The sequence below is a fragment of the Balearica regulorum genome, chromosome 9, assembly GCF_011004875.1.
Source record: "Balearica regulorum gibbericeps isolate bBalReg1 chromosome 9, bBalReg1.pri, whole genome shotgun sequence".
NCBI lineage: Eukaryota > Metazoa > Chordata > Aves > Gruiformes > Gruidae > Balearica > Balearica regulorum.
The window spans coordinates 14,043,955-14,188,133 of NC_046192.1; the positions used below are offsets into that span (position 1 = coordinate 14,043,955).

Genomic DNA, 144,179 nt, shown 5'->3' on the forward strand with positions numbered 1-144,179 from the left:
TGGCTTTTAATAGTGTATATATATGGAAGAAGAGACCCTGCATATTTACTCCATGTTCTCAAGCTATAGAGAAGCCAGTCCACTACAGGTCAAGGGGAGGGATTTCATAGTAAAAGTGCAGAATCAGTCACGCTGGCTACACCAAATTTTCCATAACTGTTTCTTGGCTCCAGCATTGGTGACTGGCTAGAGAAAAGCAGAGACAGTGGCGTGCATAAAGTGATTTTTCCTGCAGTTTCTCCTCCTGCACTCTGGATATTGCTGACTTACGAACTTACTAAGCTCGGTGTTGCCTCCAGGTCATTCTTCCCATCTCCCTTGCAATCCTTTCCCAGTTCTCCTTTATCTTTCTGGAGATAGGAAGATCAATACTGAACACACTATTCATGACATTGTGGTTTTATAGCAGGTTTATGCAGGAGTACCTTTATTTTGATTTTTTTTCCTATTTTTTGCTAATAATTCTTAACAATCAACTTGCAATTTTGGCCATTACTGATGTTTTCAGAGAATCATACACATTGACCCCAAGACCTCTTACCTGAACATTTTTGCAAGCCATTTTTGCATAGGCCTAAGGCGATTTTTCTCTGTAAGTACTACGATACATTAACAGGCAATAAGGATGGGATTCAGTTTCCCAAATGTAGGCATCTAATGTCAAGGGCAGGCTGTGTGTCTGCCTTCTGCCACCATCACAGGGATATGTCAAGTCAGATGACTCTAGGTATCTATCTTCAAGCAACTGGAACACACCCTGCATGTCCTATATTATTTTGTCCCCCCACTTCGCTAGGCAATCCCATTCCAAACCTTCACAGTCAGCTGTAGATCCGTCAACCTTAAATAATTTGGTATCATCTGCAAAGAGTGGCACCTTCTGAATCATTGCCTTTCCTTTATAAAAGTTATTTACGAATATACAGACTGCACAGATCCTCTGTACTTCCATCAGCAACCTCTCTTTGGTGTGAAAACAGTTATTTTATTCCTGCCTGTTGTCTCCTATTTTTATTCAGTTATTAATCCAAGCTATTTTTGCTTATTTCTTAAGAACGTAGTTTCTTACAGATCTTTTGGGTGAGGGATCCTTTACAAGGCTTTTTGAAAACCCAGATATAGTATCTGGATCACACAACCTTATCTCACGTTGTTCATTGAGCTTCTACAAAACTGTATTTGTTCTCATAGGAACTGTATTCATACTTACCTAACTTACCTGATATCAAAGTTAAACTTCAGCAATTTCCCTGTCGAATTCTATCTGGAGGAATACTGTCTGATCCTTATAATTAGATCCTGTTGATTTTCTCCTATTTGTTCCAAAATCTCTTCTATTGACTCTTCAAAATAGCTTCTTATATTCACATCCTGTAACAGTGAACCTAGAAGAGTGTCCTGATAGCCTTAGTGCTAAATGCTGATTCCAAAGTTTAATTTCTCTTTCCTGCTGTGAGCTGACGTTACTTAAACGCTCCCTTTATACTTTCAACATCGAGCTCCAGGTACTCCTTTCAGGACTTTCAGCAGACTCTGCTGCACCCCTTGTATTGATTCTGAAGATTAACAGATTTAATGCACCAACCCAATACCACCCTCAGGTCACAACCCTCCAGACAGATCTTTCTTCTCTACCAACCACTCCCATCATATACCTATTATTGGTACTAAATTTGATTCAAGAAAAATGAAATCAAAACAGAGCAGTGGATAACAAGGGAACATTATTGATAGAGAAGCCTACTCAGCCTTAATATAAGACAGAAGTAGATACTAATTTTCAGTATGTCACCAACCTTATTATCTTTGATCTGTAAAAGGCCTATTTTCTTGCTCATGTAGCACTATCATTTTTATATACATTCAGTGCCAGTCATCCACTGCCTGTATCACACATTAAAGAAACCAAACCCACAACTGTACACATTTCCGCTCTTCAGAAGGATGCAAAATGCCTATTAATTATGTATTGACCATGCATATGCAACCATAGACATAGAGTTAAAAAGGAGTTTCATGATAGACGTACCATTTACTGAACCGAATGGATATTTAAATCCCAGTTGTCTGAAGGAACGGGAATTGAGTGTCTAGTGTCTGTCTGTAACATCTCATTGAAACGAACAACACTGGGCTCTTACAGGAGGAGAAGGAAAATTGCTTGGACAGGTAATACGAATTCCAGACATGTTAGTGATTGCTTCGCTTTGCCATTTCTGGAGTGTCAAGTTTTCAAATCAGCATTATTCACCTCTAATTAATATCAATACCCTGAACCCAAATTTTTCTGTAATTGCTTTTTCATGTGTCTGTTCTCACCCTAAGACAGTATGTAGGCTTGAGAGGCCTAAACCAGTTATAGTTCAGCAAAGACCTTAAGCTGCGCTTTTCAAGTTTTATTAACAACAAATTCCAGTTCCATACTGATTTTCCTGCTGTGCATACAAAAATGCCACAAGCATTTTTGGTGGATATTAACAAATTTCAACAGTACAAAACCAAGCCTACATTTTGCAGATAATTAGACCATCTGAAATAATTTTGAAAAGGTGGTTTCTTTTGTGATCTGTGAGTAATTCACTTTCATGGACACATATCCCTTCTTAGAACTGGCTAGGGTAATTTACACATTACAAGGCTCCTAGACATAGCTGGCCACTTATCCTGTGCTAATAAATTGAAAATGTGTGTGCATGATTTAACAGAAAAAGGAAAATGTGAATGTAATGCGGGTAATTGCTGAACTACAGTTCTGCTTCTGTCAGTTAAAGAATACACAAATAGAGCTATCTGGAGGACACAAGGTACTTTGCATCAACTTTCAAAATGTTGATTTTTCTTCTAACTATTTGAAAACAATCATATGAGTATTTTTGAGGAGATGCTTTGTGTCAAAACGTCTGATTCCAGGCAAAATTATTCTAGATATTCAAGTGTGAATCTGCATGTCAGGAGGGGATGCAGGACCACATCCCTCCTCCTTCAGCATCCATATCGGACTTTAGAGAAAAAGCAAGCCTTCGTGTGAAAAATAGGAATATTTTGTTGCAAAATGTTTCACTTGCAACAAAAGACTGTTTTCATTTAAAAATAATTTCTTCTATAGCTCATTTCTGCCAGCCTTTTCATGTCACCAGCTACTGGCTAAGTTGGTATATCATTTCCAATGCCTACTTTACAAAATGGATCTTCTAGATTTGATTCCCAATTACTGAGAATGAACTTCTGCAGGCTCAGAGAGCTTCAGTTTTGAAGAGTTCTCTACTTCAAAGGATAAGCCCTCCTTTTCTTTATCAAGGGCTCATTCCTGCCTCTGCCAGCACCAGGTATTTTGCAAGGTTTGTTACAAAGACTATGGGGAAAAGAAGAAGCTGAGAGCTCTCGACAGAGGTGGAATTTTGGAAGGAAAAAAAGGAAACATGGTTGAAGACTATAGGAGCGCTGTATCCTGGCACATTGGTGGTGCAGCAAAGTTTCCTCTTTCTTTTTTTTTAATATACATTTTTTTCTTTGCTCTTACTATCTCCTCTATTTGTTTGTGGTTTTGGGGTTTTTTTATTGTACTATTTGATATATTTCTCCCATTCCAATCAGTTTTTAAACAGACATGTATGAAAAAAATATAAACCTAGAATTAAAACTCTCAATCAGGAAAACAGAGAAAGAAATTGAGCTGTGAGGGGCAAATATCACACTTAAAGTAGTAAAATCTTATGAATTCTGTAACACTGAAATCAGCTTGAAATTGTGTCACAGCTACCAGCACAGAAATTGAATTGTAATTATTGAAAGACTCAGCAAATACTCAGCATTGTGGTTCTTATTAAAACAAGCAACATTAGCCACAGCAAAGAGAAATAGGAAAAAAAACCAACCAAAAATGCATAGACATTCTCATTTCTAGGGTTTTTTTGAAATAAGAAATTTCTTTGCATATGAGCCCAGGATTCAGTTTCCGCTCAAATTACGGAAATTGGGAGAAATGTCCACGAGGTTGGGTCATGGTACAAAGACATGAAACAAGTGTAAAGAGTCGGAGACTTAACTCAGTAGTTTATATATTCCTGTTTAAAGGAAAATACTTATCAGAAGAAACACTTTTTTGTTTTGTTTTGTTTGCTGTCTAAAACCACTCTCATTAAGAAATGTAGAACTCAATTTTCATTTTGATTTTTGAGGCACTAGTAGCTGAAACGGTGTACAATTACTAGATACTGAGCTGACAAAGTATTTCAAACACAGCTCAGCCTCTCCTGCCTTCCTTCTTAATTCAGACATTTTGGAAATGGTGTCATTCTCACAACTCCTCCTATTATTTCTGCTCCACATCTCCGGTGGCTTCAGATCTTCCTGCCGCCCATCCAGCGTGGTCTTTGAATATCTCTCAACAACTCACACCAGCCACTGGCATCAGAATCAGCCCTCAGCAGCCCAGCACTACCTTGGAAAGTGGATGTCATTATTACTATTGATCACCAATGGAGCAGGGGATCTGTGTCACCTGAAAAGATGCTTAACTCTTCAGTATTGCCTCAGTTTGCGGCGGTTCCCTTTCTGTCTCCTGATATTTTATTACAGCAGAATCATTTTAATTGGCACATGCTGGTGGAAACAAAACTGCATCTGTTGAGGGCCAGATTCTAGCACTCCTGCTCAGGTGGTACAAGTCCCTTGTTCTGGAGTGTGTCCATTGAAATCAAGGGATCTGCCCAATTGTTAGAGGTTCATAGGAACACATTGTTCTGATAGGTATTCACTTTTATTCCATAATGTGCTTTAAAAATACACACTGTACAAACCATTAAAAAAACTCCTATTAAAGTAAGTTTTGCCATAATAGAGCAGGGAAGCAGCAGGAAGGGAACAAAGGGCTACCCAGCACGACACTTATGCTAGCAAACACCAATTCACACCTGTTAACTACTGTGAATAAAATCTTTGGAATCAGTTCCTCAAAAAAGTCAAAGAAAGAAAGAAAAACTGTTCACCATGAAAGAAAACGGGAACCTCAGGTGTGCTGCTGAAAGCTTACAGAGTCAGATCAGCATTTATAATCAGTCACTTCTGAGACTACCTGAAGGAATGGAAGGAGAGGACTTGGCAGGTATACAGAGTATAGACAAGCACAGAAGAATTGGTCCTCGTAATTTTGAAGTGAAATGGAGGACAACCCCACCAGGTCCCGGCAAAGATGCAATGCTCTGAACTAAAAGTTCAGCCAGAGCTTTGGTCCTGGGAGATAATTATAAGGCTGCCTGACCTACCTGACCCAACTTAATGAAACGAGTATGGCTGAACTGAGGAGAAAAGAAAAATATACAGTGAGCAGTTCCTGATCTATCACTGCTATTCAGATTCTTGCAAAAAGAGACATGTCATTGTCAAAGGCTTTTCCATTAATAGATGTCAGCCTCCTCAGCTATAGGCAACCAAGCAAAGTATAGAAACGTAAGTGGACAAATTCTCATCTCATTTATACATCCACAAACCTGGTGACAGTTGCCTAAAAACTGTCACTAAAGACTGAAGTGATTGTATTCAGGACATCTGCTCCAGATGAATGTTTAATCATTAGTGTTACCGAACAATCTAGAGTCCAATTACACATCCTTACCTTTGTGAAGATCATGCACTTGGGTAATATTTCATCAACATGAGTAAGCAGTACAAATCCATCCCCTCATTATTAATAATAATATTTCATTATTTGGAACAGAATGCTCTTGCAGAGAGACCTCAGATTATTGAAGAACCTCCGGGCTTATATCTTACATATGTTAAATCTGCTTTATATTAGTCCTGGTCCCAAAGTAAGCTTAAACTAGAAAAATCCAGCTGTGGGAAGTTTGGCTTAGTGAATTTTCCAGTGGTATGGGACTGCTTTCCCAATCACTGTTGCAGGAGCACACCACTGAGAAAGGACGATATGGCTTGCCTATCCACAACCCAGCAATTCTTGGCTCCCCACGCAGCCCAAAGGGCCTGTTCACAGATGACACAGCATAAATCCTGAGGCTGTATCCCGTTTTACTTTATTTACACACACATGTGGTCTTAAACAAGGGAGGCTTTAGCAGGCAAGAGCAAGGTACAGTACTTAATGTGCAAATTCAGTTCAGCAGAACTTCAGCTAAAGCATGTCAGCCTCAAGGGCTTTTCTCTCAAACAGTGCTCCTAAGTTCCCCACAGAAGGAAACTTGCTGAACTACATCTTTCTGAACTTTACAGAAAAAAGTCCTGATTCTAAACTGAATGAGGGAGTAAATGAATGAGTAACTTCACTGAAGGCAAGGAGTGGCCCTGGTCTATTGCTAGGAGAGCTATAGAGAATCCAGACAACACAGTCATGACAAGAAAATGTTCCTACATTTTTAAAATCTCTTTTGTTGTAAGAATATTATCCATCTCAGCAGCTTTATTCTCAGCAGAAACGTATTTCTGAGATATCTTTTTATTTTCAGGCCCCCCCCTTCACCCTTTCCCAAGTCAGTTTCATTCCCATCTTTTTCTCCCTGGATGATTCCCTCACAGCAGGCAGAGAGGCACCACTTCCAGGCAACTCCTGCTGTGCATCAGTTGTTCCCCTGTAGTCTTTTTCTTGAGGCTCCTTTGCATGGCTCAGCCTCCCCAGACCTGAAAGAACATTTACTCCTGCCACAGCTACTTTGGCCTTAATTTCCATGCTTCCGTGTCATTTAGTGGTTGGCCACAGTGAAAGCTCATTGGGTTAGAAGCTGACCTGCTGCCTATTCTGTGTTTTAAGATTCCTTTCCTTCTCTTCCCTGGGGATTAATGAACCTTTACAAATTGCCTCATGTGGTATAACATCATAAGGTACCTTAGTTTTGCCAAAAAATCTCCAAAAGAATTAGTGTTTAGCTGTTAAATACCTCCTGTTTTCCTTATTACTTCTTTGAAAATATGAGCATCTGGGAAATTACGCTGTTCCCATTCTGGTATAGCAGACCCTTGATGGACTGACTCGTAATCTCACAAACTTGGATTCAGACTTATTTTCAAATTGGAAACTCATGCGAGCTCTTGGCTCTGGTAAATAAACAAACAAGCCCAAAAAGTCATGGAAAACTCCTGGTGTTTTTAGAACTTCAGTTGTCACTACACACTTCTGCAGATAACTTGGGGGACTGCAGGTGAGGAGAGGAAGGAAGTTCAGTGGATGCTTATCAGGTATGAGGCTGTTGTTTTGTTGTGTACTGGATACTCTAGACTAGTCATGGACTAGTTCCGAGTCAGTTCCTTTAAGACAACATAATTTTTAATTTCTGCCTCATTCAGCTCCTTGTCGTTCCTGGCTACACCCACGTGCTTTGCTCTTGTGCAAACTTTTGCTGAGGAAGAAATAAACTTATTTTTGAAGGAGTCTTGGAAGAAAACCTGGGACAGTGCTGAGATAGAAGTCCCAATCTGAATGGGGACAAAAGGAATATTAGTCACACATTTGTGACTTGATCACGCAGCAGAGGAGTGTATGTCAGTATTGGTGGTGGAAACTGGATGGAGTTTTCTCAGGCTTTACTTACATGTAGTGCTTAGATTGGGTTTCAGAAGACACGGGCCCATCACCAGTGCAACGCGTCCTTGGAGCATCTGCAAGACAGAATTGCAGTGTTGTCTTTGACCTTGATGTAATCAGGATTTTGTCTTTGAGATGAGATTTATCGATATCATGTGGCTTCTTCCATTTGGCAGGCCAAAATGCCTCCTAACATCCATGGACATCTTTTCCTTCCCCCCTGCCCCCCCAGTCCCTTTACATGACTGTTTAATTATGTCCTTATTTAACATTTTTCTTGACTACTTGTAATTGTCATGAGCTGTTTCTAGGTAGACTACTCTTTCTTTGGACTTCACAACACTTCTTTCACAGGTGTTAACATTTTTTCTCAGGAAATATTAAAAAAACCAGTTGCCTAAACTGTATAAAATAAATGAATTGGGACAACTAAGCTAAAGCAATCTGAGAAAGAATGTAAAAAATGACCTTCAAGAACACTTTCCAAAAAATGCCTTTCCTGACTAAATGTTTGAGAAAATCGTCAATATTTTCTTTCTGTACTGGAAGATTCAAAAGGCAAATATAACCATAGTAAACTTTAATAGTATACACAGTAAAGCTGAAGATCCTGCATTGTTGTCACTATGTTAATGGTATCTTGTGATATTAATTTTAAAAAGTCTAAGAAAATTAATATTACATATTTATTAGCAGATTACTCAAATGATTTATAATCTCAAAGGTCCCTGTAGTACTGCTGAAAAATTTTCCATTCGTTTCACTGGGCACAACAGCATAAAATGACACAAAGTGCTTCTCTTGTTTACTTACACTTCTTGCAAGGTTGTGTAATCTTTTCATTCTGCCACCAGATAGATCTCCTTTCTTTTTGCCCTTAGGACTCTTCTACACAATTTCTTGAATATGCTTATCTGAGGGAGAAAAAGGGAAAAAGTATCATCAGTTCAAATTTTAAAAGTACTTTACACTTGCAAATCTTCCTTTTCACATTAAAAAACCATTGTTTTGGGGAATTTTTTTTTTTATATAATTTTTTTGGTAAGGTCTCAAAAATAAGACCTTCCAGGCTCAAGGTCTAAAGACAAGACACACTCACAGTGCAAAGATACTGTTGAAATTTTTTATTGAGACTGGAAGTGGCGTTGGCAAATTGATTTAAATTAGTCAGGCTTGGCTATATATTGGGGAGTCTACGCTTGCATATCCTTTTTTTTTTTTTTTTACGCCAGTGCTTCTTTTGGATTCTTAGATAAAAGACTATAAAGTGGGAATTCTCCACTTAATGCAATTTCACTATACAGTGATTCCCATCAATGTATAATTAAAAGTGGATTTCCTTTTCCCTGTTTGGCTGAGGTGGGGGAGGGTCTGCATAAACCTGGTTGATGTGAAGTGAACAAAGAGAACTTTCATGAGTTCTCCTGCAAACAGTCTATCAGTTACAATTCCTAGTGTTCACACTGCTGCACTGTTCAAAAGGAGCTCTAAAAAAAAAGTCAAGCAGGGGGTCCAAGAAAAATTCAACCCGCATGCCAACTAAGGGAAAGAAAGAGAAGGCAGGAAAAAAACCCTAGCTTTTGTTGTAAAAAGAACTAATGAAGCTGCTCTTAGAACTGTCCATGGTGACACAACAAGCCTGTGCACCCACACGCATTGTGAGAATGCCAGTCACCCACAGTAATGAGAAAAGGAAACACTGTGGGCAAAGGAAATATATGAATACATTGCTTTTATGGTTTAACTGTAGGGAATCGCAACGCTGGCCCACAATATCTTGTGCCAACTGCCAAAAGTGGTAAAGTAATACATAAGGTTGTCTACTTATATTTTTCTTACAGACAAGATGGACTGGTGGGGGGTAAAATCCCATTATCATTATAAATTGCTAATTAAATAATTATCAATTAGATGGGCAGACAGAACTCATTCCAATGAATTCCTTAGAGAGCTTTCAGTAAAGAAAAACAGTAATTTTGATTATTTTTTTATCCATACTTCCTGCCTAGGGGCTCTAAATAGAGATGATATATGGTGTATCCCATGTTAGACTTTCGCACAGTATATCCCATATTAGAGCTCAGGGACAAACACTGAACTTTGGAGCATATATAGATCTTTTTTCAGTTTTTCAGATAAATGGCCTTAATTTCATGATATTAATTAGAAACCCAGGGTTATTTCCTAAGGAATAAAAAGAACACTTTCCAGACTTTTACATGGCTTTGAGAAACCCCCTTTTTCCAAGTAACTGACAATATTTTCTAATATGTCACTGCAGTTTCTTTTCCCTTCTTTGCATAATCCAGAATTTTCTTTGAAATAAAATATTAAAATGTTTAATATAGATAAATATACAGAAGTTAGGCATGACTAAAGATAGTGCAAGGAGTATTTTTAATGAACTTTGCTCTATTCATTAACTCCAAAACCAATGCAAAATTAAACCCTGTGCCCGTAGGTTTTAGCTGTCAAGTTTTCAGATCAGACCCTTGGGCAAAAATATTGTTGTCACAGTACCGAGCAACAGAAACTATCCTGTCCTGTCCCCCCTTACATCTTTCCTGAGGAGAGGGGTCCCACTGGCTTTAATAAAACTTACTCAGCTATAACCAGTCATTACTCACATGTGCACAGAGTGGTTGTACCCACACTTTGCTTGTCCTTAAATGAGTTTTCCAAGACAATTTAAAAACTATAGCAATGTGCAACTGCTCTTTAAGAAAGCCTCAGTTGTCTTTGACAAGGAATATTTTCTGGGAACAGACGTTCTGCGGACTGACCTGAAGAGTCACACTAATGTTTGGGACATAGTTTTCATTGCCGGCAAACATCAACAAAAAAAGTAAGGAACGGAAATGGTAACATGAAAGATGGACTTTTAATTCCAAAGCCAGGAACATTTAAATATGAATGGGGCTTGCTGCAGTCCTCTATCTTTTGTCAGGAAATATGAAGCTCTGGAACTCCTTTTGTTGCCGCCTTTGTTAACTGTATGAGGCTGAAAGGAGCTGGATGGCTTGTTTCATTTTCAAGTCCTATCACAATGAGGCTCTCAAAAATAAATGCTGATAAATACATGAAAATGCTGAAGGGTTCATAAAGGAGAAAAAACTTTCTTTTTCAGAGTCGCCTGTCACTGGATGACATACCAGGGACAATCATCATTAAAAACAAACAGCGAGATTTTTAAGGTTTAGAAAGGGGAATTGAGTTAATGCATAAAATTAAAATATCATTATAGAAAGATATTTGAGAACAAAATCAAGTGATATAAAATAACTTTAGCAATATCAACATCTTTCCCTTCCTATTTTGCTATTTTTCACCATTAGTTTCTGGGAGATCACAGAATCCCAAGGGAAGTTCCTCATGGTGATGTTCTCTAAGGTGATTTACTTTGAGGAATACTTAATGGAGAAAGGTGCCTACTACATTTTGTTATTGAGTTTTTGTTCATGGTTCAGGATTGATCCACTTGAGTCTTTCAGCAGGGAGCAGTTTTCCAGTGTGGCACAGCGTGACTCCAAATCAATAAGGTTAATAGATGTGGTGGCCACACAGTCAGAGGTGATGTGCCTGGCATTTTCCATGCCAATGAAGAAAATTTCTGATGACGAGATGTCATTTTTGTGCCGGCAGTAATGTCACCCTGATTACCTAGAGCACATAGCCAGTTAGTAGGTTAGCAAGACTGTAAATGGCCCATTAATCTGAATTATCTTTACAGGAACTGTTTCAAAAAATTTTGCTTGCGCCCAAATTACTGGCCTCTCTGTGATTCTTGAAATGCCAACAGCAGACTTGCTATATAAAAATAACATTGCTGTGTAAAAATGGCTAAATGGGAATGACTACCTTGGAACTTCACTGTATATTTTTAAACTCTGAGCAACACACTATAAAACCTGCAAAATGCCAGTCAAAAAAAAAAAGAACTTGCAAGTTGTTTTAAAAAATAAATGTATGAACAGAGGGAAAAAAATACAATGCAAAATTCCACTGTAAAAAAAAGTAATGATGTTGATGTCAAATCTACTGATGCAATGAGAGTGCCATGTGTTGGTCTTCCTGCAATTCTAATTTTCTCTAACTTTTTAAAATATGCAAACTCTTAACAGTGCCTCCCAGAGCATTAATGGGTGCACATTCCCAGATGGCTTGCATTGTGAACAAAGTGTTGGACTGGACTGGAAAGAGAAATCTGTTTAATATTCCAATATCTAAATGTCAGGAAGGTGTAATTCAGAGTGCCACTGAAAGCACTGAAAGATGAGCTGAACAGAATACAATTTGTGGTGACCTTAGTTAAGAAATAGCATTAAGGGAAGGATTTCCATAATTAAAACATTAACTAATATGAAATATTGATTTCCTCTCTGATATTACTGTATCACCACTTGTCAGACTTGCAGATACCCAAAGAGCACTCAGTGCAGTCCCTACCAGCAACAACATTAACTTGCATTACGATAACACTGTTGAGCACTATCAAGCATAGAGAACAGAGCAAAGTACTGTGTGTACCAAACCATCCCTGCCCCGGGGAGTTCACAGATAAAATTTTGAAGAAAAATAATAGGATGGGTGCAAGGGAAGTCTGTGCAAACAGACTGGATAAAGTGATGATTTGTATTAGGAGGCTCCTTCCACACTGGATTCCTTCCACTCTCTCTACTTGTAACTTGTTTGGAGAGAATCAGCTCTACTTCAGCTTTTCCTAGCCATCTTTACAGTGCTTGTAGATAGCTGCTTATCTGAAGAGCTAAATTCTATTGCAATTTACATCAAGAACTCTCATTTTCTAACAGCAAGAGTTTGCATTTTTTTTGGTTGCTCTTTATATATTAGTGTTGTCCAAGGGAAAGTTAAGTATGCACCATGGAAGCAATACAGCACATTAAATGATGATTTTACTTATATTCCAACATGCTCATTAAACATGTTAAATAGTAGAACATATTAAGTTGACTTGAAAATGCGGAAGAACTGGAAGAGGCAAGATTAAGAAAAAATTTACACTGAAATGATCCTCCTTAATTGAGTTGTAATCAGTTAGTATTGATCATTAGCCCTTTCTTTTATCAGCATGATGAAGATAATGATGATAATGATGACGATGATGCAATGCGCAGCATTCGGATTATAAAGAAAGGATGAAAAATTGTTTAAATATTTGATGATAATTCTTTCTTGAAGGTGATATAGGCTGCACAACATCATATATTACTCTCAAATTCATGACACAGCTTGAAAATAAGTTCAATAAGCAAAATTTCCTTTTTTGGGGGGTATACTTTTCCAGATCTACTTTTAAAGAATTGGTCCACTCTGTGTCAAAATGGAAAGGGGCTATATTTTGGAGAAATGCTTTAAAAAATATGTTCTTTTCTACCTCGGTCTTTCAGCAGGAAAGCAGTTCTTTTGCCAGTTAAACATTCAAAAATCATGTCTCATTTGAATAAATTAACATATTTTGTGGCAAAAATTAATTCCAAGGAAGGAACAATAAATAGGAAAGCAATTTAAATTGTGTATTTTACAGGGGAGGGGGAAAAAAAAAAAAAGAAAACCCAACATTGTCATGCGTATGACAGCTCAGCTAATTTGATGGGCTTTGATGTTAATTTAGGGTTTACTTTAATTTCAAAACATATTTTTTCACTTAATAAGGGAAACAAAAGAAACTTTCAACCAGTTTGTTATCTGGGAATGTTTTGGCTTCTCAAATGTGAGAACATGATTGTTTTTATTTCCAGGAGGAGATAATAACACTGAAGCAATAAAAAAGAGTCAAGGCAGCTTGCACAGCACAGGAAGTTCACAGCCAGAGACTTAATTTCCCACACAATGTACTGTGCAATGGGCCCATTAACATAGATGAATAGGCTCTTTAAAGGGTTTTTTTTCCAGATATGCAGCTGCCGCTGAATGGTGCTATGTTAATAAGGTACTCACATGCCTATTCTTCAGGTACTCTGGCATTCTCTACCTAGGTAATCTCCATATAGGAAAAGCTATTAGGGGTTGTATCTCCTACCACACCTTCAATTATTTTAACACCTGCACTGATAATCCAGGAAAGGTAAACTGGTGGGGGGCCGAGGGTCTAAGTCCATCCTCTTCCCCCCAAAGTCACATCTCGGGGGGAGGGGCTGAGTGAGAGGGGGGAAGGAAAAAAAGTAAAGTCACTTTTATTACACATCAGTGGGAACATTCTGAAAAAGCTTTCATGCCTAGGAAATTGTTATTTCTTCAAACAACTGACAGCCTGCAGAGGAAACTCTAATGGAAATCCAGCTCATGCATTGTTATGCATGGCCCTCATGTAGATACATGGGGGTGGATTAAGTTAGCTTCCAAAGGGTCTATTGTGTGCAGCATTAATTTGCAGTGCTCTTGATATTTGAGTTTGAAGGTTTTACAACCTTTGTGTTTACTTAGATGCACTATATCCTAGGTTTGTTTATTTCCTTCCACAATCTCTTATTACCCACTAAATGTTACATTTATCTTTATTAACTTTCAATATGTTGCTGTAAGTCACAGAGAAGGAAATAATTACAGCCTCCTTGAGATGTATTAGTTTTAAAGGAGGTGGTTTTTTGGTTTTGTTTTTGTTTTGTTTTTTTTTTTTTTTTTCCTTCCTGGTCAGTTCTGACTTATCCATCTGTTAAAACACTGGTCTTCTTTGTGAAGCCAGTGGAGTAAAAGCATAATGTGTCATTTATTATTATTATATGACTATTAAATTATAAAGAAATATTTCCCTTGTCATATATGTACAAATAAATAAACCAATCGATAGTCTTCCAAAAGAATCTGACACTGATGCAATTGCCTCTTACTACACATTGATATAAGAAGAAAAAATGCACTCTTCATGATAAGCAAAATCTTTCCACTATTTCCTCAGAATCCGTTACAAATTTGTTTGCTATCACTTACAGCTGCTCTTCTCCCAATATTAAGGTGCAAAGTACAAATAAGACTTTTCCCATGCTGCCTTAACGTGTGTTCTTGTTTTCCTGTAACGATTCATACACACTGTAGACAGGCATTTTTGTAAATTCAACTTTCCAGTGAGATTTAAATTCAGAAGATCCTAATGGATTTTTATTTGAACTTGTCAGGGATGTCTAGAAGTGTTAGTTTTTCAACACTGAACTAAGAACTCAAAGTAACTTGTACATTCAAAGGAAGCTATGATCCTAATCTGAACTAAAGGGCTCAATTGAATAAAAATACCTTATGCTCGAGTAACTCAAGTTATGTGTGGCTCCTTCCCTTCCCCCTTTATATGGAAGTCAGTCAGTTAGACATTTTTGTATTTTAATAACACAAAAGGGTTTCTTGTAGAAAGAAATAAGTGCCTGACTTACAGTAATTAGGGTCTGAGTAGTATCAGGTGCATAGCTTACTCAAGGAGCCCAGCATTAAGGAAAGACCTCTTAAAACTACGGAAAGTTTTTAATTCAGGTTTTGATGCTACGTAATGGATAAGAGAAAAGAAATTACCTTCTTTAGGGGTCACTCATTAGGAGCACAACAGCAGAAACAGCTGCTTGCTTGTTAGGTTGCGGGAGTCTATTTGTAACCTGTCTCAGACTGAGTAAGAAGTGCAAACCAAATGATAGTAGCCACTGACCTCAGCTGTTGAAGAAGTGAAGATCTTAATCCAACCTTTTGGGCTCAGGATCTTTTCTAATGTCATAGAAAATGATAAGAGAGGGAATAGAAGGAACTGCATTTCACAGAACTGTTTGAAGTACTGTGGTACTACTGGCATTGTATAAAACAATAGCACAGCTTCCTCTGGAACAGGATAAAAGTATGTGAAACCGTGGCTGGTTTAGAGAATACAGATCTAGTGCTTCTGTTCTCCTTGTTTTGTAACACAAGGACAAGCGGTGATAAGAGAGAGATGCAAATTCAAAACCAATAAAAGGAAACCCTTTTTTTCTCACTTTGGGCATTTAGACTGTTGATATGCAATACCATGATATTTCACCAAAGTCAGATTAAATACCAAAGTCAGATGTTTGTACAATACAAGGATCTCCAGCATTACAATAGTTAACTTAAATTACCGGCAAATAAGAGGAGACCTAGGTCTGGAACAGTGTAGTCCTCATTTGCTATCAAAACTCAACTGAATCCTCAGACGCTGGCTACTGCCAGAGGTGCGGTGCTGCAATACATAGACCACTTCCCTGGTACAATACAGCAATTCTCACCTTGCAATGTTCCTAATAATATCCCTCACTTTTAATCATCATTGGGTTGTATTCACGGATATTTTTTTTTTTTTTTAACTGAAACTACAAGAACTAGAGAGCAGGAGGGTTTTTTTGGGTTTTTTTTGTTTGGTTTTAAATGATAGATAATTCCAAAGTTTTTTCAAAAAAAGGGCAAAGCACTGAATAAACATCACAAAGCTCATTTTGCTCTCATAAAAGCTGATAAAACTCTTATGGTCATAGTGTTCGTGGAAGTTTCCCACTGAAGACCTCCCACAAGTTATCAAAGACTGTATTATTAAGACAAAATACATTCCTACCAACCCAGCAACACCCATCTCTCCACTAAAAGGGAAAGTGGGGCCAGGAGTTACTCCCGCAATGAGGCAGAGATTGCAGGCTTTTCTTCATTACTTTTGCAACTGTGAAAACATTTTTGATCCCTGATCTCATTTCTGGAACGACAGATATTATTCTGTGGGTCTATTGACAACAAAGTCTTTACAGGCACATGAAACTGCCTCCTATCTGTATATTTTTTGAACATATTCTCTATGTGTATGTATTTCTCTAGCAGAGCGGCTATTTATTTAATATATGAGGTACGAACTTAACTTACTGCATGTTAATTCTGTGCAGTTTTTTATGACCTCCCCATATTCACAAGACGAGTCATATACAAAGAGTCCATTATACACCTGAATTGGACTCTATTTTTTATCTGTGCCTTCTTTCAGGAGTCATTCCAAGAAGCATGTGATCTGAAATGCGGTGATGAATGCTCAGCATATTAAAGGAGGAGACTGATTTGTCTTTGGTTCAAAGTGCGTGCAGTACTTTGATTGACTAGGTGTCCACCAAGCCCTTGCCAAGCCAGGGAAAGATAAACTACTCCAGCGCTTGCAGTCAATCAGGCCTATCTGTTCATTGCACTTATAGCATCATGGGGAGCTGCAGGATGGACCAGACCAATCCTCTCTCATTGCTGAAATTGTCCAAGAAGTTATGGAAGTGTCTGGATCTCCACTTTCCCACCTCTCTGGACCCAATCAGGAGTAGGCAAAACGAAAGACATTTACCATTTTGTGCACCCTTTAAAGACAAGAAATAGTCTCTCCTGTAATCTCCTTCTGACTCATAAAATATTGAACAAATACCTGGAGTTAACTGTGGTAGGGAGGAGATGAAACTTGGCAGTTTCCCGTTCAGGAAATGAGCAGGTAGTACAAACCTTCAAAGCAGGTTACCCTTCCAGGTTCTCTAAATATGACCAGTTGACCTGTGGAAACCAGAAAGCGTGGTTAGAGGAACTGTATGTCAGAAGAAGATGAAGATAAGTTAAGGTACACAGTCTGTACAGCTGAGATGCTAAAAGACACTCTTCAAAGCTGAGGAGTGGTCAATCAGAGGTTTGTTACTAGCCCAGGAAAATTATAGGCACTCTCTAGAGAATAAAAATGATTGGAAAGGAGCTAGTCAAGTGGAAGAAAAAATTTAATAAGAGAAGCATTGTAAGGAATAAGTAAACATAAAGAGAGGGAAGCAGAGAAAACGATGTCTCAAAGTAGAGGAAACAAGTAGAGAATAGTAAATATAAAGTAGAGCACAAATTGGGGGAACAGGGCGTATGGGCGACGAAGACGACCAAATGAGGTACAGTAAAAGGATGCCTACCTCATCTGGAGAATGATATTACTCTGTCAAGAGAAAGGAAAACCTATTTTCTTTAGACTAATATGAAATATAAAAAAGCAAGTTATCCTCTGTCTCGGATTACTCTCTTCTGTGTTCATATGCCCATTGCTCAGGGTCATGAGCACCTTGTTAACCAGGATACATCATCTTGGAAGCCTCTCGGGCACTGACCTGTTGAGCACAAGCCTCTTCTGAGTCCACCACGTTGCCATCACATCATCCTGTAAGCTGGGACTATTTCAATAGTGTTTCAATGTGATTTCACTAACAGAAAAGTGGGAGAATAACATAGTGACAACAGCCAAGCAAGAGCAGTCCTAGAGAGGACCTTCTGCTCACCAGCGACGTTAGGGTTGTCGCACATTCTGCTTTGTTTGGAGTCTTGATGTTACAACACACACACACACAAAAAAGCCTGGCTCTTTTCCCTGTGCACTAGTGATCACTTTGCTCTGAAGGCTGAGCATGGCTGGCATGCACCACTATAGGCTGAACTACAGTCCTGCCTTCTCCAGTCTTCACAACAGCGTGCTCTGAAGCACAACTTGTTATTAGTCAGATGGGAAGGAGATTGGACCGTGATTCCCTAAGTATTTCTAATGGCTAAAGAACGAATGGCATAGCCGCTGCCTTTCCTGGTGCACCGCAGAGCCATGCTCCCCTCCACAAAGCCTGGGCTGTCGTGAGGCTCTGGTTGTACAGCATGGGACTGATAAATCACTCTAATTTTAGATTCTTTATTTGTTGTTTAATGGAAAGCTGCCTTTACTGGGTAATGTTGAAGCTAATTAACTATCAAACAATTTTTTTTTTTTTTTTAAAGCGTTTCCTCGTGTTTTAAAGGGCAAACAATACAGCCTCAGACTTGGAGCACTTGCAGTTTCTGGGATGTGTTCAGGTAGGTAAACTCAATATGTCACTGCTCATTTTTGCACCCTGAAAATTTGGTTTCCATATGTGCAAAATGGGACTGTACTTGTTTCCAAAGTCAGGACTGCTTCCACACACAGGCCAGGACCAGTTACCTTAAAATGAAAGCTCATTTCCTTATTGCTGTACTACTTATATTGGAATATTGACTCCAATTAGCCTTGGTTTCTAATTGTACCTGACACAGCAAAGGCCCCTGGTGAGAGATAGTCCCAGCCCCATGTACTTTAAAATGCAATATGGGCAAAATTCGTACAAAACCCTTGCATAAGAAGAGGAAGCCTAGATAACTAATTTTCTTCCCTACTAAAAAATACTTCAATAACTTGATTTCCTTGGGACTGATGAAAATTACAGGATCACGGGTGTTTTTTTAGTTTATTCCTCTGTAAATACAGGCTGACTCATTAGCAGGAGAAGCAACAGAATGATCCCAGCAGTCTGCATCTTTAACACTAGAGTCTGTATCTCTATCGCTCTGCTGCTCCTGGAGGCAGCTCTTAACTGCGAACTCCAGCATGATGTGGTTCAGAGACAACCAGCCTCGTTGCTGAGCACCGTGATTTTTTTTGCAGCAACCAGGCAGCTTGTTCAAGCCACCGCAGAGCAGGGGCAGAGCCTGCAAGAAGCTGAGGTAATCATTTTTACATTAAATATCTGGCAAAGGTAGGGGCTACAGACAGGGAGAAGGGACGCGGAGGGAGGGAGGGAGGAGCTGCGGAAAATGACAGTGGAAAATGAAGAAACAGTCTTTTAAGATAAATCCAGTCTTTCTCAGGAAGGTGTGACATTGCAGCAAGAGTGGAGACAGAGAGGGGACGGCAGGAAGACTGCACATCTGCATTCTGCACATTTTGTTCTAATATGGACTTTTGCCTTTATCTTTTTGTTGTTGTTGTTTTTCAGGCCGGCTGCAAAGTTTTGCAAAAGGCTCCCACTGCCAGAGCCAACCAAAAAGACAGGGTACTGTGATGGTACTTCTTATCTATGGACTTTTTTTTTTTTTTCTGTTTTCCTTTTCTGAGATGGGCTGCTAAGGAAATAAAGCCCCATGTAATTTCCAGCGATGACAAGTGAATCAGTTCTTTTGCTTAAAAAAAAAAAAATCCCTCATTTTCATATTTCCATATTTAATTTTTGCACTTGCAAGTACGTTTCTGTTATCTTCCAGCCACATGTTGCTATTTGTCTCTGTAGTGGAGGATTTCTTTTTTTTTTTCTTTTTTTCTTTTTTTTTTTTTTTTTGACTGTGGGCTATGTGAAGCCTGACTTGCATGTAAAAGATCCACAAGGAAAAAAAAACCCTCCAGTCCTCACTGAACTAAAGAGAGCTGGCATGCTGCACGTTTTGTGAGAACACTCCACACTCACCACCAACTCGGGTAGCACGTGATGCATACGTGCAGCACCACACACCTACAGACCAACATCATGGGGCCAGTGCAAAGTCCCAGAGAAGGTCAACAGGCATAGGCAAGGAGGGATGATGGGAGGCTGAAAAAAATTAGCAGCCACTGCCCTCTTCCAAAATCAGCCAGATTTGGCCAACTAAACAGTGTTTAACACTCAGCCAGCCACTATGCAACTTCCACGGAGTACAACTGCCAAAACTTGGGTAGAAGGAAAGCTCTGAGATTTATGAGACCATTCCAGGCAATCTCGCTGCATTTAGACTGTTGTTTATGTTAGTCACCCTTCAGCTATCTGACTTTCAATGAGATTCAGGCTCTTAAGATATTTGGGTGCTTTTGAAAAGGTTACATGCAGTCACAAGCAGGCAGCCAAGACTCCTGCCTTCAGTTAGAATTAGTGAGGCAGCTCATTGTTACGATACATCTTAACTCCGCAGCAGCAGCGCTTGGACAGACATAATTTCTGTTGTGCTTGCTGGCAGACAAGATTTCAGACAGACTCTGGTTATGATTTAGTTTTGGTCTACATGTTCAGGGCTCAGTCAAATTCCTTCTGCAGCCAAGACAGCAACTGCCTTCAACAAGACAGAGAGTAAATGCAATCCGTTTTCTGTTTGAACAATATTTTGGTTGTTGTTTCATCAGTGGACCACTGCCACTCGTGGTCTGCTCCAATCTGCTCCTAGACTGCAGACAGCTCTGGTTTGTCCATGTAAAATGTATGCAATGAATCTGTCCTGTGACTTTCTTTTCCGCAGAGGGGACATACCTCCAGCTCCAGCGTCTCACTGCTGCTTCTGGTGCCATCGTGGGGCTGCCAAACCCACCAGCAGCATTCCTGCTCTCCGACAGGCATGCTCTGCCCCTGCAGCAGGAAAGAATGTTTATTACAAGTTTTTTCCCCCCTGATGACAGAGTTGGAAAGTGATACTCAAGAAATACAACCATGCGTGGTGTGTACTCTCCTGGTATTGATTTCCCTCCCATCTCACTCTTAGTTTTCTGTATCTCCATATTTACAAGCCTTCCCTCCCTAGCCCCCGGATGCCAGCCAAGTCACCCAACTGTGGTTCCCAATGTTTGTGAAGTGATTGTTGATAATTTATGAAGACTATGCTATCTTGTATGGGAATTGCCAGGTTTTGAACTTAAATACGTTACAAGTAAAACAAGTGTGAAAGTGAGACTCTGGAAAAGTAATTGGGGAAAAATTAATGGGCTTTCAGTTTGTTTGACTTGTAAATATGAATTTACCTGCAATTAATATTGAATTGCCACTATAAATATCAAATATGATAAAGTCACTAGATGGCTATTTCTATTACACATAATTAGTATTGGGAAGAAAAAAAAGTGAGTTGCTTTTTTTTTTCTGTATGTGTAATTTGGAAGTTTAAAGGTTTAACTAGCTCATTCCTATGAAAATCCTAAAATTCAGCCAAAGACATCGTGATACTACACACTTTTCTCCTGCATCTCTATTTACATCCTATGGCAAATGTAGCATTTTCCTTCTGGAGCAGTTAACATAAAAGGTCTTGGTTAAGAGAAGCTTTTCTCTTGGAAAAGATAATCTGCCTTCAAAGTTATAAGTTAAACAATTGAGTGATCTAATTGATTGAACATTTACAAATACTTCGTAATTAAATTTGTGCCAAACTATGTGAAAAAGATTTATGTTCCGCTTCCCCAAACTGTTTCTCCCGCTTTTTTTTTGTGTGTGCATGTGGGAACTGAATCTTTGGGAACTCCTTCCAGTTGATGCATCATTGAGGTGGTTAAACACATTGCATTATGGCAGTCTGTCACATCAGTGTTTCACACTGAAATACTGGACGTGACACATCACTGGAAAGGGAAGTCAGTCGATCCAAAATCCAGAGTTATGTTTCTTTTGAAACTTGAGATTCTGAAGACAGAATTTTCACCTACTTAACTCAGATTGCACCAAAAAGAAGAGGTTTAAGTAATTATAATACAGGTTTTTAAACTCTAACAATAATTTCCATGAAAATAAGTGTCTTGATAGTCTTGTTTGTGAGAGGAAGCAGCCAATGCTCTCTAAATACCCCTATTTATTTTGGTGAACCTCTCTAAAGTAGTTATGGAAGGACAATACAGGGGACAGAATCTGACCCTCCAGCAAACAAAATGAAATGCATTACCATATTTTTATGCAATAACATCTTCAATATAAGAAGTCCCAAAGCTTTCACTAGCACACGAACTCTCACCCAATTCCTTGATGCTGGTGGAAATTTAGCCTACAAACAACCTTCTTGAGACAACGTTTCTTTCAACAGCCACGTCATCTAATACTCAGACTAGGACCTGTAGTAGTTTCAGGGCTGTATCTTGTATTTCCAAAGGAAGATTTGCAATACCATTGAACTATAAAGCTTAGCTTCTGGAATTGTGCACAATATGCTCCATTCTGATAGCATCAACAGCAAGAGAGGCAAAGGTAGGAAATTTTGAATTTTGTAAAATGACAGTTTTCCTATGAGTACCAAAACTTCTAACGCATTCTGCAAATTTACCCATTTTCACATGGTAACCTGCCACATTGGCCAAACAAGTGTCCACTGAACATACATGAGATTGAATGTAATCACCTTCAACTTTAACCAGAGACTACCAGGATATCTTTGTGGTGATTTCATCACAAAAATAATTGTCAAGATTATGAACAACCATGTTTCAATATTGTAGTGCAAAAGGGTTAGAAATAGGGCCTGGAAATCCTAGGTTTTTAGCTTTAATCAGCATACAATAATGTGGATGAGTAATTAATATGGAAACAAGGGTGAAGATGGATTGCACAGTTCGGAGGAAAAAGACTGCCATCTGGACAATATTGCCAGCTCAAGATTATATGCGAGTCTCAGTTATTTAGTGTTTGTCTGTAAAAATGGAGGATATGCAATATATTAAGTCTAACAATAAAAAGACAACGTTTGTAACCCTTAATAATATCAGAGAATGCTTGAAAATAGGGCATGTTAGCTTTTATTATATGCATTGCATGTGTTTTTTCTATTATTGTCATCTAAAGCTTTTTCAGAGCTGAATTCATGATTTTTAAGCACTTTGGGGTTAACAATAGCATTTGTTGACATTTCTAACATTTCCTACGCTTCAGCATGTTTTACAGAGCTCTTGCGCAAAGAATGAGATGTATTAAAATAATCTTCAGTGGATTCTAAAGAATATCTGTTGCTTGAATACCCCATGGCTTCCTCGATCCAAATCTCATGCGAGTTCATTCTTTCCTTCCTTCCATCTCAGAATCATCTGCAAATGACTCTCCCTTGCCATTGACAGTTTTCTTGTGACAAAGTCCTGCCTCTTACAATGTCCACCTCAGATCTCCTATGCATTCGAAGCCTCACGGGGTTCTCTAAGATTTACACAGCTGTGGCAAACTACTTCAAAATTAACCACCTGACCTGCCCCAAAACACTCAAAGAGCTCAGATTCCTTACTGCAGACAAAAGAATCAAACACATTTGAAGGCCCTAGGGCCATGATAGTTTTTTAGCTATCAGACATAAAACCCCCCCTCCCTCTACTTTTTCAGATGACTCCATTTCACCAGTGCCTTTGTATCCGCTTTCTGCATTCTACCCCATCTTCCATGTCCATGAAGAAGCCATCTCTACCAGAAGGGCAATAAATGACCATTGAGGAAAGAGTGGCCACATTTATCCAGAAGTGAAAGAGATGCTAAATTAATACCAAATTCAGAGCTGAGAGCTAGTCTCAGATTTTGCTATGGGCAGAATACCAACTACATTCTTTTATGAGCTCCCATAGAGTTGCATATACTTCTTGTATCCTTCTAACTTCAGTCTAATTGCTAACCCACTACAGGATAAGGCCTAAACCTTTATAATATTAGGCTTTTTATTCTGATTTATAATTAATTATTACAGTGAATACCTTCATCACCTTCTACCTCATCTCAGGATTCATTTTGCATGAATGAAATTCCTGGGGAAAATGTACTTTTTCCACAGAAATTTATGTTCAAGATGGATGTTGAACTGAAGAGCAGAGAGACAAACACTCTTGGAGTGCACCAGGGAGCAGCTCTAGAGCTGTTCTGGGTATGTACCTCTCCCTAGAAGAAGAGGAGAGGCTGGAAGGTGCTCGGTATAGATCCTTGTCAGCTTAGACATGTTCCACGAAGCAAATTCGACAGTGGGGCTTCATCCCTTAACAGGGACACAGTCCTTGTCCAACTCTCATTGGCTCGGTAAAATAGCACTGGTTTCTTTGCCAAATTGCCTTATAAGGCCACAGCAGGGTCTGGATTTACCCATTACCACAGGGTTTAATGACCTTATGCACAACACTGAATTACACCTCCAATTGCTATTTCCATCTGATTAAGCACTGAAAAATGCAGAAGGCTGGGTACATATATACGACACTGGTAAACGGACTAACATGTTGAGCCATAGCATGCAGTATATAATCCTCGTTCAACGCTTAACTCATGATTATTTACTGAGGCATTCAGAAAGGAATGCGTTACTACAAAGCTACAGAACTGAAAAAGCTGTTCTGTTAAAAAAAAATAAAATTGAAGTACTTAGCAATAAACTTTTAGGAAATCCATCACTGAAGTGATCTCATGAAGTCACTACTCCTACTACCCATACCAAAGGCTCACCAAAGTCATGACTCTGCAAATAACTACTCAGGAATGGGACAAATGGGTTCAAAGCTTTGCTCTTGACCATAACCTAAAGCAAAATAAATGCAAACTTCACACAGCTCAATTTGTAAAATAATTGTCAATTTTACCATTGTGGCATAACTAGCAGCAGTTCATCCAAATGATCATCAGCTAGTCTAGAAGTTTATCTAAACTGAGCATCACAGCCACTAAGAAATTCAGTAAAAGGTAGGGTACGGATGTAGAACAATACTACCATTTTTAAATTACTAAAATAGAGCTCTGAGTTATAATAAGAACCAGAGCTAAAAGTTGAATACCAGCTTTTTGTTTTGTTTTGTTTTAAGCTTTCATGTTGACCTCTGCTCTACACAAACTTAAATCTGTTTTACATCAGAAGCTGCAGGGACAGGAGATTACTTGGGAAAAGAACATGTCTGGGAGTTTAGAGAGGACCGGCTAAATTTTTTGAGCTCCAGTGGGACTGGTGACATAACTAAAAAGCAACAAACAGCAGGTGAGAGGAAGGATTTAAATATAAATAAGGACACTTTGAAGCCATAGGTTTTTATTGATCACATTCACATTTACAAATCAAAGTCCCTGTTTTTAGAAAAATATGTAACTAAGAAAGAATTAAAAAGCCATAAAATACCAAGCAGGGAAAGAAAAGATATTAAAGAGTAAAGGCATGGAATCATGTCGATAAATATTCCCTGGCCTAAAAAAAAAATTAAAAATCAACTAAATACCGTATTTTCTTTAATTAAAAATCACTGAATTATTTAAAGATATCTGACTGAATTAAATATTGAAGACACATCAAGATCTGCCTACTGGTGTGATAAGTGGTTTATATAGTTATTAAGATCTGCCCATTTGGACCTGAATTCAACCTCCAATTAAAAAAGGTATTAGAAATTCAGTCCCACAAACAACTCAGCACATATACACTCCATGCTTTAAAACAGTTAACTATTCTAATTCACACAATTCATCCATTAGTAAAAGACCAGAACTTATTTTCTTTTTTCAGTGGTCAATGTATACAAAGAAACTATGACCATTTAAACGGCCGTGGTTTAACAGACAGCATTTGCCATCCTACTAAAGGTGCTGTTCACGCTCTATCCATGGGATCAGAGTTCAAATAGCAGCACATTCAATCTGGAAAAAAGTGGCGGTTGCAGATAACAATCTGAAAAGCTGAAACTGCTGAAACCACTGGAACATGATGGTTTGCAGTTAGAAAATATTTGTGTGTTTTACCAGAATGTAACCCATTACACTGCCGACTGGGAGAAATAAAAATCCAGTGGGAAGACACGAAATTAGATCAGAGCTCTCTCAAATGAAAAGAAATCCGGTCTTGCTGAACTGAAACGCGATCATTCGGATGGCATTTCTATCAGCTCATTCGTTTAAAACTCAATTTAATGCTATGTTAGAAACTTTACCTTAACAAATGCTAATGCGTATGTGCAACTCGGCTCGCAGGAGCAGGCCCGTTAGCAGGTCTGATCAAACCGCCCTCCACGGGGAACCCACAACCACACATTGGGAATGGAGGCACAGATTCACTCCACCAGCTTGAGGCAGATAGCTGAGGTACCGAAGACCATAAAAAGTGTCTTACCAGCTTGTGCAAGATCTGCATTCAGCCCACTTGTCCTTGACAGTGACCAAAAGTGGATGTCTGGGAATTAGCACAAGAAAGGAGCAAACATTTAGTGATATTTACCCAGAAAACTGTGCCAGCCTCCAAAAATTTGCGTCTTAGAGGCTTCCTGTTAGCAGTCCTTGCTGGATTTCTCTTCCGTGAACTTCTCCAGTTGCCCGCTGAACCCCCATTAAGGATGAATACCCGCAGCACACGAGCTCACGGCAGGTAACACTCGGCCACACATTGCGTTCTGACCCGTTTTGATACCTTCTCTGCCTTTTGGCAGGCTGAAGAATACGGCCTACGTAGCTGTTCCTTCTGTAAAGGACGCGAAGTCAGGATGCCAGGTGTCCAAGGCTGCTCCCCTGCTCCATGGAGGGTGTTCACACACCTTCACCTTGTATTTAAGGATTCACCTTGTAAAGGCTGAACCATTCTCCAAATATTTCTGGGTTTTTTCCTAGAGGAAAGAGGGAGTCTTGATGACTGTTCTAATCTAAGACCTAATTTAGATGCCAGGCTGGTGTTTCAAAGGAGACAGAGTTAGATCAGATTTTACTAAAGGTGAAGATCTGAGTGTTTCTGTTTAGTGAGATGGAGAAATTCCTGCTATTAATGGTTGCTATTTGACATTGGTTTCTTTTCATTACATGAAATGAGAAAACAGATCCAGTTCATTATGAAGATAGTGAAAGTTATAATAAGGCCAATATAGGCTGAATCCTACAAGTGCACGTGGGGAATGTAATGTATGAAAATGCAACATCAAAGAAAGATGAGCAGGGAATGGAGAGCAGAGAAACATGTAATGAGCCGAGTCAGACTGAAGTCTAAGATAATTGGTTAAGGATTACAGCACTTGGGAAATGCTGTCCTACAGCAGAAGTAGAAAATGGACTGAATGGAATGGGACCCAGTCAATCTGTAACCACGTTATAAGGACCAGAATAATTTCCCCCATTTTTCAGGTGGAGAGGCTGAGGCTCTGAACAGAGCTAGCAGTGACTGTCTCACCTGGAACAGCTCACCCTGATCTGGGACCGGACCCAACTCGTTCCTTGCCCAGAAACCACTTCTAAATGTTTTTCATATTAACTCTGGGGCTAGAGAGAACTTAATAACCTGTCAGTGTGAAATTATTAACTTTCTTAATGGCAAAGGCATGGAGTAGGGTTTGTGGCCCTGTATAAGTTCTTGCTGTTTGTGCAGTGTTAAATAAGTCAGTTGATCAATGGTGCTCTGATGATTTATTAACGTCATGCTGCCAATGAGAACTCATGCTGAAACTTAAGATGGATCAAACTTCATTTTAAAATACTGAAGTGAATATCATATCTTTCAAGGACTTATGGAACTGATCGTATATTTATCGTACATTAACACAGACAGTAAAATATGTCTGAATAATAAGGAATGTATCTCTTTCACCAGTTCAAAGCACTGCCAACAGCACTAACAGCAAATTGTGTTTTATCACGTTTTCTTGCAATTCCACAAAAATGGCTTGATATCCCAGTGTCATAAGCAATTCCTATGTTGTGTACTAAGTACCTTTGTTTTTCAAAAAGAGGGAAAAAAACCCTAAATCTAATTTCACTTGGATATGGGTATATTGCTTTCACATTTCAATGAAAACAATCCAAATGGCATGAAGTCCTCAGTGAACAAAATTTAGGTATTATTGAAACAGCTGAAACAAAATACTGTGAAATATATTTTTCTTTTCTCACGAAAGATTCACAGTGCTACATTGCCCTAGCTAGTATCATTATTTCTAAAATTTGATTCATGATCTATGCCTCATTTAGGGTGACGCTGTACCTGCCCAGTACAGATTTATTTAGCAACTGTCTGCTACACCAAGAGAGGCTGTTGTTCTCCTTTCCCTTTATATATAACATATACAAGCAGCACTGTAGGGGAAACTGGTCCATAAACAATTACCAGGCACTGAAACATCATATGGGAGACCACGCAGAGCTTATATTAAGAGGATTTGATTATTTGCACTGCCATCAACTTTGGTGTATTTTCGCAGTTCAGATCTGCACCTTTAAAACATACGTATATATTAAAGAGAATTGTATGAGGATCCTGGAGCCGTAGTAAGAGTTAAAATATTTATTACTACACTTTGGACTTACTCAGGCTTTCATCTGAGATGTGTACTGTTTGATAAAGAAAGTATTATCTTCCCCATTTCACTTTTTAAGAACCTTAACTATAGACAGATCGAGCATCTTCTGAAGCTACCAGAAAGATCTTTTTATACTGCAAAAAAATGCTCAGTTGAACCTTAAGGCTACATCCACAGTGGTAAAGAGTGCAGACCAGAAGAAGCAGATCTGCAGAGCAAAACATTTGACAGTGAGGACCAGAATTCTATATTACAAGTATTTCTCATTTATTTATTTAATTTTACTTTGCACTATCTCTTGTTTAACCCCACAGACTGAGTACTTATTTCTAGCTTGAGTGTCAGATGTAGTCCTAGAGCACATCTTCTGGTTTACTTTTATCCAAAATTAATTCCAGTTCATGTACTCAAGAGAGTTCCTCAACATGAACAAAAGCATAAACAGCGGAGACGGTCACGAGATTTGCTTTAGAAGTGCATTCCTGATCCAAGCTAAAATGTAAAGCCAGACTCAGCCTTTGCAATGTCAGCTGGGCAGGCCTGATTCAAAGCCCTGTCGAGCCAGCAGTGAGGTGAGGACATGGGGCATTTCCAGAAGCTCCAGTAGAACCATGTTTTGGGCCACCAGGAGCCATTGTTTGGTTGCCAGTGCCCCTTGGCTATTTCTGCAGAGATATACTCTGCAGCTCTTGGGTTTGTATTCTGTCTGAAAACATGCAAAATTTGCTTCATACCGCACATCATATTGTGCGTTAAAACTATCCACATGACAGTCAGTCTTCCAGAGATAACAATAATTTTCAGGTGATGCCAACAATATGTACTTACTGGATGTGGACGGTGCTCTGCTGAGCCCAGCCACTCAACACAGGCTGCTGAGCAATGTGAAAAAGTTTCCAGCTCTGCTGTGTTCTGTCGGCTTTCCTAACCACTTCAAGAATTTAGTTCTGGGGACTTTGCTAATACATTTACATGAAAAGACAATGTACTCTCCAGCTCCCTGATACGTGTATTAGACTATATTCACATATCGTATTCTGTGAGACTGCATGCAGGTCTCAGACATCAGGGAGTTTTCTGTGCTTCCAGGATAACGAAGTCTATGAAGGCAGCAAAATCCAGACTTCCTAAGTCAGCTTCAGTGGATTTTCATGCCTGTGTAATGAAAATGAACATTGAGCGATTGTTTTTCATCAGAGATCTGCTCTATCTGTGATGCAGAGAGGATAATTTTTCCACTGTTAGTTTTGCTTTGAATAGATAGACAAGGAGAAAAGAAATTTAAGCATAGAGAGAGATTAAAACACACCAGAAAAGCTCTAGAAAAATTTCTGGAAAAAGTCTGGGTTTGATATAAAAGTTTTGAGGCAGTAGATTAGTTTGTTTACACTGTTTTGGCATGAGGGACTGTCTATCATGTGAACACAGCATGCCTCTGCTGAGGATTTTGGCCCCAGCTAATTTTTAAGTCTAATGTAGACCATGAGAACTCTGGCCCTGAACACTGTCTCAATATCCCAGAATTCCCCAGGTCTGCAATTTTTTTTTTTGAGTGATCTACAGAAGTTTGCATTTGGATGCAAGGCTTTTCATACGGAGATCTGTTCCAAAAGAGATTAAGGTATCTACTTACTATGTAGACAAAGCTGTTAAGGCTTTAAAAAAATAATAATCAAAGAATACAGAAGTATAATTTAAAAGTTGAAGAGGATTTAGTACCAAATCTCTAGCTCCTTATGCAACCAATTGCTACCTTGTACCTCATAAAATATAGTCGAGCAGTTCAAGTTGATCTGCAGGCACTGTAACTCGCACTTCAATTCTACTGAAATACAAAAAGTAATAAATTACAGTGAGTGATCCTTGCTTTTTAACTGGCATTCCAAGTCCATTTGCCTTTCTAATGCATTTTGAAAAAGATAAATGCTCAACACTTAAGCTGCACATAAGCTTTGTGCTCCTTTATATTATTTCCTATAAATAAAAATATAAATGCTTGCGGTCATGCAATTTGATCTTTGAGTATGTGGTACTATAAATCTAGTCATGATCCATCTCCCTTGAAAATAAATATGGCCTTTTCTTTTAAGACACAGGACAAAAAGGTTCATTCTTAAGGACATAAACACCTAATAATCTAAATAGCCACTTAGCCTGAAAAGTAAAGACAGTGCTCCTGGGCATGGGTACTAACTGGATCCATGCTCTCCAAGCCAAGCAGAAAGCAAGCTCCTAGACAGGAAATTCTGTGGGACAGAACCGTGGCATCGCCAGCCCAGAGCGCCACGCCAGCACCAGCTGGTGCCTTGTGTTTCTTTCAGGCCAATTTCCCCTCTGTACATCTTTCCTCATATTTTCTTGCCATTCCTATTCTTCTTCCTGTAGCTTTCCTTGTCTTCTGCATTTACCTTTTCTATCACGCTAACATCAAATCTCCATTTCTTATCTGTCAATGTCTCTGCTATCTTGCAAAGCACCCCCCCTTTAAGCTCATTCTCTTACTCTCTTCACGGTGGCGGTCTCCTCACTCAGGATGCCCCTTTATCTCAAAGCCTGTCATCTTCTGTAGTAAGCCCTGAGGAAAACTATGAATTTCCCAGATATGCCATAGGAAAGTCTCTGGTCCCTTTGCCTTTTTTTTGTATTTACTGTAGTATATGGCTGCAACAATATTAGTATATATACTATGGAGTCACCACACCACAGGAAATTCCTTAAGATGTAACCAGCACCTACCTATTTTTTCCTCCATAACATTAAAGTGACCTAAGCTCTTTAAGCCTAGCCATTGCCACTTATCTGCCACTGTAGACATGGTGTTCTGAGTGTTTAATATGTTAAACGTATTAGCACCAGTTGCTGTCTAAGTACTCTTACAGAGATGTTTTCCATGCACAGAGGTGCCTAAGGTAAAAGTAAGTAAAAGAAAAATTAAGAACAAAAAAGATAAGAAAATATTTTTATGAACGGGATCAAATAGATATTATATAAAGGACTGTGTGTGTTCTGTGTCGATTACTTTCTCTATTTTGAGCTTGTGTCCTCTGCCTCACAATTGAAACTATTCTTTCCCTTTAGCTAAAGTTGCCAAAATATAGTCTTCATCAACATTGATTCAACACATCATCATCTAAAACAAGGTGATAAAACTGGTATTTATATCTATCAGGGGACTGATTACAGATGATGGCAACGACCATCTCAAAAGGTATAATTCTCTGCCACAGTGTATATCAGTATTTTTCTTAATTATTTCTGACATTTTACCTATTACTCCAAGGACTTTCTCAGAGGGCGGAAATAAAGGGGAAAAATGGTTTTTGTGGCACAGATGAAGAAATACATCTTCTGTAAGTAATTCCCAGAAGAAATCTTGGAAATCTTACGGGGTCAGGAAAGAGGCAAGAAAGTAGCATTTGTCACCCTTGCTGAATTGGTCATCTAAACTTACAGTAGCGCTAAAGCTGAGTGACTTATCTGCCAGCCCTTAGGCAGGAAAAAAAGTGAGGATAAAGAAGTAGGGGGGGCGGGGGGGAAGAGCACTGTGAAAGTAAGTATCATCTAGAAAGCTGCCTAAAGATTTTCATCTTCCAGCTACTTACCTCCCATTTTCCCATAGCTGATGTCCATTCACTTATGCTATTAGAAATCACACACAGCAAAAATGAAGAACCACATAGCTGAGGTTATGGCAAGGATAAAATTTCACCAAGTTTAGGACCAGCAAATAATGTCTGAGAGTGGTTGGGAGAAAAATTTTCCAGCTGAAGAGCTGTACAGATGCGGTAAGAGCGGCCAATGATCACCATCTACAGAGAATACTAAGGTAGGATGACTGACAGGCAGCCCAGAAACCCAAAAGATGCCTTGAAAAAAAGCACGTGAAAAAGCTTGTTACAAGTCACTGCTTTTGACATGAGTTTGATGCAGAATGGACAACTGGGTTACAAAGAGCAACTCGTCATATAGCCCTAGAGAAACTTTAAGCACAGTTGGCTGCTCAGCTTAATGACACCATTATTAAACTCAAGATAAGTAAAACAGGCTACAGCAGACATGAGCTTCCTGTTCTTATCTTAAAAACCTGCAAACACTGCAGCTATCCCAGAGCAACACACAAAGAACTCATCATCTGGTTCCCAGCCTTGGAGCTAGTTTCTGTACAAATAGTCTTCTCTCACCCTCTGCATCCTGTGTTGATGACCCATCAGCATGAGCATGGTGAGCAAAACATGAGTTTCACATAGCTATTGGACCTATTTTATCTTGCATTACACAGATACAAATCAAGCTAACAGCATTCCATGGAAGCTCCTATGTATAGAAATGCATAGCTAGGTATAACAGCGCTTCTAACATGGGTTACTGAGGACATACCAGGAGCACGTGAATTATCCTGCATTTAACAGAATGAAACAAGTATCTTTCAGATAGTCACTAGTCAGGTGGTTTGTCCTTAATCTACGCTCAATCAGAAATGAAAATGGCTTTTTTTCCTCTACTCGTAGTGTTGGCTACATGGTGGCCTGCCTTTAAGAAGGCATTTACTGCCTACCTCTGAGAGATAGAAGAGGAAGGGTGAGTGATTTTCATGCTCTGGCACTCATTGTAGGCTGTTTAATTTGTCAGAACTACTAGGCCATGGTTTTGTGCTTTGACAGGTTTTTGTTATTCCTGCTAATCCCATTTCTGTTGTGTAATGTGCGTGGCAGCATCTGGTGACAACAGAATAGAACACCTAATTGTGAATGAATACAGAGCGCCCTGTTCTGCCACATTGCCTGTTGCACTATTTTTGCATTTTTATGGCTGAGGGTGGGCTTCCAGGAGCTGCAGAGCAGACAGCCCATCGTTGTAATCAAATTTGCCATTTGCATGTGTGTGTTCTCAGCAGCCTTCGTATTTCTACGGCCCCCCAGGATTCCCCGAGTTTGGCTTTCTGGCTCCCTCTTCTGAGTGGAGAGGATGATCGTATGTATTTATTAAACAACCTCTCTTTACTTTAAGTGACAATGTGAAACTGATGGTTTTAAGTGCGTTTGGGTGTCATTAAAAGGAGCAGAATATGAGGCGGGCCAATGTAGTACCTGCACAAGTGTTGCTGCCCTTGCCCATAGCATGGCTTCATTCACTTGCTGGACACAAGGACCAGCAGCTGCCTGCAGATCTCCTTTCCATCTGAGCATCTTTTTTTCTGCTTCACTCCATTATGATTTATCAGTGGCTCACTAACTCCAGATCCTATTCTACTTTGCCACCTGATGTGGACTTAGGCATAGTGAGCAAGCCTGGAAGCTACAGGTTATGCTCAGCGTTGGTCTTATAGACAAGCCTAGCACCTTGTATGAAAATGGCACAGTGACCATAAATGCTGCCAACATGCAAGACCAGGTTACCTATTTTTAAATAGTGGTCTTGTGGATTTGGGGGAAAGGAGTTAGCTCAATGTCTTTAAGAGCTCCTGAGAGCAGATTACTGATTTAATCAGAAGCTTATACAAATACTCTCCTGGTTGGGTACAGATCAGATGACTTCATTTATGTATAACAAACTGGTTCCAGCTATCGTCAGTACTGCAACTTAATGCCCTGACTTACAATAAGAAGTGTTGAAAAATGCCCTTTTGCAAGAAGCTTGTTTCCTTGTTGACAATTGGTGTAACATAGCTACCCAAAATATTGATAGATCAGAGCAGTATTGAATTTGACAAAATGGACCAAGGCTATTATTTTATAGAACACATATTTTGAAGAGACTGATAAGCCTTTCTGACAAGAGAACTTCACATATTTTCAGCTTAGATTCTTGTCAGCCACAAACACTAGCATTGCAAAACAAGACTGACAAAATTCACTGCCCACATCAATCTTGCAGAAACTTTCAAAAGATTAATTAAAACAAAGCTCTAAAACCCCAGAGATCTGAAGTATATGAATGACAACATCAAAAAGAAAAAGTTTAAGGAGGATGTCTAGAATTTTCAATTAAAATGCAAGCTTCAATTTTCTCATGGTAACACTTGGTACAATTTTCCTCCCAGTAAACAACACAGCTCTTCTGTATTTACCACAAAAATACAGAATCAAAACATGAAACCTGTTGGATGTGGCAACAAAAAAAAAAGATCTAAAGCTGGTATAATATTTAACAGATTACTCATACATTTTTCTAACTCCTCTGTATTATAGGATGTTGAATTTACTAAGTTTTAAAAAGGTGGTCTAATAATACAGTAAATATGAAAACAGTTTCAGGACTGAATCATGAAGCAGCATACAATCCACATATGAAACTAAGATCTTGTCTTATGCTTTCTCTTATCTGCTGCAGTTCAATTCTAAACTGAGTTCTAAGGAAGAATAAGTGTGAAAGCAAAAATATTTATGTACGCTATGCATACAAAATAGACAACCAAGGGAGAAATGTTCCTGCTTATCAAAGACTTGTATTAGATGTATCCTTCTTCTAAGCATCTGTGGACAAGTTCCCCAGAAAAGATGCCTTTCATCAACTATGGGAGCTGTTATTCGTTATCATCATCTGTTTATAATCAATGAGAACAGTTGGATGCTCAGCACTCTTGAAAATTGAACCAATTATTTAGGTCAGTAGTTTTTAACCTTTTTCTATTTGTGGACTCTTAAGCATTTTCCAGTGGATGTGAGGCGCTGTTAGAAATTTTGCTCATGTAGATAGCTGTCACTTTCTTTGGCACTTACAACAAACTGTCTAGAATTTATCCCTTCCCTTTCATCCCCTTATGAAAGACTCCAAGCTGAAAAAAAACCCAAAACACATTAGTCAAATATATACACTTTTGGCTAAATTAAAAAAAGAAGCTTACCTGAATCCAAGTGTTTTTAAGCACCTTGATAAACTACACAAGTAAAACCGTCTCTGTTTGAGTCTAAAAGTGTATGTTATTCTGATTACAACCCAGGAAAGGTGCAGTTCTGCAGACAGTACTCTCTGCTGGCACAAGCAGTTGCTGCTCTGCCTTAGCCCTACCGATTCCTCTCAGTCCCTGGCTGCCATGCACTGGATCCCTCACGTGTCAGCCCAAGTTTCTTTTTTGATCAATGAGCTGTGCTGTGGAACCGAGGGTGATCAGGTAGGGACAAGCATCTTTAACTTGAAATTGCTACCAGAAAGTACTTGAGTGTCATTTTTCGTGCTACAATCCTCAAGAAAAAATTGAACGTGGTTTTGAACAGAGAGGGAGGGAGAAGAGCAGATATAAGCATGAACACCCTAATTCAGTTGCAACAGCACAAATCAGCATGTTCCAGTTCCATCCAGTATTTGACTTTACCTTCCCGAGCGTGCCTTAGAACCAAGGCAGGATAGACTAGGGCTGCCTTGGGAAGGAGCTCTGCATGAGGTCTGACCACAGGTAGCTTCTGGAGTGCCACCTGAAGGTACCTTCCACCATCGCTAGTGACCAGTAGCAGCAGAAACTGCTCCTAGCACGCGCACCACGTGTGAGGATTGTTCCGCTCACATACAGCGCTGTGTCAAAGGAGTCACTACACTACTTACTACTCCAACCACTTATGATCACGTACTGAGCAGAGATTTGTTTGTAAGACCTTAAATATTTCTATTGCCATTTTATTGTTTATTATTATTGTTATAGTTACTGGGATATACAGCAATTACTTATGTTTGACCATATCTCCATTAGACTGCTGTACTGCAGATATATTCGTACAGCCACTGTGCCGAACACAGAAGCAGTTGTGTTCAACAGAGCAGGCTCTTAAGTTTCCAACGCAGCTCAACCTCTGGGCTCAGCTTAGGCAACCAAGCAGCGTACCTAGGTCAGCCCTGGGGAGGCTTTAGTAATCCCTAACGCAAACCCTCCAGGAAATTCTCTGAACCACCCAACGCATTTCACGTGTTGAAAGTCACCAAACAACTGACAAAATACTTTAACAAAGTAACTGCTGAAAAATTGCTTAAAATAAAAGAATAGTGGGGAAGAGGGAAGACCCTTCCTGGTTTTAATGAAAAAAACCTTTAGGCCTGACTACTGTATTTAAATTAAATCTATTTGCTTTTTACACAGTTCGAATAGATGCTTTTTAATTATTGCTAATTGTTTAAGATATTGTTGTATGCCCCTGAAGATTTAAACTGAATAAATTTAATTCCTTTAAAATCTCCTTCAGCTACAGGCAGTACAGTAAGAAGCCCCATAGGTATGGCAGTAAAAATAACCATAAAGGCATAAGCATTTAAATGAGGAGAGCATGGAATATTTCCCACTAGACGAGAAAGAAAAAAGAAAAAAAAATAAAAGAGAAAGAAAAGAAAATAAAGAAAGAAAGGAAAAAAAAAAAGCTATGTGTTTTGGAGACACAAGAACCAAACCATGAAACACACAGTTGAAACATTTAGGATGACTATGAAAAAGGTCTATGTTCACTTGTTAAGGAATGCGCTAAGGCAGACTAAAGCATATGAATGGCCCTTTCACAGGTCACAGATTCTATTCAGTTCTTGGACATTGTTATTATCCGACAGAAATAGATGGGCCTAATTAATATTCTGAACATACCTGAGAGAACATTCTTAAGGAAATCATCCTCTGGTGGTTTAGGTTTGTTGTGTTTTGGGAGTTTTGGTTTTTGTTGGGGTTTCTTGGGTGCTATGCACTTTTGGGTTTTGTTTTTAACAAACAGCAGACGTTACAAATAGCGTCTGGTTAATAAACTATAAACATAATTTTGGTGTTAAAAGTTTAATAAAGAGTCTACTTCTGAATATATTTGTTTATGCAAAGACTTGGATTTTTTGGGTTTTTTTAATTTTAGTAAACAGTTTTGCCATGTAGATTAAAGCTGAACTGCACAGTCATTTTGCAAGCAATTATATTCTTGGCACTTTTCTGAACATAATATAACAATTACCACAGCAACTGCATTTTTATCAGAGCACTCCAAGCATGCAGCAGGTTAATATCAGTGTTCAGCAACTTCAGATAATATTTCTAAGATGCTAATGTTTAGCCAATTTCAAATGAGCAAACAGCTTCTGATATGAACTGAGTTCTGGTCTTTTAAGATAATGCGGTTATATAGGCCCTGATCTTATATGCAGTGGGACTACTGTCCCCCTTACAAAATCCTGTTAAACTTGATGGGAGTCTGTGCAAGCAAATCCAAATGCAGGGCCAGCTTCACGGAAAGAAAGATGAACTATGATTACGAAGTTAACTTTCCAAGGAGCGTAACGCTCTGCACAACCGGGTCAGGATCTCGGCTCTGCCGCTGCCTGAAATGGGGTGAGCCTTCCCCTCCTCCAGCTTGCCTATTTACTTCTAACCTTTGGAAAGCACGAGCTGTTTGCTGAGTGTCTGCCTGATACTAACCACCGCCCTGAAATGGTGGTGTTATTAATCTAATCTACACTGGATTTTAAAGATATGCAGTTTGGTTTCAGTTATTTGACTCCTGCTGAGCAATCTTAAGAAGAATAACCTCGTTTTTCGAGGCTCGGTTCCCCTCACTGCTGACCCTTGTGGGAGTTTTGCTGTTGACTTCACAGAGAGCAGAAGCAGGCCCAGAAAATGGGTAATTGCCCAAAGTCATCTGAGCTTTATCACTGCATTTTGAATTCAGGACACTGCTTCAATACAGCGACTTCTTGTTCTCATCTGAAATGTCTGGATGGCATACAAATATAGATAAAAGTAGATGACTAATTATCACGTCTATTCTCAAGGCATGCATGGAGGGAGGCAGTAAAGAGGAGGGGAAGTTTGTGGGTTACTCCCACACATAAATCCTCTATGCGTCAATGGGTGAATAGACACTAATCTATTGTGCAAAGCCGTTTTATAACAACAATAAGCCGAAACAGAGAAGAAACTATATTAGAAAGGCAAATATCAAAATACATCACTACTAAAATGCCTGCAGGTAATCAAGTAATTCAGTCCCATAGTACACCCAGAAACAGAAGTCAAGTGTTTTGTACTCAAACCTTAATATGGCGTATGTGGGAAAAAAAAAAAATCCCATTGAAATAAATAGACCTTTTCATTTCCGAGACAGTGAAAAAGAGATGAACTTTCTTTGTCTTGCCACTTTAGAGCCCCTTGATAGCATTTTCCTTTTTTATTGTCTTTTAGATATAGATGCCCCTCTGCTTAAGTATCACCAAAGCTACTAGTAACAAATACCTAAATATATAACAGATGCATAAGTGCATCTTGGGATAAATACATTATGGACAATTAACTGTCATCATACCCCTCAATTACATTTTCACCCGCTCCTGTAGTGTACACCTGTGGCTTGTTAGTAATGCAATAAGTGTTGTAAAGCAACTCTAAGGTTCAAAGGTAGCTCTGCAAAAATCTGTTTTCTTCTTTTCTTAAATGTGCATTACATAAATGTGAAACCAGAGAAACAAACACAAGAAAAAAAAGAACACTACCTTTTCTTTTACCAGCTAACACTGTTGATCAAGTGAAAATTTTTCATTTTCCTGTTACATCACATAAGAAAGACCATTTGCATGAAATATTTGGCCTCATTCTGAATTCACTAATGTATAAATTTACCGAGAAAAGCAGCAACCAAAATTCACTTTAGCACACTTTGTAACATTTTTTTAAATGCCACATTTCTCATCTGTGTGGGGATAATATAATAATCACAAACACTATTTGAGAAATTTTGTAGTAGACATAATTTTTTAGTCAAAAGTAAAAGAACTTGTTAGAAGCACAACTAAAACTGATGCATATCTAGGCTACAGTATAATTAAGTCCGCAGCTTTGCAAAATGGATATTTGTGTAAGTTAAAGTAGCTATTGGATATCCTTACTATAATCACACCTAAATCCATAATAGTTCCTGGAAGGATTATTTGTTATTAAATATGTGAGTGGCATAATTCAGTAAGCTCTGTATATGACATTGATGGAGTGCCTGTAAAGAAAAATATTAAACAAAAATACACTGTACAAATGGTCTTATAATTGTAGCTAGAAGCAAATCCAGCACAGAAATACCCCTCTCAGTTAATATCCCAATGGCATTAACACATTTGTGTTACTACTGTGTTTGTTTATGTATTAGTCTTATATTGTCAACATTAAGGTTTTTTTATTCCTATGCTGCATTTTTCCAACCTTAGTTACTACCTCCTTCTGTTAATACCTCTGGACTACTGCACTGTTCAGGGACACAAACAGACAATCAGAGGCTTTCCCGAGCTTCAGGACAGAACAATGGGGTGGTCTTTGCAAAGGTGACATTGACTGCTCCACGGACTCCCAGACATCGCTTTACCAGCGTACAAGGAACCCCCCCAAAATCTCACATGCTGGAGCCCAGACGACGCACTGCACCATGAGGCTGGCTGAAGCACCCCGGCTGGGTCAGGCTGGGGTACCCGTCCCCGCCTGCTCTCCACGTTGCAGACTCCACCTCGCACCCGCTGCTGCCACCCCTTCTGGATGGTGCATCCAGCAAGTCCTGTACCCAGCCACGGTCCACTGAGCAAAGCTATTCTCACAGAATTACCTCATCAACAGGGGAAGTAAATACCGTAACTCGTTCTGGTTGAAGACTTTCTATGTAGACAGGACATAACTGGTCATACCTCTGGTACTGATCCAAGACAAGCCGGGTTATCAAGACTTGCCAGCTACTGGTACTGCTTTGTGTCTGACCTTGGTACTCATGGGTTTAATCAGCTGAGTAAAGCTAATCTCACTCCTAGAGTGAGATTTCTTGTTGGCTCAGAGACACTGAGATATTTACCTACTCACCAATAAATTTCAGCAGAGGTTCTTAATAAGTTTTTTCCCTTTTTCCTTTTGCCAAAAGAAAGCCTTCTTTTAAAGTCTTCACGTAGTTTTTCTCACATCATTTATGTATGTAAAAGTCAACAACTCCATCTGTATAATGAGCAGTGGTGTCAGCTGACACTTCCACAGCTTTTGGCAGCTTCCTTTAGTTGTGGTGTTTGTTCTTTGCTTGTCTTTTAAATTGTCTGTGAAGCAAAAGTCGAAGGACAGGACAGTCAGGGATTCACAGAGGACATTCTAGAGCTGCATTTTGCTCTGTGTCCTGAGTGACTTACCTGAGAGACACTGAGAAGCTGGAAGCTGGCCTGCACAATTACTGAAAAATAAAATGTTACAGGCATTTATTTATAGGTGAGAATCACATATGTGTGGTTTGACCAACAGTGACTCAGGGATTGTCAAACGGCAACACTTCAACGTGTTCAAGCAGTCCTGTGAAGAACCGGGTTAGATGACTAAAGAATAACAGCGACTGGCCAGTCAGCATAAGTTGTGATGAGTTATATCATTGTACTTTACTAAATACATGGTCTCCAAAGAGTTTAATCACAGCTGGATGACACAAAGCCAAATACAAATTGCCTTGTTTAGCAATGACTGTCAGCTAACTTGCCTTTTTGCAACCACCTATGAACAAAATATCATAAAGTAGACCCTAAGTGGGCAGAAGACAAAGGAGGAGAAAGACCTAAACACAAATATTTGAAAACTGTTAGCACTAGCTATGGGGAAAATACTTAGCAGAAACAGGAAAGGAAATAATTGTTAAATTCAGGAAAACCCTTCTGATATGTGCTGTATGCAAATCATCTGATGTTTGGATGCCTCATTGCACGTGTGAAAAACCTAGAGAGGACCGAAGAGCAGAAAAATGCGTTACAAGGAATAATCCTGCAGGAACTGGACTGGATGATCTAATAGGACACTCATTTCCAGCAATTTTTCCTTGAAAGTGTTTTACCACTATTGCTAAAAAGCTGGCTCCATTTAAAAAAAACCACCAAAAAGTTTGTCTTTCCTGCCTCAGTTCTTTTTTTACATTATTATTACTAGAAAATTTATCAAAAATAATCTAATAAAATAAGAAGCTTTGCCTTCAGACATTGCATTGCATTATCCAAATTGCAATGCTTTAGGATTCTGACTTCTTTAATGATGACAGAAAACACCCTAATGTCTATTGTCTAAGCACTTCTATTGACTAGCCAGGGCAAAATTAGTATCAGTAGCATTTACATTGTTCTATAAATGGCCTGAGCAAAATCTCATAACAAATCCACGGTGTAGTCGGAACTCATCTGTTGTTTGCACTTCCTACTTTGCAGATGAGACAGTCTCAAAAGACAGGGTAGGCTGAAGACTGGTTGGACAACTCTATAAGTGAAGTCTCAAGACTCTTGTCATTCTAGCTGTCTAAATTACTTAAACAGGACTCAGAGGGATTTAAAGGGGAGAAACGACATGACAAACAATTATATTCTAACACACTATTTATAACAATGCCCTTTCAGATTATTGTTCCACTCAGACTGACACATTACTGTAATCCCAGGGATGAATCAAGGGACTTAGAGTTAGATCGTGCACAGCTTGTAGGCATAAAAAAAATACGAATAAAGAACTGACATTCAGGAAATATAGAGCGACTCAAGGATAAATTCTGCTGGGATGAGCTTAATTTATCAATGTCAATAACAACGGTGAACACATCGCAAGAATACATGCATATTAATTGAAAATAACTCAGATTAAATCACTGCAGTTTGACATTTTGAGATAGGCACTTTATCTTTTCAAGAAAGAGAGCACTATAAAATCTTTAATCTGAAAACACATCTTAATTGCATGTTATCACCTCCTAATTGCTTCTATATTATATTAAACATTTTGCTAATTACTAGCCTGATCATGGTGTAAATAGCTTGAGGCTAGAGCTCATAACCAGCTGAAGACAACTGGGCACAATGAGGGCCACAAAGAAGTTTATCACTTCGGTGTATTATCGTGGACTTCCATCATTATCAGTGTCTATCACTCTTTATCTCTGCTTCCCTTGTGAGATAAAGAAGAGAGGCAATAATGTAGATCAGAGGTTGAGTTGCATTTCAGTTAATCCATCTATTTCTAGCTCTAGATTTCTAATATTCCCTGGGGACAAAAGTTGTCTGCCTACTGCTGTCACTAATCTACTGCTTGAAGACTGAGGCCAGAATGCTATTTGCTGTACCACAAGGCTGGGTAATGGAGGTGGCTCCTGGACAGCTGGAGGTGCACGCTGCATCCGAAACCAAAGGACGTGGATGAAATGCGTTGCTGTGAGCAACCTACGCACTTAGCTTCAGACCCCGAGTAATACACAGATGATGCACAGGGAGTGTCTGAGGCAGGAGCTTGTGAATTCATCAGGAAGGAAAATTATTTATGTCTAGGCAATAAAAATGCCCACAACAAAACTGCCAGGTGACCCAGCAATGCAGGCAGTCATTCGGGCAGCAACTAATAATTTAGGTACAATAATCATTTAGACAATTACTGTTACCTGAAATAAGCCAACCAAAACAGAATTTTTAGGGTTTTTTGAAAGAAAACCAATTTTACCCAACATCACATTCAGGAATTGAGTGACTTTGTGGGTTCCAAACTGCATGGCAAAACACAACTTTATAAAACATGACTTGCATTTCCCTTAAGTAGGAGCAAATCAGGACACAAGGTAAAATGGCTTTTCTCACTGTCCCCTCGGCAGAATATAAGTTTAAGCAGTGCGAGGAGGAGGTGGTGATCAGTGGTCTATGAATTTTGCTCTCTGTGTTTAAAATTACACTTTGACTGTAGTCACTTTGTCAGGGCTCGCTGTAAGTTGCCAGAGGCCCAAGTTTGTCTCTGTTAATAAAAGCTTACTTTTTTATCCGTCTTTGCACTGTGGCAGCAGCAAAGGATCTATGCCTGGAGCTTCATTTGCTAGATGGAAAAACCTCACGACTTTTACTAAGTAGAAAGTTTACAAGTTGGGCAGAAAGAAAACAGACTGCAAACGAGGGAGTATGAAATGTAGATGAATTTAGGCCAGAGTCATGAGATGCAAAAGCAAAAACATTGTCGGCTCCAAACTGTTTTTCTATCGGAAGACCAATTGTACCAAATTAATTAATCAGAAAATAATGCTCAAATCTGAAGAAACCTTCTACCCTCCCCACAGGGACAGAGTCCTCAGTGATGGGATAAGGGACCCTTTCTCCAGCAAGACAAGGGGTGCTGCCCCTGCTTTGCCCTTCCCCTTCCAGATCGCCCCTCTCACACCTCCTGGACTCAGCTACGGGTCGTTTTTTTCCACTCTAAGGGCTATATCGCTCTCTCTTTACCTAAAATTCTGTTTTTCAGGGGCATCATAAAACAAGTTAGAGAAGTGCTGTTAAATAAGAAGTGCTAGCACCAGCCTTTTGCACCCTCCGTGTCCCACTCGTGCTTGCTGCCGTACATGCTGCCCACCTCGCGGGATCCGTGTCTCTCCTCCCCCGTGGCTGCTGCGACTCTCTTGGCCGTCCTGTCTCTGTACCCCTCTCCTGCGGCAGCATGATCCCTTCGGTGACATGAGCTTCAGCATGACATTGGCAGGGATCTGGGGCTGTGAAAGACTTTGCGTCAAAGCTTCAGAGACTGGGCTCCTTGTCAAAATTTCTCTGCTGTGAGCATGCGGAGGAATGAAATACAGCACAGCTAACCTGAAGGAAGCAATGATGCACAGCTGGTTTATTGCCTGGTCCAGGTAAGACATTTTTAGGGAATATATTGTGTCTTTTAATGAGCCCACAGCAGAAGGCCCTGGATTTATCTCAGCTGCCAGAATCCTCTCACTCTTTCAGGTTCTTATTATCTTTATTTCCTTCTCTCTTTGTTTCTAGGCTGTGTCTGTTTAAAGCGTCTCAGCCCCTTTATTCAGCTCCTAAGCAGTCTTTATAGGTGTGTCTGTTCTCCCCAAGAATTCCTTAATTTGCTGTCTCCGCTTCCGCTTACGGCTATGGGAAAGTCATGCTGTATTCTCGCCTTCCTTTGTATCCAAAGCGAGGAGAGGGGGACATTTCCCGGTGGAATATGACAGGTTGGTGCAAGGATGGGCCCCCTCTGTGCTGGTAAGTGATTTCAAGAATGCCTTGTGTTTAAACACAGGGGTGAGCACAGCTTAAAGGAAAGCCTGTACCACACAATGCGCAACTCTTCCACGGGCTCGTTTCTGTGGTTGTATTTTAAGCCCATGCTACAGATGAGTTTTATGATATTTGCTTGTTTGTGTTTTCTCCTCTGTATTCACATATATTATCTCCACAGCCACTAATTCTTGATATAAATGATGCTAAGCAGTAAAGTATGGTCCATTAACTTGATTTTTAAAAGTATCTAAAATTTACGCAGTGATTTAAATAATAATATAAATTATATTAAGTATGTGCAGCAGCAGAGGGTACGGCCTCCTAAACAGAATGAATTTCTCCTTGGAGAGCACTGATTAGTTCATTTTTCCTAATGAATCTTTCGTTATAGTCAGAAGTTCCTTTTTTTCCCCCTCACTGTCTCACTTATGAAGCATGCATATGTATATATGTATGTTCCATTTATATATTTGATAGCTAGATTAAGTAATATCCTACTTCACCTCCAGAAAGGGCACAGCACTTCTCAAGGAGGCAGCTGCATTTCTTAGATGGGGGAAACTGAGGCCAAGGCAGCCATCCCACGGGTCCTCGACCTGCTCAATCTATGGGCCAGCCACCTCCAAGCATGTAAATCCATTGCTAAACTACAGTCTGTAGAAAAGAGAAAGAATAGTGCTGCTTCTCACAGCAAAATTTAATGTTGAGGCCAATTAGAAGGTGTTACTCATGAAGACCGATGCAGCTATTATTGCTCCTGCTCTGTCAAAAAAGCGGAGCAGATGGCTTTGCACTGCCTTCTCCAGCGTCTAGCAATGCCCCTCTGCTTCGGCTCTCCCCTCGCCCTCCGTATTCACACCGTCCTTCCCCAGGGCAGGGTGAAGGAGAGAGAAGTCCCCCCCCATTCCCTCACACGTGCTTTACGTGCTCCTAGAAGACAGGCTGCCATCTGGCCTAACGAGCTTTGAGACAAACTGCCTTTAAGGTAACTTCCTTTACCTGCAGTGACGCTCCTTTGGTGGTTGTTTACCAGCACCTTGGTCATTTAGGTTGTGGTTTAAGATGCATCACGGCTGTTGGTTTTTTCCCCTAGAAATATCAATGTAGGTAGTGCTTTCCAATAAGTGGACATTAATTCATGCTAAATTACAGTGGGATTCCCAAGAAATTACATATTACATCCACATGAATACTGAAAGAAATCATTATGATTAATGGTATAATTTATATGTGCATGTTGATGAAAGAATCATAATCTAGAGTAAATTAGTAGAGATTTATGTACTAATAATTTTGTTGTGCTCTAAGGTCCAGACGAAAACCAACTAAGTGATGTTGTATTGACAGCCAGTTCATATTACCATATCTTAAAGGGATAGTATAACAGTATCACATAATTTCCGACGGGTATTAACTCCATTTCAATTTTATTTTTTTTCTCCAGAATCTTTATTTATAGCATTGCTAGGAATACGGTTTCATCCTTTTCATCTTCATATGTGTGCCAAAGAGTTAATGTACACGAAATGAATGAAAATATTTAAATATAAAATAACTGACTTTTAAGAGAGGAAAGTAAATGAACTGACCTGCTCCGTCCATGTGCTTCTGAGCGCGTGAAGGCCATGAGGCTGCATGCAGGGAAGAGGAATTTCACGCCTTTCAAGACAGCTGGTGCAGCTCTCGCCAAAGCCCACGGTGCCCCAGGTCACCGCCCGGGACAGCCGTGACAGCACCCTACGCACACCCTGGCCGCCCACAGCGCTGCAGACTGCCGCACCGCACCCAAGTCCTTCGCTGGCTGTCGGAAACCCACAGCGCAATCCCTGTTATCCTAAATGCGGTCCTGATTGCTTATGGCAGGTAACACAGCCGTGGCGTTTGGGGAGCACAGAGGCCATGAACTGAACTCTTGTTTGATTTTCCATATAGGAAGACACCAACAGAAGCACCTTTCTCATTGGCAATATTTTTTGAAGTGCTTGTTGCTTAAGCTGAAACACAATTGAGGTTGAGGGTAGTGCGGGCCTTTTCAAAACTCAGTCTGTGTTGCAGAGACCGTGTACCAGTGTTACACGGTCACCTTGTGGGGTTTGAAACGCCGGCTGATGGTAAACATGTGAAGTAAAGTGCATTACTTAATATTCCAAAGAGATGGTTGTGAATCGTTTTACATTAATCACTAAAGCAAATGTTTATAAAATGCATCCCTGTGTATAATCACTAACTGATCTTACCTCTGAAATTCTGATGGGAAATAGAAAGTGGAAGGTAGGTTAAATCGTCTCTTCCAATTTATTTTTAAAACCAGGAATAAATCGGTGACCTAGCAAAATTTGCAATATTTTTTTCACAGGGTGCTCTTAGTACATCATCCTTTTCAAATATTTTTTAAAGAAATGGTATAATCTAGTCAAAATGGTCTTATGTTTTTGTAATAAGCTACTTTATCAATCTATAGCAACTCAGACAGGACTCCTCCCCACAAGGAGTTTAGAGCCTAACTGTTTGCAATTTCCATGAAGAAAACATCCCTTGAGCTATGTGTCTGAGACTGTAGTGATGTGAACCAACAGCAGCACTACTACCGTACGTTAGTAATTTAAACAAGATCCAGAATGTTTTCCCCTGTATCTTCCCTTTTAAGTTAGATATTTTAACTTTTTGTTGCTGGGGGCGTACTTTCTTTGTAGCACAAAACTGAATATTAGAGGCAGTGTTTTAAATGTTATACAAGCTTGGATATATTTGCTCATAACACAGCCTGTTGGAGGATTAACTCTCTTCTACAGGGAACCTAACGTCAATTTGCAAAGGAGAAATTACTAATAACAACATTTCTAATGACAACCAGCCTGTGTCTATGCATTTTACCTAGCTACTACTCATGGAACCTGTAGCCACCACTATACATTTTGCAGAATACCTCATTTTCAAAATCCTTGCTTAAACCTTAATTCAAGGGAAAGACCTCTTGATCTTACAAAAGGCATTACTGCCGGAGATTAAACTGCTTGATGCTATGTATTGTTCTAGCTGTAGTCAAGAGGGAATATTAATTGAGATGTTCCATGGATTACAGTGTGTATTCCATAGTGGTTCACATGTTTCCTGGTGGTCTTTCCAACAGGAATAGCACAAATGAGGGGAATAAGACGGATCATTTTGAACCTTAGTTGTTAAGCCATTGTTCTGTTGTGCACAAAAGGTAATGCTTGGTTGATTTGCTTTATTTCTGAGCTGTTCTGATTTTTTTCCCTGTGCACCTAATCTCTGCCACTTCCTCTGTGAGTCATCAGCAGCTGGACCCAGTGAAACCACAGGAACTAGCTCCTGGTAAAGAGCTCTAATGGCGCTATTACTCAAGTTCAATTCTCTTTAAGCCTAGTAAAGAAGCATCATGAGTCATATGGTACAGACAAGAGTTCTTTTGCATTTGCTTCTTTAGGAAAATCAAAACCCATGCTTTGCTTTTTTCAGAGTGATTACAATGGGTGTCTCCCCACCCCTACCTATCTCACTCTGACTGTCCTTTGCAGCAAGGATGACATGTTATTTTCCTTTCAATTCCTCATTACATTTTCTTGTACTTACCACCTGTACTGCCTATAATTTAAAGCAAGTTCTTAAAAATAAAAAAAAACAAACACAAACCCCAAAACAAAAATTCATAACCATTTAGCTCTCCTTTCTTCTCATTTTCATTGCACAGAAGTGCAATGCGATTCACACCTCTGATTCAGCTGATTTGATTAGTTGTTGCTGCCATACACCTGCTGCTGTCACGGCAGTAGTCTGTATTTGTGGCATACATTCCTGCTGTCTGACAGAACAGGTGGATATTGTATAGTAGATTGAAAAGAATGGTTTGAATGGTAATTGTTCTGCATCCCTGCTTACACAAACCCAGCAAAAGTTGGGTCTATAAAATGAGTCTCATGATTCGCCTTCAGTAACTAGGATGGGCAGATACCTTATTTTAAGCTAAAGCCAAATTGTTAACTGCAGAAGAGAATAAGCTTCTCAGATGAACTTTGCAGTAAGATGGTTGGAAATCTTTCATAACCTCTGTTAATTTCTGATTCTCAGGCATTTCTATACAAGACAATTTGAAGACTTCGTGGAACTCTGGGGGATCTCTTTGACTCTTGGTAGGAGTTCCTTTCCTCTCCTTCAATTAAAACAAGTCATTCTTAACATTTAAAAATGGTCCTTATTAAAAGAATGTCTCATAGTTATTATCCTCTCAGACTAGCGTTTTGTCTTCTGATGAAGTCTTGCATGCTGGTTGTAGGAGCTTTACTGAATTGTAATGCAGCGCTGCTCAGGGACTGATAGTCTGTGACAGTCTGTAACACTGGGCAGCAGAAAAAGAAACGGAGTTTATTGTTCGGCTTATTGAACAGAGTGAACTATATGGCAGTTGACAAAGATCCTCTTGCAAAATGGAGGGGTACCTCTGACCATAGAGGTCTTTGAATTATCTTTAAAAACATGAAACAAGGAGACCCTGAAATCCCACATGCTTCCCGAGTCAAAAATATTGCAGTGAAAAACTGAGGGACAGCACGAGTAGCATTTAACTAGTAGGAAGAACTGAAGAAACCAAATACAGAAAATATGAAAGCTCCTAAAGAGAGACAAAATGAAACTGTGTCTCTAAGTCAGGTCCTTTATTTATTAGCACAGTTGTATTTAAATGGATTAAGAGCTCCAATACAGGCATTCCCAAGTTGCAATCCACATACCACAAATGCTACGAAAGCGTTTGCACGGCGATATGTGAACCCGTGCAGAGCTGCAGGCTGAGGCTGCTGTCACCACTGCTGCTGATGGCAGTACTTGGCAAGAAAAAGTTTGGAAATCATAGGCCTAAGAGATGAACAGTTTTCCCTTTCACACAAGATATTAATTTTTATGCAAGTAGTGCATCTCAGCTAAAGCACACACTTTATTCCTCCAGTTTGAACAAATCCGAATGTTTTGATGTTGTCATACGATAAATGCAATCTAAATACCAACTTACCAGCAGTGCCAAGATTTAGAATTGATTACTTCTGCCTAAACAAAGATAGTGCTATTTCTCTTGATGTATTTCTCCAGCCAGCTATTAAATTAGTGGCAGATTGTAAATCACAGTTCTATAGGAGAAAAAGCCCAACAAATAGTTGAAGCCAATATCGTGAACATTTTTAATGTGCTCTTTTTCAAATATGCACATCTGAGCTGCTGTGTTATGGAAGAATTTGTTTTTCTAAAAGCAGGGAAAAAAATCATAAGCAGATAAAATTTTAGGCAGACTGAGATTTTACATTTTGGAAGTATCCACAAAGTTTTATGGCATCTATTTCAAATTAATATTTCATTAAAGTACTTTCATGTGCAATCTTTAGAATGATTAATTTGGTACTTTTGTTCAGGTTTTACCTTTTATCTATACAGCTCACATTAGTGTTTTCAAATTGTGCTACTGATGATTTTCCAACTTTAAGGTACATAAGAAGATTGAATGGACCCAAACAGCTTTCAATTTTCACCCAGTCCTAACAGATGTATTTGTTTTATAGTAGAAGCTGGTTTCATATTCTTAAAAATGTTGTAAACAATTTGCAGCTGCTTGATTTTTTGATGCCATGATAAATATTCATGACAATTTTCCAAGATCTACAAATATAAGGTGACCTTAGATAAAAAAATCAGACTTGGGTGGTGTAGAGTGTTAAGTCATTGCTTTTTCACCTTTCTAAGAATTACAGAGACAGCTGCAAAGTCTGTGCTCAACATCACATGCAGGGCTTCTGGCAAATGTTTTTCCATGTATTTTAAACAGAACCAATGAAAAGACGCTGCACTAAAGCTGTGCTAGCAGAGAGTCTGATAACACAGTTTGGCACAAATATAGTGGCCCTGCAAGAAGTCACTGGGTGTATAATCAATAGCTCTGAACACGACTTTTAATCACCTTAGTACACATTTGTCAGCATGCACCAGCACAGTTTTCTGGCTGTAAGAATGGAAAGGAAAGGGAATGACAGCTGGAAAAAGATGGAAGAATAAAAAACAAAAATAAAAAAAGCGCAAAGCCGGCAAAGCTAACTATTCTGTTTGCACACCTATTAATTGTTCAGCAAATAAACCTGACAGTAAAGCATACAAAAGATATATTATGTTATGTGATATTTTATTACATGATAGGACACTCTTTTATCATAATTGTATGCAACAAACAGGTACATTTTGCTCACCCTTCAGCAAAGTTCTGTCTTTTCTTTTTCCCTCTGAGATTTTCTCCTTCAGTATTTCCACACACTATCTATAACAGGTATGTTTGCGTTTCAGGTGAATTTTTTGTTTTTAAGACTAATAATAGAGTGTAAGTGGAGCCAGTAATTGCACCAGTACCACAAGCCAGTCAGATAAACTGGGGATGGGAACGTAGGGGGTCCTGACTAATATGAGAAGATGTAAGAAAAGACTTGAGAAGGTGAAGTAATTCCACTCAGGAAGATGCAGGACTATGAGGGGGTTGATCTTCAGTGGCATAAATTGCTTAAAGTGATGCTGAATTACACCAGCTTGCCTTAAACATTTGGGTCATCTGATATGTAATTTAAGCATAGCCTATGTGACCCAGATTTCTAATGATATAGCTCAGCAAATAATGACTGAAATGACACATTAGTGACAAAACCCAGGATTCATCCCAAAATTCATAGAACACATTTTCTACTAAAGCACTACATCCACAACACACCTTTTTCCTGGGGTATTCACAAGGTTTAAATAAGTTACAGGGAATATTTTCATAAGTACACATATAATTTAGAAATGTATACCCCATTTTTTAAATTGAAGGAAAATGTTTAAAGTGATTTCAAAGGGATTGAGGTGATGAAATGCTATAAAAAAAAAATCCTGCTAGGCTCCTCTTGCATTCAGTATCTGACCATAAATGCTTAGATGTCCCTTTGAAGGTCAGTGAGATCTAATATACTAAGCATCCAAGCTGCTTTCAGAACTGTGAATTAGACCCCCAAATAACATAAGTGTGTTTGAAAATGAGATCTAGCAAAATCCTGTAGACATGTTGGTTTTAGTAAGGATATCTGAAAGACTTACCTGTAAGTTTTAACAGCTTTAGGAGTCCTTGAGAAAACCCCATATTCTTCATGTATCAACAACAGAATGTAAACTGAGTACAGTCCTGTAAACAGAAAGAGCAATATAAGTTAATCTGTGTTTTAATGTATATTTCCAAATTACCATGCAGCCTGAAATAAAAGGTAAGAAAAATCCAAATAAGTTGTCCATGGGCAATAATTTGGCCATGGGCAGGGACAGCCTCCACTAGACCGGGTTGCCCAAAGCCCCATCCGACCTGGCCTTGAACACTGCCAGGGATGGGGCCTCCACAACCTCTCTGGGCAACCTGTTCCAGTGCCTCACCACCCTCACAGTGAAGAATTTCTTCCTAATATCTAATCTAAATCTCCTCTCCTTCAGCTTAAGGCCATTCCCCCTTGTCCTATCACTACTATTCATAGGATACAATACTCCGAGATAAAAAGTCTAAATTTCCTTTTTCTCTCCCTGCCTTTAATACAGTTTGCCTTATGCCTTATGCCTGTTAAGTCTGGAGAACTACTGCAGTAAATTAAGGAAACAAATCTGACAACTAGGTATGCATTTTCCAAGTCAATTTTTTAACTGTGGATGTGGGAATTCTTCATGACAGTGAACACTATCTAGACGACAAAATGATCTAAACAAAGTATTTGTTATTGGTATGAAAGTAAGGGAATACCTCTGCCTGATTTTTTGTGAAAATATTAGTCAGGTCAGCCTTCTGTAGTGCTGAGGATGCTCTAAGATGGATGGATATATTATTTGTTAATGCTTTCTTTACCAAATGTAGGCAACATGAAACACGGGTAGGTTTGCAGTTAATATGCAACCATGCCTGGGTACCTTTATGTCTTTTTCCCTTAAAGTGCCTAAACCATACTTTTATGAAAGCTACATTTGGAAATGGACAAACTGCACACAGAGCAATTGTATTTTAAAATTAAAAAAAACCAAAACCCAACCCATTTTCAAGCCTGATTCTCAGCAAGTAACATCCTTTTTACATTTCACAGATGTGACATGTTATCAGGAAATGGTGCTACTCTTGGTTACGTTGGCATGTCATGTTACAGTACATTAGAAAACACGATGTGCTGACATAACCATGCATGACCGTTATCCAAATGACACGTTAAATCCTGGCAGTTCAGAAAGAGGCACATTTGGTTCTCGTACACATATTCTGCATATATTGTAATCTACACATGCAAAGTGTACAAGATTGGAAAAAACACAAAGGAAATAGTGCAGTCATGAAGTCAAATCATGCTTTATTCAGCATTCATCCAAATTCACATCTCAGTCTCCCCTTATATTGCACATGCAGAGTATTCAGCACAGTCCCTGATTGATCATTTATGCAAAACAAACCTCAAACAAATACAAATAATTATCTTTGAACACTAGAAGAAAACAGAATCACTTTTTATTACCTCCATAGCTGTTACAGTTGATCTTTGTATTTTATTCTTTCTCGACTTTTGATGTGCGTTAACATCTGGGACTCATCATGCTGTCCGGCACTTCAGCAAAGATGATGTCACTGGTGCCAAATACTTTGACAAACATGGCTACTGCACAAATCTAAAGAACTGAAACGTCAGACAAATTGTGTTTACAATTAAAGACAAAATGAATCGTTTGTACCATGAGTTTAAGTACGTTAAACACAGACTTTATTTCCAAGGGGAAGACAATGACTAAAAACTGTAAGAGCAAGCAATTCAGGGTTTTTTGGTTGGTTTTTTTTGTTGTTTTTTTTTTTTTTTTTCTTTTCTCTGAGAGTTTGGAGGAAGGGGAAGGTTAAGTTAACCCTTTGAACAAACATTCCTACCAGCATACAATTCACTTGAACAAAGTAACTTGATCACCAGCTAAACTGAATTCAAACTGCTGTAGAGAACATGAACTGACATAACTTAGCTCTGATGACAAGGAAATGAAAAAGAGTGAATTTGCTGCTGACATGCACTGAGGAGCCCAAACTTTCGATTCCAATTTTGGAGGCACCAGGCAGTGTGATTTCACTGCACAGAAGAAGCGCTGGTGCACGGTTGGCCAAGGTGCAAGTGTGTCCCAGTGGTGCCGAAACCCACGACACCGACCTCTTGCAGTGTGCTTGGAGGGCAGCGTGGTGCAGGACAGGAACAGAGGACAACTCTGTGTAATCTGTCCTTTCCCATCCTGCTGAGGGAGCAGAGGCGGCAACCACAGAGAGTGCTTCAAGTACCGTCTCTTCTCCAGCATGCGTTGGAAGAGGAATTTCTTTCTTACCCTTTTCTTCCTGTGCATCCATCTGAAACCTAGCAGGCCTTTTCAAGGATTGTTTTGTTAAAGATATAATTCAAAAGGGAATTATTCAATTCAGTATTGACTCCTCCCACCAAGAATTCATAAAAGCAGCATGACTTTACCCATCTGACAGGGAAGGGACGCAGGAGACTTCAAGGACACAGGTTTATCAAGCAGAATTGCGTTACAAGCTCTGCATTTCTCTGCTGCCAGTGTGTACCTACTGTTACAGGAATTGTGATCAGTAGTTTCTCCAATAAGAGTGTAAACAAAAAAAGGATGATTAAAGGAGGCACAGAAGCACCAGTTCTTGCTATCAGGCCTAAAACCTGGCACTGCAGCAATTCCAAGGGGTGATAATTGCACGGGGAATTTCTGCGACATAGACACTAATGCACATTACAGCCAGCTTAATCATGTAACCACCAAAAAACTGTAAGCAATATGGGATGTACTTACAAAGATATGCCTACTACCTGAAAAGACAGATAAAGGTCTTAACTGAGACTCTTCAATCTCTATTTAGATAGTAAAATATTCAACAGAAAGGTGTATTTCAGCTAACATACAAAAGGAAAAGTGAATTTCTAGATTACATATAAAATGGCAAATAAGCAAACAAATCACAACACAGCAAAAGTGTCAGATAAGGATTTGAGTCCTTTAATCACACGGCTAATAAAGCTTGAATAAAATTAAGTCACCCATCATTTATTATACCAGACAGAGTACAAGTTCAAATATTAAGCTAAAATATGATTAACTTGGCTTTCAGCTGGCTCCAAAAGCATTCATCTGCACTTGATATTGGTGAATACTTTCACACCAGCAACTATTACTTTCAGCCCTCGGGTATAACATCTTGCACCCAGAAGTAGCAGGCACACACTGGTATTTTTTCCCACACACAGGAATATTAGCCTTGATACAACTACAATATCTCTTTATGCTTAGCCGAGCCAATACTTCCCTTTTGCTTTCTACCACATGCTCTAGTGTAAAATCTCTCCGATAAAACTAAAAGGACAGGGAGTTTTATAAAACGGAATAATCCTACTGAACATGCAATCATTTAACTGAAACACGGAGATGGATATTTTCTGAAAGCTTCTTACAGGCTCTAGACAAACACAGTGAGATAACAATGGCAAACTGTTTGGCTTACTAATTGTAACCAAATGTATGTCATTCTATCAAAACATTCTCAGGAGGATGTCAAAGACTCTTTTTTAAGTAAACATCTTGTGTCATCTTTTTACTGAAGTGGAACGAGGGTCTCCAATAAAAATAGTACATATCAAGGGCCCTCAAAGAGGTTTATATGTGTATTACTGATCTTTGAAAATGCAGCTTGAGAGGTACAGTAATAATTTCACCCAGCTGGGCAATAAACATTCCTGCCAAAAGAATTATGTAAAATTACATAAACCATTTTTAAAGAGAATATGTTTCAAGGAGAAAAAGTATAGATTGAGTTACTTCATTGTTTTTTGTTTTGTTTTTTTTTTTTTTTTTTCAGCTGTGCTCTACAGAAAACATTTTAGTTTGTAAAATCTCTCTCCTTGTAAAATACTCCAAAGAGAAGCCAAAATTCAGACCTGACTGAAATGCATCATACCAAAGTGGCATATGGTGCAAACTACAGAAAAGTTTAGCAGTGAGAAATAAACAAACCTCAACCAAAGAAAAAGGCTTTTCACATCTGAAGCAATTGATAAAATAGCAACTAAAAGAACTAAAAAAACAATTAAAGGCACACACTTTTTCATCAAGGCATACTTTAACCTTTAAATACAATACATATCCAAGGGGAACTACCAAATAGTTAAAACATTCGATCATTCAGATTGCAGTGCTGGACTTCTCTGTTGAAAAAGGAAAAACAGTTAAAACCGCATATTTTTAAAAAGAACCCATACATTCTAGCAATGGATCTAATCTTGGAACTCACATTAGCAAAACATTCAAGCATGTCTCTATCCAAACTTCACAGGAGAACGCTGTGCTTAAACAAGTTAAAATTAAGAAAATTGACCATAAACACAAGTATTTTGCCAGTTTTGTCCTCAATAATAAATAAACCAGTTAATTTCATTCAAATAAATAGCAAATTTTGCATTAATTTCAGCCACACAGAGTAAATACATCAACAGAAAAGCATATGCTGCCATAGGGCCTTAGGAAGTACTAAGCGTAGAGCTACAGAGAATTTCAGCCTTGTACAAAGCTGCAATAATTCTTGGCTGGGATTTCTGAGAATTCCCACTATAAATACATTTAAGAAGAGACTTCTCCATTACAACTTCATTTTCAGAATCAGAAAGGAGCTCCCTCAAACAGATTTTTAACGGAGATTCTTCTAACAAATGTGTGAAACATTTTCCTTCTAACTTGCTCTAGAGAAACTGTCTTTTATGGGCAACTCACACAAAATTTTCAAGATCCTGGAAAAAAGTTGTAAGAGATTGCTAGTTACCAACTCATTTCCCATAGTTCTCCATCTGCTCTGATATCTGAGAGCCAAGGCTGCAGTAAATGCTCCTAAAAAAAAAGGGGGAGACTGTGACTGGCTGGAATACCAGCCTCAGGAAGGCAGGGATGCCATAATATTTGTTCTCCTCCTCTTCATTTTCTTTCCTCATTCTAGGCAGCGAACAGACTGTAAACGTAGAACTACAGAAGGGTGAAAAGAGATAGGGAACCTTCTTCTAGTCCTTTTATCCTTTAGAAATCTAACTATCTGCAGAAAATGGAAGAAAAATCAAAGCACAACATAAAAGTTTTAGCATAAGAACAACCAGGCTGGATGAGAGCAAAGGTCTCTCAAGCAGACTCCTGCCTCCAGCAGCAGTCAGTGGCAGAAGCATGGGGAAGAGCAGAGGAACCAGGTTTGTACTTAGAGATCCCTCTGCTTGGTTGTACCTCTCCAGCCACAGGCCAGTAGCACGCTTGGGACTTCCTTCAGGGGAGGTGGCTGTAAGCCAGGATGCTCGGTAGCCCTCTCGTGGCCCTCTCTTTATGCTCACTAGCCTGTCGCTATTGCCAAAGTATAGTATGGTACAGAAATGATTATCAATAAGAATAAAAAGAGTAGGAGGAAATCCTCTAGAAAGCTAATGAGTTGTTTCTCTTGCAGAAGCAATTTCTAGAGAAAACCGAGTGGTATGTGCAATGGGCAGTTCAAAACATGGCACTAAAACACAGTAGCGAGGAATTAAACCATAGTTAAGAGCATGACATTCCTAGATGAAAGATAACAAACAGCAGTTTTTTAAACAGATTTCTTTAAAATTTCATTTAAAAAAATCAACAACAAATGCAAGTTCTTGCATTTGCATTGTTACAAACTAGAGCTGCTTTAGTTTCATTGGAGCTGTGGTATCAGTGATATGACCAAAAGAATAGAATAATACGAAACGGACAGCTGAAACATCAGAGTGAAGTATTTTTTTAAAAATTTCTGCTAGCAGTATCCAGTAATAAATTTAATAATGAACTGCCTAAAATAGCCTTTTGGTTCCTCACTGATATTTTTTCAAGATCTGACATTTACTACTACTTCTTACGGGCCTGGTGTTTCCTTCCAGACTTTCCATCTAGATCAGAGCTGAACAAGACTCAACAGGACCAGCGGGACAATGCAAACACTGTTCTAAGGTCCAGTCTAAGTGATTTTACAACCTGAGAGTTCTCTATGCTTTTCAGGTTTGTAACCAATAAAAACTCTAAGCAAAACTTCATCAGAAGACATAAAATTATTAAAGTGTCTGAAATTAAACAACCCCCCCCAACCTTGTGAAACAACAGGTTACTTCTGCTGTATTTAAAGAATGAAAGCAATTCACTTTTCCACTATTTTTAGTGGATTTTTATCATTGACATGGTAAACCTGTTTATAAACATAAAATCCATGTACAGTTTTGTAGGAAATCAAAACTCTTTGCAATAATATACAGAACTAGACAGATTTACTAGAATTGCCTACAGAAAACAAGTATTTACGGGCACACAGATGCATACATGGATATACACTCACACATTTCTATTTCCTACTGGGTCCAAACTTTATTATGTCACAGTGCAATTACTGCAACAATCCTGCTATCAGACAAGACTTGATTACCATGGAAGGGCAGAATTTATAGCCTCCTGATTTTATATTCCTACAATCTGAGCACATATGTTGACTTCAGCTTAAAAAAAAAAAAAAAAAGTTACTGGTTAACATCACATTGTTGTATTTGTCAGCTAAGCTTAGCAGGACACAAGGGAGAAGGTATATTAGAAAAAAAATATTGTATTTCAACTAGAAAGGGTCATAATAATAAACAACATGTAGATTTGTATAAAAGTATATCTATTCTATAGATTTAAAAAGAATCCAGAATATGTAAACACACATGAACACAAATGTATATAGACACATATCAGCAAAACACAACCAAACTACAATTAGGACTTGCAGCTACTGAGAACCAATACCAAAACTTATAAACTTTCAAGAGACAGTTAAGATCAGTTTCTACAAAGGTTAAAATAAGTATTTTTTGTGAATTTATTCTGGGCAGCTCCATGACCAAGAGCATTCAGGGCTTCCATCTCATGCTCGGGGGGGCACATCAACCTTTCAGCATTTCACAAGCTCCCACCAAGGCTTTGTGTTTCCAAACTTTCCATAGTTAAAGTTACGCATGATACAATACCTCAGCCAAAATATTAGTAGAAGCAGATAGCAAAATTATCTGACCTGACATGGGAAGACGTTTCAGTATGATCTTTTATCACAACTTTTATGTAAAACCAGTCAAGTCACTGTTTGGAAATTCAAGCTTTCGGTACTCGATTCAAGCAGCTCTTTGGAAGAGCAAAAACGTGGGAACTACCATGTGAGAAAATGAAAAAAATTTGGCAACAGTAACTGATTAGTTAAGAAGAAACTGTATGTTCATAATATACTAATAGAAATCCAACTGGTAATAAAAAACCCAGATCTTTTCTTAGGTGGGATCCTTCCATGCCTCCACATCACCATAATGACCGTGTTAGAATTGCTCAGGTACAGAGCAAGCAATTGGAAATTATTCATTACAACAAATGACTACAACCTTCTGCCTAAATTCATTCCAATTTCACTCCTTACTACATAAATTATTCCACTGCCTTCATTGCAATTAATCGGAGTCAGTTATCAGTCAGTATGAGTGAAAATGGCAGAATTGGGCCCAATACAGCCTACAGGAGATGGATTTTTAACAGTTGCTCTAAGCATACTTCCCTCCTCTTTGCCAAAGTTGGGCAGCAATCTTTCAACATATTTCTTTGAGATATTTTATATGAATGAGATACAGAATTTTCTGGCTCACAGTCTGGAATCTCCTCTGCTAGATCTTGGAAGGAATTAACACAGTGATCAATGAATGTTTTCCAGTTTTAGTTTATGTCATTAAAACAGCCTGCTATAATGAGCCACTGTGTGGGTTCATTCTTAGTTTTATCTGAACGACAAACTGCAGTCTGACTTCAGCATTTCAGACAATGCTTACAAAATACAAAGCTAAAGACCCAGATATAATTTTCTACCTTCCTTTCCTGTCTTCCCCTCCCCCATCTCTGCTGTATTTGGTTGTCCTTCTCAAAAGACTTTTTTTTTTCCTTTTATTTGTTATTTTCCCTTTAAGTGAAGCCCTTCATTCAGACTGAAGTTCAGAATGCAGTCCTCTCTTCATATTGAAATTAAAAAGCAATTGAATAAATTAAGCAAGAATGGAAATGCCTTAACAATTTCTTCCGATGCTTCCTTCCTTATTAAGGAGAAAAACTATCAATCAGAATCCTAGCCAGAAACTGCACTCTGCTGCCACCGTGAATAACCCCATCCTCTCTCTCTGGTTTGCTAGGCTGTGCGTGTGAGCAGCTGCCGCAGCAGCCTTTTGCTTCCTGTTGTATTTTGGAACAGGTAAAATATTTCAGTTACGCTGTATGGCCGGATTGGAGTCACCTGCCAAGACATGAAGGAGTGGCGTATCGTGGGGCAGGTTTCCCTAGGAATGTAACGGGGTACCCGGTGCAGTTCTAAGTGGCCGCTCTCTCTTAATAAACCAGTCGCATGTTACATATGGGATTCTGGATCTATTTTGCAGAGACTTCAGAAATAGCAAAGAGAAATGGTTTCAGCAGGAGATAATGGGCTTTATGACTTTTTCCAAATTATTCCCCTTTTTAGTAGCCATCATCTTGTCGGCTGACATCTGGAATGATTAGAGGATGATATTTTAGACTGACAACTGGGCTGTCATTCACACTGCCAGTCAGCAAACATCCAGGTTGCCCAGGGTTACAAAGCTAGTTTATGCCTTTGTCCTGTAGTATTTAGTGCTGCTGATTCTTTACCTTGATTTCAGATGAAGCGGCTCTGACAGCTAGCGCCAGAGGCAGGCAGAGAGCTCATGTTGATGGTGGGAGTCCCGTGGTGCCTTTGTGTGCGACGGTTTTAGCGCTTCTGTGGCAGCCCATCAGGCAGGACATAACCCCGGAGTATTAGGGTGGGTCTAGTAAGTTCATCTGGTTTCAAAAAATAGAAGGCTAATGTTTATCTATGCCCTAGGAACGCATCTAATTATTTTAGGCTTATGTTACCTGAATGGAAGCTTTCTTACACAACCCAGCTGTCTGCAGAATTATTATCCTAAAGCAGACCAGAAAACAAACCATCCCAAAGCACCCTTGGGCTCCAAAGGATGAGCAGTCCCTGTGCTTTCCTCAGCATGCAAGAGCACCCTCACCAAATTATCAGCAAGAATAAATGTGCTCCACAGCAACAACTTCACATTGCTCAACCGTCCCTTGATATGCATTCTAAATTCCTTCCCACTCACTCACTGTCTTTGTGTGCATCCGTGATAAAAACGAAGGCCTCTGCTTTTAAATGTTCCAGTTTGGGCCTTTGGGCACCAAAAGCCTGATTTTCAAAGGGAAAAATAACCTGCAGCTCTCAGAAAACTCAAAGTAGTGTTGTGAGCATGCACCAGCTCTGATACTCAAAACCTAGAACACAATAATCAGGAATCCAAGAACAGAAACACCAAAGACAGCTTGCCTGCAACTTCCCTCCCTTTATCTGCCTTAAGGTACTCTTCTTTTAATGCCAAAATAGCATTTCTTACAGGCATACTGAGTGAATAGGATACTCACAAAACCTAATAATTTGTAAATAATAACCTAGCTCACAAGATGAGGAATGACTAACATCCGGTTAGTTATCAGTGAGCAGGTAACTTGCTATTATTTTGGTTGCAGACAGGTAACAGCGCAAGCCATCCTAGCACACTGTGTTTCACAGACCAGTTTAAAACTCACAACAGGTGTCTGTGACATCTGCCTTCTGCAAACAGGCTTGCAGCCTTGTCTTCAGAAAATGTAAAATGAAAGAGTGTGCTCAAAGCAAATTTTCTTAAAAATTCAATAAAAATGCCTTAAAACACTGGCAGAAGTTGCATAGCCTGAAGGCAAGGAGCTCCTTCAATAATGTTTCTAGCTAATGTTTCTGAAGCATGCAAGAAAGTAATAAAATTTCATAAACAAGCTGGAGAAAAAAGGATGACTAATTTTGCGTGTTGCACGCATCTGAGACCATAACGCCTCTACGAGGGGCTGTATTCTGCCTCCTGCGTACCTTGTTCCTGGTCCTCTACCAGAAGATGCTTACCAATTACAGCAGCAGAGAAGCTGCAACTGGAATGAAAGAAGCATGTAGGTATGTGTGGACATGGTGTTAAAACAAAAGGACAAAAAAACCCTGTTTGAAGCATACTTTGGTAGCATTGTTCTGGAGCTTAAACCCACACCCTTCTAAAGAGCAACAGGAAAGCAAATAAATCACTATAATTTATTTATACTAACTTTTTCAATAGTTCACTCTGATTCTTTTCGAGTAGCATCCCACAAACCTGGTTGTTAAGTTTAAATTAAAACTATTGAAGAGGTAATATTTGTAAAGCACTTTTGCATCCACAGATGAATGCTGCTGTATAATATGAACATTGACATATTTGACAAGGCAACAGAGTTAAGTGTGATACAGAGTCAGACTAAAGATTTTTTTCTTGTCTGAAAAGCCCTTGTTTTGTTACTAATATTAGAGCTACAGAGGCCTATTTGACAAAAAGCACCTCCTAATTTGAGAGCTGTAGCTCTTAAGCTCCATAGTAGCAGCTATTTACCTGGTTGGCTCACTCTTCACAAAATGTGCCCATTAAGCTCAGGGTATAAAGCCAAAAAAAAAAAAAAAAAAAAAAATAACAGCCACTCCACTGAGCATGACTGAACAAGCGACTGTGCTGGTATGTGTTTGATAAGAGACAGCAGAGGAAAAGGAGATAAACCTTGGGGTGTAAGATAGGAGTTTACATATTCCACTTAGAACAATAGGGAAAGCTATTATTGACTTCATTGGGAATAACTCACAGTAGCACAAATTCTCTCTGGTTGCAGGTGTGTTTGGAGAATTTTCCCTGAGGGAAGCTTTATGATATACATACATACATACATATACAACACCAGTTTATGTCAAGGGAATTTATGCATGCATTCTGAACCGAGAGTAAATTTTAGCCCTTTTCTTGTTCACTGACATTACACAAGCATTTTCCCAGCTTGGCAGGGCTAAATTAAATTGCGCAACGTTCTGTGTGTGTTTGATGTCTGCTAAATGAAGTGAGCTTCCAATTCGTCATATTTACTCAAGCTCACTCAACTCTAGTAAAAATTAAAATGTTCCAGTTAATTTAACGAGATAATTTAGTGCGCTCAAATCTTTCTTGCTCAACATTTGTTGCTGTTTAGAAGTCAGGGGTATGTGCTGCCATGTAATTCTTTGGACAGCTCTGAGGACTTAACAGTTAACAGTAGACATTTTAGGCGCTGGACTGACATCATGTTTAAACTTCAGCAAGTCCCTGAGCTGCCACTTGTGAGGGGCAGTCTAGGATCAGGCCCTTTGGATTCCTTATTTAAAGAAAAGGGATCACACAAAAAAGCAATAGAATACTTAGGCAAGAATCGGGGTGGCTAAGGTAGCAGTTGGAAGGTGAGAAGTAAAAAATTGTCATGTGGAGTGACTGGCATACCAGTAGAAAGTAGGGAAGGGCTCCGAGTAATCAAAGTATCCACACAAGAAGCTCTTCATGCTTGATACTTGGAAATAACAGCTCTGTCTTGAGATGAATGTCTGCCTTGATCTTGCCTCTATTTTATGTCAACACAGACAAGGAAGCCAAAAAAATCATGCAATATTAATGGTACATACGTGATAAACTCCACTGAAATTAATACTTAATGAAATGAACTGAGACCGAAAATTTAAGATTGGCCAGACCTGTAACACTGAGATTTACTCACAAGAACTTGTAATACTGTCTCTCTGCAAACCAGCATCATTAAACTTTATCTGTGGGCTTGAGCACTAAAAAGACAAAAAGGCATAATAACTACCAAGTTCAGAAATCCCCTCAGTACCAAAGGGCAGGTCACTCAGCAGACTGAGTGATGGATGGCAGCAGTGAAACATCTGCTGTCCAACAGGTCCTCAAAGATCCCAAGTGCAACATTGCAGACAATTAAAAAAATTTATGTCTTCTCCCATTCATTTGGGGCTAGTCTAAGAATCAGGAGCAGAACGAGGGTTACTTTTACTGACTGGTTGTATTGAATCACAGTCAGATACTGGTGATCTCGCTTTACTAACCACAAGAAACTCTTCAAACATCTCAAAGGCCTTTGCAAGGATTTGTAGGGACTGAAGGGATAGAGCAGTAGATTGTGCATAGACTTTCTTCTTCTCAGAGGAGACAGGCTGTTTATAACCTGCATCACATCTCCCTCTGCAGAAGCTGGAAGACCGGGGATGACACAGACACAAGAGGTTGGTGCATTTGATACTGCATACTGCTTCAGCGCACTTAAAATACCAGTCCTTTTCTTCATGGAGGACATAGGAAACGTAGAGAGACCAGCCTCCTTATAGAATTGGATGTCTAAATCTAAGCAAAACCATTCTAAGTCTCACATACAGGTGCCTTCAAACAGTCTGCATTCAGTTTTTCTGCAATTTCCTATGAGACTGTGGAAGACACAGTCACATTTTGATAAGAATTCATTAGGCATCTTAGCAGCCTGGCAATATTCAGTATACCCTGAGGAACATGCAGACAGGTGAACTGCAAAAAGCTAGTACACAAATGCAGAGCAATTTAAACAAAATGGTGCTAGGGACTTGAGTAAAATTACAGCTATGTGCCACTCTTGCTGTAGAATCAAAAGCAATGCAGAGTGCACCTGGTTTTGCTATACAAACCTTGGCATAGGTTTGTCAAAAGGTTTGCAGACCTGTCAAAAAAACTGGGAAGAGCTTGGGATTTTAAAACAAAAGCAGGAGCTGCAAAATACCTTCAACAGCCAAGGATGGCTATGGTTCACCCTTGGAGAGATGTAAGCTAGACAGGTGAAGAGGTACCATGATAATATATTTTAATGTGCAAATATATCTGGTTTTTTTCAGTGCTTTTTGTTTTTTCTTCTTCTAGTGAACCTTAAAATGTTTTCACTTAACATCCGTTCAGGAAGACAGATGACACAAACATCACTCATGGCAGTATTGAACTGCAATGAAAAAACAGCAAATATGATGCAAGAATATGAGGGCAAAACCAAAAATATCATTAAATGACTTTACCAATGATAAAGCCATTTCAAAATTAGAGCATAAGTTTTGATTACTTTCTATCAAATGGGATAATGCAGAGATAAATGGGGAACTGATAAAAAAGATAATTAAGAATAGCCAAGAACCTAAAAAAAAACCAAACCAAAACCCTCACCTGAAGAGAAGTTGAAAGCACAGGGTTATTTACATGAGAAAGGAGACACATAAAGGCATGATCTAAGTATGAAAACTGAATAGCTGGGAAAGGTTAGGAGCCTCACCTAAGAACAAGAGATTTACTGAAATGATGGCAAACACAACAATGATAAGAAGAAACTTAGAATTTTTGTTTTATAATTAAACTATGGTAGAGACCAGAATACTTTTTTTTTTTTCAGTTTTCCATTATATAGCACAATGTCATAAAAATGGACGCATTATAAATAAAGTATAACAATATCTACAAATGTTATAAATCTAACAAACATTTTTTCAGAGCAAGTAAATTGTTTCATTTAAACTTTAATGTGTTGATTCAAATTCTTTCATTGTATCATATATTAGGTAAAAGGTAAAAAGAAGTAATCAAATGCTATCCAAGTGTTTCAGTGATCATGAATTAACATTTTCCACCAAAAAATGGGGATTGAGAATTCTTGAGAATTTTTTATTTGCATTTGTGTATTTAATTTCTTGCAGAATGGAACTTCTGATTTCCAACTACTTTGGAACTCACCAACACTGGATTTCTTTGAGACCACAAATTTACCACAAACTTTTTTACAAAGTAAAGAATACCCATAGTGAATAGAGAGACTGAGAATTAATATTATGTAAAGAATGTTAAATCTCCAGGACTTTCCCTAGTTCCAGACACTCTGACTTGGTTCCTGGGGCGGTGCACTGTGTTTAGCTACTAAAAGGTTTTCATACCGTTTTCCATAGCACCTGATATGGGACCCTGTAGGAGGAAGGATGTGGGGCTGGAAGGAGCTCCAGGCAGTGAGGTTTCTGCATTAAGAGCGCAAAGGGCTCAAGGCCCAGCTAGACCAGCTCCCATCACTGATGGGAATTCATGAGATCAGGATTTCAATGTGTCTTTTTCTATCAACAACTGGGAAATGGCTTCCTGGAATGCTGCTGAAGCCTTTCAGCTCTCTTGTGAATGGAGGGGACAACTGATGTCAAAGGAATTTGGCAAAATGCTATCCTTTTGTACCTGAGAACTCAAATCTGGTAACAAAAATGAGAGAATGAAACTGGAGCCAGAAGTGGAGATAGCAGAATAAAATACGTTTTCAGTTCCTTTCAGGCTGAAAAAACCTATTGTTTGGCCCCTATACTGAAGATGGAAAAAGCACACGTGTGCACCGAGTTCATAGACTGAGCATTACTTGCAGCTCTTTCAAATGATGAAAAATGCAGATGAGGTTGATAAGACGACTCAGGGGTTTCTGCTGGGTGCTGCAGCATGAAGAGGTTGCCTTTCATACAGGACAGAAAGTCAAATTAGGTCCATGTAACTGTTCAAAATTCATTAGAATGACCTTAGTTAAGCTTTGCTTCCATGCACACTATGGTATATGATAATATAGCCTGGAGCAACAGCAGTAGTGGTGGTAGCACTTTCTGAAATATTTCCACTACTTGAAAGCCGTTGGATTTGTTAAAATTTCTAAAAGGATTATAACAGGATGAACTGGTTTTTTTCCTTTTACTTTCTCCATGCCAGTATAATAATATTACACAGAGCTTTTCATCTTCAAAGATCTTTACATATCTTAGCAATTCATAGTAACTGAACAGTTATAAAAATATAATAAAACTCATTTTTGCTGTCTTGCTAATTTTTTCTTATTATTTGTAAGAATTAACTTTAAATAGCAGTAACTTCTTTAACTGGACTGGTTCTGTAAATGTAACATTAAATTCATTACTAAGGGAGTTTGAATAGTCACATCTCCCATACAATCATTAGTCATAATAATAAACTATTTTCTGACTCCCTGCATTTCCAATAGAAGACGGCAGCACTTTTCTTCTTCCAGCATAGACAGTTAATTCATTGCTCTTTTATTATTTAAACCACAAACAGGAATAACATTGAAACAAGTATTATCAAAGAAATCGTCTTACCAAAGATAACCATATCTAATAATATTTGTGGCAGATAAGAATACGAAGAAGTAATTTTATTATTCCCCTTTTCCTTTCTGAGCAGTTGTGCTAATAAAACGTTCCCACAACTTTCAAGTCCCTGGTGTACAACCAGGTAACTTCTCTACTTAACATTAAAGGTCCGTGCTTGTCAAGCGGGGGCAAACGCCCTCTGCTCTTGCTCACTTCAAGGGATGCTGAAGGCACCCACCGACTGACAGGGCTGACTCTTCTGGGCTTTACTTCACATCAAAAAAATACATTACACAATATGGGGTGCTTCTCAGTGCAAGGAAGGGTATCTGCATCTGGGCCTTGATGAAGCCGTTCTGTGCACCTGAAGACTCACAGGCACCTTTGCCCACTTACTCCCAACGGCACGTGGGAAGCTCAAAGGCTGCTAGCTTGCTCCTGGAGACCTTACCGATACAAAATGCCTATTGAAGCTGGAGCACTTTCTGCTCCTGGCACTATTACGAGTGTCCCAGTTTGAACAGTCTAATAATACTTAGCAATAACTTCTTTGAAGCCAGAGAAAGGGTCAGGCTTTTGATGGCCCTAAAACATTTTCTAACTGAGGCCTAATTCTGCAGCCCTTTCTCACAGTGAGTAGCACTTAGCTGTCCCAGTGACGCCAAGGTGACAGCTTGCACAGATTTGTCACTGCAGAGGCAGAGAAAGAAAATGTAAAAATTAAATTTACACGTAAAAATAACTGGATAGGGATGAAATACCTGAGTCTTAAACACCACTCGCTCATTCTTCTGTCTTAGCTTGCTCCATGGTAAGAAGGCATTTCACACCATCAAACTGTCATTTGCACAAGCATCCAACAAGGTCCCATGAACATTTCATAAACACTAGAATTTCTGCTCTAGAAAGAAGGAAACTGAGGCAACTCCTCCTCCAAAGCAAGTGGAATTAGAGCAAGGAGGAGAGAGGCAGGATCTCCTGGCTTCTGGACCAAGACTGGTCTCATAGCTCAGCGCAGACTCTGGAGCGTAGCTGAATGAATACCAGACTACATACCTAAAATAATAGAAAACAGGAGAGTGGCAGGTCATAAACATATAGAAGTCTGCAAAGAAAACACTCCATTTTTTTCCTCACAACGTCTTTGCAGTATGGTTTTTTTCCTGCCAACTGATTCCAATACTGAACACTGAAGTCTGGGTTCTGGCCTCCTGGTAATAAGTAATTTGCAAGGGCCTGGTCACAGAGAGGTCAGAAAACCATGTAAATTGCTTGGATGGGAAAGCCTCTTTCACAGGAGGAAGCTGTAGGTGGTAGAGAGGCTCCCTGCCACAATTTTGCATTCCCCGGACATAGTGATATAGAAAGAGACAAGAGAGCAATGCTGATCATCTCCCATCGGGCACCCTTCGGCTGCCCTCTGTGGCAGGGATGGATGCCAGGCCTCTGGTAAATAGTGAGGGTGGTTTCTATCTTTTACAGCAACAACCTCAACACAACTTTTTAGCTATTAGGCAAGACATTTTTTGAAACAGGGTCCTAAGGCTGAAAATATTATAGTGAGCTTTACTATACACCCAGTTGCACACGTTTAACTTTTACTGTCACATACCCAGAGAGAGGATGAGACGACATACCTTCCAGTACTTGACAAGGTTTCCTTCTGGGGGATTTACCACACTGTTTGCATTTAATTTCACTATGAATGCAGCCTTGTCATACGGGGAACACATAAGCTAACAGAACATGCTCTGGGACCTCTTAGTTCTTCAGCCAGAGTTACTCTCATCCATGCGCAGAACCAAGCTGATGGGTTGATCTGGGATTGCTCGCTAGAGAGAAAGGTCTAGTTTACTGAGAAGTAGCATTCTCTCATGCTTTTCACTTCTGGTCTACCCAAGAAGACAAGGAGTCCCTTCCCATGGGTCACCTCTCCTCTCCCGTTCCACACGGTATGCCTCCACCATTCATTCTGCAGACCTCTGGGGAAAATGGCTGGGTCAACATAATGGGAAATACTTCACTAAGGAGCTGATACTGCTGCAAAGCATACAGCCCACCACCAAGTAAGTTATGCAGCTTCCTTCCACATGTCAAACAAACATTTCGCATTGAGCATATTGCAAAATGAGCACTCAGCTTTGCCAACTCCATTGTTCAGCTGCATCTCAAATCATGCTTGTTTGGTGTTGGAACTATAGCAACCTTACCGAATGAGATTAAAATATTTTTACCTGTCAAGATATATGTCCTGAATATTCTACTATAGATCCCGCTAAATATACAGCAAGCCACAAAAGATTTCAGTCAGCATTATACATCGTGTTACTATCCAAACACAAACATTAGAATTAAATGTAGTTGTAGTGCAATAAACACCATTGCAACTCCCTTGTGGGGACATTTTTCAACCAACCTTTGTGCTAAAATCAACATGGCTGGTCTGTGTTATTTAATTAATATCTAGGCTCAAAGATCACCCTTTGCTTTTCTTTAATTTGAAAAAAGAAAAGCCTTTTTTCTGGATTAACACAAATATAAAACGGAAAGACTGTGGAACATAAAGGCCATGGGTTGCATTTTGCACAGGATAGGTTCTGGTTGAATGAGATCTGGGACGTGTGCCAAATTAATAGAAAAAATCCTGTTCTTCCTCTCCAATAGCCACAATGTTCATTATTAAGAAAAGCATATGAACCACAGGATTTGATTTTAATAACACCAATGTCTTCATTAATCTGTACTTTCCATTTAGCCTCATTATTGAGTAAATGCTGAGTTAATGCAGCACCTATTATTGTTGGATTTTCCATGAAAAACCTCCTTTCCCTCTTCTTTTTTTATTCATTCAAGGACTATCAGGTGTGTGTGTCATGTTTTTAAACAGGCCGTCCACTGTCAATGGCTGTTTTCTTACCTCAGGTCTATGCAGCTACTCCAGTAACACGCGGTCTACAATGCAGACAGTAACAAAAAAACCCCTGAGAGAACAAAGCCCCAATAAAACCACTCCTAACTCAAAACCATATTTGTTTTGGTGTTGTTTCAAATGCTGTCGTGTCAAGGAGCCTCTTACTATCACCTGCAACTGAGCTGATCTTTCCTGGATGCTCCATGCGCCCTCCTTCTAAATCAAGATTGCTGATGGCCAACATCGCTTTGTATCTGCCGAACAAATAGCGGCCTTTTGTCCAGCACAAGTTCCTAAACAAACTTAATCTCTCTAACACTGTGACAGATGACATTTAGATGTCCTTGTTACCCTTAAAATGAGTTTTATTGACAATCAGAGAACAAAAAGAAGGCCCAGATAAAGCCCAATGTTTTATAGGCCTGCTAACAACATCTTAGTTCTTAGTGCAGAGGGTGTAGAGAAAGCCCGGAGTTGCCCCCATTTTCCCCTGCTTTGCTATATCACCATGACAACAGATATAGAAATCACTTAGTGACTCCTAGAAAGAAAACACAGTGACACAGTACCCCTTGTATGGCGAATCAAACTAAAGCCTTCATTCAAATGGCTATTCAGCTTGGGCATTCATGTAGAGGATGGGGTGGATTTTACACAGGTAACAACAACAGAAAGGCCAGCAAGCACTCCAGCCACAGCATATGGTAAAGTCTCTGTTTAATTAATGCATCCTCAATAGAATTTATCCATTTTAAATTTGTTTTCTTTTACTTGAAACATCATTAATGTAAAGGGCAACATTAATCAACATCTTGCAACTTAAAAGGGCATTAAAAAGTGATCTTTCCCCCCCCACCCCCCCAACAGAATCTTTTCAAGTACTTTTGCTCCCTGTGACTGATTCCAGGCAGTCAGAGCCCTTCATCATAAGGCAAATCTAGAGAGGCCTCTACTGGCCAGCCTCGCCATCTGCAATATTTCCATTTTAAGTGACTTAGAAAAGCAAGCAGTGGAGTAACTACAAGCTTTTATCTTAAAGTTGCACACAGAACGGATTACTGATAAATATATGGTGCAAAACATAGGATAATTGTGCTTTTTTGAAGCTATCATGTACGGTATAACTTTGCTTTTTTTTTTTTTTTTTTTTCCCTTCCGTAAAAGTAAGACGACTAGAAAGATTTATCCTGGCTGTGATGTATTTGCCTCTATGACATTTTGAGACATTTTAAGATTATGGGTCTAAAAATTAACGGGTAATCATTTTTCTTTGTGCACAGGGCTCCCCTTAAAGCTGGGGCTTAAATCCATTTAAATTTGAAATTCTCGTATGCATGTGGCATTTTATATATGCATTTCTCACAACTAGAGTAAAACATACATCAAAGCTCAGAGAAATTAAATCAAGAGCACAAGAAAGAGAGTTATTGAATGATAGAGGAACCCTGCTTCTCTGGGCTTTCCACAGTGACAACACAAAGACAAAGAACTTCAAAATCTACCATTTCAGTAAAATTTAACATTGCAAGCAATAGGCAGTGTGCTCTGTGCTAATATCAGCAGTTCTGGCTAGAAAAAAAAAAAGAGTTTCTGATGTATCCTTTAAATAAAAATAGGAAGTGTGAGTTTGAAGATACTTAAAACTAAATTGATGCTCCTTTTTTAATTCTTGTAATGCACATGCCCTGTTATCAACCACAGACCATGGGAATAAGAAATATCTACTAAGCAGAAGATGTGACTCGCTAGATCTTAACTTATTGCTGTGTAGATAGGAAACTTCTTAACACCAAAACTCATGGAAAATGGGCAAAGTGACAGATCTGGTGAAACAAATCCCAAAGCTGAGGGCTGAGAGAAGACACTCATACTAGAAATACAGTGCAAAATGTTGATGGTGAATATAAATTAACCAGGGAAGCAACTTACCTTGGGCTGCAGTAGGCTGCTCAAAAAACTAAGTCTAACTTAGCAAGATTTTTTTGCTGCGTAGAATAGACACCACAGTCACTCCTAACCTTAAAATTAATACTTTTTTTTTAAAAAAAAAAAGTCTGCAGCCTCTAGTAAATCTACAGGAAGTCACACAGGTTATTTGCGTTATATTTATGGTTAAAAAAAACTTTCAATCCTTGTGCGATCTATAAATATACTTTTTTTTTAATAGAAAAGGATTTAGTAAATATCAAGTATCTTAAGAGCGTATTATTTAGTGAAACCTTAAAATTTACACAATAAATCTCATGTCACATACATTCATCTGTCCTTCACCTCAAAGAGTATTAAAATGAAAAAAAGGCTATATCGTGACACTTTCTCCCTGACTGAGTCTAATTTACAAGCACTGCAAGAACAGGAAAAAAACTATTTTAACAAGCCTGGATTAGCTGGTATCTCTTAAGGTACCCAGCGCTCAATGTCTTTTTTAAAAAATATTTTATTTGCCCGTAGCTCCATATAAGCCGCCAGCTAATTTTACCTGTGATTACCTTTCCCCAGAAGGGCTGGGGGCAGGGAAGGAGATATAATACAGGTCAATTCCTACCTCATGGTCAATGCAGCCTTTAAAAAATAAACAGCAGATCTGGAGCTCACCCTGCTAGTCCCAACAGTGACACCTCCTGGGGCAAGCGGGCTCCAGACAGCTGCAAGATTTTCTCCGCTTTGAAGTACAGTGAGAGCTTCACTCCGCAAAGCTGCACCAGTTCCAGTCCGAGAGTTTCTTTGAAGAAACTTTTCAGGACTGCAGCACTGCAGGGAGGAAAATGAACAATCCTGTTTAATTGCATCAGTTTAGTGAGGAAAGCACAGGAGCCAGCGGCCATGTGGACGGACAATATGACACACTAATATTAACCTTCAGGTATTTCATTAAAAAAGGGGATTCAGTTTTGGAAGTGGTGTTCCAGAAATAGTTTAGAGGTATGTCCAACAACTGCACCCACCGCACGTGGCTAACATCAGACTCTGGCTTTCTTGCTTTTAGTGATTTTTTTCCTTTGGTTTGGTTTGGTGGGGTCTGTTTGTTTGTTTGGGTTTGGGGTTTTTTTTTGGGGGGGGGGGGGGGGGGTGTACAAGCTCACCTACGCAGAAAAGCTGGAAACACTTAAAATGACAATTTCTACTGGACTCACACCATTTCATACCAGATTTTTAAAAACTATGGGCCAAATAGCTCATAATCTACAGGTCCAGTCCTGCAAACCCTAGGTAATGGGCACAAATCTTCAAACAACAGGAACCCAGTAAGGACTCACAATTAGATTTTGTAACGAGCCACAGTGTCCTGAAAGGAAACTAATAAAAATGGATTGGGGGAAAAACATATTCTAACTATGCCTAGATTTAGATTAGCCTTTACTGGTCATTCGTCACATATTTGACTTAAAACAGAAAAAAAAATAAATTGCAAATTAAAAAGATGACCGCCTATTTGCAAACAGGAGCAATTTCTTCTTTTAGATTCTTACAGAATTAATGGTGAATAAAAATATTATCAATCAGTTCACAATGGCCAAGAAATCCACAGTGGTCTTTGATGTCATCCTAATAAAAATAAATTTTAAGAATCATACATTTTTAGGAATATGGACAGTCAGCATGTCATACAGGAATCTCTGGCATGTGGTAATTTCCTGACAGAGATAGAATTACACAGATTTGGTGACATCAAAGTGTAAAAGAGCTCACACAAATTGGTTGAGAAGGTTTTTGTTTTCTTATTTCTAGTGAGTTCATTATTTCTATTTAAGAATCCAAGCAAACAGAATATGAACAACCAATTAATAAACATTTTCAGTATATGAATTTGCAGGAAATGATTCTGTGGACAAAAGTAATCTCAAAATGATACACAGTTCCAGTCGAATCTAACAAGTGATCTCACAGCTTTGTGGTAACTAGCACACTAGAAAGCACACAGAGCACGCGGGGCGGGGGGGGAGGAATCCCTCTAGAGATCTGTTTTTGCAGGTGAAGCTACAACAGAATTTTCTGCATTTTTCTTGGAATAATTTGACAAATATGCAATTTACTGATTATAATGAAAAATCCAGAATTAATAAACTGGAAGTTAGAAATCCACAAAGGAGAAGTTAATCACTACTCAAGAAATGTATTTTTTTCAATTCAGCTGCAAATGAAGTAGAACACACTGGGTAAAAAAGGGAAACAGTGCAAAAACATGTATAATATTATTCCCTGATTTATTAAAAAGCCAAAGAGTCTTAGAAATCTCTTTTATAAATATAATTCTTACAGTTTTATTCAAGATAATAATAAATATGTAAAAGAAATCTTGTATATTGGCTGCATAGCAACATACATATCCAATCAATAGAATAATTAAAAGCGGTTTAAGATAGTTGTATCCAGAATATGCAGAATGACTTACAAATAGATTAATTTGTATACTTTTTGTTTTAAAGCATGATTGAATTACAGGTAATCTGGGGGAACAACAACAAGAAAAAAACCTAACATTTCTGCCTGAAGTACAGAACTTGTCTTTTTCTACTCAAAAGAAAAAAAAAAAAGGTGGGGTGGGGGAACAAGCTGGGACTAACACCTGGGCTTGTACCTAGCTGTGCGTTTGTGACCAATATTACAGCTCAGGGAAGTCAAAAATTGCAAAATGGACGGAGTTTTCCCGAGTACCTGAAGTAGTAATTCACCTAATGTCTACAACAGCCAGGAAACAGATTCCCTTTCTGCCTCAGGAGAGCCCATTTATCCGTTTCTCAGGGGATTTGTGCAGTGCAAAGCTCCAGAGAGCCCATGGGCTGACAGAGGGAAATGGCATCCAGCAGCACAGGGCAGCCCAGGCAGCCCATCAAGCGCAGAGCCACAATCCAGAGCCAGAGGCAGCTCCAAGGCTGCCAACACAACTGCCTGCAAAAGCCGCCAACGAGCCAGAAACTGCTTGTGGGAAAATATCACTTACCCTCAGCATCTGGGTCCCGTGATTACTGTCCAAAGAAACACAGACTGGAAAGATAATGGCAGGATAAACAGCACTTCGCTTCTCCTATTTCTCCCCCTTTACTACCGCAGATTTTTGATATGCTACCCCCTCACACTTGAGTACAATTTTTAAAAAATTTCTGTTCTTATTAATCTTTGCGTTACAACGTAAAATGAGTCTTCCTGCTTCATCTCTAAAAATAGCTTTCACACACTTCCCCTGGCTCTCGATGTATGAGACATAGTGGGGCTATTTGTTACCATTATTGACATGTTTGTGGTGAACTGCGAGCGTGTTTACAGTAGAAATGAAGTCCCTGCTCTCTTGGAGGTAATCCTGGGGTGTCTAAAAGACTCACGGGAGTCCTTGACACGGATCCTCTAAACCAAGTTTCTGTTCCCATATAAATAAATTATCTCGGGGCCAAATATTTCTATTTCCCTTCTATTTCAGGAAGGGAGCAGATGCAAAAGCTCCTGATGGTTCTAGCGATAATGCCCTGCGCAAGCTCTCTGCTAGTGGGGATAAGGAAAAAAGGAAGAGAAGGGCTTTGCGTTTACCACTTGCGGTGTAATAGAATGAGAAATGGGGCTTTTGCGACAAGTAAATAGGGCTAAGTGAGAATTGGCTCCCTGAGGTGATGGGTGTCAAAAACGCTAGGGAACGTAAAGGCCAGAGATGCCTTATGGCTAGGGAATTGGCCCTAACTTCCCCAAATTACGCCGAAGGTTGCCCAGAAAATTTTAGTGTCATTAGCTTTTGGTTGGAATTGATAGATTTCCATTTTCATGCAGTATCTATTCACTGAGGAGGGAAAATTGTTGCTATTAAAATTATACAGCATTATCATTTTACCAGCATAGGCTGCTTTTTCCTCCAGAAAATCACTAAAAGAAGTAAACTTTAGCCAGAACCGCAGTTTGTACATTTGCACCGTACTGAAACAGACCCAGACAGTCGCTCGTTAAAACTGGCCAGTTATGTGTAACATATATGGGATTTTGCAACATGCCAGGTGTTACACAAAACATGAGGTGACATCATTCTGTGGACCGTGCTATAGCAAATACAATCTTCTGGTGGTTTACAGGAAAAAACCCACACCGCTTTTTGGTGAACTGCATACAAAGTGAAGAAGAGTACAAGTTGTTGTTCTCTCTGTATTTTGAAATTGGGCAAATCTCTTTCTCTGTGTGCACAAATTCATGTTTATAAGCAGAAGGTCTACACTAAATCTTTCATGAAAAATATTCTTTCTAGTAAGGAATAAGGAGCTTAGAGTAAAATAAACAAAATTTATAGGAATATCTGTGGGCTGCAGATATATTTAAGTGTATAACCAGCACAAAAATATCCAAGGGAGACTAACCAATAACAACAGAGGAAACTGTAAACTGGAGTTCCTGTATAATAAACAGAGAAACATGGACTCAGTGCCACAATCTGGTTTTTGTTTTTAAATTCTTGCAGACAGAAAAGTGTTTGATTCCAGCCATGGACTCTTTTGATTGATGGATTATTTGATCGAATGTTACTGAGAGATTATTATTTCTATTCCTGTGTAAACTAATGAATTCCAAACCCATTCAAATTTATAGCATTATTTATACCTTCATTAAACAAATGGCAAACATTATTGCTGAACAGTTCTGGCTCCTCCTTATTCATCGGACTAGGTCTATATTCAAAACCAAGTGTATCTGCAGCGTGAGGCCGAGCTCTTAGAGGAAGGTACTGTACGCATAGTCAGTATTAGCCAGCCTTGTACTTGGAAACAAGAGAAGAAGTATATGTGAAAATTGCATTGCTTAAAGCAAAGAAAAGTACAGAAAACTCACAGAGGTACCTGTGATGTGCTACGTGATCCTCGCTTTCGATACTGTGGAAAGATGAGTGCAGAAGACTGCGTTTGATAGGTCTGAGCATGGTCAAAAGGAAACGTACCTTGGACAACATCACATGCATGCCTAGAAATGCTGGGCTAACTCTCTTTCATATTAAGCAGAAAAGTTTATAGCTGTATAAAACGATAATAAAAGGTTATAGCTGAAGTCAGACCTTATATGCAGGCTTTCTATGTATTATCTTGGAATATCATAGTGCTGTTTTTAAAATAATTAAAAAAGCAAAGGAGGTAATTTGTTCCTTTTACTAGGAAGTTGGTATGCAGAACATTTGCTTGCCTTTTCTGTCCACATTCAGTTTGTTTATTGCTGTTTTTCAGTTATCTTAGTGTCTCAAATATTTAGTGACATACAGATCTTGCCTACATTCAACATTTTCATATTTCATTGTATTTTAATTACTACAAAACCTTATGCACAAGACGCATCATAATATTATTTGCTTCCATTCCATGGAAAACCATGTACATTTTCTTGAACATGGGAATATTTTTAATTTTTAATATGTAATTGTTTGAGAAGGCACACAGTTTGAGCAGTTAGGCCCAATGTTCCAAATAAAACATGTCACGTTTCAGGACAAAAAGAGGCATGTTAGCTTATTCATTTTAAAAGAATGCCAATGCCACTTCATCCTTCACAATCTCATAGATCCTACATGACCAACAGAAAAACGTTGAAATTGTCACTAGTAAAGACATTGTCACTGGTATTCATCTTTTTTAAAAAAAAAAAAAAGAAAAATTGTTTTTCCTAAAATACATGGTGTTTGGTGGGGTGGGGTTTTTTTTGTTTGTTTTGTTTTGTTTTTTTCCTATGGAAAGACACTTATGCTTTTATCCAGGCAGGAATTTCTTTTCTCTTAAAACATCAGCTGAAACTACAGAGAACTAGTTAGCTGCACACACACGCTCCATGTTCATCATGTATTCTTTGGAATAACTGTCCAAATTTTATTAGGATTTTCTTATAATGATGTTATATGATGTCCTCGTTGTGATACCTGCATATGTAGAGATCTTAATATTGATTTACTGTGTCTTTTGCCCATCCTTGAGCAGTGTAGATAGCAATTACAGCTGTTGGTGGTATCTATTTTGTCTTTTCATAATTGTCATTTCTGGTTCTACTTAAGATTAAAATATGAAAATTGCATCACGTGCACACAAGCAGGGCATCAGCTAAGTTATCAGCAATATCATGGCAGCGTCATCATTTTAACCACCACCCTCTCCATCTTGTTTATGAAAACTGCATACTGTAACATAAACTTTTAGAAGGAATGTATCACATCACACGAGCTGCCCTGACAAGAAACCCTCATTCAGATCATTAATATCTTCCCCCAAAAAATCATCAGGGACAGAGAAACACCTGTACAGCTGCACCAGATGTTTCTGAATAGTTTCGCTTGGGTTGCTGTCCGAGATTCATCAGTTCAATGCTGATTTCTTCACTATATCTAAAATCACTTACAAGCTCCTTATTGTCAGGGGTTTGCTCAGCTGAAGTTGCAATGGTGCAGTGGCACATGCATCTTAATTGCACAACGGATTTTTAAAAAGCAGTAAAAGTAGGTGCTAGGATGAATAGTAAATGACTGTTCATGCTCCCCAGTAATCAAAATAAAGCATATTCCAACCGTATACTTGGAAGAGAGGTAGGAAATTTATGCAAAGAAACAGCAAAAAATATTTTCACACTGCCCAAGTTCCTGTTTTTAGAGCAGTGATTTTCTTTAGCACTAGAAAAAGAAATCCTTATGCAGGGTTGACTTGGTGTTGGTTTCTTTATAATCTGTTCATGTACACAGCTGAGATAATGGAGAGCAAACATTACATGCAACATCCTCGCAAGCATCAACGTTATCTACCAGTCCTCCCAAGCAGGGTATTCTATCAATTGTCAATGAACTGAATCGTCTATTAAAAATGAAGTTGAACAAAGAAAAACAGTATGAGAACGTGTTTTGGTTTTGTGTGCCCTTTTTTTTTTTTTTTTTTAAACACACTCTGGCCAGTATTTTAAAAGATCTTTTGCATACGTTTGGATACAGATGAGAACAATTAAATACCCTCTAATAATTAATGTATATGCAATCTATAGCATGCATTCTTCTCTTATTAGAGGCTGTGAGTTTTTTGTTGCAATCTAGCTAATAAAGGCTTTCTTTTCCACAAGAGAATTTTGACAGGGTTGACTCCAGACGGCTTTCCAGCTGAGGTCTGGGGCCTTGCTGAACCTTCAAAATTTTCCCATTTGAGCTGCATCAAAGTGAAGGAAATTCAAGGATCACTAACGTCTCAGATGGTAGCACTTGCCCTAACAACCAAGGTTCAGGAATTCTTTGGAGCAGGCTGAGGTCATTTTTCTCCCCTTTTCTCCTAATGCTTTTCTCTATTAATCAGAGCTCACAGCTCAGATTGGTCTTCAACTTCCTCCCAATCCTTGCTAAGCCTGTCATTTCTAGCTATTATTTACTTTAATGGACTTTGGCTGATCCCTTATGAAGCTTTGGATCTGAGAATAATAAGGCTGGAGAGTAACGGGCACAGACATGGGTGTGGGTTTGCCTGCAGATTAACCGTGGCAGATGGGCTTTATTGCGGTTTCCTGTGTGCCGAGTGTTGATTGAGAGGGTATAATGAGAGAGGTGGTGTCTGCACAATGGCTGCAGCCACTTCATTGCACCTCGCGTCTAAACAACCCCATTTTTCTAAATCTTTGGGTTGTGAAATTTTAGGAAGTCAGAGCACAAGAACAAGTACAAAAACAACTGTAAATAACCATGAATGTTAATCCAACCCTAATTGGTCCCTTCTTTCATTATGGGTACATTTTGCTGAGCTCCCCCCCACCCCCCCATTTCTTTTAACAAATGAATGATATGGACAGCTATGCATACATTTGACTTTTATAACAGTTTAACACAAATATTACTTCATATCAACTTATATGATTATTAATATTAATGTGCCATTAGTTTTTGCATTATTAACAGCAGCAGCAAAAGCTTACCTTGCGATCATCTTGTTATGCTTTAGGTTTTTGTCATCTCGGGGAAATTTGTTTGAATTAAATTATCTATTATCTGGAGAATATAAAAAATAACAGCAGGAAGATTGCTTAGTATCTGGCAAATGTGTCAAAAATATGCTTTTCTAAGTCCAAATGCCATTAACTTTCAACAGCGATCAGATGATAAATTATTTTCAGCTATAGGTACTATCAAAAGATCTTTTACAAATTCCCCATTTTAAAGATTTTACTTAATTCCTCCCTTTCACTGATGGATTAAATCACAACTATTGATTCTTTTCTTCCTTTGGGGCTTTACCCATCTGTCCTAACACTTTCATCCCAGCACCCCTTGGGCTGAGAGAAGTGTTCTACAAATGAACCAGTGAAAACCTGGAGAAGATTCCAGGTCAAGTTTGTGTACAAGAGTTTAAATTTTTAGTGACAGTCTTCCCTTACTGCAGACGAAAGTTTCCACACAGAGCCGCACAAGCTAGCCCCACCAATTATCCTCCTCCTTTGAAAACCATTATCAAGTTTTTCAAAACTTCTTTCATTTCACTGTTGTCACTCGATGAAAAGGAAACTAACCACCATGTCAAGACAACTCGGCTGCCTGGCAACCAAGGGCCACATTTTAATTCTGACTTGCTTCTAGTCTTGACTAATGGAAAGTGACTATGTTAAGCCAGTCAGAAGAGTTGTTTGTCACTTCTGAAATGCAAACAAAACTATATTGTTTCGAAAGTCCTGGGTGTGATTGATGTAAAGATTTACAGTAACATCATTCATTTGCCCTTGTGTTTTAGTGGGATTGATGTCATATCTTTTCATGCTTTATTAAATGCTTTTGGAGAACTCAAATACATGATGCTTTTTGTCCTAAAGAATCTAAAGAGATTTTTTTTATGCAAGAAAACTGGGCTCCAACTTGTGAGATTTAATGATTCAACTCAACATGTGTCTGTAATTTAATAAGAAACATCAGCTGAGAAATGTGAATATATATCAAACTGACAAAAAAAAAAAAAAAAAGAAAACAAAAAGAAAAAAAAAAGCCAAGATGGGGGGGGGGGGGGGAATCAACAGTTTGGGGGAGGGAAAGGAAAGATACACTGCTAACTTGCCGGCAATAAAGCTTGTTTGGACAAACGTTCCCACAGCCGAGTTAATTTTTTTCACTTCTAATAAAAAAAGAGAACTTTAAATTCTGTTCCCCACCTCCTTAACTGTAAATATATGCAGTCACAAATATAAAACATGTGTCCATTTCTCTAAATTGTAACTGAAAACATTATAAGTAATATCAACATCAATTATGCTAACTATGACAGATTCAAATAGGTTTAAACAGTATGTTTCCAAAGTCATCTTAAAAATCCCTTCTAAAAACAATTATATTGCAAACTATTTTTGTAAAGGCTGGGTCGACCTTTACTGTAAATTAACAATCAGGAGAGGATGAATGAACCTACAGGCAGTTTTTTCCTCTGGAACAGGGAGACACACACACACTCTCCATGTATAGATATCATTTTTTGTCATTACACAGACAAAAGATGTATGGATTTATGGGGGTGTGTGTATATATACGTATATATAAACAGAAAGGAAAACATAGCTGTTGTGGTAGTTTCTGTTCTATTTCATTAATAGAAATCACTCTTCAAATGCCTATTATTCATTGAGGCAATAATGAAATGAATATTCTGGGTAGTGGGCTTAGGCTTTTGCAAGTATAGTTATATCAGCATCAATGGTATGCTGGACCTGTTTTCCAAAATCAATACATTTCCTTTTTGCTGTTCTGGCAATACCTGTTAATAAGCAGACCCTTGACATTGGTTTTTTTTTTTTTAAATAGATATTAAAATTTAAGCACAGTAAAAACATATGCTGTAATTACAGTTGCCATCTGGGATTCTTAGGGATGGTCCGTGAGGCATCCACCACGTCAGTTCTTTGGGCAGAAGTTTAGAAGTTTTGATGGATGGAAGGTATATGTGGAGAAAAAAGAAGCAATGCAGCCTACTTTGAGTCCTGGTCCTCCCTGATCCTTGGTGGATGGTTATCCTATTCCAAACCTTCCTACAAATCAAGCTGTCCTATACTCAGCTCATGCAATACAAAACCCCTGCCTACCATCCTGAGCTAATGAGACGTGGGACACTATCCCCCGTGTTATCTAACCGTACCAACCAAATGGTCCAAAATAGGAGCAGTCAGCTCAGCATCAGCACTGTGCCCTACAAGGTAAGAGGATAATGGATATTGATTGCAGGTGGTTGCAAGGAGCTGTCATGTGGATCCAGTCCCCAGGGTATGACGGCGTTGCTATCAGTGGTGTAAGCAGCTGTCAGAGAGATGTAAGCGGGCTTTCAGCTGAGGGCCATGCTGCAAGAGGTCAGAGCACCCAGCAGAGAACAAGCAGAGAAGCCCAGTGCGGATAATGCTGCAGCAAGGGAGGGTGCAGGACCTGTTTTACTCGCACTGATTCTGTTGGTTTGTTGATGCAAGGCTGCACCTGGAGCCTCCCTTCCACAGTAAGAAATCACGAGGCTTCAAGCTCCTCCAGGAAGGGGTAAATCCCATCTTGGAGGCCATGAAGCCACAGCATTTCCTCATTTGAGTCCTGGCCTCAGCAGGGATCAGTACAGAACTTTGAAGGAATCCTGAATAATTGCACTAGATCAAAGCAGTGAGGCCTTGGTGCTTTGCTAACTATGTGAATTCCACTTTGTGCTGATAGTATGGAAAAAGGGTAAATTAGATGTATAGATTTGTTATATAAGAGAGCTCTGACAGACAAATGAAGCAGAGGAGTAAGGATGTGTGCCTGTCCACTTTCCAGAAAATAATTAAGATCTCTGCCAAGGCCTGCTACTTCAGAATCTCTCAATGCATGATTGAGTTGAAGCATTAGTGACCCCAAGGATGGAGGAGGAGGAGGAAGGGAAGCAGTCGCCCAATATTTCCACTGAGTGGAAGTCAGGACTGGCTCAGAAACAATAACTCCATTGACTCAGGAAAATAAATATGCATTCATTCAGAACATTATCTAATCAGTCTAGGTCTAGGTATTAGGTCAGTGGATTACCTCAGCCTACCACCAGTCTCAGCAAGCCCTGCATCTCCAAGAAACAAATTAAGAACATGCACATTCCGAGATCACAGCATTTTTACAGTCCTCATCATAGCCAAAAAGCGAAAGCTGGGTGTAAAACTGTCTCTCTATAGCCAAATTACACACAAAGCATGTTGTAAATCAGCTTCACCCCAGGGAAGGCAAGCTGTAAACTACCTATCATTTTACACAGCTACGTATAACCATCATGGTGGAGGAAGCCTGAAAAGGTCAAGAGATTTTTCTAAACTACCTACATCTCCGGAGTAGCTCAAGAAGCCACGTAATCTAAGGTCCTCAGGTAGTTTCTCTGTCTGCTGGTTTTTTCCTTATGGAAACGAATATGTAGCTTTCTAACTGCCTTCAGCTTCTGCTGAATTAAACACATTCCAGCGTCTCTAGAGCAGCACTTAGGCAGTTGCACTCCCCCTTGCGCTCTCCTGGGTAATCCTTTGGGGGGAAAGAATACACAACGAAGCCCTCAGCTGACAATTTGGGAGGCCTGCCACTGGTTATTGCCATCCATTATTTTTCAACTTATTCAAAGGTAAGACAAGGGCTGAAAGCTTGTAGCTACTTCTTTCGGGAAAACAGAGTCCAAACAGTTCCTCTTAATCCTGAGCATTACCCAAGAGTTTCCAGTAACCTACCTTAGACCAGCTTGAAATTCAAAAAGAATAAAAAAATATATCTCTTTTGCAGTATTCGAAGGCCCATGTTCCTTCCCAAAAATAAATATGCAGGTGAAAATGCAGTGCAACTGACTGAAACTTTATACAATTGTTCCAGGTTCATAAACATTTCATGAACTCAGATTAAATTTCAATTACAATACAAGTACTTCCATGAGCAGCAGAATGAAAGATGCCTGTTCTTCTCTGGCTTTGTGTTCATAGTTAGATTCCCTGGGACCTCAGGAGGTGCAAAGCTCCAATGGAAAGTGCTGCCCCAGGTGGGACATTCTCTATCCTGCAAGGAATCCTGATATCGAAGAAGCCTTTCCTGCAGCAGGAACAATAGCACATCTTCCCTTGCTACCAATTTCCACAAAACTTGTAGGAGCTGGTCAGCAGATTCACTACCTATAGGGCGTAGCCTGACACAGACATAAGATACATGCAGAGATGTGTGAACATATAAAATGTATTTACAAACGGGCTAAAAACTAGATTCTCTTGGGTCTAGACAGAACCAACAACAGGGAAAGGCCAAGGCTACGTAAGCAAGGATTAATGTAAGACTTGCTGGTGAACCATTAACGTCCCTGTCTCTGTCACGGAAAAGATTTTTTCCTCTGGCTCCTGGCTAAACTGTCCTCTATAGCACTTGCCTGGCTTTCCATCTGGTTCAGCCAAAACTCTTTCATCTTTCGGCTTGTATACTGCTGCTTTCTCTCTTTCAGCCCTGCCTTTCAGCTGCTGCTGAGCTTACCTTCTCCCCGCACTGCAGGCACATTGCCTGTTCTGATCCCCTTGCTAATTCTCATCAGCGACAGCATTCACAGCCCATGCCATCGCTCCCGGGAGGGTAGGCAGACCCTCCCCAGCCTCTGGTTTCAATTCCCTCGGCTCTTCCCAAGCCCTTCACCTCGCTTCTGGCAGATTAGGGCTCCTCAGCTGTGCTCACACTGCCCCCTGCCCCAGGACAGGTCTCCTGCCCTGCAGGTCTTAAAATCCTCATCTCCGGGAAGTGGATCACGACTTCTTGTTACTCCAGATGATGCACCAATGCCTCGCATTGTGCTTGTTTGTCATCTTTTCATTGTACGTTCCTTTCAGTAGTGAGTACAGCTTATTTATGTTGCACACAGTGCCATGCAAATTTAGGGCACTATTTTAATGCATGATAAATAATTACTATAATTAACAGAAAACCAAAATGCCTCCTGGCAATTTGTCAGGACTAGACACCTCTCTCCCTGCCAGATATTTTCATATGTATGACATGTACATATAAGATCCCTCTTGCCTCTGTGTAGGGACATGCATCTCCCATTAGCAGTAATGGGAATTATGTGTGTTCACTGAGGGGAGACTGGAGCTTACCCTGGCTGGCGTGCTATGTTAGTTGTGCTTTATTGGATCATATGGAGCATGCCAAACAAAAAAAAAGAAAACACACCTTTCCATCTTCATTGTTCAGGGAGAAATATTCAGGAAGCCCCTGTACACAATCATGCTTTTAATTAAGTGCTATTTGCAGGTGCTATTTCTCTCCAATTTCCTATAGCCATTTCTAAAAGAGCAATAACAAAAATAATCTGCAAAATAAAGTGATTAGGGATAAAAATTAGCTAGAGTTACTAGACTGATGAGAAATCTAAAAAAAATGAGCAATTTTAATAAACCACATTTTGAAACTATAAACATCCTTGTATGGGTAGATGCTGTACTGCAAAATACTAAACTTCATTTCACTATCAATTTTCTGATTCATCTGAAGAAGTTCATTATCTGTTAAATTGAAGGCAAGCCTCCCACAGAGGAATGCTATCTAAAGATGGATGTGTTTGTGTGTGAAAGGATAGCCTTTCTTAGCTGTTTATCAAAAAAGACATTCATGGACTAGTTACTATACTTCACTACTTTGTAAATATAAAGTACAATACATACATACAATCGTATGACAGTGGTTCATTTTTGTCATCTGGTTGTGACACATTAATACAAATTTAGTCCAAACATCCAAAGTTATGCTGCTAGGAATGTTGCCATCTGGTTTTAATGAATATCTGGGGTCCATTTTTCAGTTAAGCTTTTCTTATTGTGTTTGTGTGTTGCTTTTTCCAAGCTATCTGCATAATTGCTTAAAGATTTTACTGCAAAATTAATATCCTCACTGTGAATGAGGGAGAAGGGCAAAAACCAGGATGACAAAGGCTGAAATGAGGTGAAAGACAAATTCAATTTTTCCTTGCACCATAGAAACCTCGTCAGGACTAGCTTTATCTGGTAATCCACATTTAAACTTTAACCTGTAGGGGGGCTCTTTGTGTTAGTTAATGTAAGCATAAAAAGAGTCTGAACCACTAATCAGATTAATCATATTTTGTGAGACTCAAAAGCTTCATTAAAAGGACCTCGTTTCCAAGCTACACATTTCAGAAAGGGAAAAGTTGGCTATGAAAAGGAAAGAGTAACACTGAAATTCAAAAAGACACAGACTGTGTGTCTCCTGGAATTAAACCAAACGGAGTTAAGAACTGGAAAAACATCCACCTTCATAAAATACACCTTGACGATGCCAAAATAATTAGGACATTTTACTATTGAAATTATGCATTCCCTACATTTACAAAGCTTTATCTTATGCACAAGAGAGAACTATTTATTAGATAAATACAATAAATGTCTACCCTTTCTTCATATTTATGGAAGTCTCCCTCTCTGCTGAAGCAATCATATTTCCTAAGTACTTCAGGTGACCCCCTCAGAGACAAGAAAATGTGAACTTCAGAAGAATAAGAACTGGAATCTGTCATCTGTAGTCAGGTTATTTACTCAAGAAATACCTCAAGAAACTTATCACATGAGAAACACCCCAGTTCCTTACAGAGCATGAAAGTGAAAGAGCAAGCTACTCTCCCAAGTTGGTGCAGACTTGTGCTCTCTTTCAAAAACAACAGAATAACTCTATTTTCAATAAACAAATGGCTTGTCACAAATGACACTTCAGTGAGCTTTTGTTCATGCCTATGGAACAAAACACAGTTTAAGATCAGAATCCCAACTTCAAGGTTTTCATCATTAAGTCCAACAGGAACCATTTGCGCTTAGGACAGTGTGAAACCCGTTCAGATCTCAGCTTACCTTGTATTGTTCTGGAGTTAGCGGGCCTCTGAAATCAGGAGATGCTTTGAGGAAATGATGATGCATGTGAATAACAAAGCTGAAAGTCTTCTATTTGGAAGATTATTCAATACTGAAAAAATGAAACACTTTAAAGCAGTTACATTCTCCCTAAAATGTCGAGTATTTAAGAGGTGGGCGGTGAAATCAAGACATGACATCACTGGAGCGATCACTTGAAATACAGACTCACCCATTTTCTGACCATGGGACTGCAGAAGTGGAGTTAGCCTCACTTTTGTTTTCCAAGTGAGAAGGAGCATCCTCGTACTGCATCACAGACAAACTGTTTGCTCATATTTCACCATTATGCTTCCATTTTTCTTTCCCATAACTTGCCAAGAGCTCTTCTTGTTCCCACAAGCTGCACGACCCTCTGCATGACTTGCATGCAATAGGTAAGTTCACTTCTGGACCATTCAGGCAACCTAAAATACATTTTTACACACGCATTGAATTCTCCACTCTATGTGAGGTTAAGGACAAATTAATAACTTTCTAAATGTCTGTTTGCAAGTTTTGTCCATAATTGTACTGAGACTGTACTCCTTGGCATAGTCGGTTATACCTAAAGGCACTGCTTGTACCCTGGGTAAGGTGACAGCAGGTGAGGAATCTTCTGCAGTAAATGACCAGTCACCAAGGAATTGTCACACTGCAAAGCTCTGAAGGGAAGGAAAGAGCTTGGGTGGGCTAATTCCCTCTCCCACCTTCACTCTTTTGTAGACCTGATGTTGCCCAGTTGCTGCATCTGCTACAGAGACTTTAAAGAAAACACAATGGCCAAGCTTTCTACACTTCGTAGACCTTACACTTCACGGAAAGTTTTATCACAAGCTTTTATTTTATGGCTGCATTTCCGAGTGTGTGCCATTGTGTGCCATCCTGTGCCCCGAGGTCTTCACTGTTTCTTCATCAAACCAGGCAGCTGTCGAAATGTGCCTCAGCTCCATCCAGCACACATTCCCCAGCTTTCCCTTCCAAGGAAAAGGAGGGGAGAAAGGCCGGTGAATGCCAAGGTCTTGCTCCAGTGAGGAGCTGGGATGTGGCCAAGGACAGGCTCCCAGGTTCCTAGTGTAGATGTAGACTATGATACCATTGAACTCCTCAGAAAATATCACACAAATCTAAGTTATTTATGAGCTGACTTCAGCACGTGTAAATCCAGAGCAACTGCACTGGCTTCGGCAGAATCCTTCTAAGTCTAAGCTAATGCAATTTAAAGCAGAATCTGGCTCTTTAGTTTGGATAATAAGCAAGAAGTGCTGCCTCAAAAATACAAACACAAATAATTTTACCTGAAAACAAAGAGAACTGTTCATAGGTCTGACCTAAAGCTATGAATTTAAATGATCTAAATCTAACTCCAAAAAAAAGAGATCTTTGAATTAGACAAATTAAGAAAAGCACTAGGATGTATTAGTACTGTTTACTACCATTTTTGTATTGGGTCAGGCTTTCTTAGCCTTCTTGATACTGTCTCACCTTGTTTTATGACAAGTTCCAGCAGCATCCATATAAACGCTCCCAGAGTGTATTTCCGGGCAGCACAAACAGCTATAGTAAAAAATATCCCCTATCAGCTTGTCATCTGAGCTGCGGTACTTCCCAGCCCATAGCAGGGCAGCGTCAACGGGATTAGGTTTCAGCACTGCTGTCAGTCTGCTAAAACTGCTGGAGATGGTTTAAGCCGGCCTGCTTGCCTTCGCCCTGAGCTGAATTGTGGCTGTTCCCATGCCAGATACATGTTTTAGCTGAGGTTAATGAATAGCTGAGAGGAAGCAAACTACTGCAGCTGTTCTGAATACACTCCATGTATGTTTCTTATTTTATAGATTAGGAAACAGAGACATAAAAATCACATGCCTCTGCCCACAGAAGTTTGTGGTGGTGACCCTCACAGAACCAGAGTCTTTGACCTCCATATCTGGAGTCCTTCCCCTCCTGCCTGTACGTTGCGTGCAGCCGCGGTGGCGCAGAGCGGGGAGCGCCGGTTGTCCCTGGAAGCACCGCTCCGGGGTGGCACCATGCTGGCTCGCTGCTCCTTGCCCAGCACACAGGCAACTCAAGAGGGCACGTTCATTTCCCAAGAGATGGAACTACAGTGGCAGAGCAGCAAACATGTTCAGCAATGGAGCTCAAAGCCTGAGAGGATTCAAATTATACTCACCAGCTAACATAAAATATATTCAATAATTTTTTTTCCCCCTCATTTTATTTCTAGGCTCAGGTAATGGGATCTCTATTGTAACCAGGTAAAAAAACCAGCCAACTCCGTAATAAGCTAAAGCATCAGCATTTGTTCAGTGAGAATGATGACAGATGCCTAGTGAATGCACATTTCATGGTAAGTTTTTCGCAAAGATCTTGAGAATCTCTGTGAAAATATGATGATAATTTATGAATGTCTGAACCTGCCTTGCTTTAAATTTGTGGATCTGTCAAAACCCAAACAACTGGTTACCTAGGTCAGATGAGGTTCACGTTCCCTGAGCTGCATAATGTCACTTCTCTCTGCTCATTCCAGAATAGATTTTTCCTTTTCCTTTTAAAAAAAAAAACAAACCACACACCAAGAAAACCCCCAAACAACCAACCCCCTACATGTTTAATTTCCATAACTGTTAGAGAAATTATTTTAAAAATTAGTACAAACTTTATAAATTCCAAAGAAAGGCACCATTGGAATGCCCACCAGTGATGCCCACAGGAAAGCAGCAGATCCAGAGCTTTTACCACTTCAAATAAAAGTTTCTGTTCTGCAAAGAGAAAATCCCCTCACTTCTGCAGTTCCAGACTCTACAGATCATTAGGTAGGTAAAGGAAACTTCTGATCTTTTGATCATTCACAACTCTTTAGAAGGAAGTTTCCCACAAGGCTCATGATACTCTAAGTTACTTTTGTTTCTGTTCTGCAGCCTCCCTCTCTCCAAGTTAAAGCTCATGCAGAACAAAACAGCACTGCTGAGCTCAGCAACATCGTGAAGGAGGAATCTGTGGAACCCTATGGCCTGATTGTATAAAAATGTGTAAAGCTACCAAGAAAGTGGAGTGGGAAAACGTTCCCATGACTGCTTGGTAGGGCTTCATGCCTATGAGGCATGTGTGAAGATAGCTTCACACTTATGAATATTGCACAGAGTCGGACTCCCATCTCTTCTCCAAGAAGGGACCCAACTAGAAACATTTCTGTACTTGGAGAGCAATAAAAAGAGAACACATGGGATAGGAAACACAGGGTTAAATTTGCAGCTTTTCTCTACATTATAAATAATGAGGATGTGTTTTTCCCTTCCTCCTCCTGTCAGCTACTTTCTGTTCTCTTGTACCTGCTGCACTACCATCTAAACACTCCCACCTCCAATCTTTTAAGTACCTGGATCAAGTTATAGCATCTATTGTACTTTGGGACACAAAATGTCATACAGCAAAATTCTACAGGAGAAGAGTAGAATCAGCTGTGGGCTGCCCCAAACACAGTGAGGTTCTCATCCCTTAAAATTCCTGATACATGTGACTCTTCACAGGGAACTGCAAAATTCTTCCATATCACTTGGTGAGGTTCTACAGAGAAAGCCTAAATCTACACACAAGCCTAGACTGGGCTTGAGTACATGTAATGGACAAAAAATATAGAAAGTGATTGTTCCTTGAGCATCATAAAGGATTTGGAGGGAAAGAGAGATACAAAAGATCAGGACAGGTCCCTAAATTGTCTGGGTGGAATACGAGACAACCTCCAGTTGTCTGAGGTTCTGTTTACCCTTGCAAATGAGAGGAGGCAGTTCACGAGAGAATCTGTTGGTTTGCTATATTTCAGAATGTTATTTCAGCTGGACAAACTATGAGTAGTTTTGCAGCTGCAAACATGTATAACATCTTAAGTTTTAGTGAAAAAGTGGCATTGTATCCTTAAGACATTCTATTGCTATGGTATAGCATTTTATTCAGATGATCAGAGTAGTAAAAGAATAGTTTTGCCTGAATTGCTATTGAACCAAAAAGTTCATTTCTCTACCTCTAAATGAAGAGAAATAAGGTTTTTTCCCAGTGTTTGGCACCAATAGAGTATTTTTAGAATGTTTCCAGTTATGGACCCATCTGCATACTGTTCCACTGATACTGCACAAAGGAAAGAGAAGCAGAACTGCACAATAAGAGAGGAGGGACAAAAAAATTATTCCTAGCATTTCCCACTCTCTTAACATGCCAACAGATTTCTAAATATTATCACATACCAACTCATTTGAGAGGCTGCACTTCACCAATGACAAGAGAATTTGCTCTCTTGAAATCATAGTATGGGCATATTGCTAACTCATGTTTGCGAGCTAGCATCACCTAAATTACGGTTTTATGACACAGTATTAGAAAAAGAAGGTTATGCTGAGTGAAACCTGATTTTAACTGGGAACGTAGTAGTCAATTTAGTGGGGAAATTTAGTAACAGAGGGAAACATTCTTTTAAAACCATTTCTAAATGTAAAAGGGCGCATGCAGAGTAAGCCAAAGATAAGAGTATCGATACCAATGGTTATGTGACCTGGGTGAAAATGTGCTTAGTTTAGAACTAAAGATATGAAGTACTGCCTAAATATTGAGTGTTAATTTAATATCAGGGAGAAATATAGTCTGGGATCTAATGGACCCTTCTCTTACCCTTCCACCAGTACCTCAGCTCTCCACACAGATGGATCTTATATCTTCTTGAAACAATAATCACACAGGTGAATTTTCCAGTAGCTTTTCAAATGATTTCAAATCTATTTTGCAAAGTGATCTTGGGGAAAATATGTAAATGGTCTTCAATGCAGCATAACCTTTAACACCTAGCAGAAAAACAAATACATTCCAGTGAAAACCAACAATTTCACTTAAACAGTTAGATATGAGCATTGATTTGCTCAGCTGGCTGGTGCTGGGTCACCCGCAAAAGAGTTTGGAGGGTCTCTGTGTAAGAACTGGGAAGTTAGGATTAGAAATGTGTCTGACTTAAGAGGGAGTTTTAAGCAATTAACTCTGCAAGCGAACAAAAGTGAACCACAAAGAAACACTAATGGGAAGAGATCATTAATGCAATACATCCACATTCTCCGTCTATACGCTCATTACCTGCTGACACCACCAGCAGGATTTGCCTATATGAGGAAATGGACCAAAATAGCTATTGCAGAATAAGCCATTCTTCAATAGCTTTCTGTTTGTCCCTGTGTGGACACTGTAGGAATAATTAGCGCACTTATTCTGTTCTAGAATAATCAGTGCGCTAATTATTCCAGACTAAAGTATCTTTTATTCCAAAGCACTTTGTCCACAAGGGGAGCTATTGTGAAATTGCTTGTGCTCCTCTGCTCAATTTCCATGTGTAAAAAGGACGTAATCCGTGCTGTTGGAAAAGCTGTACCCCTGGACTCCAGGAACAAATCAAATTATAGATAAGTTCCGATTCTCCCATCATTCAGGCTGGTTTGTTAAAGTAAGTGAATACATAGAGGAGTTGTGAAAACAGGATTCAGTTGTATGGCAATGAATAAGCTCTTCCTTTAGGAGCTTTTTCTTTAGAAAATTATTTTAGTCACATTTGCATCCAAGCTTATTACTGGATTTAATGATTGTAGTGTATAGAGGCTGACATGGTAGATGAGACTTTGCCCACTCTTTTGCAAAGTGTGAAATGCTGAAATTGGATGAGCATATAGTATAATTAGCTAATTTGATGGGGTAGCTTTATCCAGTCTATGTGTTTAGAAACACCACCGATCTAGCAGGTTTTTTTGTGCTGCAATGCAATTAAACCGAAGGCCAATATGCTTAGACAGTGACCCCACAACACTATTAAAATCTTTTTAAAATGAAGGATGGAAACAGTAGTGTCAGATCTTTCTAAACTGGGAGGAGAGTCCCAATACAATAGTCTACCTACTGCTCTCCTTTCAGCAGCCCAGCATATCAACTTGCAGAGGCAGACTCAAATCTCTATTTCTGGGGTTTGTTTTTGTTTGTTTTTTTTTTTTGTGTTTTTTTTTTTTTTTTTTTGCTAATCTTTACATTTTATTAAGGGGGGGGTATAACCATATCTGAAGAACCAGTATCCTCTTTTCTGCTCAGGGAGTGGCAGAATAACTCACTGGAACAAGGGGGTAAAACCCTTTTTCTCACATGCCACACGTGATTTGGCCCAATATTTGAGAAATACAACGCTCAGACAGCAAGGCTGTGTAATATCTTACTTTGTGAAACTGGATACAAGATAGTTACATGCAATAAAAAAATACTCTTTTCCATTTCCATGTTTCATACACGTTGCACTGTTTCACTGTCCATCCTCTGCCTCTGTCTCACTAGAGGGAAATTAAATGCAATTTGGGATATATTTCAAAACAAGTGGCATCATTGCTTAGCATCTATTTTCAATAACATTTGCAATGGTCATGGGACCATTTTCTAAGGTTTTACCAATCTCTCCTCTGCCTGGATAGGATCTAGGTAGTCATCTGATATTTCTCAAAAGACATTCATCGTCTCGAAGCATTCAGCCCCTTCTCACAGTATTATTTTGCTATCAATTCCTCAGCCTTTGATCTTGAAGTTTATTTAACCCAAGATACACTGTTAACCAATAACTGCTCCAAATTTACTACTAATAAAGTTTTCTGTAATGTGTTGAAAATAGACTAAATTACATTAATTTTTATTATATCATAAACCCAGAATTCTGCACAGAAAAATTATTATTAAATAGCTCCTTACCAGAAGAAAACACTGGCATACACAACACATCTGTAGCTCCAAAAAGCTCTGCTGATGGATTTATTTTCACTTTACCAAACTAGTAGAACAAATTTGATTTGTGACAAATAACATTTGTCTATTTAAGGCTCATAAGACAGCTTTTTTTTGCTAGTGATTCCCATAATAAGTTTTTCCTCAATTAAAGTTTCTGTTCATTTAGAAGATGGATGCAATTATAAATACAAGATGTTCAGTATTCTCAGCTCAGACTGTTATTATCTTGTGTTTCTCTTCTGCTACTGTAGCTGTTCTACCCTGAATTGAACTAGATTATGATTACTAGTTAAGAACCGAAAACACTGCCACTTTTACTTCCTTCTGCCAGTTACTTTATAAATAAATACTTTCAATTACAAAATTGTTCCCAAAGAAATGGGAATTATGTGGAAAGTACCCCACTGCTGCTGTAACAGTTTCAGATTTATTGAATCCTCCTCACTGTATTACAATAGCTCCTGCTGTTTTACCTGGACTGCAGCAATGCCAGACTCCAGCCTTGTATTTCTTAATGTTTCAAACCATCTGGGACCAAATCCCCCACCCCCAACATTCTTCTATCTTCAAGCTTTTCATTAGAATCAGAATGGAAATACTAAGAAGAAATTTTAAAATGTCCCTTTTTTCATTTCCAATAGGTTGTGTAAGAGCCACGCAGCTACATTTCAGTTTTACAGTTATCTCAGATTTTAAAGGCAAGGGTCTAATTTTATTTTATTTGTAGTTATTAAGGCCAACTCTAGCATAGTGGCACAGACGATACAGCTGAGTGAGGCAGACGAGAGAAGAAACATGTTTAGCATTAAAACAATGCTGAACTTGGAGAGACATACTTCCCCATCTGCAGCCATCCCACAGCTAGTGCTGTGCTCTTAAAGTCATTCTTATGAGGAAGTTTCATATCAGATTTCTTGATCTTATTGTCATAATCATTAAAGTAAGAATACAGGCTCCGGATATGGGCTTTATCACTGTATGAAGGCATGCTGGAAATTCAAATGTTTGGATAATTTCACCATCCTGTTGCTTTAGTACTGGATCATTCTCATTTCTTTTTCAACACAACAATAATTTCAAAATGAAAGCTGTGTGATGACACCCTTCCTTATATCTATCCTTCCCTTTATACTCAAACTTTGCCCCAGCGTTTTCAATTGCTGCTTCTTTCCTTTCTGTACACATGTACATGTGTACATGCACACATTTACGTACATTTACACATTTTAAGTGTACATCAAAACATTTAGATTACGGAAATTACAAGCTATAGCTGGTTTACTGACCATTGCATCACAAACAGCAAAGACAAAAATACAAAGTAGTAAAGGTTCCTGAGTGAAGAAAGGCATTGACTTTGGTTTTACACTACAAATAACTTCTGGTCCACCAAGACAGAGCCATGGCATTTTTTATTTTTACTATTTTTTGTTTGGTTGGTTTTGGTTTTTTTGTTAAGCACTCCATGTATGTATGTATGTATGGAGGAGAGGGAAAACCTGCTGTTGCTTTGTTCTTACCGATTCCAGCACCTAGTAATCTAAAGCCAAATACTACCCACTCATTTTAATTGTCTCACTGAGGTCAAAGGGATTATTTACTTGTCTAAAGTGGTCCTAAATAATAAGTAAGAGAACTAAATGATACTTAGAGATTGTTCCAAAACAATATAAACAAAACCAGATCAGCTGTCTCGCCAGTTGCTCACATGGAGATTCCAGAAAAGCTATCCATAACACATCAAATTCTTTCTTTTTATTTTCATTCTTGACAAACTATTCTTTCATGAACACAAGGGCAGGAAAAATCTACTGCCAGATGGTGAGCTAGGGTATCAGCTATTGGATCCAATGGTACACTGAAAGCAGCCAACATTCTCAAGGAAAGGCATTTAATGGCATCTGAAAGTAAAAGCCCCCAGTTTCAGGGAAAAAGTGAAACAGAATTAACAAAATGGACAACTGTAAAGCATATCCACAAAGAGGATCAATCTGTAAGCTGAGATCAGAAGAAAGTGAAATAGATCCAGGAGAGTCATTTAGTCAGTGACTTTTGTTATAAATTACATATCCAGAGCAAGTCCTGAAAGTAAACAGCTTTTCATGTCAGGAGGACAGAGAATCTACAAATTTATGCTGAATTTGTCAGATTTGGCAAATCTTTGGCTTTGCTTGACATTCTTGTCCCTGTTCTTCACTGGTATTCCCTTCCCAAAGTATTACAGAGTATTTTCTGTGCGTTCTATCCCTTGCCACCTTTGCAGATGCATTCGGAGTGTTACACATTACTGAAATTAGCCCTCCATGAGATCCTGGCAGTTTGGAACAGCCTCAAGCAGAGAAAGAGATAAACACATATTTGTATAACTATGAAATGCCTCAGTTGAAGGTAAGCAAGGAAATTAGACTTGGAGAGTTCATAAGGGGAATGCAGATCATAAAATCAACAGACTCCCTGAGATAAAAATAATGACCAAGCACTTTAAGCCCGTAACACACTGAAGATCATACAAAATGAGCTTGGCAAAGCACAATACACAGAACAGTCATTTGGAAACACCATACCATGCTCAAATCAGGGAACCATTCCATATAACCTCACTGATTTTGGGATTTGTTTTACGATAGGCTACATAGTGAATTTCCAAATGCACTTTCAAATCAGACCCTAATGTAATCTCCATTTACAAGCTGGACTCCTTTCCTTTTTGAGTTTCCTACCAAAACCTAGCTGCATGCCTAAGATTTAGAAGGGCTTCAGATTTCCCTATTGCCATTAGGGGCTTTTTAATTTTTTTTCCCACCACTCAAGAGTAAGCAGTGTCTTTGGACACCAGTTTTCCTCCATATCATCACTGTCAAACAAGAGTAACTCAAGTGACTGCAATAGTGTGACTCCAGACATTCACTACTCTGACCAAGACAAACATTTGCCCTTTAGAAAATCGGACGATTCCAGTCACCCTCTCACAATCTGTTTTGAAATTTTTGTTGAACATGACAGATGCAAAACGAAGATACCTCTAGATTGTGACAATAAGAAGTTTGGGAAAGATATAAACTTCATACAGGAATCCCAGTTCTGTCTCTGAAATGTAAGAGAAAAGTGTTCTCTGAGGACAGATTATCCTGTAACTATTGATGGTAGAGTTATTTTACTTTCCTCTGAAGCAGGTGCTTCTTGTTCCTCCCAGTCACTGGACTAAATGGACCACATGTGAAATAAAAAGGAAATAAAATAGATACTTGTATGCACCATCATTTTCATTTATGGACCTAACAAGAAAATGATATTGTAAAATTATATTCTTCTAATCGACATCTAGTACTTTTCACTATTCTTTGCACAGTCCAAATTGAAGACTAGCTGATATCCACGTCCCACAGATTTATTACCAACAGAAAATAGGAAGGGATCAAGCTCCATTGTACGCCCTCCTACGACTGCACACAATGCAGAAGGACAGAAGAAGCAAGGAAAAAAACAGGACCATGGCTGAAATTCACCCAATGTTTTGGCTACCAGAATTGGCTGACTATACTAACAGAAAGATTTTTTCATCCCCTGAAGTGGAGCAGCAAAGGGACAACTTCTTTGTGCTGCCAGGACACCTAGTAGGGCTTCTGCATTTTGAGACATGATTCCTTGAGGCAATATGACTGAAGGGATGCGGCACCCTCCAGCGCAGGGTTCTGCTTAAATGCAACACTGAGCCCTGGAAAAAGATATTAACTCATTCCTCATTTGAGCTGCCAAACGTACCAGGAATACCTGGCAGCAGCTCCCTGCCACGCTGCCAACCATTCTAGGTACACAGCCGGCTAATTTCAGTGATTCCAGAAGAACTCGGAGGATTTGCAGCACAGCAGCAACAGCAGCAGAGGAACAAAAACAACATTTGATTTTGCACAAATGTCTATCCCAGACTGGACTTAAACTCATTCAGGCATAAACCTCCAGAAATAACTAATGTCCTACATGGCCCAAACCCAGGCTCAACTCCCTCTCTATAAATCAGACAATTAAACAGCTGATACCAAGCAATTGCCTCTCCTATTCTCAGAATGTTTTATGTTCACATCACAAGCAATCCTGCAAAGCCTTGATAGGTATATTCATTATTTATGGTCTGCCATAATTATATTGGGTACTTATAGCTTAGCCTGCAGGAGGCAGTGTCATGTGTGGAAAGCAGAACTTATCAATGCTAATGAACTTTTGCAGGGGATTTTGAAAAACTATGATTTCTCTTAAAAACAAGAAATGCAAAATGGCAAGAAGTTTAGTAAGAACATCTGGTCTAGCAGAAAACTGGGGAAGGGTGCCATCGGTTTTGAAACATGAGTCTTTACCCTCAAAATGTCCAGATTTTTACTCATCCCCCCCAACCCCGCCGCCCGAATACTTTGCTAGAACATTTTGATAGCATTAGTTCAAACAAAAGAGAAAAGCAGGACACAGGACAATTTCCCTATTGAGTGTATTGCATTAACTAGTGTTGTTACAGTAAAATACCAATCTATCACATGCAAAATCCTGGCCTCCCTTAGGTTCTGTAAAAACTACCATCAGTTCCAAAGGGACCACACTTTTACCCAAAATGATTTTGGGTTTGACTTTTAATGCCCTAAAACGAGCAAAGTGTGAGCACAAAGGAACATGCAGGTGTTCAAACTCTAATTTGTGATCTAAGAGCTAAGGACACTTTTGCCTCAGCCTTTTCCCATGGTTTTGGGCAAGTTATTTAATTCCCCTGCAACTCAAAATACCCTTGCATAAAACAGATCCCCACCACGTGAATAGGATTAATCTCTTGCACAAGATACCATGAGATGCTCAAAATTGTGATAATAAAATACATCTTAATGGTCTTGGCAGGGGAACTCTAGTGTTATGGCACCCAGCTTGACTAAGCAGGAGAAAAAGAGATTTACAATTTTTGGACAAAGTTTAGGACAACCTCTGTTATTTGTGAAAAGGGGGAACTCTCACATTTCTTAACGGAGCTACAGTGTAAATTCAAACTTTTGCAGCTGTCAGTACCAAAACAAGTAAGCTTCAGCTCACGTGGGACGCTGGGCTTGCAGAAGTCAATTGGATGTCCCACATCTTCATACAGCACAGCTGAACTCTGACACAGAAACTGGTTCTGCAAATGGTAAGCGCTGGGTAAGTTACAGGGCTACACAGCAGGGCTGTACTTGTATTCCAGATGTTTCCCTCCAAATAAGAACTGCAGCCCTTCTTCTAGCTTCTACATATATGGTGTCCATGCTTTCAGTTCTTTGCACAGACTGCACTGGCATTTCTTAGTAGCAAGAGAAGCAAGTGACCACCTTCAGGCTGGAGCTAGCCACCACCCACTGGTAGCATATAAACAGCTTGCTTTTTAATGTTAAGGGAAAAAAAAAAAAAAAAGGTGATAAATCTGGATGCAGAGATATCTTGGCATTTTTACTAATGCAATTTCAGTGACCAAAAATCAGGAAAGTGGCTGGTATTCATACAAACAGGACCGTTCCTATTGGTGTATATAGGCCTAGTGATATCTCTAGGATTACACGACATAACAAACGTTAAGGTCCAGCTGTATAAAGAAGGCAGAGGGCTTCAGACAACCCAGTACGCTGTGGTAGAAATGGTGCACATCAAGAAACTGGCAATACCAGTAAGGTTTCAAATATAAACACTCAGCTTTGAACTGAATTAGTGGAGAGAGAGATGATAAAACAGACACTCAGCAAAGGCTCTGCACAGATTGCTAGACAAAGTTTCAGCCTTTTTTTATTTATTTTTAAAGTCTGCTAATTTGTGTTTATCAGCGCAATGAAAGGATGGGCATGGAAAGATACTCAGAACTTAAAAGCTAAAACTGGACTGTCTACATTTCATTCTCTTTTTATTAACCATCAGCGAGTATTCTGCACAGACACAGCCCATGAAAGTAATAATAGAGAGAAATTAATTAGATGACTGTATTTCAATCATGGGGTTTTCTTGACATTTTATACCAAAGGAATGCAGCTCAAGCAGTTTGTAACTGACAGCAATGCCATGAAATTGCACTACAGCCTTGATAATTATCCTCTTCATTATTTTTATAATATAAAAAGAGATAAAGTACAACAGTCCCTTTTCATTTTATAATAGTATGCAGTATAATGGAAGCAGCTGAAGGAGGATGTTTGTCTTACAATGCTACAGTTTAAATCTAGTGACAAGGAAAGAAGTATCATTAATGATGCACAGAGAAGAGCACTACAAGCAGCCATCCTTTAGATAATTATTCTATGCAAACTGTAAACAGTTCTGTATGAGAGAAATAATATACTCCAAACTTTTTTCCCTTCCTCTCTTTCCTTAATATTCTTTTTTTCCCCTTCCTCTCTTTCCTTAATATTCAAGACATGTTAATGACAACTCACTAGAAGGAAAAATATATTAATCTCATTTACATAAATTTCCTCCTTTGTTAAAAGCTAGTGTCATCAAAGCTTATAAAAAGATTGATGACACAGCGAGGGCTGGTCATTTCTTTTATATAGTGGTAGCAAGCACTTCTGCACTACACAAGCCCAGAAAATTAATAGAAGTGGGAAGAGTCCTTTTGGCTCCAGATGGAAACACAAAAGGAGTAAAGGGATTATCAACTATTACGGATAATTTTAATTAGGAAGAGTAGCAGTAAACCAGTAACAATTCCATACTTTGGCAACTATTTTAGAATATTTCAGAAAATGTAGGTAGGGAAGTCTCAGCTGGAACACGACAAACCTGTACAAGGAGATGAGAAGTTACCATTTCCCTGTCTACCACAGTGTCAGCTCAACTTGGTATATGAACAACAGAAGTCAGCTCCAGATGGCTACAAAAGAAGTCAGTCTGTTACCTTAGTAAAGCAGAGTTTGAAATCAGGATAACTTCAGAAACAGCAACTCTGTAGATATTTTCAGCAGAAGCTGCCAAATTAAGCCTGTGGAGATATGAAGCACTTAAGCTGTGGAGAACTGTAACCTCCTGTCTCTGAGCATGAAGTCAGGATATTCTCTTGGTGCGACCCCTGTAAAAGCTAAAATGTATTTAGTCTAGGCAACATCAGCTTCTTGGTCTGAATTAACTTATCCTAATAACACGATGATACATGCTTCCTTCTGTAGATTGCCTGGCTCCAGCAGAGGAGCTGGATTTTTAATTTACCAACATACCTTTAGAATTTATTACTTCAGTCATTGTAAGTAACACCCAAAAAGGAAGATGGCTTCTGCATAAACTGAAAATCCATCAGTAACTTTATAATTTTTTCATATCACAAGAGGAATGTGAGACTGTGATATCATGAATCTAAATAGGAGTGTTGCAGCCATGGAATGCAGACTTGGATCATATTTGCTGCAGTATAAGGACATTACCTTCAGGGTGTCTGACTGAGGCTCATTTTTGATTATCCTCATGACATGCACGTATGTGGGTACTCCATGCCACTTATCACCACATCAGTCAGTTTTGCAGATGTTTTGCCATACTAAAGCTTTAAACAGATCTGATAAAACTTTGTGGGGAAAAAAAAAAAGGACAGAAATATTTGGCCATTTGCCCAGGTATTGTATGAATAATAAAACATATCTTTCTGCATTTTCAAAGTCATGTATTCCTTTAAATATACCTGACAGCTCTAAACATTTTAGCAATACATATACTTCTGCAATGAGTTTTGGGTAAATCTACAACTTCAGTCATTCACCCACCAGTTCCTGTGTCACACAGCCCAACTAACCCTGTAGTTTCCTAGAAAAATGGACTTTTTGGGCAGTGCCTGCTCTGCCTTGCTTGCTTCTACAGCACAGGAATACAGAACGTGGGGTAGGCAGGATGTCCCTGCAAAACGTATACCATACATCTCCTCTGTGTATCCACAGCACTGCCAGTGCGTTCTCTGCACATACCCCACATGCACGACAGATCTGATGCTTCCTCATGACAAAAAAATTCACTGTGTACGTGACATAGGGCCAGTCCACATGTGCGCTCTGAGTACAGAACTGTCAGATCTCTCATGCACACAGAGATCAGCTCCATGTTAACAGCACATCTCTCAGACACAATGAACCACTGCAATCTTTCCCAGTGAAGATAGCCTTTAAATGTATCTAAAGACAACCTTATCACTAGGGGAAAAAAACTTTTCTGTTTTAAAACACACTACGGTTATTCAAGAATGTTCTATTCAGTCACGTATATACCCCAGGCAGTTATTTGCATTGTTTTTCAATGGATCAGAGCAGACTATGATATTTTAGGGCATACAAAGAATAAGGCAATACTAGCTTTTGATCCTGAAGAACAAAAGCCCTGCATTAACCTATGTGCAAAGACAGGAGAGCTGACAAAATGGGGGGGGGGGAGGGAGAGAGGGAGAGAATCTGTCAGATCTTTGAAGTAATCCAAGGTCAAAAGTTTCCTCTTAAGAATATATGAGCAATGTGAACTTACCCTACCCAGGAAGCCACCTCACAAGGTAAACATTTTCAGAAGACAAGACCTTGAAACTCTTCATAGTGTCAAAGGTTGAAACGAGCAAAGTGGTGGCTGGTTTAAGGCATCTTTCCCTTGAAATGTCCAAACTTCCTTAATTTTCAGAGACATTTTGCAGATAACACCAACAAAAGCCCCCTTGGTATATACAAAAAAGTCTGCACCCTTGGAATAAATAAAAGGAGTCAAGCCTCAAGGAAAAGAAAACCCAACACAAACTACCAACTACCCCCCCCACCAAAAAAAAAAAAAAAAGTCAGATACCTGAAGTATGACTTGAGTATCCAAAAATGTGAGCTATCAAAATTGCCCATTAGAACAGAATCAGAGAGTGCTTTAGAAATAGCTGAAGCATTGAAGATCTTTCCACCCATCAGGCGTTCATTATTTGCCTCAGCTGAATTGCCAGAACAGCTTCCATGAACCTGCCAGTGCTAAGTCCACTCACATCACTCTCCAAGCAGGTTATGCTGAGAGACTGAGTTTGCACTGAAGCTGACAGCGGCTGCTCACACGAATCCTTTTAGCAATTTAGCAAAGAGTTAACGACGGTTACCTGAAAGTATTCGAGTCATCCTCCTGTTTAAAATTGTAGAATTTTGTTGCCTTTATGTATAAACTTAAGAAAATTCAGACTTATAGGAACAACAGTATAACAACACTTCCCAATAGTTGTCACTTAAATACACATACATCATTTTAATTTGCTCAAAGTTATTATTTTCACTTTTTCATCGCTAATTCAATAGGATATTAAGCACATGAAAAGTTTTAAGTACACGGATAAGACCATTAAATTAGGCCTATTCACATAGGTAATGCAGCTTCACACTGACTTAATTACCTAAAATAGTACCTACAAGTAGAAAAGAAACAAAGAGAGGAAGTTTCTAAAAATGAGAGCTTGAAGGGACATAAAGCATACAGCAGATACACTGTCGGATTTCTTCATACGGAGGCACTGCTGCAACAGTGTTGTTTCTTCAAAGAGGTAGCCCCTCAACAACATAAAAATATACAGATTTTCACACACAGTGAAATATTTTCTAATATGAACATCCTAAAAAGGGGAAATCAATAAATGGCATGAAAAACTTCAAAGACGGACCTCCTGTCAATGACAGAGGTTCTTCAGCGATGTAAAGTCTTTGAAGAAGGACTCCCAGTGCTGGGAAACCTTTGAAGTGACAGAAAGCAGACATTTATAATTACAGAAAGGTGCGGTGTCCAGCAGAGATAGTAAAAAGATATAACTGGGGTATGTGTGGGGGAGGTTGAGCGGTGGCTTGGGCCCTGAGTGACCCTGTTCACTTGAAGCCTAAAAGCCTGCAAGGTCAACTCTATATCCATATGAAAGAGACAATTTGTGAAATGGAGATGTGGGTAGGGCTTAGAAACCAAATTACTGCAGCTTTCACACTTCTAGCATATGTTTATTAAACAAGGCATCTCTCTCTTCTCACTACTCCAGCACAGACGGAACCAGACAGCCCATTTCCACTTTGCAGCCTATAGTTCCCTGAGGGGATAGCTGGGCTTGTTACGTCCATTGGCTCAAAAGCTGGCTTGTACTACGAAGTGGGGTAGTCCAGCTTTACAGATCTATATCTTTTTCATAAGTATATCCCTCCTTCCTGAAATTCTTCCCTCTTCTCCCCTGCTCCCTGGTTATTTTTGGATAAAGTGATGCAGAAATCCAGAGAAGTGAAAAATCATATTCTGGAAGAAAACTCTGAAGTATCTGGATTCTGGAATTCTTTGAATTCTTGGCTACTTGAAAGGAAAAATGTGGAATTTTAATTCACAGGAATACATTTTTTGTTTCCCCTCAGACTACAAGGTAAGTCTCAGCTGCGTTTTTGGAGCAGAGCAGGGTCTGCCCATGCTCTGAGCAGCCTGAAAGCAGAAGTCATTTTAGCATCATATTGAGCTCACACTAGTGTGCCCAAGTTAACACTTGTTGCTGCCTTTCATATCTCCACAGTTCCCGGTTGTCCTAAAGCACAGGCCCAGGTCTCTGGCTTCTGCCCCAAACATCACATAGCTACATCCAAAATATTCAATTTTTAGCTTCTTCCATGTCTGTGACATGCTAGAAATATAACATTTACAGAAAAACATCAGTGTGTGATGCCAGCCAAGATTTTCTGCAAAGTTGAAATGAAAGACAAGCAAATCAGCAGATGCTGCCACCTCATTTGAATTCATTTGAACTTTCTTCTATAGCTGGACCAGGCTCTGGAAGCAGGACTGCTCACAGTGGGCTGAAATGGGTCCTCCAGTCAAGGAGTCTGTATTCTTCTGCCCTAGTGTGAGAAGGACACTAGAGCATCCTGTTCCTCAACGGCCTATAGCTCCACCTGCGAGCCTCAAATCCATACAGTCCCTACGCAGGAAGAAAATGAACTACCAAAAAGCAAAAACCAGCTCCTTTTTCCTTGTGCTTCCCTGCAGTACAGCTAAGTACTTCCAAGCAAAGGTTGATAGAAGATGGCATCTTCTTAACATTGAAATAAACACATGGACAATGATGCTTGGTAACTTTTTCATGGCACATGGCATCCACAGATCTCAAATCCAGTGACTAATGCAGTTTATGAATGGGAGAACTGAGGTCCTGGACAGAAATTCTGGCTGGCTCTGTATGAAACCTTAAAGTCTTAGCACAAACATACCAATGTTTATTACTGCAGAAAATTCAGAGTAGACAGCATTGAGTCTATTTTTGTCTTTAGATAACCTTCAGTCCCAGGTTAAGGTCAGAACTAGAGAAAATAATATCAAAGTCCAATGCAGTTTTTAGAAAATTGCTGAAGCTTATATTGTTGAACTCTTCTTTTGCTAGCCAGACAGCAACCATGTAATTAGGATAACTATGCAATAGTGTTTTTAAGGGAGTGCTATAGAGAAAAACTCAAACTACAGTACGTATAAAAGCACTGTATTTGTTTTCTCATGCATCAACAATTTAGGTTTTCTTCTGTTCAGGAGGTTGGCCTGAAGGGAATAAGGGAAAGGAAATCACAAAGATTATTACCTTTTTATAACTATCTTTCTAAAAGTTATAGCATTGGCTACATGAGGTGCGTAGTAAAAAAGGAAAAAAAATCCTAAATACCAATGGAGACACCGTATGGAAACTCAGAAGCAATTAACATGCAGACAAAATTTTTAAGAGTAGTGATGAAATTAAGTATTGTTGCCAGAAGATGTTTACTACTTAAAATATCTTTCAGGTCTTTCAAAATATTGCTTGGAGGATTTGGCATGACAAAGAAAGCAGATGTCAGATAACACATAACACATCAAGAAAACAATAATATATTCTGAGCTTAAGAGTCCTGCTGGTGATATGGGACAAAAATATGCCTGGGCAATCTGAAATAGCTTTTAAATAAACCAAAACCGAAACAAATTTAGATGTTATTTTTGAAGCGTCTACACATCATGTAAATTTTGTGCTACAAAAAGTTAGGCAACAGACAGGATGAACTCAGCAAAAACTGAGATTTCCCTAAAAGCAACAGATCAGCAGAAATTGTTTTCTGAGGTGCAATATTCGCCACCTGCGTGATATGCACTGATAAGATTCAGAATATCTGAAGTATGATTCATGGTGTTTTTTCTATCACAGCTGTTTAATGCCAGCACTTTCGTAAAATAAGCATCCTAAATCCAGAGCTGGACATCATTACAAAAAGGAGGGTGCAGATGTAAAGACCTTTCCGAACCGAGAAGCAAGGATGCCTTCCTCATGGCTGCTGCTGAAAGTCCTTTTGCATGCTTAGCAATATCACGTTCAGTGTGTTCTGGCATGTGATGTGACATGTGCAGATCTGCACCCATTAAGATACCCATCTTTTCTCCTGCTCACCCCTGTTACTGAGATCCCTTAGGAGTCACATACCAGTTGCTCCTCACTCTCACGTCCTGGATTCTAGGCTATTTCTGTAGTCAGTTCAGCAGAGCACAGACCGCTAAGAACAGTGGCTTCCCCCTGCGGAGAATGAGGACATGCTCTCAGTTGATGATTTGAACTGCAGCAGCAGGACACCTTGGACAACAGCACAAGATGAGAGGTCATTGTACCATCACAGCCATTGGAGTAATGCCTCACTTATAAAAGAGACCAGAGGAAAATGAAAATATGTTTAGTGCACTAATTACACCACAGGGACATCCTCATGACATAGTAAGAAAGGGATTTAAGTGACCATCCACAGTAGTGAGGCCTTAAAAATGAGGACCAAACCACTCTCAATTTAACAACATAAAATAAACCATGAGCGCACAATGCTATGATTCAGAAGACATAATTTCCAGTAATTGGAAGACTTCAGGGCTAATTTTAGGGACAGACAACTGCTATTGCTTGTCTTACAGGTAACAGGAATTTGAACAACAGGTTCAGTTGGCAGATAGGATGAGCTACTGTATTCATGCCTTTAAAAGAAAGAAATTGTCACAACTGGCCATAGTCTAAGGATCAAGAGAAAGAGTAGTACAGAATGACCCAAAGTTATACGCCTGGTTGATATTCCAGGTTTTTACTGTAGATGATAATAAGTTCAGTGAGTTTGCCAAGATGTCATCTTTGTCATATTCCTTTTTGTTGTTCTTTCCTTATATTTTGCCTGAGAACACAAGAATCAGATTTATGAAAAATGTATGCTGTTGTCAAGTACATACAAGTAATTTCTGTGAAGTGTTAACTAAGAAGGACTTATCTGCCAAAATTTAAGTATATGTTTGTTTTTAAGCACTTTTTATTTTCATTCTGTGGGAATCATCAAAATATGATAATGTATTGTTTAAATTCTAAACTTCAAATATAATAAACTAACCTGAGACAGGACTAATGCTGAGAACTCAGTAATTCTTCTTATACCCATTGGATTTCAGACACCTCTCAAGCTCCCAAATGCCTTTCAGATCCTAGAGATGTCTCACAAAAAACCCCCAACAACCAAAACCAAAAAACAGACTTTCAATTTTCTTTCAAATATCAATCAGAATACATTGCTTACTTCATTAAATAGCCTCTTCCAAAGATACAGGAGCTGCACATAATGAAAACTTGAAATGCTATATTAGCATCTGACAGCACAAGTCTATAAAACCAGACATGAAACCTCTCCAAAAAAGATTCCATTGTATTCAATTCTATTGGGTAACATCTACATGCAGTTTCCATAATACGTTCATTTTTTTTAATATTGATAAGAAAGAAGGGCATGGATCAGACCTCTAGTATTTATGCAGAAAACTGCAAACAGGAGACAATCTCTTGCTCTGACAAGTGCACTCTGTTACAGCCTTATCCTGCAAATGGTGATGCATGTGTGAAATCCAGCAGTCAGAAGTCAGTAATTGTGAAACTAATTTTATCAATATTAGTAGGATTAAATCTACTTTTGGATATTAACTGCTTAGCAGGATTGACCTGATACATGAAATATAACAGAAAAGAGAGTATAAAAGTCACCACGGAACAGAAAATGTTAATCAGTTTAGTTGCGTCTTTCTTAGGACTTTTTCTGTTTCTGGCTCCAGTTTCTGTGTCCTTTGTGAAAGACGACTGTTTGAAATCAAAAGCAGTGGACAAGATCACAGCATCGAGATTTCTAGGGCTTTCCAGAAATCAAATATGAAATGGACATTCATAGAATCACAGAAAGGTTTGGGTTGGAAGGGACCTTAAAGATCATCCAGTTCGAACCCCCCTGCCATGGGCAGGGACACCCTCCACTAGACCACATTGCCCAAAGCCTCATCCAACCTGGCCTTGAACACTTCCAGGGAGCCAGGGGCATCCACAGCTTCTCTGGGCAACCTGTGCCAGTGCCTCACCACTCTAACAGTAAAGAATTTCTTCCTAGTATCTAACCTAAACCTCCCCTCTTTCAGTTTAAAGCCATTCCCCCTTGTCCTGTCACTCCCTGCCCTTGTAAACGGTGTTCTTGTAGGCCCCGTTCAATTCAAGTATTTAGCAGTGAAAAGGCAGCTAAATAAAAGCCTCACACTTGCACAAGAAACTCTGGTCAAGGAGCAAAACACAAGCTGATTAGTGGTTGGGGTATGGACTAAGTTAAGCTTTAGAGAAAGTATGTTTGAGGCTCGTCTCCAGCATGTGGATTTCTGCACATACCTTCATTAGGTTACCTAGGGCTCAGTTCCACTGCCTAAGCATGGCTCTGTCTCTAACACATGGAGATGGCAGATATGATGTAGGACATGCAGACACCAGAACTTGCTGGAATAGCAGCTTGAGGTCAGCAGAACACAGTAAGGCTTCTTAAATGGCACTAGACTGCCATATGGAGGTAACTGAATGCTCCTGTACTCCATGGTATGCAGGGACTCAGCTCTGAAATGCAACCCAGAAAACCCCTCCTGGTCTCTGTAAGCACTGCTGTGTTTTGTCTGCAAGTTTCCTAGGCACACTTGAAAACTTGCCCCTTAACCCTGGGCAGGCCAGTGCTTTGACTTAGGATCCACAGATTAGAGGATGCACTACAGGACTAATCCAACATGCAACTGTACATAAGCAAATCTCACTAAACACAGCAGCAGCTAAAAGTTCCCTCAAAAACTTGGGGATTGAGGGTCAATGTCAGTCTCACTTCCTTAAAATGACAGATCAGCAGCCACTGTGTTTATGCAGGGTCTGGAGGATAGTACCATTGCCTTCTGCAGTAAAGCGATGCCCAGTGAAGTACCCTAGCCATGGGAATTGTTTAGAATTAAGTGATTATCCACCCACAGATGTCTAAGTCTTCTTACATGATTTTATGGAAAGCACAGGGGCCGGGGACATCAGTCTCAGGAGATGCCTGACCTCTGGGTCACCTAACGCTGTGCTACTCCCTGAGCTCCCGAGTCCACTGATCAGCCAGACTCACTCCATCCTGGCTGCAAGGTCGCCCTTCCCTCCCAAACCAGGGTGCAGCCACCGCAGGACAAAAGCCTGACTCTCACATCACGCATGAGTCAGATCACAGCCCAGGTGTGCACTCATGTCCTGCAGTTCAGATAACTTCTCACGGTCATACTGTGTCTTGGCAATGGTGATCACTGCTTGTCCTTAGGCATGTCGGGGTGGGTACAGACCCTAACAATTAGGAGGTTTTAGGTACTGTGATGAGAAGGGCTGCCTATGACTCAAGGCAAAATGAATTCAATTCCCACAGCTGCTAAATGACAAAGACTTCAGAGATACCACTCCTTCACTTTGAAGGATAGCAGGATACAGAACAGGAGGGGAAGAGGTGAGCCTCATCCTAAAGGAAGGATGGCTACTTAGAATTTCCCCTCCACTATTTTTTTTTTTCTAAAGGGAAACCACGTGGTCCAAAAAGCCACAGGGAAAAAGGAAAGCAACAAGGGAGCAGAAGATTGTTCTTACTTCTGTATGGTCTAGATTCCTTGCAAATAACAGGGATTTGTTATGTTGTGGGAAAACTGAGCATCTAGCTGGAGCCCTCCTGCAGAAATCAAGGCCTGAAGCGTGTAGGTATTTGACCTTACCTGATTTTCAAGGGCATTTTTCTTAGCTCCTTTGCAAACTGTGTTATCTCAACTTCAGTGGCAGTATCAGTCTAAAATTCAAAGCATAAAATTCAGATATCTCCTGGACTGCTAGCTTTCTTTTGTATTTTTCTATCAATATTATAATACAATATATGCAGAGACTAACTTTCAGAGGGTTTGGAATTAATCTGTTAAAATTGTTATTGTTTGGAGAGCATGCATTTTTCTAAGAATCACCTACCTCTCGTATCCATAAACTATGCACAGTATGGTGGGTTGGATAACATCAAAGGAAGCAGATCTTTTTCAGTAATATATCGTATTCCGTAAATCAGCTTGAAAGGCATTTTTCAGGTCATTTTGATTTTTATGCTTTCTTCTTCCTGCTGCTTGATGTAAAACTGACAAAGTAAAAGTGACAATAAGCTGCAGAGAGATGCAAGCTTCCTAGTACAGAAGAGTAAACATTTCTCTTAACAGATGGAGTCATTTTCAGTTTTATTATCATTAACAAACTTCAAAACTCTATGCAAGTGGAGGAGCCAACAAGCTAGCAGTATATCCTGAATGTTGCTTTACTGCTATATTTTTACAGATACCTATATATTATCTTTAGAAGATCATGTAAGTTAAGACAGGATCAGCTACACGTATGGGGCACCCTCGAGGGCTGCAGTCCAACAATTTGAGCAGGACTGCAGCAACCGGAATGTGAAGGATAAGACAGACTACTCTCTTTGAGTCACTAAACTGTTATCACTCAAAAGCCAGTATTTTCCACCGCACAGTAACGCTGGACTGCAGTTATTGCCTGCTCTCCAGCACAAACAGCTGCATTTTCTATGTAGAACACAGATGACATTAAGAAAGCAAATATATAGGTTGAAAATTTGGCAGTAATGCAAATAAGGCCACTGCTGAAGTGGAGTGAGGAGATGCTCACCTGATGCCCAAGATGGCAAAGCTGTGCAGCTAAACCTTATTTGCAAGAAAGGACAAGCACCTAAATGTCCACAGGATCAATTCTTCTTTGTCCCAGTCTTTATGAATCTTCCCCATGTAAACCATTCCCGCCCTTTTCACAGCATAGTAGAAGAGAAGGTTGTTATTCTCAGCCCACAATCTATTGCTAATAACGTATATGTTACTCAAAGCAGCATCACACAGTGATGAAATCATGCCTCCACTTAGGAAAATTACTGTAAATATTTCTTCTTTTTTTTTTGCCATTGTCTTTTTTCTGTCTACAATATGCTTATTTTTTTCTACTGTATAAAGACATCTAGCATTTGAAGGTGTTTTACATAAATTATTTTGAGAGGAATACACATTATGAACCATAAGGGCTTTAAACTACAACTGCATTTCCAGACTCATTGAAACTGGCCCAAATTTAGATATTAAAGCTCCTTGTACAATTTTTCCTTTAAAATTTCTCTCTATTATTTTATACACTCAAGTAGCTGGTGGTAAATTATAAACATGGCTAAAACCTGCAGAGTTCCTTTTATAAAGAGTTTAAAAAGCCATTTAAGATTTAAGCCACTGGATTATTAATTTACTTCAGCATTTGTGAGCTATAAAACTGTAACTATAGCATTTTGTTTTCATGCGTAGCTTGTGGACTTCACTCATCATAAAAAGGATATTTTTTTTGTTTTCACAATAACTTTTTACTCCACATCTCTTTTAGTTACAGACTAATTTGTAAGAGCACTTTGTTTGCCTGAAATGGGCAGCAATTTAATTTTCTTTTTGCTTCTTTAATGTATCAGCAGAATCAGTTAGATGCTGCAAATGAGTACGGAATAATAATATCCAAAGAAAATTACAGAAATAAAGAGTAAATAACTCAGTGTTAAAGAAGAATTAATATAATGGGATCACTCAGAAACTATCAGGATCATTAATGAAATTAAAGTATAACCCATACTAATTTAAAAATTCAGTTAAAGGCTACATTTAAAATTACTAAATGTCAGGGGAAAATATTTAAATTATGAAAATAATTATTATAAAGCTCTGACTGGAAAGTCTCCATTTACACAAGCCTAAAGTCACCCATTGAGTTTATATGCATCGATACTCACGCTATATTATTGAGCAGAAAATTATTAAGGGCAATGGCTTAGTTCCATTTACTTTGAAATATAGTTACGATACAAACAAAGATACAAATACAATTCTACTAGATTTCTTGTATTAGCTCCACCTGAATTTTATGATCATTACTTTTAAATTAATTTGATTTTCTGAAATATATACACTTGTACTTAAGAGGTAGATTTACTGACAACATGTAGGGTGGTGACAGCAGCATGAGAGACGAGGCTGAATTGGTGCTGGGTACTTTGAGTTCCTGTCCATCATACACTTACATCCAACCCTCCCCCCCATATATATACACCTACAAAGCATGTGCAAACACGACTATCTCTGATTCACTGATCAAGTTTCCCATGCAAATATCAGCAAAATTTTTGAACATAATGTTTCATAACTAACAAAGATCTTGCAACCATACTCTAAAAGGAGGTTGGCAAATAGTTAAACTCAGAGAAGGAAGCCTGGAAAATCTGCTACTGGTGAGAGACTAAAGCAGCTGAAGAGATGATTAATATATGTCAGCATCACAAGGTGACATCTCAAACCCATGGATGTCTTGACTGATCTTCAATGGAGGAGACTGGATTTTACCCACAGTTTATGGGAGTTTAGGAAGAAAAGTTTGTAGACAGAAGTTATTTGATATGAGTCATTGAATAGCTGAAGCTACAAAAGCTTTCTTCACCTTGAGTCCAGAGGATGCCATGAAGCTGATTGGAGGGCTGGAGCACCTCTCCTATGAGGACAGGCTGAGAGAGTTGGGGTTGTTCAGCCTAGAGAAAAGAAGGCTCCGGAGAGATCTAATTGCAGCTTACCAGTACTGAAAGGGCCTACAGGAAAGCTGGTGAGGGACTGTTTATCAGGGAGTGTAGTGACAGGACAAGGGGGAATGGGTTTAAGCTGAAGGAGGGTTGATTTAGATTAGATGTTAGAAAGAAATTCTTTACTATTAGAGTGGTGAGACACTGGAACAGGTTGCCGAGAGAGGTTGTGGATGCCCCATCCCTGGAAGTGTTTAAGACCAGGTTGGATGAGACTTTGGGCAATGTGGTCTAGTGGAGGGTGTCCCTGCCCATGGCAGGGGGTTGGAACTGGATGGGCTTTGAGGTCCCTGCCAACCCAAACCATTCTGTGATTCTATGAATAACTGGAGGATTGCCTAGCCACTTGGAAGTCTATCAGTCAAGCTTGTGTGTCTTCACTAAGCTCATACAGTTCAACCAAAACCAGTGTATCTAATGGAGAAAGCAGGCAAAATTCTAGGGCATAGTTATGCAGAAAGCCTAAGCAGACTTTTTCAATCCTTTCTTTTAGATAGAGTCCAATTCTGTTAATTAGTTCATACTGTAAGTATCTATTGTGCTTCACTGATACAGCACTGCCAAATTTTAAATCCTGGAAATGCTACTGCAGATCTACTTTCTTCCCTACTGGCCCCATATCCTCCCTATTTACGTTTATGTTATTGCCCTATGTATTTCCTTTTTGCCCCTATTTGCCCTGAGCACAAGAGCAAGAGTGGCAGAACTGACATTGGCAGAAAAGGAGTTGAAAAGACAATACCCTTCAGGGTTTTTTATAAAATCAGTCCAATGATAACAATAAGGTAAACAACCCCTTCATGTATGGTACACCAGTTACAAACAGTATTTACTATCAGTAACAACCTTCTGGCCATCTCCAGAGTCCTTCCACAATTACAGTGAATTGCTAAGACACTAAAAACCAGATGATAAAGTCAGTAAACATGTACAAGTTGAAGTAGTTCATTGACCTCAATGGAATTATTCCAAAGTTAAAACAGCAAAACTACAGTCAGAATACAGATATACATGACAAATTACTGTAAATAATACCTTTCAGATGTCTGGATAGACTCTCTAAAGCCTCTTCAAATATAATCAAATGAATACTCCTGGTCAGTCATAGCACTACTAAAACATACAGTCAGAATGGTCATGGTGTCTCAAATAAAATTAATTTTGTCCAGTTCATGAAAAGAAACATTTTGTGAGAGAAGCAATAGTTGAGAGGAGTTTTGTTTTGGATTTTTTTTGTTGTTTCAGGTGACCTCATGATTTGTTTCCAGATCTGGAACAGTGTGTTCTTTTCCTTTAAAAACAAACTAGAAAAAAATGTGGCTTTAAAACCAAAAACAAATCTGCAGAAAGACTTTGCTGAGTGTATTTCCCCTTTATTCTATTTGAGATGATCAAACAGTAGGTTTTCTTTTAAAGTATTCGTTGGCTCTCTTATAGCCACTCTATTCAATTATATTTAATGTACTTTAAAGCTACATTAAAAATGTGGAACAGAGGAAAGAAAGGAAGAGAAAGGGCATTACCCCACTACAGATCATCTTCTGGTCGAAAAATATTTTGCTGTCTGTGGAAGTGTACAGATTCAATTCTTTGATGACTTTAAAGAAAATAAAAATAGTTATTAACGCAAACATATATATACATATACACACCTCCTGAGAGTAAGCATTAATCTCCCCTGTTAATTTAGTGATATTAGTTACTGAGTTATTTTGTCTGCGCTTTTGTCAGGATGTGATCCTAGCCCAGTTCCTTTAAAGTTTTACAGATGCAACTTCCATTTTGGGCAGTGCAAGCAAAAAGAGAGAAAGGTAAACAATAGCACATATTTTCTCTGCAATATGCAAACTTAGCTAAAAAAAAAAAAAAAACCCACAGCAGAACACCTCACTTGAAGCCGATTTTTTAAAATGTAACTGTGCAAAACGCCAAATGCAAACCCAAGACTGTGAGGTAAATCACATCACCCCCAGTCCCCGACACAATCAGAGAGCAAGCGGAGCAGGAATCAAACAGCAAGTGGTTTCTTTGTTCACAGATCCAAGCTCTTCCTTGCCAGCGCTCAGCTCAAAGCACTCTCACTTTCTGCCTTGCTCTCTTTGCTCTGTCCCAGAGCAATGTTAGCAGTGATTCTGCAGGTAACCCTTTGGTTTTTCATCCTGGTCTCCCACTGCCCATGGCCCAGCTACTCACAGGCGTGCTCCCGTCAGACTGCCCAGCAAAATCCTTCCATACATATAACTAAAGCTTCTCTCTGACCTGCCATATGGCTTGTCTTTTGCATTGCCAGTTCCCAAACAATTCCGTTTTTTTACTCTAAATATGAGTTTCCTGCATTGTCAGACACTGCTTGCTTTGAAATTTCTGTCCTAAACAACGATGCATGAGAAGAATATAACCCCTGGCAGGTGTGTTCAGTAACAGACTGAAAGCAGACCTTAGAACAGAAAAATATGTAAGAGGAACAGAGTTTATGATACCTAATAACAAAACAGATACTGCATTTTAAAATATTTTAAGTCATGTGGGGCTCAGAAAGAATCAAGAGTTAACATTTTCAAAAGCTCCAGGTTCATTTTTAAAATACTATAGGAAGCACATATGATTTTGACCTCGTGAACCAGAAAGGTATGAAGCATGGTTTAGCTTGTTTAAAAGGCAGCAGCGGCAGCGGTGGCAATAGTCGCAGTATTACACGAAACTGCTCTTATAGCCGAGATCCAGGAAGGGTTGGGCATCAGTTCCTGAACTTCTCCTGAACTCTCTGGTTACTTTGTTAATTCCTACCGGAGTTTACTGGTGGACAAAATGAGGGAACCATGCAGCATTGGACCTCACATAGTGCCTTGACTTCACAAAGCTTCCCCTGGACTTGAGTTCAGGGGCTTGTAAAGGTCAAGACAGCATTTTATCCAAAAGAGTTGACCTATAAGTGGTTGACAAGCATAAATACCTGGATAGGAAGCTGTATAATTTCAGAATGGGTAGCGGATAAAATAAGTCACAATAACAGTACTAATGAAGAGAAACAAAACTCAGTCAAAAGATCACAGGTGAACAAGTGTGACCATTTAGCGTGGGTTCACTTCAAACCAAAACTAAATGAATGAGCACACAAGTTATCTGACGCAAAAAGTGCCTGAATAAAAAAGACATAAAGTATAAAACAGCAGCTGCAAAAATTACTTCATGAAAATTAACACTACCATAACGCTAATAGATATATAACACACAGGAGCAATTTCTGCATTTGCAGTAGAGCAATACAGACAAGAACTCTCTTCTCCCTGCTTCAGCAACTTCAAAATAATTACTTATAATAATCCTGTTTACTGAACTTAATGCACGTGCAGTATACAAAATATTGCTCTGTCTCATCATGAAACTGTCTACCATCTTCCTTGTCTGCGTCTCATTCAGCCCAGACTTTCTTCTCTGCCCCAGCCCACAACTACTGCTGCTTTACTACCAGCAAGACTCCAGCACATCCTGACCCCAGGATTTTACTATGGAAATTTTTCTCATTCCTACATGTCTGGCCTTTTCTTGTCTCTCTGAGCTCATCTTTATCATAGTCCCACTGTGACAGTCCCCAATCTACAGGAAGTCCTATTTCTACAACTACATCAACATGTTAGCGATTACTGCCCTGAACCCACACTAGATCTGCCATTTGTGAAGTTTCCCTCAATGTTTCTGTTCTGTCAGCAGCCGTTTCCTCCAACGATTTCAGTGTTCATTTGGCTTTCTGTGCCACTGCCCTCATGCAAGGAACTCCTTGACAGCTTACAAAAAGAGGCTTTTTCTCCACACCACCGTAACTTGCAGACTCTCCTACTGTCTCGTTCCTCTAGGGACTTCCAAACATAGCAGGCCTCTGCCTTCCCTAATTGCCCTGTCATAGAAAAAGAAAAAATAAGCACCTTTCAAACTGCTCATAACGTTACCATCCAAGGGAAGTGGTCAAGTTCCTATTGTCTGAATTGTTTAAAACCAGACAGTACAAAGCATCGCACAGTACACACGGGGAAAACCCAATATTGGCAAGGGATTAAACTTGGCAACCTAAAAGGTGTTTTCTGTCTCCACTTTTTGCGATATCCTGAAGTGCTTTCCTGCACTAAGGTAGAAATTGGCACTTGGAGGTGAACGTTTCTTCCAATGTAAATAATGGCTCCAGGTTACATCGTGTGACTTTACTTCCTTACCTTAAGTATCCATCTGCAAGTGTCAGTTCAATTATCCTTAGTGGTTTTATTCGTTATTGCTCCAGTACCTGGGGAGGATCTACTTTTATTTCCTGCTCTGTTTACTGGAGTGATTCAACAGAGGTCATGGGAGCTCTTCAGCCACCTTGAATCTTCATTCCTTTAAGGAACCAGTCTCTCCAAACTATATGCTAACTGCCACAGTGCTGGTCACCTCTCAAATTCTGCTCTGCCTACTTTACCAAATGCAGATGAATTGGCATGCTTCCGCGAGAGGAGACAGGAGAGCACTGCTGGGGAAGGCGTGGGTAGCATGCACATTTGTGAACCACATGGGAATGCAGATGCCTAGTGAAGCACAGAGGAGGAGAATGAGTGGAGAAGTCAGGACCCAAAACCAAGCAGTACCTTTTTCCCCACGGAGGACGAGTGCAGGAAGAATGCCTCCAGGGTCTCTTGGCTCCACAGTCCCTCCATGACCAGAAGGGCGCTTTCTTCACATGCGTAAACCTTCAGGGTTTAGCCGAAGTGCTCGCCCTGTGACCAGAAACAGGTTAGACTTGAACCCTAACACCTACAATTAGTCCTCACAGCCTTCATTTTATTGTTTTAAACCCTACTATTTACACTAATAAATATCTGACTCAACCACTTTCCAGGCTCCTCTGTTCATTTATGCACATACCAGTTTTAATTTTTTCTCTCAGGTAGTTGAAGAGTTTCAGATGCTGAAAAAACCCCCAGACAAACCAAAAAGCCAGTGAACATGCCAAGGGGAGAGCAAGGCTAATATCTTGAGCCTTTACACATCATCTGAGGCTCTGTGTAAATTGTGAGGCCTCTTTCTTGTTTTACTGCACACTGTTGGAATAGTTGGAGCAGGAATCTTGTAATGTCAGCCGAGAGGACCCACGCACAGTCACCGAAGCCCCAGGAAGAAAAGAATTAACAGCCTTCAAAAATGGAAAAGTTTTAAAAAGAGATATTTAAAAGGTTTGACTTGCAGCCAAGTGTTAAACAGTAAATACAAGTTTTAAGTGTCTTAACGATTGAGATGAAGTATCATAATTCAGCAGCATGGAATGGGACCTCTTACTGGGAGAGGCTAAAGAAGAAAACTGAACCAGTACAAAAGGAACCCCCTCTAGGGAAGATCTCACACATTTGGGCCTGAAGTCTAGTTAGAGTAGGCCAAAACCTGATACTTTTATCTCCAACCTTTGACCCTGACATCTGGAAACTTAGTTTGAGTCAAACAGAAGGAAGTTTTCTTTTCTATTTCAAATACTTTATAGAAGAAAAACTTCAAGTATCTACAGTCAAGTCTGTTAGTACAAACTACTTTTATTTGTGCACTTGTAGTGAACTCTAAAATATGGAACATTTGTGCAGGAAATGCATGCGTCAGAACTTTTGGGAAAAGAGAGTAACTTGGTGAGACTGGCACATTGTTCGATGCTTGTATGGGATCCAGATAACAGCCCAGATAAACATCTCCAAGGGGGTGCTGAAGAGTATAAAAGGTCCAGTTCCTTTGATGTTCTTAGATGTTCTCATTTAATAGCTATCAGCCCTGGTGCCAGAAATAACAACATGTTTAAACATTCTGTATCAAAACACAAATTAAATTCATTTAGCGTAACCTGTGTTTCCAAAGTTCATTTTCATCTTTAGCTGGAACACTAAGTGTGATGTAACTCATGTTCTTCCTGGCAGTTATTTTCATTATTATGTTTATTACTCATTTAAGAGACTTCCTTTTTTTTTTTTTTTTTTTTGAGCAGAGGGATTAATGAATTTAGACTGCACATTATAACATCAAAAGCTTTGGTTTCAAATAAGCCCATCTGAGCTACAGGAGATTTTCTCCCCTTATATGAAGCTAAACAGCAACTTCAAAAAACATATCTCAGTTATAGTATTATTTTCTAGTTGACTGAAGTCATGGGTTTTATGTCAACCTGTTATATTTGCATATAATAAATGACTACTTATTTGTATTGTCCAAGCGACTCCTTTAACCCGCAATCTGTTTAGAAGTCAGATGCTTTCCACAGATACCAGGTCTCTTCTCAGAAGGATTTCTGATCATGTGAAAGAACAAAAATAATAATAAAGGGACCTCTTGTTCAGGATTCAAACACTTGTCTGAGATCAGTTCATCAGTGGGAGGGAAGACACAAGCTAGCATTTTAACATCATGTTGCTCAGGTCATTATTAAAATATTATAGCAAGCAATAAGGATAAGATAGGAAACAAAAAGCATAACATTTAGCAAAAATATTTTGAATCTGATATGTTCCTTTTGATCACTAAGCCTTCTGTTTACAAGTGAAATTTTTTTTTCATCTACTATTGATTAATGGGAAACATGCAAATTCTCATTGGAGATGCATACAGAGGTCTCGGAAATCAGCCTGACTTTATAACTGAAAGCAGAATTCTGCAGAATTTTCTGTTTAATAGAGCTCTCTAGGATATATAAAGTCCCTCACCAGTTATTTCACTAGAAATATTAGAATATTGCTTAGCATACTAGCCAAAATATCTAATTACTCCAAGCAAAATATTTTACTGGTTATTTTCAGTGAATCTAGACAGCTTTACAGTGCTGCTTTTGAGGGAGTGGAATGTCCGAGTTAAAGGTCCTGCCTCTGCATTTCCCCATGCAGGCAGAACACTTCTCACATTAGTGGAAGTTACAGGCCTCAGCTAAGGAAATTATTTCAAAAGCTTCACCTTTTATTGTCCTGAGAATTTTATTGTGTTTGAAGGAATTCTGTCAGTAGGAAACATCTACATACACCTGCCATCAAAACCAAAGAACCATCTCTGAAACTGTTCGAGATTCACTTCTATAGCTCAAAGTTGCTGTGGATAATCACTCTGAAAGACCAAATTTTTTGGAAAAAGATCAACAAATTCCTTTTTGGAAGCAGGTATCTGCATAATTGTCTCCAGTCTAGAAAACAGGCACGCTTTTGCAGGAGATGTAAGCAAACAGAAAATTGCTCTGTCATTCCGAACTACGAGAACGGAGGAGTTCTACTTCATGTTGTTTTACACAAGACTGTAAAACATATTTGCAGTTGCTGAGATTTTCATCCTGCCTATCAAAATCAGTTCAGAAATTCCTATCTCACCTCCCATACTAGAACAACTAATAGCACTGTATGAAACATCCCTCGTGCCTGCCTTCCTCGTCTCAACACCCTCCTGCGATACCTCTCTTCACATGCAGTTTGCAGTTGTCTACTAGCCTCTTACAGCTCTGTTTTTCCTAAAGATGGCCTAAGAGAAGAAAGCACACAGCCACTGTTATCCCCTGCACGTTGGCAATGCAACCAGACCACGCCAGTTAATACTTACAGTACTGCAGAGTGAAAAAAAAATATCTTAGCTTTGGGCCACTTCACCTCAGGTAGCAGACTGCTTCTCCCCTTATCTTACCTTCTGGTTCTCAGAAAAGGCCATCCTGTTGAGACTGTCATCCACGTGAGTGCAGCTGACTGCTCTACAGCTGGCAAGCCTGTTTCCATAGCTCTGGCTGACGTGGCATTTGGCTCTTCATTCTTAGGTAACTCAGGCTCTAAGAGGAAGGACATGCTATTCAGCTTAAAGGTTTTGGTTTCATAAGATAGCATTCGCATTTGCTTTGTTGAAACCCAGAGCTGTGGCATATGATCATTTCCAGGTTTACAGCTAGGAACTAGTAGGTACTCATAGTTCCCAGATCCATTACCAAACTTTATGATTATTTCTTTTTAAGTTTTACATTATCATGCTCCGAGCACACAGTGCACTAGAAGATAAAAGGTCAGGTGGCCTTTTAGTCAGTAATCCAGCTCTCAGCTCTGTTACAACTCAGCTGGAGAAGTATTGACCTGTTTTATTGTACATATAAGTGCTGGGAGGAGAAGGAAAAGTTGATACAAAAATTAAGGCAAACAAGGAAAAAACCCACAGAAATAATTTGATGTACTCATCTGTATTTTAGTATGCAGGAAAACTAGGTAAAATTATATAGATGGCAGAGATCTAATTTTCTCTTTTCTTCAGAGCTCCAAAACCAAATAAATAGCAGGAGTGCTGAGCCAGATGGGTTTTTCCATTTCCTAAATTTTTTTATGTCTTAACTCTACAGTACAGCGAGGGGCATATTCTCCTTTTGAAGCCCAGACCTAGCATTAACATTTATGCGAGTTATGCACACATCAAAAGAAAAACCTACTTTAAGCAATTTATAAATCTGAATAATATTTCTCTGACCAGTGCAATTATAGGATTATCTATAGGAAAGTGGCAAAATTTCTCATGTTATTTCTGCTGCTGAATACCTGTACAGAGGAAAAAAGGGAGACAGAATAAGAGAGAGATGGAGTAGAAGGGGGGGCAGGAAGGGGGACAGGGAAAGAGAGAGAGAGGGAGAGAAACACCCCTCCGCATGTGAAAACTTTAAACCAGTTTCTATTCTTCTTGGTATGTTTTCCTTAGCATCTGGGGGACCAAAAGCATATTTGTTTATATTTAGAACTGTTTGTATAAGTATTTTCCTTCCTGACAAGATCTTTTCATTGCTTTTTGTCTACTTAAGGAATGTGTACGTGGCACAAGTTCAAGATGTTTAAATCCTCTGTACATAATGCCATGAAGTACTTGTACTCCCATTTTTTCAGTGCCTTCTGATCCTACAAATTAATGTATGTTACCATCATTATTTTGTGATTAAAACCCCTTGATCTTTCATACATGCAAAAAAGGATTCCTTGGTCATACATTCCCATTAGAGAGAGAGCTGATTAAAGGAGTCCCTTACTGAGTTCCATTCTATTCCTTTCCAGTTTAATCTCTTAGAGAAATAACTTCACTTCCTTTTTCTTGCTTCTTCCCTTGACTATTTTTAATAGATTTTGCCCATACCTATTCTCTTTTATCTAACATGTAAATTTAAATTCAGCAAAAAAGTAAACTTAAGCTCTTTCTTTAGAGAAGTAAGGTGGTTTTATGACCATTTAACAACTTTCTCTATAAAGTTATCGTAAATTCGCTCTGGGCCATAGGGCCAAAAATCCCTGCTGAGAAGAATCTCTTGGATCCCAGCCTTGGATTCAGTGGAAGGTCAGTGAATCAGAGATGTTTCCAAAAAAAACATTCTGGGCTCCACAAATAGACACCTTCCAATGATACCATGTTTCTTTGGCAAATGCCCTGTCCTTGCTGCTAATCAAGACAAATCTTGCAAATCTGACACCATGGTTACATGAGAGTTTTCAGCTTATGCTGCAAAGGACTTTAGTGGTCTTCTCTGTCTGTAAACTGCACATCTCAATAGCCCACACACATCAGGGACACTACCGCCAGCTGGTATTAGATCTTTATGTATTGGCAGTACTAAACCCTACAATTGCCCACTCCATTTCTCATTATATTGTTTACTCCCTCCAGAGGGCTTTATTTCATGAGTTGTAAATTAACCCCAGCAAAGCACTGGGCTTGCTGTGGCTGGATTGATCTGGAGCACTGCTCCTATGAGGACAGGCTGAGAGACTTGTGGTCAGCCTGGAGAAGAGAAGGCTCTGGGGAGACCTTACAGCAGCCTTCCAGTACCTAAAGGGGCCTACAAGAAGGCTGGAGAGGGACTGTTTACAAGGGCATGGAGTGAGAGGACAAGGGGGAATGGCTTTAAGCTGAAGGAGGGTAGATTTAGATAAGATACTATGAAGAAATTCTTTACTATGAGGGTGCTGAGGCACTGGAACAGGTTGCCCAGGGAGGTTGTGGATGCCCCATCCCTGGATGTGTTCAAGGCCAGGTTGGATGGGGCTTTGGGCTACCTGGCCTAGTAGAGGATGTTCCTGCCCATGGCAGGGGGTTGGAACAAGATGATCTTTAAGGTCCCTTCCAACCCAAACCTTTCTGTGATTCTTATTTACAGCTCTCAGGTACCTCTACGTTCTCCTGGCATCTACAAGGTGGACCCAAATTTAGGCTGCTGACTCAGGCAAGAGATCTTTCCTATAACATGGCTTATCTGTCACTACCTGTTTTGAGAGAGAAGAGACCTGAGGCATGGTCATGTGAACAGTTTGGTACTCGAGACGTTTTCTATACCTGCTTCTGGTCATGAAATACTATTCTTCCACCAAGCAGAAACATGAGGCTGGCCAAGTAAACTTCCTCCAAAGTACAGCACATGGGGTGTTTCCTCAAAATGACTGATGTTCATGTGAGGTTTGCAGCTCTCTTAAGAAATAGTGACAAAATATTAATCAGGCTGTCAGACAGAGAACAAGAGCAGTGAGATATACAGGGATATATTTGCACTATGAAATCACCATGCAAAAATATAAGGAATTCCTTGTCAAAACTTTGCAAAGCCAAGATAAGGAGTTAGTATATACAAGGCAATTAATAAAAAAATCACAGAAGTAGTAGTTGGCATATTAGTTGCTATTTGGGTGCTAGTGATCAGATCCTATGAAATAAAAAAGAATTTTACATGTAAGCTAAAACATTTATTACAGGTGCTTAATCATGAAATCCGCTTAATCGGGACATTTCCCAGGGAACCAAATTAAGCCTAATGATACTTAATGGCAAGGACTGCTGCTTAATTGGGGTGGTAATTCCAGTTAATTGGGATTCCTGCAGGTGAGTAAATGGTACTCAAATAGAGATACTGTATCTGGCCTTCATGATGTTCTGATACTGGTGGTGCTTTGTCTTCCCTAAAACAGCCTCTCCTGCTACTGGATCGGCAAAGCAAAATTACTTCTGTGCTCCCATTTTGGTCCTTTCAAACATTGCTTAAAGTTACAATCACTCCCTCTGGGCTGGCAGTACAAGATGACTTCTTTGAAGTCTAGCGAATCTGGATTTATGGATTTATTTGCATTTCACCAGGATTTTAGAAAGATCACACTCAACCTCTTGCCTAACCAAAGAGAAGCTTTTTAATAAGCCTTTGGACTTCATGGAGATGCCACAAAGATGTTTGAAAATTGTTGGTAGCAATTTCAACTGCAAAGTAGCACGTCCTAATTAGAAAGGTTTCTGCACTGGCTTGTACAGAGCAATATTTGTGAGAACAAATATTTTACTACCAAAAACCCCCTACTATAAACCCTTTTTTCAATACTACGAAAGGGAAAGACCTACACTCACATGGCACACTTAGTATTGCTCAAGGTTTTATTTTAGTCCATCACACACATACAGACGCATACTAAAATATTTGGATTTTTTTTATCATTATTAAAATATGCTTAAATATTATTCAAGCTTTAACATAGCATCAGAGACCCATTAGATAAAAACTGCTAATGGCAGTCAGCTTATTAGAAAGATATGTTTTCATCATTGCTTCTTGAGGTCCTTGCTGTTCTCAGGAGGATGTGGTACACAGCACTCTGCTTAGTTGGAAGACAGGCAAGTTGCCAGATCTTGGGAGGGAGAGCTGTAGCTGCAGCGCCTGCAGCTACCTGGGGAGAGCTGCTGCTCTCTGTAGGTTTCTAAAAGCACAGCAGAGTGGCCTGACTCGAGCTGCTGCCTCTCAGAAATCCAAGATATGTCCCTCAGCTGCTAGGCTGTCTTGGGAATTTTTGGGAGAGAGGGAATCTTGGTTGCTGCAGCCCCTGCAAAACTTTGGCTGGCATCAAGCCCTTACCCGCCAGCGCGCAGGCTGGGCTGGCTGCTCACCCCTGCGCAGCCCAGGGCTGCTGGCTGCAAAGAGAGGATCCCACCAGACAGCTGAGAGGCGGCTGCAAGATTCAGGCTGCTGGACAACAGCATCCCCAGGTGAGTTCAGATCTAATTGGAGCCAGGAGATCCCCAGACAACAGACCTTACCTTCCTGAGTGGCACATCCAGCCACCTCCCTTTGTGAGCTTCAGGGGGGCTGCTGCAACCCAAGCAGTGCCGACATGCAAGAAGACAAGCTATTACCACGAGCTGGGACCCCCGCAGCCCCCATTTCTCACTGAAATCAGGATGGTGCCTCTGCAAGAAACAGCTGCTCCTGACTTCTGGCTCTTGCTGAGATCAAAACCATACCTGATGTTTCCCCCTTCCCACTTCAAGCAGCGGTTCCTCGTCTCAAAACGTTTCACGACAGAAATGTTCTGAACAAAAAAGGAAACATTCTGAAAATACTTGGGGGTGCTGATTTTTCTATGGCACAGCGTGCCTGGCTGCCAGGAATAGTGTGTTTCACTGCTCCAGGAGGAGAATGCCAGCAGTAGCTCTAGTTAGTACAGCTAGAGACTAGTACCTCTGCGCACACTTCTCTGAGCCTCTGTCGGCGTACACTTTTAGTTCCAAAGCAACCTGCAATATGTGATTTTGATTCAGCTTTACAGCGGAGAGCTCCAGAGTGAGAAATCAGACTCAGAGAGTAAAATATTAGCCAGTAAAAGCACCAAAGTCAGATTTTAGGCATGATGGGTTTTGTGTTCTCAGGCATTTATAAGCTGCAGACACATTTGAAGTATCAACAACCAGCACTTGCAAAAGGAAATTGAGAACAATAACTTCAGAATGAAAACAGTTTGATCTTTGTTGTGGAGCTGTTTAAGATAAGTGCCATAGTTAAAATGCAATGAAATTCTCAGGTGAAGTATTACATAAGGTTTCACTTAAATTTTTCTCCCTCACACCACTTTAATTTTACCACAGATAAACTGAAATAACTGACAATTAAATGAATGGGCCAAAATTATCAAGAATGTCTGTTGATCCACTGCTAACAAGTCTTTCTTCAGTATAGTACATGAAATCTGTGCTGTAATGATTAACCTGGTTTTTAGTTTCTTACTCACCACGTGTATCGTATCAGATGAGTAAGAGCGTGGCTACAAAATAGCGTATGTACTTGGAGAAACCTAAGTGGGAGCTATTTTTCATGCTGATCTTACACTTGAAGTTACAGATTCTTCACAAAGCTTATCATAAAATATTCACGGAACTAGAAGAATATCAGTATTACTAAATTATTCACAGTCAAATGTTAACTCAAAAGTAGCAGCTTTTTCTCTTCTTCAGAGCACCCATGTACAGAAAATCACTCACCTTGTAAAGCAAAGACCCATCCTACATGTGGGACTACCTTTGATGCAGCGTTTGACCGACAATATCACCCTACCTTTCCTTTATACTGGAGGCAATCAGAGGTTTGCAGTCAGGTACGTCCTTGGAGGAAGAATAGCAGCAGTAGAGAAAACATCATTAAATGACTAAACAGTGGGAACATAACTATTTTTCCATTTGAAATTCAGTTCAAAATTTTTAACTGTTTTCTACTGTTTCACATATGCTGCCAGTTCCAAAACAAAGAAAGGTGTTCAGGATTACTTGTCCTCAAGAAATGCTACTCTAGTGACAAGAACTCGCACAGACCGCCAGAACCCACCAGGAATTAGCTGAGGGACTTTAATGGACTCTATAGTAATTTTCACTGTGAAAGGGGAAGAAATGGAATGAGTTTAAATAAGTAAAATATAAATTAATAATCATCGTCATCATGAAAAAAGTTGAAATGATAGAAAAAAATTTTGGTGAGAGAAGATTAATGAGGACACAAAAGGAAAAAGGAGAAAAAAGAAAGTAAACAATGATTAGAAAAGTCAAGATTGTTAGTGTTAGAAATTAGTTATTGCAATGAAATACAAGGGCTCAAAAATGATTGAGTCAGCAGGTGATCAAAAACATAAATGAATATTAAAATAATGAAGGACAATAAGTCAAGGTGAACTAACTGAAAATCAAGCCAGAATGAGTTTAAGGAATTAGTAATGAACAAAAAGGGACAGCTCCTCAGCAGGTATAAATCCACCAGAGCTATGCTGATTTAGACCAGCTAAAGAGGTGCCTATGTGCCGTCAGTAAACACAGGAAAAACAACCTTTCAACTCCTGGATCCTAACTGGAAGCAAGAAAAGGCGGCGGTCACCAAGATGAATTTCTGCCAGGAGGATAGCAGGCGAAAACTTTTCAGACAAATAATTTATTCACCCAGAAATGCAGTTAGAGGTCTGATGTAGCTATCTACAAGCTCGGACCTACTCACCAGGCAGCACTGGTCAAAGAAATCAAATCCAGAACACACACAATTCTGAAACATTTTGTTTCAATGTTTTTAAAAGCATTATTAGAGTTTTTCGTACAAAGTATTTTAAACTGACAAAAATTAATAACCGAAAAGATGTTAAAAATCCATTTCGGGTTGGAAAAATGTTTCACTTGACCTAAAATAATTTGGGGTGATTCATTTTGTTCAGAAAATTGAAAATCCATTCTTCTCACTGCTATATAACTCAGACCATTTATGGAGACTCTGATATTCACTCTAATCTCAGAAGCATCTAAAATACAATAAAAAACTATGTATTTCCAGCATGTACAAATGATTACCCTTTAAAGAATGCAATATTCATAAACAGAAAACCCTACTCCAAATTCCACTGAGAATAAAAAGATCTGTATTTACGTTTAGGAACATAATTTCTTAAATGAATGAAATATTCTATGATATGAACCATGAATAAACTTAATATGAGATACCTGTGTGTATGTAGATATGAGATACTTAGCAATGCAGGCAAAATAATTCCTGAAGAATATTTTGCAAAATATAAAGCACAAAATTGACACATTAGTTATAAATGGCCCCTGTTTGAACGTATTACTCACACCATAGCATATAATAATTCAGTTAAGGACTATCTTCTCTAATTGGCAACATTAGCAGAGTAGCACACTTAATTTCATTTAAAGGCTTCACAGAGGAAAGTATGGGAATTAAACCTGGCCATGACTTTCCATATCTGCTTACCTAAACACCAGCCTCTCCAAAACACAGGGCAAGCATAAGTTCCTAAACTGTTGTTCCTTACGGTTCTGAGCATAAAGCCGAGCACAAAACACATCTGGTCATAGAAAGGAGCTTTATACTGTACAGAAATGGCATGAGAAGAAAAGTATGGTATCCTGGGAGGAAGAGGGCTAGTACCTTGAGACCCTCTGTGCTCAGCAGAGAAAGTGAGACAAGTGTATCTTCTGTGCAATACACACACGGGGAAACCACAGCGTTTCTTTCCCTTAAGCCTCTGGGTACGCATCATGAGCAATGCCGTTGAAATCAATAGCTGTAGAGCCATATGAAACCTGGTGTGACCAAATACAGAATTTGCTGTCAGTCCCTGACAGCAAGAATCAACCTCTCTCTCTCTCACATTAATGAAGTTCTCGGCTACCACCTGATACATTCATACTTAATTTTGCCATCTCCTTGGTAAGTGTGCCAGGATGTTTTAACAGACACTGCAATATCTACAGCTCAAACTTTGCCTTGACACTGTCACAGCTCAAAGAAAAAAGCATCCCAACAGAGAAACTAAAGAGGGGAATCAGCAAACTTAGACTCTCTTCTCACCGCTGACTTTACTATGTGTTCCTGTATTTGCAACACTGATACATCAAGTTTTGTTTTACAAAAGAAAATTCATTAAATGCGTATAAAGAGTTCTGGGTTTCTCAGAGGGAAATCGTTACCAACATTCAATATTATTAGAAATAGCATGTAGAATAAGCTAAAGCAATCTATCTCAATTTAAGTCAATATAAACATTTTTGTATCATCTCCCCAGCATAATCTTCCTGCTAACTGCTGGTAAATGGCTGCTTTCTAAGACTGGTTTAAAAAATTGTTTGCACAATCAAAACTGCATCATGTGCATTTTAAACAAGAGTAAAGCCAGAAGCTAACTCTAATTCCACCCTCCCCTGCCTCACCCAGTGAAGTCCACAGTAATGTACATTTTCAATTACTCTCCATTCAAAATTCAACAATTCAACAAACTGTCATATTAGCAACAATTGTGGCTTGTTGGCAAAACCTAAGACTATTATTACACAGAAACTGTCAGCACAAAAATAGCGTCATTTCTCATTGAAAGAAATGTTCTTGTACAGCTCCATCCAACAGCAATGGATGGCACAATTTAGGCTATATGGTTTCTAAGCAAAGCAGGGTCATTTAAATATCATTTTCAAGCAATCACTAGCTCTGCCTCAGAAAATATAGTAGCATCCAACATCTAATTATTGTCCTGAAACATTCTACATACTGTATCTCAGAACAACATGAAAACAAACTTCTATTTGTCTCTTCAAACATTGAATAGTTTAACGTTACGATAAATCAGACTGAACTAGAATTAATAACTATCAGGTGCAGAATATTATTATACCAATTCATAAAGCACAATTCACATTTTCTAGTATGATGAATTATCTTGCTAATGAGGGCTGAAATATAATAGAGCAGCTAATAGACAGACTCTTAACTCATGTAATGTAAGTTACTCCATACTCAGTTACTTAGTTTAATCAGGTAAAGCATTATTGTATTACATTTTCAAGTTCCTTGGGGAGATAACGTCTCTTTTGATGGAAAGCAAGGTTACTTGGGAATAACAGGTCATCTTCATCAACTGAGGATGTCACCTAAATTATCTCACGATTTCTACAGGTTTCGGAACATACCAAGCAATTACTAACCGCTAGCTGATGGGTGATAACTTGCAGCCTCACTCCCTACACAATCACTGCATCTAACCCCACAGTAAATAGAATATAATGTGAGATAATTTATATCTTAAAAAGCAGAGGAGTAAGTTGTCTCAGATATATGCTCTATCCATACGGACAGTAACCACAGAAGACCCGATTCCCCACTTCTTGTTTACGTGGCCGTACTGTGGGTCTCCCCACTGTATTTAAAATGGGAACAATACAGGGGAAAGATTGGCCAGAATCTCATAAAGATACATTCCCGGTCTTTTTGCCTCAGGAAAGGCAAAAAACACCATCCTGGGAATGGGAAAAAATACCACATATGATCAAAACAAGAAGTTCTACTTCAGAACTGTGTGAAATGTTTGCAACAGAACATGATGAAACTATTTAATAGATGATTGACTTCGTGTGATGTTATAAATTTGCACATGGAAGGACTACTAGAGTTAATGAAACTCAACTGAATAATAGCCAGGGTGCACTTTTATGCATGTCACAGCACAGCTCAGTTCCTAAATCTGAGAGGCTGGATTATATTTTTTAATTTTCTTGAACCCCAAGCTCAAAGCTATACTGCTGTCCAGTGAAAGACACTTAGGGAAATGTTTGCAACAACCCCAACAAATGAAAGCCACAGCGCTCTGCACAGCTCTTTTCTGCTAATGTAGTCCTGGTCACATCTGGTGCTCCTTTTATCCTAAAACAAAGATAAATTCATATGCGAGAACAAAGAGATATGCATGTCATTTGGTGTTATTTTACAAAAGAAGAAAAAAAAAAAAAACCTTTCTGGTTTTCCCATGTCAGCAATCAGAGCTCTAAATCCATGAAAAGAGATTTGCATTCATTATTTAACCACAAGGCAAGACAACATTTTTAGAAAGCATCCAAGATTGACTAAACTTCCCCTTGGGTCTCCTTTCAGACATATCTTCTGCAACCCCTCACACTACAAACATTCCACTAGAAAAATGCATCTGCCAGGTTTTAAGATCTCTGCAATGCACCTTATTAGCATATTATTTTCCTAGCCCACCCCCAATCAATAATACTTACCTTTCTCTTACAGCATTTGATAGTTCTTAATCCATCCTACAGTATCTCACTCAGCCTGCAGCTCCGGATGTGTCCCGATTTTAGAGCTTGTCATCCCCGAACATACCTCAGATAATTGTTTGATTCTCTTCCTAAATCCACCAGCAATTTTGGAAACTTGCATTACAAATAAAATGATGAATTTCTTTAGCTTCAAAACTGCTGTTATTAATTATTACCATGGAAAATGTTATTTAGTGACTTAGGGCCTGATCCTGTTCCCACTGAACTCAATTGCAGGACTCCCATTGCCTTCAGAGGAAGTAGGATCACGTTTTAACTTCCAAAGGCTTAAATACATCATTAGTAGAGTTTGAATGGACTTTACAATATGATTTTACTTAACTCGAACATCCTGTAAGAGATCAGCACATTCAAATGCTGAACTCTGACGCTGAGAAACTGAACACTGGGAGAAAGCTGGAGGTTATTTTACTTCTGCATTCCGTGATGTGCGTCAGTGATTGCAACGGCTGCAGCGAGTGCTAGAAATAAACTGCTGCAGGTAACTCCTGGTGCACGGTCTGGTGCTGGGCAGATTTTCTCATAAACACAGCAGGACAACCTGAGTAATCTAAGAATGCGGAAGGAAATGGAGTGGTGGGGTAAATATTTTTGGCACTATGTGGGTCAGGAGCAAGACTCTAAATCCCTTCTCAAACTTTTGTTTGTTCTGCAGAAACCACCATAAGCAAACCACTACAATAAAAATGGCATTATTCCCCCCACCAAATAAAGAGAAAAAAGCCTCATATACCAATATTTAGGGCCTATTATAACTGACCTTTGCAGCATGAAGATTTAAGTCCCATTCTGGGAAATCATTACTCACATGCTTGATCACCTGTGTACACCTCTGTGCCCCACTGACTTCAACTGGACTGGCTTCATATGTGAAGTTAGGTATATGTATAATTATATTTAGGATTATCACTTCAACTGTAAGCTCCCTGGGCTAGGCTATGTCTACATCATTATCCGTTACGAAGCAGAGTCCGTGGTAGCATGCAATGCTGTGATAATTGTGTGCCGAATTATACAGTTCACAAAAAGCAAAACAGAGCACTGGGATTCTGTTCACATATTATTATTGTTGTGATTTTTTTTAAACTATAAGCACTTCCCACACCAAGTGATGCAACTGCTTAAATTCATCTCTGGGCAAAACATGTGTGACTCTATTTACTTTACAGATCTATTTCATATGGTTTGAATTACGTCTCGTGGCTGCACATTTAGTCTCCAATGTGGCAATCAGAGCCACATGTGTTGACATGTAAATTTACACAGACTTAAGGCAGAATCTGCTTTTTTGACAAAACCTAACATCTGATCCCCTTTCTCAGAAACATCAATACAAGTAAAACCCTGTCGACTTCAGCGGCAAGTACCTAAACCTTATACCACTTAGAGATAGCTACCAGCATTACAGAATGTCAGAAGGTACGTCTGCATCAGCATTGTATTTTGAATTCGCAATTCATTTTGCTTCCTCGTCATTGCCATTCGCCACATTTTGCCTCACATTGGAAGGCATTCTCAGGTTGCACAGACTGGATTGCTCTTGGAATAAACTAGACTAGAAGATGCACTCCCAGTGCATCCACTGTACGTCAGCTGCTAATGGGCATTCGGTCCATGGGACACCAGAAGAGAGCCAGTCAAAGTGACATCTCCAGCACTCGTGATGAATGTTGAGTCCTCAGCTCTGACTGTATCACTCTACAGATCAGATTGTATTTTAGAGCTCACCAGGACACTCTGGCATTCGTAGCTGGTTGTCTATTACAGTTCACTCTATTTGTATTCCTCTATACCAGGACTTTTGTAAACATATTGATGTTTCCTCTAAATATAGAGAAATATAGACTGATCAGAGGGTCCTCTTCTGTACAAGGACAAGCCTAAACATTCAGTTACATATGTATTATTTCTTTCATACTTCAATTTCAAACTCTGCTGTGAAGACATAACTAAACGCTGATGGAAAGGTTCAGGAGTGCTACGTTAGTTTCTGCTAAACTGAACATACTGAACATAACTTCACCCTGAACTTATCTGCTGGGTTTTGTTAGTGAGCGTTTAGCATCAACTGTTAATACAAGCACTCTTTCAGCCTTTCTACTAGCGCTGTGAATATTTGGTTGATGATTTCCCTTAAATCAGCAGTTCTCATACTAGGATACCTATAAGGAAATCAGTGATATCTGAATCAGAACATCCTTTTCACTCACTACTCCCCATCTCCTTGGCAATTTGCAAAGCCAAATTTGTCCTTTTGCTCAGTTTCACTGATCTAAGATGAAGATCTTAAAATCTCCCAAGTGGCCTTTAATTAACGGTAGACATGAATACACAAACATTCTCACTGAGACTGACACTGGAAGTTAACAATCCTATCTGCGGTCCCTCAGGATTTATTGACAGTCTTTTAAACTATGGCTTGCAGAGCTGTTGATTATTTGGCCTCTAAACATCTTTGTTCACAAGCGGCCGGTATGCCACCTTCTTCAAACATTGCTATAACTTCACGAAGGAAAATGATTATGTTTTAGTTCACTTTTTTTTCCGTTCTACTTGGTAAAGAAACATGCCAGGTACACCAACAGTAAGGATATGTTCTCTCCAGTGTGTTTAGATCTCAAGCTTCAGCTCTTGAACCACTTTCTTAGGAAAGCCCTCCTTTCTGCAAAATTCTTCCCTTTTGTAAGGGTATATCATCACAGATATGGAGACAGGCCAATGCTTCATATAAAAATGGAAAGATAATTTGTATATTTCTCACTGCATCACTGACATTAATTCACTGTGTACAGCCACTCTGCTGCACCATTACACATGCACGTGATGACTTCCTTGACATCTGCATTAGTTGCGTTAACAGAGATGTCAGAGAAACGTTCTCTTTTAGAGTGCTATTGACAGGATCAGAATGCTGTTGCTCTTTCTAATACCACTTCCTCCTTCCCACAGTTCAGCAAGGCTGTTTCTGTTTATAACAAAAATGTAATGTGTTTATAGGAGATCTCTAATCCCCCTTTCTTTACGGAGGCTCACATCAGTAAGCAGGGTAATGAATATTTTAATGGGCTACTGGAAGTTTGCTGTAGTTGGTGTTCAGAGCATGCTACTTATTTACAAAGATCCCGCTCAGGAGCACAATGGGAGCATCACTGCAAATGACAACCTTCTCTCTCTGGTAGGATCACCCTAGAACCGCTCTGCAGCCAGAAAGGGACCAAGCCACGTAACAGTGATGTCACTGCTGTCACAATTTAGCAGACATAAAATACAGAAGTGGCTATATAAAGCAGCAGCAAGATCCCACAGAAGAAATCTTTATCAGTGATTCAGCATGACCTGGAGAAGAAAAGGGGTAATCAGTAAAGTAAGAATATCTAAAGCAGTATGGGATCTGCCATGAAATATGAGCAAAATACTGCTACAATAAGTAAGATACCAACTAGGCTAGGCAGGTGAGGTACAGAAAGACTCCAAGATACTGAACATCTCCGATGCATCCTGTGCCTCCCATTCAGTGGGATGTGTAACACGGCACTTTTCCATAGGCTTCATAGGTACCACATCAGCCTGGGCTTGTTCAGCTCAGCAGTGGGAAAGGAATTTCACAGAAAAGAATGTTTCATTTCACAGAAACTGCATGTTGGGAAAAGATTATTTGCAAGGTTGCCTGAAAGCTGAGAAAAAGTGTGGGTGTTCTTTTAAAACAAAAATGTGAAAAACGTGTAATTACTTCATAGCAGTTAGTGTAAGTAACAATACTGATCAAATTGCAGTGATTACAAAATCCTCTATAAATATGGGTAGCACTATTCTTGACAATAATTAGTGTACAGGATCTTCTCAATAGTATCATGATTAATATTTATTCTGATGTTGTTTTTGTTCTGGGAGATGGGAGGGGACAAAAGGGAAGAGAGATAACATTCTAAGGAAGCTGAGTATGTTTGAGAAGCAGAACCAAAGGCATAGAAAAATCTGTTTTATTTTTCTGCTTACTGTCATTCCCCCTCCCCTCAAAAAGGCAATGCAAATGGTGCTTTACTGGTTTTAAAAGTAAAGCCAGAAATTATGTGGAGTTGGGACTGTTGAATTATTCATGAGTTCTGATTGAATGGGATCATTATCTCTGGCCTTACAAGCTAATAAATACTGTCTAATGCCTGGGTACTGTTTTGATCTAATAGTGTCAGAGAAAAAAAAAAGACAAAAAAAAAAGACTTCTTTTTTGCAAGCTGGAGCCTAAATTAGGGAGGAGCTCCCTGATGAGTTCATTGCAGGAAAACCCTGGGGTTTTTTTCCCCTTCCATTGACTACAAGATTCACTTTCCAGTTCTCAGTCTCATTTGCCACAAAGGCATTTTAACTTGGGCATGAGGTTAAGATGTTGCTCAGTGGTATCTATCCAATGACTTACCGTTTCTCATTTCTTTCCTATTTTCAATAGTCTTATCCTTTTTTCCCCCCTCTGCTTTCTAATCTCTTCTACCTCATGGTACAAGATACCCAAACCCAGAGTACTTTCAGAGGCGGACAGAGCACAGGAAATGATTATGCTATCTAATCATCTGCCTGTCAGCAGTCAAATAATCTTGGATTGCATTGTTCTGTGATTTATTTCAGGATTGATTGTGGTAAGTCTATACTCACTTAATTTGATATCACTGTAAACTAAACATGTTGTATGGAACCTGAATTAAGGTTCTGCTCAGAGAGCTATCGAAGGAGGAAGAGGGGAATTTGTTAGAGGTGCAATGCTAAACAATGTTTGTTGATAACATTTGAAACAACAAAAAATGGTTCAAACCCCACATAAATTAAAATTAAAGCCAAGATATTTCATTGGATAGCTTTTCATATGCTTTCTTGAGGATTACTTTTGGAACAGGAATTGTTTCAGTAAGAGGAAATAATTAGGATATTATTACAAGTTAAAAAACCTCCTCATAATTAGATAGGGATTAGTAACTTCGTTTTCATATGATTAACACAATAAAACCCATTTTTCCCCAAAGTAATCGGAGGCCTATTAAGCAACATGAGATCATATATCAAGGGGCCTTTTAGTAATTCAGCAGTTTGTAACATTTACACAGACTGAAAGTCTTCCACAAACAGCTGGCTTCATTCTATCCAGAAAACCCACAGTTTTTGGTGCATTTATTTCAAGGTCTAACACAATCCTTGAAATCATACCATTTAATTAAGGATTTTTTTAACACAAGTTAGAAGTATGAACAGTTTCTCAAATAGTGTATCAGTAATGGAGCGCTCTGTTCTTAGTTTACCATGGGAGACCCACCTGGTACATCCAGATTTTAAGGAGTGAGTATCTCCTAATAATTGGCACATTTCAAGCTTACAAATGCCTAGTTTTATGGTATTTTGTTAGCAAAATTGTGTTAAATGCTTAGCTCCATTATGATAACTAGGCTAAATATGAAGCGAATTATTGACACATTTGCTCTTGGTACACACAGCTCATAAACAATAAGTAATAAAGAACAGATGCGACAAATTTAGCTTTGTGAGTCTATTCAGTGGAATAATTCTCCAAACATTACCTTTTTAGTCTCCCTTTTTAGTGCTTCTAACTGCAGCGAAAATACAAAATTGTTCCTTTTGTTGTTCTTAAGTAGGGACGTGATCACCCATTCTGGCTTTTCCGCATTTTCTGCATACGATGCCAGTCACTGCAGCCAATGAGACCTTCAGACAGTAGCCATTATCTGTCACACTCCTGGACCAAAATAACAAATAATATGCCTGGAGGTGCTGCGTTTTGTGACTGCTAGTTTCCCCGCATGGCATATGCCTAGATAGACTCAGATGAGAGGTGATTGCACAAAACTGTGATTGTGAGATGACTTAGCAGAACCCGTGATGATGTCCTAATGGCCTCCTGCGGAGGGGAACAGGGGTAATTGTTTGTCAGGGGAAGGAACACATCTGTAAGGAGGCATCCTCTGCAAACCAAGCAGCCATGTGGAAAAAAAGAAAGGGGGAATCACAGCGCAGCAAGGCTGCGTTCAAGGCTAATAAAATGAATAACAAAAAGGGGTGGGAAAGGAAACAAGGTATTAAATGACCAGGTTAAAAAGCCTGTTACTGGTGGGCTCTGGATTAAAAAGAAAACAAGTTGTCTCCAGGCGGTATGGTTCTGCAAATTCTGTGACTCCCAGCAAGGAAAGTTAAAGCCACAAACCCAGGAAATGTAAATGCACTCCCCATAGCACAAGTGGGCACAGAGCAACCAGCCTTCCTGTATGTTCTCACTTGTAACAAGGTGGCTTGATAGTCATCAACCCTTTGCTGCAAAATTGTTGTCTTTTTAATCTTCCTTTTAAAATATTTACTTTCCATGTGATTGCTGCATAGAAAACTAACACCATCCCAACATCCTTTCTAGAGCAGAGCTATTGGAATTGAGAAATGAGAAACCATCAATGTCAAGGCAGGCAATTAAGGCATCAGTCACATCAGTGGGAACTGGCCTTTAATGTCAACTGGGGGAGAAACAGCCCTTCGAGTATACTAAGGACCTTATTTTATACTCTTTCAGCATATTCTATTTGATCAGAAATAAACTGGAGCAAACAAGCTAATTAATCGCATACAGAACAAATTCCCCAGTCTTTTCAACTTATATCTTAATTATTTATTTTCTAACTACAGAATAACCAACATACTAATCTCAACAGAGGTCATATTTATTAGAAATAAATCAATTGATTATAGCTTCAGTAACCTACAGTCTATAGGAAAGAGCCAAAATTCTTTAAGTTTCATAAAATCATTCATACTCATTATACTATTCATTATGCCTTACCAATGGGCATCTGGAAAAGAGCCACACAAAACAAGAGTTAGGAGAGGTAATTCTTAGAGTTCCTACACCCATTTAGCTACACTAACCTAGAAAAACTGTGCTTTTTTTTGTTTTGTTTTGTTTTTAAATGATGCCTTCTAAACTCTCTATAAAATAAGCAGAGCATTGAAAAATACCTTCTAATCAGATCTACCTGCAATCGAAAAAGCATCTACTGCAAGTAATTAAATGAAATTTGCAAGCAGAATTGGACAAATAGTGCTTTTTGTTTTGATGAGTAACTTGGGCCAAATAGAGCTATAAAAATATTTCAAGAAACAAACATTACAGAAATCAAAATAGCAATTACTCTGCACAACCTAGAGTGAATTGCTTAATTTCATTTCCAAATAACTTTAAAACCTTTTTCCCCAAATGGAGGTTGATTTTTAAACAGGAAATGAGTCTCTGAAAAGTTAGTTTCATTAAAAAATGTTCAAATGAAACATTTTGGCATATTCTAAAAAAAAATAATAAAATTAACAATATCAGTATTCTCATCTTTTCCTTTCATTTTTTTTTCTGCCAAAATTATCCACTGCAATTAATCTAAATATTCAAATGCTTCTAATCTCTTTAAAAAATGCTACTTTTGGGGAAGCTTATTTCCCTAGAGCAAATGTTGTTATTCAGTCCTATTCACAAATATTTTGGATAAAGTTTTGAATTTAAGAATCTCTCTTCAGAAATACGCTAAGTGTAAAGTACAAACTAAAACTTACATGGGGGCATGCTGCTCTGAAAAGGGATAGAGTTTTGAGCACTGTGCCGTGCCAGAAATTCAACACTATAGGTAGTTGCATGGCACAGAGGCATATATTTTTCTACAGAAAATATCAGGCAAGCATACAGGAGCATCAGTTACAGAACCGGTGACAGTACTGGCCACCAGCTGAAAAGAGGAGAACCCTGTAAAGGCAGTTACCCTTCCACTCACATTGGAGTGTTCCTTCCTGAAGGGGAAAAAGGATGCCCGTTGTTCTAGTAACTACGATTACTCAAGAGTCTTGTTAGAGAAAAATACTCAGGTCATCAACATGGTGGCCACATGAGGGCTGGTCACAAATTTATTTCAAACTCTTTCAACAGGAAATTGGGCTTTCGACTAAACCAAATTGTCTTGGGTTAAGTATTTATTTACCAGGAAAAAATATAAATTGAACTGAAAAAACCCTGGAATATTTTTTCCTGAACAATGGAGGGGGCAGGGGGCATGGATTGTCCTGCCTTAGACATTCAAAATGGTGAGTTCCCTATAGGCAAACCGGTCATGGATGACAAGGAAGTATGTACTGCTAAGGAGGAGAGGTTTGTTTTCTTGGTGACATGCCCATATTTCCCACTACCTGACCAGAACTCCTGAGGCGTACCTGCAGCCTCAAAGCAGACCACACAGCAGCGGTAGCCTAGTTGAGAATAAAGATGGGTTGCCTAAACAAACAGAACCCAAGTCTGAGGAGTAACTTCCTAAAAAAAAAAAAAAGACAGGTCTATGTACCACTCAAGATGTAATAATCATCAAAGTACAGACAAAGTGGTGGGAGGAAAGACACAAGTTAGTTTTTAGGTTTTACTTGCTGGTTCTGTGCTTTTGTCAACAAACAAGTTTATGTAGTCTTGTGATACCTGGGGAGTATGTTTTAAAGCTCAAATTCAGAGCACTTATAATTCTGCGAAATTCAGAGTCCGTAGAAATCTGTAAACTTTCTATTCTACGCATAACACGCTACAAATTGTTACACTCATAATATATTCAAATTTTAAACAGTTGGACTAGATGATCATTGTAGGTCCCTTCCAACTGAAATATTCTATTCTAAACATTTCTGAGAGTGCAGAAATATTTTCTAGTTCTATTATATTATGTGCACAATTAAAGCTTACATTTTTTATGAGATTAGAAAATTATATGAAAACTTTTTAAAAATACTGAAGTGACAGAAAAGATAAAAATCACCATTCCTCTCCTGAAGTTTTTCCACAGATCTTACAAACATGATTTAAAACCATTTTATTACACTACTTAAAGGTTTTTATGTTTTTTTAATTATTAAAACTGTAGTTCTGAGTGAGTTTCCTTCTGTTGTAACATTGAAGAGAATTTGCATCTAATTGTCAGGATACCAGCATGTGCTTTAAAATTGAAGAACATTTAAATATTTTAAATAGTACTTTTATCCTACTAGTTCTGAAAATGATAAAAGCCAACCAAAAAAGTAAACTGGCAGCAAAGCACTGCTTTAGCAGTGATTCTCAGGCAGCACACATTGTCTTTCTTTCACCCTACAGAAGACACTAAAATACTCCTAAAGCTGCCCTCATCCTGGAGGCAGAAGCCAGAGTATGCATTTGTGTCTTCACACTCACTGACTTTTAGTGAGCTTTTCTACTCAAAAAAAACATGAGAAGCAATTGTTCAAGTCTTATCCACCTTCTTCATAACAGCTTTTTCAACTATATTGATCACTTTCTACTAAGTCATTGAAATTTGGATGGAATAAAATAAAATATGCCACAGACTAATAATAAGGAAAGGTTTCTCCTACCTCATTATGCCTATTGCACCATACTGTTCTGTTAAGTATCACATACCTGAAGAAGGCTAGTGAAACAGAAAAAAAGCAAAATTCGACCTGCAAAATATCTGTGAGATTTTGAGACAGATTTTTTTTCCTTCAGATAGTGTAAAACCTCAATAGCATGTGGCTTTTTAAATCTTGAAATCACGTAGAATTGTTGCATGTAGACTCAGATTAGACAGAAAGTGTGGTAGAAGCAAAGTCAGAAAAATTTTGAGTGAGATAATACAATTTCAATGATTTTGCAATGAGGGCATATAAAGAACATTTAATCTAGAACTAAATGAATGAATCTCAGAAGAGTCAGGAAACTTTCAGAAAAGGGATAGAATGCCTCAACGTCTTTGCAACTGAACGCTAAATATTTTACATTTAATAAAGAAGGGAAAATGTTATTGAAAATAGTGGATGAAATTACCAGATAATATTGTGAATTCTTATGGATGATAAAACCAGGCTGAGTAGATGTCATGATTTCTTTTCTGTATAAAGTAGTAAAAGCAGTAAGATGTAATTAGTCCTGGAACACAAAATGGTACAACTAGCTTACAGTCTCTTGAAAAGAACAAGACATTGTAAAACAAGATGGCAGGGGGGAGGAAGGGGAGAAAGACATTATAAAACGCGGTGGAGGTACCAGCCAGTCTGAATGATCATTCACGAAGAAACCTCCACCTACAGAGAAGTAGGAAGACTTTTCGTAGGAATTTAGGCCCTAGGAAATTAATGCAAGTTTTGGTCTTATGAGGACATAAGACGGGATTTCACTGCTACCTCAAAACTGAATTTTTGAACATAGGAAATGAGAGCAAGAATAATTTGAAAAATAAATGTTATGCTAAATGAAGTCTAATTTCTCTCCTACATGCTTTACTTCAGTGGATGTATTAAAATATTGAGTTCTAAGCATATGAGCAATCATTTATTGAATTGTGTCCAAATTGGTCACTTGCCTGAACCAAGTCAGATGAAGTAGATGTGTGCAGCTCAAACTCAAGAACACCTATTTTCTCATTTTCTTTTCTTAAATTTCAGGCATCACACCTTGTTCAGTTTATACCCCTGGCAGTCTACTAAATCATTCTTCTTCAGAATAAAAATAGCATAAACAGCCTGAATTCCACGTTACACAGAAGAAAGAACAGAAAGTATTCACAGTTTAGCAGGAACTCCAAATGAAATATTTCCCCTCCTACCAGGCATTAACTCTCTGTTCCAGCTGTATTTTTCTATCTTATTGTATAGTTCTCTAGTAGAACCTTGTTGCCTTGCTAGGAAAACGTACAATGAAATTAGCACACTGGCCAACACTGACTCACAGCTGGTAGCTCTAAAGACGTCTCCATTACTTGTCCATGCAAGAGACAGGACAAGAGGAAATGGCTTCAAGGTGCACCAGGAAGGTTTAGATTGTATATATAAGGTCGTTGTTTCATGCTATTTTATACACGTAGGTATATTGTTGTAATGTGTTTCACTAACCTATGCGCATATATATGCGCATCTATGTTTCATAAGATTTCCTAATTTACCACATCTCAAATGGAATTTTTGCACAGTAATGTATGTTGTATCTTGTTCCTATATTTAAACTTTGTATTGTCATCTTAAAGCGAATGCTAATCAGTAAACATGTATGTGAGTATTTAAAATGCATCATAAGATGATGCTATTTAAGAAGGTATCTGCTCCCAAGTATAATTGCGTTGCGATGTTGCCACACCAAAAATAAGTTTGTAAAATGTGATTTTTTTTCTGTTCTAACAGGTAGTAACAAAATATTTGAGAGATTTTTTTGTGGAAGACTAGTCAAAGACATCAGTGTCTGATTACACTGATAGGTCACTCTTCTATGCCTACACTTGCCTATAAAAGTTTCAATCAGAGCTACTCTTTTTCACTCTGAATACACACCAAGTGGTCAAGAGCCCTAAATAATCCCTGACACCATCAAGAGCTGAAGGGATTGGGAACTTCATAGGTGGTTCTCAAACAGGATGTGACAACAGCACCCTGTGAGGATCCATCGCTCTGTGGAGAACTGGCCAGGGCTGGCCATGTTGACTGTTGACCTTTAGGGACCCTTCAAGCTCATTCTTTTTACAAATCCCTGAGGCCAGCACAACTCCTCAGAAGAGCATATAACATAGCTGTAGCCCAGGAAAATGTTTAGACTGTCCAAGAGAAGGATACTGGCTGTGTACCTGTCTTTCTGAGCCAATGTGTAAGTCATAACTATATAGAATAGAATTTTATATTGAGAAATCTCTGTGAGACATCCACTCACCTGAAAGTCCCTAGTTTGACCAAGGTAGGGAGGAATTTGAGGTTTCCAGGCAAGCATCCCAAAGCGGGTGTCTCATGATGTGCAGTTTTCACTCTTCATCTGAGGAAGCATCAACAAAACTGGTATGTCATTGAAAAAGTCTTTCCTTAGATCTGATTTTTCTGGAAAAACAAATTAAGCATTTTCCAGTTCTTTGCACTGTGACCTAGTCTTACTTTCTCTCTGGCAGATATCCCTGCGAAATGGCATAGAAACCAGAAAAATGTTGATTTGCCATGTTCTACCTCAGTCTGATTTAGCATAACACTGCAGTATTTTTCTGTGTCTTTTCATATCCCCGATCACTCGATTACTGAGTTGCATCATTGCTGAACCCTGGCCCATAAAAAACGAGGGAACACAATGACAGTCAGCCAAAACAACACAAACAGCTGCTTGTCTAGACATATTAGTAGTGTCCTGAAACCTTGGCAGCCCGGTGACATAATCTAAAAAAATTTGCACCACTATTCCTGCAGTGTTTTATTGTGATTATGTAAACCTACTCATTTATTTTCACTGGAAAACATAAAAATGCAAGCAAAGGAATCATGAATCATTTCGCCCTTGGTTCCTAACTAACAGTATGATTCAAAGGGAGGTATCTGTGATCTTTTTTCTCTAATGAAAGACTCCTAAGAATAGCATATTCTATAACATGAAGGGACAAATTAATAACAGTGTTACAATATAATTATTTTCTTTCTGTTATGTGTGCTTATTTTGCTGTGGCAATTACTTGTTTATAAGCCATTAAGTTATTTGAAAAGCCTATTTGATGTTCCACCTCTGATTTAATTAGGAGAAGACAATCCCTTTGCAGTAAACAAAAAAGTTTAACTTTTTTTAAAATTCCCAGTTGAATTTATAATTTCATTTGTTTTTTATATCCACCTCTAATTATAAATGGCTTTGGTTCAATTAAAACGTGCACATAAACTCGACAAAATAGGTAACAGATTGCCACCAATGATGCAAGATATCAATAGTTCCCACACAATCATTCTGTACTCAAAGTTGCCGGTTCCTCAAATTCTGAGGAAATATAAATAAATTTTAAAAAGGAAAGCAGATAATGGGGTCCAGCTTGCCCTAGCCATAACAGATGTTGACATCTGTAGCCACAACAAGTTCTAGAGTCACCGGCTAGAACTTTGGGTGCTTCACTTCCCCGCCCCTTGTTTGTGTGATTTTTCAAAGTTACCATCAGGTTGTTGGTGATCCAGCCTGCAGCTTTCCCTGACTTCAACTTGGTTGCACCTTTGCAAAACTGAGCACCTTTGAAAATAGGGCACCTTTGAAGACTGAGCCCTACACCAAATGCTCCAAGTTTCAAGAGCATTTAATGGCTAGAGATATTCTGACTTTCTTGGCTGCTCAGAACGGGCTTAGAGGTAGACAGGATGAATAAGGGGATCAGAATTTGACCCCCTGTTTTTGTCGCTTTAATATTTGGCATTTCTGTGGCCTAAAAAGACTAGGGAAATCATTTAAGAACTAATGAAGAGCTATTTACCTCCTAAATCTTCTTCCCTTGAGTAATGAAATAATTACCCTCCCATAATCATGGAAATATTCAACTTGAATCTTAAATTGAGCTGTTGTGAAAAGTGGTAGTGATGTTACATAGGTGATCACCATGGTAACGTTTGGAAACTGCACTGTTGTCAAGCCAAGAATATAGTTTTGCTTTTCCCATAAGAACAGTATAAGAGACTGGGGCTGAACTCTTCCAAGATCCCATAATGCTAAGTGAAAGGAAACGTTTATCTGTCTTACCCACTGGGACAAAGGCTTAAAAAACCCAAAAAACAAAACAAACCACCCCCCACCCCCAAAACCCCACACCACAAAACCCCAAACAAAAACCAAACCAAAAAAACCCCCAAATCTCAGACAACCCACAACCCAACCACCAGCACGCCATCCATAAACTGAATTACTTTGTAATGTGATATTACTGTTTGTTAGTTTTGTTTTGTTTACTCTCCGTACATTAACTCAAGGCAGATCCCAAAGGACCAGCGTGGTAGAACTACAAGGAGAAATCAAAAGATTTTATTTGCATAACTTAGATAATTAGACATCCTGCAAACTATTAGAGCAGTTACCTTTTAAACTGTGTCTCTTTTACAAATGAGCCCTCTCCTTCTGCTTGATTCTTTGATTTGTTAATGCAATGTGATTTTCTAAACTGGCAGCAGTCAGCCTGTTCACTTCAGGCTGCCCAGTCCAAGTGCCCCAAGCAGAAATGTTGCTCACTGTTCAAGGGACAGCTCAAGGGATGATCAATCCTAAGAACGTTGTTTTCATCAACAGTCTAAGAGACAATGAAAGATGACACTTTGAATATTCACCCTTTACAGAAATGGTCTGAGATTAAGACCTCTCAGGTTATGTAAAACAGACAGGACAGTATAGAAGAGATGGGCAAATTTTGCCATTTTTGCAG

At 39.1% G+C, this 144,179-nt stretch overlaps 3 long non-coding RNA genes across 5 annotated transcripts; all 3 read right to left on the minus strand.

Annotated features, from left to right (window-relative positions):
* Positions 1–6,506: 6,506 nt before the first annotated feature.
* On the minus strand, positions 6,507–79,380 carry LOC142602925 (uncharacterized). 2 transcript variants are annotated; one of them, XR_012836779.1, is made up of 10 exons: positions 79,310–79,380; positions 67,275–67,569; positions 60,075–60,245; positions 52,826–52,984; positions 51,387–51,471; positions 40,081–40,304; positions 20,581–20,676; positions 16,932–17,053; positions 8,348–8,448; positions 6,507–7,608 (listed from the first exon to the last, which is right to left on the minus strand). It is a non-coding gene; the product is annotated as an uncharacterized LOC142602925 (long non-coding RNA). The 2 variants fall into 2 exon arrangements; XR_012836780.1 differs by lacking the exons at positions 6,507–7,608; positions 8,348–8,448 and adding an exon at positions 15,184–15,349.
* Positions 79,381–81,055: 1,675 nt separating this feature from the next.
* On the minus strand, positions 81,056–101,716 carry LOC142603002 (uncharacterized). The gene is made up of 6 exons (XR_012836872.1): positions 101,558–101,716; positions 99,957–100,127; positions 90,941–91,110; positions 86,475–86,709; positions 86,243–86,354; positions 81,056–81,126 (listed from the first exon to the last, which is right to left on the minus strand). It is a non-coding gene; the product is annotated as an uncharacterized LOC142603002 (long non-coding RNA).
* Positions 101,717–109,021: 7,305 nt separating this feature from the next.
* Positions 109,022–141,920, minus strand: LOC142602997 (uncharacterized). Of its 2 annotated transcripts, XR_012836868.1 has the most exons (6): positions 141,689–141,920; positions 116,673–116,801; positions 113,580–113,653; positions 110,073–110,204; positions 109,371–109,530; positions 109,022–109,197 (listed from the first exon to the last, which is right to left on the minus strand). It is a non-coding gene; the product is annotated as an uncharacterized LOC142602997 (long non-coding RNA). The 2 variants fall into 2 exon arrangements; XR_012836869.1 differs by lacking the exon at positions 110,073–110,204.
* Between the last annotated feature and the right edge of the window lie 2,259 nt (positions 141,921–144,179).